Source organism: Aristolochia californica, unplaced genomic scaffold, assembly GCF_029961685.1.
Source record: "Aristolochia californica isolate CCGP_79_NKW_82.1479 unplaced genomic scaffold, dmAriCali1.0.hap1 SCAF_11, whole genome shotgun sequence".
NCBI classification, from domain to species: Eukaryota; Viridiplantae; Streptophyta; class Magnoliopsida; order Piperales; family Aristolochiaceae; genus Aristolochia; species Aristolochia californica.
In genome coordinates, this window is record NW_027181782.1 from 7384223 (window position 1) to 7501722 (window position 117500).

Here is a 117500-nt window from a genome sequence, read left to right on the forward strand (position 1 = left end):
GGGAAAACCCAGGTAGATCCGATAATGTCTTGTTGCTGTCTAGACCTTTCAGTCTTCTCCTTGGTTGTTTTCTAAAGGATGGAAAGCAGGTCAATACAATGAACTTAAAGGGAGGTTGGGAACTAAAATATAAAAGTTTGAATGAGCCAGTTTGTAGGAGCTGGTCTAGTTTCCTAACTAATTGCAATTGATGGATGTGAAAGTGTCTGTCATTGAGCAGCCAATAAAGTATTTCTATTAGCAGGAGTGAGGTAAGACTCCCAAGTCAAATGCCCATGAGGCCTTAGCTGGTTCTTTCGTTTCCTTGTACTATCCTTTGTCTCTTCTTCACAATTCTTTGCATGGTAACAAAAGCCCCATCAGCCGCTCAATATTGTAAACCCTAATAATATTTTTCAGACCTCGCGTCCTGCCAGTTGCCTTACAAGAAGACAGTTTTTTAATTCTACAGGTCGTTTGTGATTGTTAAACGGAAGCCTCCCTTTCCTTGGCCACATCGTTGCTTGCAGAAGGTAGTCTGACGACAGGTCTAGTTTGTTTTTCTGTACATGTGTGAAAGTCGGTGGGAGGGGATGTGATAATGCAAAACTAATGCATTGTAATTAACTTAGTAGAGAACTAGAGCATTATCCAGAGTATCCCATGATAATAGGAGTAACTGTTTTATACCAACTTTGTTGTAGCAGTGGACATAGCCTTGTACTTAGCCTTTACTACTTGACTGCAAATAATTTGTAGTTTGTGGCTTACCAATCAATAGATTTGACTGGTCAAGTAATCCATTGCATATTTCTATTATGATAAATGACTAGCAGAACTTGCAATTTGTATCTATATTCTTGGAAAATATTGTATCAAGCCCAACTCTTTGATATATATGAAAATGGCATGCCAACAATGATTTTAGATCCTACATAAACACATAATCCTTGCCACTCAAAAGGATGTCACACTACGAGAAAAAAACTTGTTCCCGGCAGAAGCTCTCCGAGTGAAATTTAGCTTTTCACTGGTGGAAGTTAAAAAAAAATATTTTACATAACTTCAAATTTGCACCAATAGGTTTCCAGCAAGAGAAGTTCAAATTTGTTGATAACATCCAATTTTACAACCATAGAAGTCATTACTCTATTGGCAGAAAACTATTCAATTTCAGCACTCATTTTGGTCTTTAGAGCAAGAGTTTTAAAGTGCTCCCCCCCCCCCCCGGGCCCCTCCGTCCCTCTCTCTCTCTCTCTCTCTCTCTCTCTCTCTCTCTCTCTCCGGTTCCATCTCATACGCTAAGAGAATCCCTAAAATCTCTTTTGACCTCATAGTTCAAAAGTTATCATTCTCACATATGGTGGTCTTCCTCATGTCTCATGACTTTGGAAGTGCCTTGAGAAGCTTGTCATTTTATCTATAGAGGAAGATATCCTCTCTTAGAATGTCCAATTCATTTATTATATGAAGAAACCTAGAGGTAATCTCAGCTATTGATTCACTCGATTTAATTATAGAGTCCTTGATTCTATGGTCGTTTTAAATATAGTCCTTCATTCTCATAGTCCCTTCATATGTGACCTCAAGTTGTCCCATATTTCTTTGGTGGTCTTACATGTGGAGACAGTTGGCTTCGGTGGCTTGTCTCGAGGGGGGGGGGGGGGGGGGGGGGGGGGGTTGGGGGAAGGGGGAATTGAGAATTTTAGGTTAAAACTAAGTAGTATGCGTAGCCAATTACTACGCATTAACTTCTCTAAGTGTGGTTTGGTGGGGTATTTATAACTTTCCCAACTCAAACTACACAGTTTTTGCCCATGTGCAAAAATCAGAACGGTGATTGATCGATCATTGTAAAGTGATTGATTGATCAATCGATCTAAATGGCTCATTTTTTTTGTCAGGATGTGACTTATTGATGAATGGACTGATCGATCAACAAGTTAGTCTTGGTTCAAAAATTTAAGTTGGTCGATCATTACCAGGGGATGATCGATCGATCAAAATTTCCTCTAGCAGTGCAATACAAGTATGATCGATCATGCTTTATGTCCCTGGCTGGCAAGATTCTATCTGATCGATAAATTTTGGTGGGATGATAAATCATTCCATATTAATTTTTATGTCTGGATAGTATTGATCAATCAACCCAAATGGGGTGACCGATCATGCTTTATAGCATGAAATGGCCATATTCTGGATGATCGATCAGTTGACTATGGTTGATCAATCATGCTTTACAGTCTTGGCATGCACACTTTTGGATGATCAATCAATGGCAAAGGCTGATCGATCATTCTAGTGCCAGTTTAAGAAAATTGACTTTTAAAGCATGGAAATGATTGAATCTAAGTTCTCTAACATGTTTTAGAAGCTGTGTATGATATTTTGTTGGAAGATGGACTCAAGCCCACACGACCATGGAAGGCCCACACGTCCAAAAGAGGTGAAAGATGGGCTCAAATCCATAGACTAAAGAGAAGGCCCACATGTGCAAGAGTGGTGGCATGATGGTAAATAAAGAGATCTCATAAAGAAGACATTGATGTAATTAGTTTAAGTTTTAGGGGCATAATTATAATATTATAGTTTTATTCATCTGTAAATAGAGCTTCAGGGGGAGGGTTAGGACACAAGTCCATAACCTCTTTCTTCCTCCTATTTTCTCCCCAACATGCCTTCTCTCCTTTTCTCCTTGAGCTAATCCATGAAGTCTCCTTTTTCTTTGTTCATATTGCTTATTCGGTTTCTCTGGTTGATTATATCTCTCTTTAGTTTCTGATGATGTTAGCCTCGACGCTGAGAACTGCAAGGTTCTCATTAACATTGAGCAGCAAAGCCTTGACAATGCCCAATGTGTCCACAACCACTTCACTAAGCGCCTTGAGGAGGTTGGTGTTGGTGACCAAGTTCACATGTTTGGGTATGCTACTGATGAGACCCCTGAATTGATGCCCCTCAACCATGTTCTTGCCACCAAGCTAGGTGCTCGTTTGACCAAGGTCCACAAGAACGACACCTACTCTTGGCTTCGTCCCCATGGTAAGACCCAGGTCACTGTGGGAATACCTCAATGACAATGGGGCCATGGTACCCATTATAGTCCACATTGTCCTAACTCTCTGCATATTACTGATTTTCTATTAACCAACGCGTAGGCAAAACCGGCCTGGAAAGTTTCCTTTCATTCTCTACTGCATTGATTTATTTCTGGAAGTCTTTTGATGGTTTGTCTCCTCTGGTCCAACCTGGTTTAGCTGCCGGTTCTCTCCTCATATTTGAATATTTTTGTTGCCTAATTTTCGGTGAATATCCTTGGTATTTGATCGTCTCTTTGTTGGCATTACATTCCGGTGTTGTTTCTAATTTCGGAAAAATTCTTTGCCAGATTGTTGTTGAGGATTATGTACGATGCTGATTTCTCGGATTATCTCACAACTGGCTGACTGCTCTTATTTCTGAGTTTTTGGTCACTGATTAGTTCCCGAGTGACAACCCCGTTGCTATTGCCAGAGACAACAACAACACCAAAACTCTGCCAAGTTCTACTTCTAGTTTCTTTTATTGCTTGATGGGAGAGAAGAAACGTGGCGTTATTATTGGGTGTGAGTAGATTATCTTTCCAAGTTACTGCCTGGTTCTGCTGTCGCACTAGCATCACAAGGAAGATGAAGATAAACTCTCTAATTTAATTGCCACACCAGACTCAGGCCAAATCAACTTGGGCCGATTTAATCAGTATTCTGTTTGTTATTCTGTCAGGTTTAACGGAGTCAACTCGGTCCGGGTCACCCTAACTCGGCCATCTCAACCTGATCTCTTGACTTGACATGACTCATTTATTGACTCAGATTATTATCTTTAAAAATGTACAACTTATTATTCGGTTAGCATATTATTTGGTACACAACTTTCTGATGGATTCACATCGAATTATTTCATGTGTCCTTTTTAAGGACTTTCATTATTATCTTTCGGTATTCCCTTTACCCTCTTATTATTTGTTAAAATCACTTTTGAGCAATGCATATAGACCCACTACCTACAAAGGATAGGAGTGTGCCCAACATCCAACGTGAGCCACGTCTATTATTCACTCAAAAGTTTTTTTGGGCTACCCTTAGAAAGTGAGTAGACTCTGTGCCCCATAGTTGGGCTACTTTTTCGCCTTTGAAATTGAACAGAGAGTATTTCAGACTATGACCATTTTGATTGGTGTATGGAGCTTTGTCATATAGCTAGGAGTGATTTTTTGTCCTACCATTATTATGCCAACTTGGTCTCTTTGTAAAGAACAAAGAGATCACCAGCTTGAGGGGGAGTGTTGGAAGATATGACGGACTGCCATTTTATATGGGTAGATCCTATTCACCATTTACAGCAAGTTGGACGTTTATGATATAATCTCACCCCAAGCTTGAGAGGGAATGTTGGAAGATGGGCTCAAGTCCACACGTCCAAAAGAGGTGGAAGATGGGTTCAAGCCCAATGACCAAGGAGAAGGCCCACACGTCCAAGAGTGGTGGCATGATGGTAAATAAATAGTCCTCTAAAAAATAGCATTGATGTAATTAGTTTAAGTTTTAGGGGCATAATTGTAATATTTTAGTTTTATTCATATATAAATAGAGCTTCAGGGGAAGGGTTAGGACACAAGTCCATAACCTCTTTCTTCCTCCTATTTTCTCTCCTACATGCCTTCTCTCCTTTTCTCCATGAGCTAATCCATTGAGTCCTGAAAATCAACATGTGTCCGTGTAATGAGTATCCTAAAGCTCCACTCATAACATTGTACCTTAAATGAAGGAATTAGGAAAGCTTTCTTACATTTTTGATTGAGTTTTGATATACATCAATGACACTTAAACTCTAGTTTTCACAATGTTTTCTTCTCCATGGGTGCTTCTTCAAGAGATGTCCTTCAATGTTGTTTGATGTCTTGTGTAGGCTTGATTGTTTTGAAGCTTTAGACCTTGAGATGCTTTGTCTCTTGAAGGTAGAGTATTTGAAATACTTAGTTTGTAAATTTTCAGCTCTATTAAGTTTTGTCATCATCAAAATCAATAAGGGAGTCAACCTAAGGTAAAGAATCTCCCCTTTTTTTATGATAACCAAATCTAACTTGGAAAAAATAAAGATATGTGCATTCCCTAAGGTTTGGAGCTAAGTTAAGTATGAAATTTTGACAAATGCTCCCTCTTAATCCTTGCATAGTATGTTTAAGTCATTTAAGTTTCAATTTGCAATTTTTAGAGCGCTTAGGTCCATGTTCTATTTTTCCATCCTTTTATCCCCCTTTTTGTCCTACTCAAAAAGATATTGAAAGAGAAACATGTGAATTGTTGATTTTCAGGACTCCATGGATTTAGCTCATGGAGAAAAAGAGAGAGGGACTCATTGAGAGAAAACAAGAGGAAGAAGAGGTTATGGACTTATTTCCTAACCCTTCCCCTGAAGCTCAATTTATAGATTAATCAAACTACAATATTACAATTATAACTCTGGAACTTTAACCTAATTACATCAATCATGATTATCCAAATCTACATAAACCAAGGGAAGATAAATCAATTACATTAATCTAAGAAGATTTGCCAAATCTTCCAACTCATTTGGTAAGGATTCCAGCTCGTGTGATGACTCATCATGCCACCTCACGTGATCATGGGGGTCCATATCTTATGGGCTTGGGCCCATCTTCCAACACTCTTGGATATGTGGGCCTTCCTTGGTCGTGTGGGCTTGGGTCCATCTTCCAACACTCCCCCTCAAGCTGGGGGTGAGAGAATATCATGAACTCTCAGTTTGCGGCAAATGGTGTGTATATGATATTCTCGTATAAAATGGTTGTCCTCCATACCTTCCTACACTCCCCCTCATGCTGGTGGTCTCTTCCATGAAACCCAACTGGCATAAAATAAGTGAGAGTAAAATCACTCCAAGCGGTATGACGTTGCTCCATACTCCAGTCATAACCCATGTTAGATGTAGGGTACAATCCTATTTTCTGTATAGAGTGGGTCTATACACAATGCTCAGAAGTGTAATAAAACTCCCCCATCACCATGTCTAAACCCTAGACATCGACTCTCAAGTGATAGGAGTAATAAATGCCATTTAAGGGGGGTAACCGGTAATTACCCGAAAGATAATATTCTGGTACCACATTGGCTTTTGTCATCCATTAGAATAGCCAATGCTGATAAAAATCAGCAAGTGAGAAGTCCTTCAATAATAATATCTTACCCAAATAGACACAATAGCAGTAGCTAAAATGGGTCTGGACCCATATAACATGAACCAAAATAATAAAAAACCTTGTAAAAGGACCCATGAAATAATCTGATGCGAGTATCTTCACCAAATAATATGTTGACTAAGGAATATGTTGCGAATACCTCAAAATAATAATCCAGCCGGAGAAAAAGAACCGAGTCGTGCTGAGACAAATACTAGATCGATATATCTGAGTCGCGGGAAAAATAGGTATAAACCTTGTGACCCAGACCCATATAACTTAGATAGGAAAAAATTGGGCCGAGTAACGTTGACCTAGACTCGAGTTGACTCATTGAGTTGACCCGGGCCAAGTTGACTCGGTTGACTTGACCCACTGGGTTAACGTAAGCGGAACAGAATGCGTCAATGCCTGCCCGTTGGGTTAATCTGGTGAAAATAGATAACTCTCAGGTCGGATCTCAATCAGAACAGACTCGGCCCGGTGCTGGTTTAATTTTTGCTAACTTAGGAAAAATGAAATCGGCAGTCATCTTCCTCATGGTGCCTGACTCCGTAGGACAATAGACTGCAACAATAATCTCCCTCTCGGCTTCCCTTTTATTTCCACAGTGGATGATTTTTTGGATAATTACCCGACAGAGAGAGGATTCAAAACCACAGTAACGTCTTTCGAAGAAGAAACAATGATGAACTCAAAAGATTTCTATAGCCAGGAAGATACCCGGACTGACAGCAATAGATATGATTCTATCTTTGGAAGATACGAATTCTATACTTTCAGAAAAAAATAAGAGATAGCAATGAGCAATAGCAGAGATCTAGAGACAAACAGTAAAAAAATCCAGGAAAGTCAATCACGATCTGCTAATCACCTGTGGAGTTTTTGGATCCCTCCTACCACTCCTTATCCACTTGTGCCCTTCAATGTTGATATTACTCAACCCCCTGAAGCATAGGCCACCACCTTACCTATGGAATTTTTGGATCCACCCGAGGTAAGTCTTTCCCTTCCTTTGTTTGGTCTAGAATTTGATAATTGGCCTATTGCTTTAAAATATGAACGATGTTCCTGTACTACTTCTCACCCTATCTCCAACTATATGTCTCACCATCGTTTGTCTTCCAATTGCTCTCAGTTCCTTGCATCTTTTTCTTCTACTTCAACTCCTCTGTCCTATCATGAGACCATGAAGCTTCCAGGATGGAAGGCGACTATGGATGAGGAAATGCACGCCTTCTATGAGAATCAAACTTGTTACTTAGCATCGTTCCCAAAAGGAAAAAAACTGGTCGGTTGTAAATGAGTTTTTTCGGTTAAACATAACCCGGATGGGTCTGTTGCTCCCCTTAAAGCCCGACTCGTTGCTAAAGGATACAATCAGTGTTATGGGGTGGACTATGAGAGACCTTCTCTCCTATTGCCAAGTTAAATTCAGTATGTATCCTCTTATCTCTTGCTGCAAACTCATCATGTCACGTATATCAACTTGATACAAAGAATTCCTTCTTAAATGGTGATATACACGAGGAAATTTATATGGTTCAACCACTTGGTTATGTGGTTGAGAGGGAGTCGGTATGCTGGTTACAAAAATCCTTATATGGGCTTAAACAGTTCCCTCGGGCTTGGTTTTCATCGGTGCTCGCTAGATTATTCGATATATTTTAAAGATACCATCAAGAAAAACTATTATTAGTTGTATATGTTGATGGCATTATCTTAACCGGCGATGATGCACATAGCATACAAGAAGTGAAAAACATGATATGTCAAGAATTCAAAACTAAAGATCTGGGACTGCATAATTATTTTTTGGGCATAGAAGTTCTTCAATCCGAACATGGGATAATATTGTCTCAATGAAAATATTTCTTGGATCTCCTCAAAGAAACAAAAATGAACAGGTGTTGACCAATTGACACACTTATGGATACAAATGTAAAATTATGTGCAACGACTAGAGAAGATATTGATATTGGCAAATATCAAAGACAAGTGGGCAAATTGATCTATCTCGCGGTAACTAGACCAAACATATCATATGTTGTAGGTGTGGTGAGTCAATTCATGAATAAACCACAACTTACCCACTGGTAGGTCTTGGAGAGAATATTACGATACCTGAAAGGAGCTCCGGGAAGAGGAATACTTTATAAAAAACATGGGCACTTCATCATGGAAGGTTTCTCAGATGCAGATTACACTGGATCACCTGATGATAGGAAGTCTACGTTTGGATATTTCACTCGTGTTGGAGGGAACTTGGTTACATGGAAAAGTAAGAACCAAAATGTGGTTGCAAGATCTAGCGCTGAAGCAGAATACAGAGCTATGGCCCACACAGTTAGTGAAATCTTATGGATCAGGACCCTTCTTACTGAATTAGGATTTTATAAAGGAGGTGTCATGGGTCTACATTGTGATAACCAAGCAGTCATTCATATTACTTCAAATCCAATCTTCCATGAAAGGACTAAACACATTGAGGTGGATTGCTACTTTATACTGGATAAATTTCAAGCAGGTATAATCTCCCTCAAACATGTTTCATCTCAAGAGCAAATAGTAGATATCCTTACTAAACTAGTTACATCTAAAATCCTATCCTTTATATGTGGCAAGTTGGGTATCTATGATGTTCTTTCTTCTCCAGCTTGAGGGGGAGTGTTGGAAGATGGGCTCAAGCCCACAAGTTCAAGGCTAGTAAGCCCACACGTCTAAAAGGTGGCATATGGGTAAAATAGGATGTTTTTCTTAAAGATGGCATAAAAATGTAAATACTTGATCTTTTTATGTCTCTTCTTTTATAAAGTTGTAGCCCTAAAGGCATTGTAAAGCTATAAATAAAGGCATTGGCTAAGAGGTAGAGCATTGGAACTCTCTCCTTTGTTGGTTCATATCTTCTCCATCTCTTCTTCTTCCTCTTCTTCTTCTTAGTTAATCTAAGTCCTCAACATGGGATCCTAAATTCTACAGATTGCTTCTTGATTCGAGTTATCAATTAGTTTGATGATGAGGGTCTTGAATGTTTCATCAATTGAGGTTAAAAAATGGAGCCAAAAGGAGATCAATATAGTCTATCTTCACTGAGTGGTTAGAACTGGTTATAAAGCAGGCAAACTTAAGTTAGCTATGAATTATGACTATGTCAAAGATTATGAGTTTGATGCAATCTTTGATGTAGATTTTCAACCAAACCCAGATTTCCTAAAGCAAACAGTGCCTCATTTTAAGGTAATTTGATTGAAAAACCACTCCTAGTGAAGACTATTTTAGTGGTATTTTTTCTTATTTGTAGTAATTCCTTATTTTATTGGCCAAAACAAGATAATCCAGAATTGGGCCTGGTTCAGGCTCAATGGGCATTTGTTAACAAGGATGTGAACCTATTAACTCGTGTCCAAAACATTAACTTGTGCTTCTACTTTGAGGTGGAGCAATAGGTTAACGGGGTCTTCCTTAACTTCTTTTGCTTCCATGGAACCATTGGTGTTTGGAAGATTAAAGCATTGGAGGAATCATGTGGTTGGCTTGAGAGTGTTGAAACTTAGGATTCCATGATGTATAATCAAAGTAGAAGGGGATGAAGGGGTGAGAAGAAGAAGAAGAGTTATGGAGAGAAGGTTTTAAGAGGAGAAGAGGAAGAGAGACGAATTTGAAGAAAAGAAGAGGAAGAATGGGGTAATGGATTTAGTCCAAACCCTCCCCCTTAAGCTCTATTTATAAATGATAAAAATACTAATATTAAAATTATACTCTTCACCCTAGTAAGAGTGAAGAAGAGAGAAAACATTAACTAATTATATCAATGACACTCTAATTACATAATATCTTCCAATAGTCCCCCTCAAACTGCGAGGTAATGGCAGTGATCCCAGCTTGAAATAGATAAATATAGATGTAGTAATAATCTCCTTCATCACAATGTCCCAAGAATAAGTATGAAACTGGCACAAACTCTCAAAGGGTAGAAATGGGTGATAACACATAAGTCAAAACCAACCTCAAATGATTTCGAACAAATATAGTGATAATAATCACTAAAGTGGGTGATGCCTATCATTCACAAGACGACGATAAAAAATCCAAAGGTATCAATAAAAAGTTTCAATGGACATAAAAACCCAAGGGTAACCATATATAAAAAGGACCAACCATAGCAATGCACCAAAAAAGGTTGGCCAAAGTGGGTAAAAGAGAGTCAAATAAAGGATATTAGGAGAAAGACTATCAAATAATAAAAGGGTAATGGGGAATCAATAGGAAGATAAGATGAAGAAGTTGGGGCCATCATGTGTTTTATGCTATGAAGTAACTCAAATTCTTTATTATATGAACCATTGCCGATAACAATCAGGAAATAATGATCCCAAGGCAAGCAACCAAGGAGTTCTTCTTCAATAATATTGTCTCAATCAAAGAGACACAATAACATCTACAATAATGGGCTAATGCCCATATAATACATACCAAATATGTTGTTATATAGCAGTGGATAACTGATAATAGTAACATTCCTTAAGAGTAATATGGACACATGAAGCAGTCCATCCTTGAATAAGGAAGATGTGCACCAAGTAATAAGCTGAAACCAAGTAATAAGTTGCCAATAAGTTGAACCATGTGTTATTAATCTTCTAAAAAAAGAATAATTGAACTGAGCGATGTTGGTTCTGACAATAGCTACAAGGTCTTCTAAAAAACAAAGAAGAGTGAATAAAGATGTTGCTTTCATGCTTATTGCATCGGTGATTAATTCAGACACCAAATAGAGAGCTAGCCATATTAAACCAACTAATTAGCAGCCAATGACACAATTGTCCTATTTCTGAATATGATCCACACTTAGAGATGTAATTACAGAATGAAATCGATTCAGAAAGGCGAGATAAAAAACCGAAGGCAAAGCTTGAGGCTAAACCAATTATAGCTTGAAAGGATTTCACCGAGTGATAGGTTGAGCGAGGCTGCTCACTTCATAAGGGGATAAGCACACCGAGTGCTGATCCTACATGTTGTTAATATGCTACAAGGATTTTTCATAACCAGAGAAGAAGCACACGTCTTGAATATGATCCTTGCATAGATACTTCTATAATTTGCAATATTAAATTAAGTAACTACTTTTCTTGGAAGCCATAATTCAAAATGAGTACACTTCTTCTCTTTGACAAATAAATCGTGGATTTTTTTTTTAAAATAAGATGATCTTCTAAAGATTATTTTCAGATATATTTAATTAAAAAAAAAGAAAATTTCCAAGGGTAGATCATGAGATACTTTCCTGACAATGTTGATCAATAATAGCAACTCAAAAGTGAAGCAAAAAAATTGGTTTAAATTCGGATCTTCACATGCAACAAGATACCAGCATGACCTTTGTGTTGAAATGCAAATATGAAAGAGTCTTACATGACTCTCATAATAAGAAATCTTACAGAGCCAAGGAGGTCTCACAGAAGAGTTTCATTTTAAAGGTATTTTAGTTATGATAGTCTTCTATTTATGTTGAGTTATTTAATTATGCTAGGACTTATGTTTAAGTGTTAGAGTTTAGGTATAATTGGTACAAGGGTATTTTAATTGTAATTGTACTCTACAAATTTCCTATTGTTGGAAGATAAGCTCAAGCCCACACGACCAAAAAAGGCCCACAAGATGGGCCCAAGTACATTAGAAGTAGGACCCACAATGATTACCATGAGCTGACATCTTTATCACATCAGTTGGAAGATCAAGAAGGACTCACAAAAGTATCTTTATCTTAGGGTCATGACCAAGAAGAGTTTTAGTTTGAGTTATGTTTGTCTTTTATCTACATTGAGTTATTTAATTAAGATAGGAGTTATCTTTAAGTGTTAGAGTTTGGGTGTAATTGGGACGAAGGAAGTTTTATAGTAATAAGACTCTACTACCTTCCTCTATTATAAATAGAGGTTCATATACATTGATTATAATAAGTCAATGAAGTTTTTCTCTTTTAAATAAATTCAACATGGTATCAGAGCAGGTTCTGTGAGTTGACTTGGTTAACTCACAGAGGTAATCTGATCCTTTTCTCTAAACCCTAAACCCTAAGTCTAGGTTCGTAGTTATTTTTTTTAGTCCCTATACCCATAGTTTTATTTGTTTTTTTTAAGTCTATAAGAAGTTTTTAATATTTAAAATTATATATTGACGGAAATATATTTGAGTCTACTTTCTAAATAAAAATAATTTGTTCTAATCGGAGTTATCTATAAAGAGATGTCGATATTTTAATGAGCAAAGGTCAGATTGAAAAAGCGTTCGAGCAGCAGCAACAATCTTCAGATTCTGAGGTATTTTTTGCTGTCAAGAGCTAGAATTTATATGGAGAAATATATATTAAAAGAAATATCTGTAATTCTATTCATTTACTATTCAATCAATTTTTCATCTGAGTTATCTACAAAGAGAAATCGACATTTGAAGTAGGAAAGGTTAGATTGAAAAAGAGGTTCGAGTGGCAATAGAAAGCCTCAACTTCCAAGGTATTTTATGCTATCAAGAGAGAGACGTTATATGGATAATTATATATCAAAAGAAACATACGTAAGTCTATTTTATTCCCTATTCAACCAATTCTCGTTATGATTTTTTTTATAAATAGATATTGATCTTGGAAGAGTCAATGGTCATTCTGGAAAAAATAGGAGAAACAAAACTTAGTTCGGCTATATGACTAAGACCGAAATATATTAGATTATTTATCTTCTGATAATTATATTTTATGAAGTTAAGTTATACTTGGATTAAAGGTATTTAAACCTACTTTTAGATGGAGAAAATTTTATGTCAATCTGATCTATATTCAAATAAATATTCGTATTGGAGGAATCAAAGGTCATGCTGGTATTCTGTTACATTGAAAATCCAAATTTAAGTCGATTGTTTTGTGTCACTTTTTGAGTTGATATATTAGGAAAATATCTCACTTATCCCTGGTTTGAGAGCTTATTTATACATCTCTATTATTTTGGCCCATTGTTACATCTATGATTATAGGTTCAAGCCAAGATCACTGCCATTACCTCCCAGCTTGAGGGGGAGAAGTAGATGTACAAGAAAGAGGTATTTTATTTCATATGTTGTTAATACGTTTATGTGACCAAAATATTCAAGAAAGGGGGATCACAAAAGATGAATCTTGTGCATCTAAAAAGAAATTTTTATATCGGATTATTTCATGGCTTCTTGTTATATGTGTTGGAAGATGGTCATGTTATATACAGTTGCTGCTATTATGTTTCTTTGGGGACATTATTATTGAAGAAGAGGTGGCCTTATATCATCATTTATTTTACCCCGTAAAAAAATATCATGGTTGGGAAACCATGACGGAGGATACCCTATCAAAAAATATCACAATTGGGAAACCATGATGGGCCCTGTAAAAAAAAAAAAATATCACGGTTGGGAAACCATGACGGAGGATACCTTGTCAAAAAAATATCACGGTTGGAAAACCATGATAGGCCCTGTCAAAAAATATCATGGTCGGAAACCATGACAAAGGGACTTATTATTACATCAATGTCATCCTCCCCCCCTCCCCTCACACCCCAGTAATGGCTTTTATGACTCCTACCACTTGAGAGTCGTTATCCTGTGGAGGGACACGGTGATGGACATTTCAGAGCAATGCCGATAGAAGACGAAGTGTGTCCTACATCCAGCATTAGGACTGGAGTATGAAGCAATGACTTACCGGCTAGGAGTGATTTTTACTCTCGTTATATTATGCCAGCAAGGCCTCATGGAAGGACGCAACAACGTGAGGGGGATGTTAGAAGATGAAGGCATATTGGAAGATGTGCCATTTAAGACAAAAATATTCTATACAACATTTGTAGCAAGTTGGGAGTTCATGTTGTTCTCTCACCCCCAGCTTGAGTAGGAGTATTGGAAAATAAGCTCAAGTCCAAACGACCAAAGAAGGCCCACAAGATTGGCCCAAGCATAAAAGAAGTAGGACCCACAATGATTACCATGAGCTGGCATCTTTATCACATCAGTTGGAAGATCAGGAAGGACTCACAAAAGTATCTTTATCTTAGGGTCACGACCAAGAAGAGTTTTAGTTTGAGTTATGTTTGTCTTTTATCTACATTGAGTTATTTAATTAAGATAGGAGTTATCTTTAAGTGTTAGAGTTTGGGTGTAATTGGGACAAAGGTATTTTTATTGTAATAGGACTCTACTACCTTCCTCTATTATAAATAAAGATTCATGTACACTGATTATAACAAGTCAATGAAGTTTTTCTCTTTTACATAAATTCAACACATCTATTATAAATAGGGGTTCATGTACTCTGATTGCATCAAGTCAATGAAGTTTTTCTATTTTTCATAAATTTAACATGGTATTAGAGCAGGTTCTGTGAGTTGATTATGTCACAGAGATAATCTGATCCTTTTTTGTCTATTATCTCTAGAATTTTAGGTTTGTCTCTATTTTTTTTCTCTTTTTAGTCCATATACCTGTTATTTGATTTGCATTTTCACCTCTATAATAATCTTTTAATACTGCATATTATATATTTAAAGAAATATATTCGAGTCTACTTTCCAATGCAAAAGGAATTTTGGAAATCAGAGTTTTCTGCAAAAATAAATTGATATTTTAATCAGCATAGGTTAGATTGCAAGAGAGGTTCGAGCAGTCACGAAAAGATTCAACTTCCAAACTATTTATACTATAAGAACGAGACTTTATATGAAGAATTATATATCAAAAGAAAGATATGTAAGTCTATTTCTTACCTATTTAACCAATTCTCAATCTGATTTTTTATATAGAGATATTGATCTTGGAAGAGTCAATGGTTATGCTGGCAACAGGAGAAAGAGTACTTAGTTCGGCTAGATTATAGAAACGAAAATCTATTAGATTATTTATCTCAAACGAAGTATATTTTATGAAGAGAAGTTATACTTGGATGAAAGTTATTTAAGTCTAGTTTCATAAGGAGATATTTTCATGTCAATATGATCTATATTTAAGGATATATTCACATTGGAAGAATCAAAGGTCATGCAGGTATCTGGTTGCATTGAAACATCCAAATTTAAGCTGAATTTTTTGCATCACTTTTTGAGTTGCTGTTATTGAAAAAAAATATTAGGAAAATATCTCACTTACCCCTTTTTGTCGGTTACCTTTCTCATACCATAATGTTTTGACTCTCACATACCCCTTTGGGCTAACTTCTTGTGTGTTTCTTTAATTGGTTTACCTTTTTAAATATATGGGTGTTTTAAGTCCATTGAGACTTTTTATTGGTACCCTTGGGTTTTTTTATCATCGTCTTGTGAATGACATGTATTACCCACTTTAGTAATTATTACCACTATATTTTTTTGAAATCCTTTGAGTTTAGTTTCGACTTATGTTTTATCACCAATTTCTACCTTTTGAGAGTGTGTCCAGTTTCATACTTATCCTTGGGACACTATGATGGAGGAGATTATTACTACATCTATATTATTTGTTTCAAACTGAGATCATTGTCATTACCTTCCTAGCTTGAGGGGAAGAAGTTGAAGAAAAATTACAATAAATAGGTATTTTATTTCATATGTTGTGGTAATTTATATCTGACCAAAATATTCAAGAAAGGGAAGGCACAAAAGACGAAGTTTTGCATCCATGAAGAATTGTATTTGTGAAGATTTTTTCTTTAGCAAAAGAAAATTGAAGACCAAGAATCCTTTTCATTGCAAGCTGAAGTTAACAACTCCAGCTTGAGGGGGAGTGTTGCAGAGCAAATATGGAAGAGTCCTGCATGACTCTCACAATAAGAAGTCTTACAGAGCCAAGGAGGTCTCACAGAAGAGTTTCAGTTTAAAGGAATTTTAGTTAAGTTAGTCTTTTATTTATGTTGAGTTATTTAATTATGCTAGGACTTATCTTTAAGTGTTAGAGTTTGGGTGTAATTGGAACAAGAATATTTTAATTGTAATTAGACTCTACTACTTTCCTCTGTTATAAATAGGAGTTCATGTACTCTGATTACATCAAGTCAATTAAGTTTTTTTCTCTTTTCCATAAATTCAACACTTTGATTCTTCGAATGTTGATATCTCCTTAAATATAGATCAGATTGACATGAAATTTTGTCCTTATGAAACTAGACTTAAATAAATTTTATCCAATTATAAATTCTCTTAATAAAATATACTTATTTTGAGAAAAATAATCTGATAAATTTTAGACTCTATAATCTGGCTAAATTAAGTACTCTATCTTCTTTGGCCAGCATGACCATTGACTCTCCCTAGATCTATATCTCCATATAAAAAACTCATATTGAGAATTGGTTGAATAGGTAATAAAATATACTTACATATCTTTATTTTTATATATGATTCTTTGTATAAATTCTTGTTCTTGATGGCATAAAATGGTTCCAAAGTTGAAGCTTTTTGCTGTTGCACGAAACTTTTCTACTGCTTGACGTTTACTACTTCCGATGTCAATTTAATTTTCTAGAAAAATCCGATTTGAACGATTCTTTTTTGAATTGGAAGACTAGAATATCTTTCTAACGGTATATAATATACTATATGAAACATGCAGTAATAGAGTTAAAATGTCTAATGAAAAATAATAATTGGGAAAGAAGACAAAGAAAAACGAGCTCTTGTTTCTTTTTCGTTTTCTTCTGCCCCCCTTTCTTCTCCAGTTTCTTCTCCCTTTCCATTTCAGATATTTTTCCGCTCTAATACCATGTTGAAACTTAGGATTCCATGATATATAATCACAGTAGAAGAGGATTAAGGGGTGAGAAGAAGAAGATGAATTGTGGAGAGAAGGTTTTAGGAGGAGAAGAGGAAGAGTGGGGAATTTGGAGAAAAAAAGATGAAGAGTGGCAAATTAGGATAAAATAAGAGGAAGAATAAGGTAATGGATTTAGACCAAACCCTCCCCCTTAAGCTCTATTTATAAATGATAAAAATACCAATATTATAATTATACCCTTCACCCTAGTATGTGTGAAGAAAAAACATAAAACATAAACTAATTATATCAATGATAATCTAATTACATCACATCTTCCAATAGAGAGTATTGCTGAGGATATGGATTTAGCTATCTGTGTCCGTCTTAATGGTTGGAAATTCATCTCCATTGATGATGTCAAGGTACAACATACTTTTTTTTTAATGTGATGAGCAATTTTTTCATAAAGTAATTCCATAACCTCTAACAAGGTTAGGATAAAAACTATCAAAAGTAACATGACCAACTCAATGAGATTGATTTGCAGGTTCTCTGTGATGTTCCCAAGATCTCATTCTTCTGTTTTTTCTCTTAAGATAGCTAATACTGCCTTTTTACTCCTTCACGTTATTTTGCATAATTCTTCTGCTAACCATGTTTGTCTTGGGTAATCTGCTATGTTGTTTGTGTCCTACTTAAACATTCTTATTGCTCCTAATTATTTCCCCTCTATTGTGCCCTACCTTCTATTCGAAAACAATGTGTTAGTAACCAAATTTAATGTCGTGCCTGGATAATTACAATCGGGTGGTTCATATGAGTGGATTGTGACCAAAAAGGCTGGTAGATCTTCTGGTTCAGATTTGATCACTGTTGTTGAATGAGAATTGAAGACTATTGCCCATTCCCATCTTTGCAAGGAGCTTAAAAAAAGTGAGCTATCTGAGCTAAACATATTGAAGGAACACCAAGTAGCACCACCACTTGGGGAAAGGATAAAAAAAAACTATAGATAGGAGCTTTGTTTGGCATTTTTGTTACTCATTGCATAATCTACAAAAACAAGGAGTCTTTAGCATCGTACAGAAAAATACCTGAATAATCTATGAAATAATTATAAAAATAAGATGAAGGACATCGACGATAAGATGCATTGGTTCTTTCAGCAGATGCAGATTTTGAGTCATCTTCATAAGGATCTTCAAAAAGTGAGCTATTTGAGCCAAACATATTGATGGAACACCAAATAGCACCACGACCTACAGAAAAGATTAAAAAAAAAAAACTATAGAAAGGAGCTTTGTTTGGCATTTTTGTTACTCATTTCATAATCTACAAAATGAGGAGTCTTTGGCATCATACTAAAAAACACCTGAATAATCTATGAAATAATTATAAAAATAAGATGAAGGGCATTGAGTATAAGATGCATTGGTTATTTCAACAGATGTAGATTTCGAGTCATACTCTTCTAGATCCCGTCACATATGGTGTATAGGTTTTTATTATTTTTATATAATTTTGACAAAATCATCGCCAGACCTCATACTAAAAAAAAATCAAGTCATCTTGAAGTACCTATAAAAGAAACTTGAAGATTTTAAGAACAAGAGCCAAAACAAAAAAATCTAGCTTTGCAAGAGGATAGCCAACCAAAATTTCTCTTCTAAAGTATATGCAAGCATTAAAATTTTAGTACATCCAATTCTTCTAAATGTATCAATGATGCACACAAATATTTTGAAAACTTTAATTCTCTTAGAAAGACTTAAATCATACTCAAAAATCAATTTTGCACATTAGCAGTAGGCATGACTAATCATTTCTACAAGAGCTTGATCAATTATCAAGAATGCAACTTGGTAGACATTACAATGCATGATCGATTATCCGGTATAAGCAAGATTGATCATCCGGTATAAGCATGATTGATCATCTTGCATAGGCATGATCAATCATCCCAAAGGCATGATCGATTACCCATTGAAGCATGTTGATCATACAGAACACTGTTTGACCAGTTCTATAAAATATGATCGATCAATCCGATGGGGCATGATTAATCAAAAAGTTTTTACAAAAGTTGAAAACTTATTTATTAATACCTTGATTGGTCATTGGGTTTAGGGAAATTAAAAAAAATATGGACATTGTACATAATTGATCAATCATAACTTTTCGTTGATTGATCAATATTTTTTAAATATTTTGAAAATAGGTTATACCTTATGTTTGAACCAAATGATAAATATGGAACAATACGTTCATAACTTGATGCTTGAACCCTCGATATTCATGGCGTAGACTTCAAAGACTTCCACTAGAATAGTATATGTCGAAGAAGATCAAGAATTTTGGATTTTCATAGTTGATGTCGTTTAATTTTGATGAATCAATGATCACTACAACAGAGTAGCTAATTAATTTTGTATATGAACCTTTTGTATTATACATTTTTTGAAAGTTTTGTTTTTCACTAAAACTAAAGAATCGATTTAGCATTCCCTTTAGTAAAGTATATATATATATATATATAAATATTGAGGGTCACATACTTGGAAACAGAAATCTTTGCTAACCAAATTATAGGTCCATTAAGATAGATGATATAATAAAATAAAATTTAAAAATTATATTATACCATTATCTAATATATAATGATGTTTATAATAGGAGATTTATGCATATAATATTTATTTTTATAATTGTGTTACTAAATAAAACATTTCCAGTTTTAGGTTTTTAAAGGGGCATTTTTGTGAAAATGAGAAACAAGCCTTCCATAAACAGCCAGCGCACTCGATCCAATATATAAACTTCCAAACCAGGCATCTTTATCTATAAAACAGTAAAAGACACTTCTAGACGAGAGTGGAGATCCAAAAGAAACCCCATTTCTCTTTTGGAAAAGATGCCTTTTTGTGCTAGAACTCTTGGAGCTGCTCTCTCTGCGGAAGATTTACACCTACCGCAAGTAATAAGAAAACGCGAGAAGGTGCTTCTGTGACCTGTTTGAAAAATCCGAACTTCCTATAAAACTTTTTTTTTTGCTTTCTTGTCTTTCTTCATCTTTCCGACCGTGTAATACTTAGCTACAGACTAAAGTGGGCATCTGCATCAGCGCACCCTCAGTTCCCTTTTTACTATCCATCGGTTCTCTCCGTCTTCAGCCCTCTGCAAAATTCACAAAACATGATTCGACGTTTATCGGACGAAGATTCTATGGGTAGTGAGGCTCCCTGTTCGTATCCACCAGGCAATCGCATCTCCCACCAAAGGTCGTCGACGGCGACTAACTTCGACTACTCCATGGTAATCACCATTATCGTTCTACTCACCGCGCTTTTCTTCATGGCTTTTTTCTCCGTGTATATCCGCCGCTTTGCTGACCAGAACGCCATCGACATCGCCGACCGCCACCGCCGCATCCTCCTCCGGGATCACACCCTCTACTCCTCAGCACCATCGACTTCATTCTCCATGCCCCATGGCGGCATCGGTCCCGAGGTCGTCCGCGCCCTCCCGGTTTTCGCCTTCAACGCCCAGCAGTCCTTTGACGAGTGCGCCGTCTGCCTCGCCGAGTTCGAGCCCCAGGAAAAGCTCAAGATGATTCCTGCATGTGGGCATTACTTCCATCCCCATTGCATCGATAGGTGGCTCTCCGCGCGGTGCTCCTGTCCACTCTGCCGCTCGACGAAGCTGTTTCTACCCTTGCCGAAGGCTTCGGCGGAGCTTCGTTTGGATGTGATCGATGAAATGCCGCTGAGGGAATTGGGGGATGGCGGCAGAGAGTGCGGATGAGGGATTGTGGGCGTTGGACGGATCCGCAGCTTTTATGTGATGGTTGTGATAACTTAAGAGCAGTTCGCACGTCCAAAATTGGACGTCTTACAATGCACAGAGTAAGCTTATCTAAGATATAATTTTCCGTTTTTTGTAAGAAAGACGCATAAACAGGCAACCACGTCATTGCCAGTTCTTTGGATCGATACAAATACAGCCTTACCCGAGTCTCTAACGTGGAAGAACTGAAAATTACATCTGAGATTTCGTTGAAAAATGGGATTACTAACTGAAGGATCGGATCCAGGATAATATTCAAAACTTGAGATCATTCAAATTCTAGCTGGATATCCAGATCCAAAATAAAAAGTTTCAACTTCAGAATCGTCGACCCCCATTACTTCACCTGTCCCATCTCAGTTCTCTCTTTATTTATTCATCCTCGATTCTCCCTCTCTGAATATCGGTATCTCCTTCTTTCTCCCTCAACCATCCCATTTCTTTTCTATTTTTCCAGTCGGATGATCAAACGTCACTTCTTTCTCCCCCACCCTCAATACGAGTTTATTTTGTACTGTAGCACGCCAACTGATACTCAAAACAGTAGGCCAGTGTTTCTAATTTCGACGTCCTCAACATCCTAAGTGGGCTCAATAGTTGGGAATTTGCTCTCTCTCTCTCTCTCTCAATAGTTGGGAATTTGCTCTCTCTCTCTCTCTCCCTCTCTCTCTCTCTCTCTCTTCTCTCTCCCATACTAAAAGTTATTTGGTACGAAAATCATGATCGAATGGCTAGGATGGCTGTGATAGTCATTGATCGGGCGGTTGAGATAGGTATTAATCATGATTGGATGGCTGATATAGTGTTTCGCATGTTTTCCACTAAAGGGGGGTTAGTCAACAAACTGGAAATTTGATCTTCATCTTCGAAATGGGTATCAGTGTAGACAAGTTCATGTTCGAAATCTTCGAAATAGGGTGTTAGTGTGGACAAGTTCATCTTCATCTTCGAAATTTAAAACCATTTATTTTATTAATTAAAAAATAAGTTAATTAAACCAAGTGTTTGAGTTAACAATATTTTAATTACCACTATTAAATCACTAATACAATAGAGTAAATAAAAAATAAATATGATTAATGAATAAAAAATTATTATATTAATAACATAAGATAGATTTTTTACACGGTATTAATTAATAATATATTTTCACAAAATTAAAAGTAATTAATTAATAAAATACATATTTTAATTATATTTTATTTACCAGAGACTTAAACATGAAGTTTAATATAGTAATAAAATTGATATAGTGCTGGGTTGCGTCAGGCGCTGAACCGGCTCCACATTAATTTTTTCCTAACTTAGGAAAATCAAAATTTCCAACAATGTCTTCTTCCCACGGCGCCAAAAAACCAGAGATCACGACGAACATAGAAAATCAATCCAAGCAGCTAATCAAGTTCCAATCGAATGTACGGAGTAGATCAATACGACTTGTCCTCAAACTCGAAAGTAGGGTCTGTATGCCGACGTCTCCACCTGTGCCCAAGTAGCATCCATGATAGCTATGTCCACCCTTTGGACGCTCAAAACTGGAGCTTATTTTATTTTATTTTGTTTTATTTTTAGTTGGCCCGATCTGAGTTGGACTGGGTTGACTCGGTTCAATAAGCCCGGTCAGGCGCGCGACGCAGCGTACTGTGCTGATTAAATTTTCCTAACTTAGGAAAATTTTAATCGGAAGCCTCTTCCTCCTTCTGCAGAAATTTCGCCGGCGGAGTCTCCTGCTTCTCCGGTGGCGAATCGCAGCCCATTGGGGCTTCGCCGTGTGAAGAGTTTCCGAGACAGAGGGCTCTCAGAATCCTATTAAGCTTTGTTTCTCAGCCCCTCGGAATAGAGAACCCTTGCGGAAATTTCGCCGACGGAGTCTCCTGCTTCTCCGATGGCGAATCGCAGTCCATTGGGGCTTTGCCGCTTGGAGAGTTTCCAAGACAGAGGGTGGGAGAGAGGGAGGAAAAAAAAGAAACGAGGACGCACGAGAGAGGGGGTGCGAGGAGAGAGGGGAAAAAAAATAGGAGCCCACGCGCTTCCTTCATCTCAAAGAAGATCAAATATGACCTTCTTTGAGATGAAGAATTTTAAACCATGGAGATGAAACACCGCTTCATCCCCTGCATCCAGATGAAATGTCATCTGCGCTCCACTAACGACTTTACCTGTTGAAGGGCGTCATGCGGTTGAAGATCATCTCAGACTTCAAGTTGACTAACCCCCCCTAAATGACTTTTCGTATTGGATCAACCCTCTATATATTGGGTTTTAAATTTTGTATACTAAATTTTGGATTTTTTAAATACAAAATATCTTTGATTACTTGTATAACCATGATTTTTTGGCTATAGATTCCTCTTTGTATTTGTCTTATTCTTGAAATTCTTCTTTACTTAGAATATTATTGGAAAATTTTATTTTAGATTTTTTTTTAAATTGGTTGTCCATCTCTTTCCTAAGGTTACAAACAAAAATAGGCATTAAACTGTGGTCTGGTGCTGCATGTCCAAGTTTGGTTTGGTTTACAACTCAACATGAATACTTGTTTTTCAATCAAGCACTATCAACTCACAACAAAACCCTATAAACTAAATGGAATATGATTTCAGAATAAAATTAAGGTAAGTTCTACACAAAGAAATAAAATTTAATTCTATGAAAAAGAAGTTGTGAAATCGAAGAAGCTGCAAATGAAAAGTTGGAATGAAAAGGGTATTTATAGGAGGCTTCTTTACTGCATAATGTCTAGATTAGTAAGTTTTAGTATAATTGGGACATAGATAATTTAGTTAGAATTAGAAGTTTTTCTACATGTCCAAATAGTGTTTGGCTTGGATTTGGTTTCTGCTGGATAATATGAGTATTTGACTTGAAAGTACCTTCTTATATTTCAACTTGGGAGAATTTTTCATATTTTATTAATGATCTCCTCTGCCAGCTAAACAACAAAGTCTCCTACTTATTCACATGTCTAAATCTGTTATTATCCTTCAACAATTATAGGTTTACATCTTTGGATTGGTGTATGATCTGCAATAGTTCCTCTAATGTTCTTTATTGTTGAAGTTTTTGCTTTTATGTCTGTGTTGTCATCTAGAAGTTGAAAGCTAAATTAAGGCACATCTAGAAGTTGAAAGCTAAATTAATGCATAGTATACACATCTAGAAGTTCTTCAATGAAAGTCCTTTGTTAGCCTAACTCTACTCCTACACATTGATTTCTTTCCTCTACTCTTAGGTCTTGTTTGTGCCTTTTCAAGGAAAGGCTAGAAAGACATTTCTAGTAAAAATACATGTCCAAGGACCATTAGATCCTCATGTTTCCTAAAAATATTTTTCTAGCTAGGAATTTTAATGAGAAAAATCATATAATTTTTTAGGTAAAATTTTCCAACAATGATGGACCAGAAAACCATATGGAAAAAATTTTAATAAGTATTTGACAATTGATGTTGTAATACGGTCAACACAAGATAATTTTTCATAGTAATTTTGTATTTATTTTACTAAAAATTTATTAGATAAGTATGGTAATGTCAGAGTTGGTGTCATATATACTCAAGGCTAGGTGTAAAACCTCTAATAGTACTTCTTTGGTTGGTTATGTTCTTCATCACTTTTAAACCTACACACCCATTACCCATGGGAACACTTTGTGACATGCCTTATCTAAAAAATTGAAGGGTCTAGGCGAGTTTTTGCTACTGTAAAAAGAAATATGTCTGACTAGAGTCGATGAGCATAACATTCTACTTTGCCACCAGTTTAGTCACAGCAAGGGATTGGAACATGTTAGAAATCAGAAAAGTGTCAAGTTCTTGTGTCAATGCTTGGTAGATGTAGATTTTCTCTGTCTAGAGTATGGGGTATGTTATAGGGTTAGGAGTGATATTTTTTTTCTCATGGACAAGTTGGCTTGGATTGTTGGTTGGCTAGTTCATGACTAGTTGGGTCTTTTGTTGTCTTGGATCCAAGCTCGATGGGGGGAAGTAGGTGGATATGCTCAAAGGAAATTTCTAGCAGCACGTTTGTCTAACTGGCTTAAGGACTGTTTGAATGCTACGCTAGATAAGGGACAAGAAGCTCAAGCCAAAGCATCACACTTGACCTAAAACACCCATTCAACTGGACAAGAGAGAAAAAGCTCTTGAGAAGCAACCATCCAAGGCAATGCTAAATGGCCCAAAAGAACACTCAATATAGGAAACAAGTAAAGCCCATCTGACCAAACAAAATGAAGATAATTGTCTGATCAATAAAAGATAAAACTCTTAGTTACCCCATCAATGAAAAAAGAGAAAAAAGGAGAAAACAAGCACAATGAAGTAGTTCAACCGATCGGGTAGACTTAGGCCGTTTGCCTCGTGTAAAGAAAAACCATCGAAAGCATCCATTCAAGAAATTGTTGGGAACAACCATGCCATAGGAAGCCAAAATTTTCCACTCAAACCAAGTTTTACAGAAAAAACATCCACTACAATCTTACTACACTTTCTAAGCTTTAAAAACTTTACTCAAAAAAGCCACTATACCAAAAGTTAATAGTGGTTTATAATCACTATTTCATATTGCTACTTTACTTCTAGGGAACTCTTGCCCAGGAATTAAAAGATACACTATGAAAAGCCAAATGACAACTATAACTTACAACTACATAGGGTCAATTTTAATATCTGCCCAAACACTTCGAGACTTATGGTCAACAACCCTAGGTACACGCACCTAGACCCAAAATGGATTCTTTACAATATACTATAAGTTAATCTAGTTTGAGTGACTCATGCTCACGGATTACTTGCTATACAATTTTCACAAATATCTCTTAATAGGTAGATATAAAATTTTCAAGCAATAACAGTTATATTGCCCTGAAAAAAACCTTTTGAAAGCAAAGAACTTAGTGTGTAACTTACTAAGTTAGAAAATGAGGTGAAGTCCTTAATATATGAGAGTTCTTCACAAAAAGGAAAATGATAAACTTACTTCCAATTGTGAAAAGTTGAATGTCTATGATGAGTTGAGAAATGAGTATGAAAATGAATGTAAAACGATATTAACGCTCCAATAAGAAACTGAGACATTGAAGTCCCAAAAATGGTTGGCTGAAAGAAAAGTCATAGAATTTTCTCATGCCTTACAAAAAGTTTCTCTAAAGAAGCCTACTATCCAAGGAAATTCTTGACTTGGAGAAAAGACGAAAAGAAACGTTGGATGCCTTGGTCACCATGCATATGAAAGCTTAGTAATAAAATCTGATCTAAAGGGGGTAAAACAAGTTTAATACCTAAGGGTAGACTAAACTTGACCTCAATTATGAGGGCAATGAAATACAAAGAAATTTGGTTACCCAAAATCACTAGATCTCTTATTAGCTTGAGGTACTTGACTTGTAAATATCAAGGGAATAAACAAGTCAATTTAGGAGACATTGATCAGTTCTATTTGGCTTAAGATTCATCACACATACAATATAGTGATCATAAGAGGTGTACAGACAGAAACTTTAAAACTCACAAACCCTCAATCAAAATTTATGATTTTTCTTATACTTTATATAATTTGTATGTGCAAATCAATGGCCTTTGTAATTTTGAAATTGAAGATTCATGATTATGATGTTGTAACCAATATAGATTGAGATCTTTAAGGGTCCTAGCTACTTCATAAGTGAGCAGTATCTCCAAGCTCAAACCTTGGTTCCTAAAATTATAATATCTATTAAGCTAAGAAATTTGACCAATGGGGTGATGGTCTTCCTGGAGATAATTATTACAATCTAGTTATTGGGACCTAGATCTTAAATCAACTTAAAGCAAGTTAGATTAATTATTTGTGCTTATTTTAATTTTTTATTCCATAATGGTTAAATTGTTTGTAGCATTATTTTAGATTGCTAGTGTTGGCATACAAAGGACCTGGTCTGCCAAATGGGGTGACCTTTCACAGTACGATAAAACAAAAGAAAATAACAAGTGATTTTTAGGTCCTATCTCTAATAACCCTCTGATTCGATCTCTAAAACAAATTTAGACCACCAAATTAGTTTAGTTATTTTTTTTTATATCTCTTGTATTTCCACTTGATGTTTGAATGAAGATTTTGATTGCACGCTTACATATAGCGAATTTGAGTTGTGACAAATTAACAATATAAATGATTTGCTTGTTGTCACTCCAAAGAAGAAATTTGGTAAAGTATTAGTGCTCTAACAATCCGACCTCTAAGATTTCTATTTTGGCCTTCCTCATCTTTGTACTCTCTCTCGCTCCCTCAAATGGGAAATGGGGTTACTATTAATAGAGGGGTGGGTGCAACCACTCGACCTTTCTCTCCTTCATCCTCTCTTCCCTTGAGATCGAGACATGTGGTAAAGCTAAGTCTTTTGCCACGTGTTAGATGATGTCACCCATGTTATGCCACATGGAGCTCCTATTAGCACCATGTGTCACTTATGTGCCAACTCTGCTTATATGGCACTTGTTGAAGAGAAAATATAAATGAGTCTTACATGACTCTCACAATAAGAAATCTTGTAGAGCCAAAATTATTATGGAAAGAGGTCTCACAGAAGAGTTTATGTTTAAAGGTGTTTTAGTTATGTTAGTCTTCTATTTGTGTTGATTTATTTAATTATGCTAGGACTTATCTTTAAGTGTTAGAGTTTGGGTGTAATTGGGATAAGGGTAGTTTAATTGTAATTGGATTCTACTACTTTCCTCTATTATAAATAGGGGTTCATATACTCTGATTACATCAAGTTTATGAAGTACTTCTCTTTTATATAAATTCAACATGGCATCAGAGTAGATTCTGTGAGTTGATTTGGTCAACCCAAAAAGTTACTGTGATTCTTTTATGATCTACATCTCTAGCAGTGTAGGTTTGTATCTATCTTTTTTTTTTTCTCTTTTCAGTCCCTATACCCATTGTTTGCTACTGTTTCCACCTCTATACTGAGTTTTTAATATTGCATATTATATATTGATGGAGTTTTATTATGAGAATCAACTTCTTCTCTATTTTGTTTACTACTGCCTCACTATTCTATTTCCAGGAGTTTCTGGTTCATCGTTGATGGGAGTTACTGATTATCTCGCTGGATTATTTCCTCCATGGAGAAGAGAGGTTTATCGCTCCGTTCGGAAGTGCCATTGAAGAAGAAACTTTGTTCTGGAAACTTGATCTTGATCTTACTACAATTTTTTTGGAAACTCCTCTGATTGCCAACTTTGGTTCATTGTTGTGTGGACGTGTCTGTTACAATCTATTGTTGTGTGTTTTATTTCTGGAAGTCTTCCAAAAAGTCTTCCATATTGATCATATTTGATACCCAATGATCCAACCTAGCCTTATCTGCTAACATCTGATTGGCATCTGCTCTCATCTGAGCTAGCACAGAATCTGCTCTCGTATTCTTATTGCGGATGGTTTGATTTATTTCAGAAAGTTTCCTTTGTTGTTGCTTCTCTGAGAATCTCTGGTTCGGTTGTTGTCTCTCTACTGGTTCGACCGAGTTAATCTACCGGATCTTCTATTTTTGGAAGTTGTTGATCACAACCACTTGCTGGTTTCAGAAATTCCTCTCGTCATCTTGTTGGAGTTTCGTTGTTCGTTGTTATCTCTAGTTCATAAGTGATATGCTCTGTGTTGTTCCGCTATCCTCGGTAATCTGGTAATCACTAGCGATGCTTCGGGAAGACGAATACATCTATCTACCGGTGATTTGTTTTAGGCGCTATTGATTTTCCTTTTCAAAAATATTTGCCTGAGGCGGATCCGCAACGATCTCTTCCTATGGTTTGTTTTTTGTTCTGCTTTGTTCAAAAGAAAGGAAGACGACTTGCTATCGCGGGGAGGAAGACGACTGCTGATTTAATTTTTCCTAAGTTAGAAAAAATTAAACCAGTGCCGTTGGATGACTCTGCTAAGTCCTTTTTCTGTCTCGGCTCATTGGATTATTTCCTCTACCAAGAACTCTGTTTTCGCCGAGTTATTTGACCTTATTGGTTCTCACCGATAAACTTCTGTAAACTTGCTTTGTTACTCGATATCCAACCAACTGTTTATAATCCTTCGCTCACTGCTGCCTCTGCCAAATCGTTACTGAGCTATCTCTGCCAAAAATCACAGTCCCGTTGTCGTTGTTGGAGAAGACGACACTTTTGGAGTTTTTGAATCTCTTCCGACGTGTCGACAATAGGAGTTTGATCTTGCTGGTGCACCGCCGTACTATTTGGAAACCAAACAAGAAGAAATTTAGCTCGAGGGGGAGTGTTGAAGAGCAAATATGAAGGAGTCTTACATGACTCTCAGAATAAGAAGTCTTATAAAGCCAAAATTATTATGGAAGGAGGTCTCACATAAGATTTTTTTTGTTTAAAGGTATTTTGGTTATGTTAGTCTTCTATTTATTTTGAGTTATTTAATTATGCTAGGACTTATTAAGTGTTAGAGTTTGGATGTAATTGAGACACTGGTAGTTTAATTATAATTAGACTCTACTACTTTCCTCTATTAGAAATAGGGGTTCAAGTACTTTGATTATATTGAGTTAATGAAATATTTCTCTTTTTTATAAGTTCAACAGCACTTAAGTGGCATCCATTTGGCATATGTTTCTAATTTGATTTTGGTGGTAGCCTAGTACAACTGACATCATCTTGACCATCAATCAAGCTTTGATCTCGATAATCGTTCCAAATTTTGATCGAAGCTTTGATGTTGACAATTGAATTTTTTTTACTAGACCTCTATGCTTTGGTAGTAAAAAAATTGATTTTGACCATCGTTCAACCTATGATCAATTTCCTTCAATTTGGATCGTCAATCGATGTCAATGACCTAGACCGTCGATCAAGGTTTCTATTTTGGTGATCTAATTTTTATGCCTACAGATGCCCCCTTGGAGACTTCACTCTTGGAGTAGATGGGCAAGTCTTCAAGTGCATTTCTCTTTCATTTTTATATATTTTTATATATTCTATTGTTTTTCTTTCTGTTTTGAAGTGGGTCTGACCTGCCTGTACCTAATTACTTTTATAGGGAGAAATTTTTTGATTCATTGTTTGCATGAAGACCAAAGTGAGCCTGAAGTAGATAAGAAAAGAATGAGGAATCCAAAAGTGAGAAGAATTTCTTCGTCCCATATATGATCAATGTACTTAATAAACTTAAAAATCAAAGATGATGAGGGACCCGACAATGGGTTAATCTCATTAAACCTGAAATTCGATGTTTGCAACGAAAAAAAGGACTAAGGCCCAGAAACTCTTTCCAGACTTAAATTTGAATGTCAAATTCTTCGATAAATCTTCAAATCGTAATAGGACTCTTTTGCTCAGTTTTCTTCACATCTCTTCCATAAACTAAATCACATTATTCACTTGAAACTTGTTGAAACCATTATTGGTGCTACTGTTGTTCATTCATTGCCACTTCACCCAGGTAAGCTTCTTTTTCTTCTTCTTCTTTTTTTCTGGTTTTGTTTTGTTTTCTTTCTTCCTCCTATTTCTCTTGCTTTCTCTGTTTTGCTTTTCAATTTCTTCATTTTTCTTCTTTCTCCCGTTTTTCTTTTTCCTCTCTTAGTCTTCCACTCTTCTCTTTTTTTTTTTTTTTTTTTTTTTTTGTTGTTGCTTCTCTTTCCTCCCAGATTTCTCCTTCCACTTTCTTCTTCTTTCAATTTTATTTTTTATTTTTGTGGCTTTTTTCCCTTTCTTCTTGGCTTCTCCTTCTTTGGACCAGGTGGATTTTCGGGGGGTTGGTTTTAATTAAGCTTTTATAATTTAAAACATGTGCCAATTTGAAATTTAAAGCAAATATAAATATAACATGCACACATCACAACTAACATAAAATTGATTTCTCATTGGTGTTTCCCTAGTGTTATTGGAAAATTCCACTAATTTGCTTTATCACCTAGAATTTAAACAAAAGCGATTTCGACACTCTTTTAAGCTACATGTATGTATGCTCATGCTCAAATACACGATTATAATAATCTCCCCAGAGATTTTCAGCTACATTATGTCTCTAGCAAGCTCTTCTACATAGAATTAAAGGTCCTAGATCAACCAATGAATACAAATGTAAAAATATAAAAGAAAGAAAATCTTATACTCTTGTAATTTATGGAGAGACAACCTTCTCTTTTGGAATTTTCAATTATCCAATTTTGAAGCATGAATGAAGATGATTTTGGAGATTGATTTGTAATGTCATGCAAGAAGAAATTTGAGAATAGTAGGAATTTTGTATAGTCTCTAGCTCTTATCTCTCAAAATTGATTTTGAAGTGGATTTCAAATATGAAAGGCTTTAGATACGGCAAGTTTGAAAAGAAATGATTAGTAGTTGTGCTAAGGCACGTTTGGTGGGGTGGGTATTTATAAGAAAAGTGATTATCAATTAATTGTGTGTAACGACTTTCTTTATGTCAAACTTTAGGTTGATTAATCGATCAATTGATTGATCAATGCTGATTAGCATATTAGAAAATTTAAGTTGATCAATCATTCTGCCCCAACTGGCTGTGCAAAACTATGTATGATCGATCAATGGCTTGTGTCTGATCAATCTTGCACTGTGTCCCTTGTTGGTATACTTCTGTATGATCGGCTGATGTTGTAGGTACGATAGATCATGCTTTACAATTTTTAAAAGCCTTGATAAAATTGATTGATGAATCCAAAGGGATTGATCCTTCATACTTTATAACACATTCTGGTCAAGTTTTGTCTAATCGGTGAATCGCCTTGATTGATCAATCATGCTTTATATAGGCAGCCATTTTGTATTCTAGATGATCGATCATTGGTAGGTAATGATCGATCATGTAAAAGAATTTTCAAATCTAGGCTTCAAAGCATGATAAAAAATTCTCCTAAGTGGTCCTAATATGTTTAAAACTTGGATATGCATCAACAAAACATATTTTGAATGCAATATGCCCTACAACTCCAAAAAGTTTATTTGTACCTCAATTTTAAAGATTTGGGGCTGATATCTCGCATGGTTAGAGTTATCAAAGATTTTGAGACAATTAGGACTCTAATCTTCCATTCTTCAATTCTTCACGTAAGGGTGCTTATTAAAGATGACTTGACACACCGATGGAGCTTGAGGTCTTGAGATGTAGATGTCTGTTCTTTTGCAAAGATCTTGATTTTTGTGTTTCTTAAAAGAAAAACTTTTGAAATACTAAATTTACAATTATTAGCTTGATTAAATTTTGTTATCGTCAAAACATTGATGAGATTCAACTCTAGGTCAATAATTTTCCCATTTTTTATGATTGCAAAACCTAACATAGAAAAACTAAAATAAAAGACCTAAAGGCATGGGAGCATAAAAAAATTGATTGAATTCAAGTTTTGGAATGAACTCCCAATAAATCTATGCATATATAATTTAAAATTTTTAGTTTTGTCATAGTTGTTCTTTCTCCCCCTTTTCGTCATAAGCAAGACGAATATGCAAGATATGAACAAAGTGGCTCATAGGCCATTCATTTCATAAAATATCAGTCGATTAAAAATTTTATTTGACTATAAAATGTTAATACGTTGATTATAAAATATCAACTCTAGGTCAACCTAAAACTAGTCGGTTAGGCTGGACCTAAAACTCAGTTGGAGGAGGAGGTCAACATAGCAGAGGATAGTATAGAGGATTGACCAAAGCTCTAATTGGTCCTCCTTTATACTATCCTCAGCCATGTTGACCTCCTCCTCCAACTGCTCCTTGAATCGCCAGAGTTGTTCAGATGAAGAGGAGGCGGTGTCGGTTCGCTTCCTCTTGATGAACTCATGCTGATCTCCTTGAGGTCAATCCGTGCTAGGCTCGTCTCATGAGCCTTCTACAAGTTCCTTGATCATTTCACAATGTGCTACAAAGGAGGAGGCATCTTGAATCTCTCAAAGAGAAACATCTCTCCAAGTAAGGGTATAATTTTTTCCTTTCTTTTTATGCATTTGTGAAAGGTTCATCTAAAACATGTCAATCTAGATAGAAAGGTCTAACTATAGTTAGAATCTAGCAACAATCTCTTAGGGAGATTGATATTGTGTAAAGTTGTGTATTGAGCTACATGTGGCCAAAGAGAGTTAGACTCTCTTTTGTAATTTTTCAGCTATTAGAGCACTAGGTAGAATTTTACACAATATTATAGTTCGTTTGCTACTTAATGTGAAATAACACTTTACACAAATAACCGTTCTACCACAATGAAAATACAAGGAACTTTATAGTGATTCACAACCCAAACTTAGGTGGTTAATTCACACCTAGTATGTTTGCAATGCATAGCTGAATTTACTATGTCAACAACTAAAAGACATCTACATCAATAAGGACACAAATGATAATTGCCCATAAAGGGACCAACAACAACTTACAAGTTTACCAAAGCCTAGATGTACAAAGAGATTTTCAACACCTCAACTACAACCACAAAGATTTTCCAAAGGAATTTAGTTAAAGGTTAGGTCTTATCTCCACCAGGTTTGACTTAGTACTTGCAAGGGTTACAATTTAATTCAATACAATGCCTCTTTGGCTGATTTTACAATGTAAAACAACCATAAAAACTACACCTAATCTTATATGCCTAATCTATGTGGGAAGGAGTTCAATTATCCTTTTTATGATGATTTTAAAAATCAAAGCTCATATGTAAACTTAGGAATGGTTTTTAAATCAAGGGATTCTTTTCAAGCAACTCTAAGTTGAATCGAACAAGCTCAATCAATGAAATCAATGAGTGATTTGACACTAAGATTGCACAAGTTCAACCAAACAAGACCAAGATCAATGAAATCAATGAGTGACTTGACACTAAGATTGCTCAAGTTCAACAAAACAAGACCAAGCACATTCAAAAAGTTTCAAAGAACAAGCTCATGTTTACTTAGGTTTTAAAATGGAGCCCAATTGGCCTATCAATGTGTAAATGTCTCTCAAATAATTTTTTGTAGAATGTACAAAATTATTTTAAAGTAAAAGAAGAATTATTGTAGCAAAAAATAGAGTTAAATGAAAACTAAATGTAAAGTATAAACACTGAAATGCTTAGCTCTTTCTAAAAGTGAGACAATAAACCCTTCAATTCTGAGATGCAAACTCTACAATTGATTTTGAAGCTAGGAAATCATCCTGAGCATGTTTTGGGTTCAACATTATCTGTCACTTCCCCTAGATCAATTGATATTTATCCTTCTACCTCAAAACTTGATTGATAAAAGGCAACAAAATAGATTACCCTGTGTCCAGTTAATATATGAAATTACAAATACATAGCTTAGAAAGTAAATCTGAGTTTTTATGTTGTCAGGATCATCTGAGGTGCTCCAAACGAGCTTCTTTGAGTAGAAGAGTGAACACCAGAGGGAAAAAACCTATTTACACATAACGTGTTCTGTAAAATTGCAGAAACTGTCCAGCAACATGTATTGGATAAGATCATTGAGGAAAACAGGAAACCAGAGCAAAGTTGGAAATAAGCTGCAATTGCATGGTGGTCATACCTCAAGCCATAAAACTCAGAAAAAAGAAGAGTTTCATCTTCATGAAGCCTATAAATAAAAGCTACCTACAAAGGCACAAGTTACAGTTTCCGTTGTCTTAATGTCATATACAAGCCCTGCAAGAATACAACTTCTGTTAAAAAGATAAATTGATCGTAGATTCGATATTATATACGGAAAATGACTATCATGGCACGATCCAATATCTGGTTTGGTATTATCATTCCATTATAAATCAAATATAATATCACAATCATGTCAATTTCACATATATGCTCTTTCTTGGGTAGCTGGAACCAAGACGAAGATAGTTTGCAATCCTGACAATTGCTAAATGAAAAAGAAAAATAACAACTATTTATTCTTAACAATATCAAAAGTGAGTTACCCAAACATTAAAGAAACAAAGTGCACACTACCTACATAATTTCACAGTTACAGTTTTCCTCATCTATAAAACCATTGCAGTGCTTCCGGTCTGTGCAAAACTCTTAACAGGGGAAATTTCTCTATAAATATTTTCAGGAAGTAAAATGCCAAAATACACTTGACAAAGAAAAAGAACTTGTAAATGTCGCCACATGGACTAAAATGTCAACATTATACCATAACCTCATGCTCATGTTTTCACTGCATGAATTTCTAGAAAATCCTAGCAGATTTAAAAACACTACGAACTCCAGGAATGGAACTATTAAAGATGATAACTGTTAAAATACCAGTTCAGAGGTATTTTGGTCATTTCACATACACAGATTATTCTCAGTTTAGTCTTATTAGATAGATGCCTTCATTCAGTTCCGAGTTGTATCTTATGAGGTATAGTTAATTTTGCAACTAATGGCATTTTTGTCCGTTTATATAAATATCATTTATGTGAGTAATTACAAGAGGGGAGCTCGTGCTTTCAGGCATGCACTCCAATGCAGCCATTCTCAATGTCTCTCAATTTCTTTCATCTCTTTCTCTCAAATCTTCTCTAGTTTATTTCTTTTCAAGGTATCAGAGCTATAAAAGACCAATGGGTAGAAGTTCCACAAATCTGAGCCTCTCTTAACTCTATTGAAGGTACTCCAAGAAATTTCTGAATTGGTCAGTTAAAAATCAAATGTTATTCCTTTTCTTCCTGCCATAACCTCTTTGGTAGATGGCCTATGCAATTGAGTAGCCCTTATGTTCTACTGCCCTAGAAGGGTCCCTACTTGAAGCCCTAGAGGTATATCTACCTGTGCACCCCCATCCAAGACATGTGTCATCCTGTTTGCCTGCGTCATCCTACTTGCAGCATGTGTAATTGATTTCTCTCAAGCCTATGTGCTGATTTGAAAGTTGATTGAGCATTGCTGACTGAATTGTGTTTTTGGAGGTGGAGTTTTTGCCCTAATTTCGAAATTGTGGAGCCCACTTGACCTGCACATGTTGAAATTTATCTGGATACTTGTCTGTTGAGTTTAAAGAGCATCTCTTTGAATAGAATTGTGGATTTTTATTGTGTGAATTCATGGCAGAATCTAGTGCACCTACTCCTGCCCTTCAACCTATTGAGAATTCAGACAGTAGAAATTCTCAACATTTCCAGATTACATCCATTAGATTGAATGGATCCAATTACATGAATTGGTCAAGGTCAATACTTATGTTCTTGAAGGCTAGAAAGATGGCTATGTATATTAGAGATGATCCTCTTTTTCTTATGAGTGAAGATTGGGAAGCTGAAGATAACTAAGTCATGGCTTGGTTGGTGACTAGTACCAAGTCATGTTTTAGTGACCAGATCTTGAACTGTGGGACAGCCAAGGAGATGTGGACGATGCTGGCCACTATTTAGTATCAGGAGAGCAACTTGTCTTGCATTTATAAGTTATATGTTCGATACTTCAACATGAAGAGGAGTCACAGATCACTTAATCATTACTTTACAAAGATGAGGAGTCTTCCTCAGAAGATCAGTACGTTCCATTCCTTCACTATGAGTGTAGAAAGAGAAAAATCAGATTCAGGTTGCAAAGTTTTTAGGACTGGGAACTAAATATAATACTATTAGGACCCAATTGTTGGACAATGATGATGTAACCACTTTAGAACAAGCCTTTAACAGAGTTATTTGAGTAGGAGTTGTAGTTGGTAAATCTGAAAAGGATAACAAGATGTCAGCTGCAACTGCACTCAATCTTCATTCATCATTCAGTAAGTCTGAGGGTAGAGGCTGAGGTAACAGTAGTAGTGGTCGAGGGAGAGATTTCTCTACATGTGGCCATGGTCGGAATGATAAAGGGGATCGGAAATGCATTCACTGTGGTTAATCACACCATTCTTATGACAAATGGTGGGAGAAATTTTGTAAGGCCCACTGGAAACTCCACAATCACAGATAGGGATCCTACCTCCTACTCTGGTCCACAAAATGAGATTCAGTAGCTACTACAAAGACTTAGTCAATTGACCACTACATCTACCACCTCATCTACAGTTGAACCTGATCCATCTTCCTCAATGATTGCCACAATGGTAAGCACAGATATGCCAAGCACTGCATGTGCCCCATTCTCCTTCCTAAAATCATAGATTCAAGGACCTCTTCTCATATGTCAGGTATGTTCTCCCTGTTTCAGTTTATTCATCATTCTCACCCATATCGCTAAGTTACTTTAGTTGATGGTTCCATCCCCCGAATTTAGGGCGAGGGTATTGTTGAAACTTAAGATTCCATGATGTATATCACAATAGAAGAGAATTAAGGGGTAAGAAGAAAAAGAAGAAGAGTTGTGGAGAGAGGGTTTTAGAAGGAGAAGAGGAAGAGTGACAAATTTGGAAAAAAAAGGAGGCAAAATAGGGTAATGGACTTATCCAAACCCTCCCCCTTAAGTTGTATTTATAGTTATCAAAAGTACTAATATTACATCAATACCTTTCACCCTAGTAAGAGTGAATAAGAGACATAAATCATAAACTAATTACATCAATACCATCTTTATGAGATGACTCTTTATTTACCATCATGCCACCACTGTGTGGGCTTGTGGGCATTTTCCTTGGTATGTGGGCTTGAGCCCATCTTTCACACACTTGGACGTGTGGGTTTGGGCCCATCTTCCAACACTCCCCCTCAAGCTGGGGGTAAGAGAACATCATGAATACCCAGCTTGCTGCAAATGGTGTATAGGATCTTCTCATATAAAGTGGCAATTCACCATATCTTCCAACACTCCCCCTCAAACTGGTGATCTCTTTGTTCTTTTCCAAGAAACCCAGGTGGCATAATATAAGAGAGAGTAAAATCACTCCTAGCCGTAAGACATCACTCCATACTCCAGTCAAATGGTCATAGTCAAAAATACTTTCCGCTCAATTTCACATGCAAAAAAGTAGCCCTACTGTGGGGCACAAAGTTTACCCATAGCTTAAAAAACACCTCATGCGTGAATAATAGACTTGACTCACACTGGATGTTGAGCACACTCATATCCTCTATAGGTAATGGGTCTACAAGCATTGCTCAAAAGTGTAGTAATAAACTCCTCCATCATGGTCTCCCAACACAAGACACCGACTCTCAAATGGTAGGAGTCAAACTGCCAAATATGGGGGTAATGGGGAATCACTGGAAGATAATATGTTGGGGTCACCATGTGCTTTCTTCTTCATTAAAATAACCAATGTTGACAACGATCAACAACTAAAAAGTTCATCCTCAATAATAATATCTCAGTCAAAGAGACATAATAGCAGTAGCGGTAATGAGGCAATGCCCAAATAACACATACCAAATAGGCAGTTATATAGCACCGGATAACCAATAGGTAGTAAAAATCTTTTTTTTTTTTTTTTAATGAGTAAAAGTCTTTAAGAGCAATAAGGACACATAAGATAATCTATAGCAAGTCCATCCTTGAATAAGGAAGCTATGCACCAAGTAATAAGTTGAGGATAATCCAAGGTAATAATCAAGTCGGAGTCAAACCGGTGGCAGATAGTAGCTTTGACAGTGAGTAAGTAAATCAAGTCGAGTCATAGATTGCCAATAATAAGTTGAACCAAGTGTTGTTAGATAATCAATAAATCAAACAATCTCCAATGTGCTCATCCTTCATACTTCTCCTTATATTCTCCCCCTCAAGCTGGGAGATAATGTCAATGATCCCAACTTGAAGTCAACAAATATTTTGTAAGCTCAAGTGTTAATCCACCTCTTGTATGATCAAGGAAAAGAAGACTAGTATCAACAACTTCACTAGCTCAAATATTGTAAACCATGTAACTCAAGCTAAGCCAAATATTTCAATATTTTCTTGCCTGAATTTTTTAAGCAATGATACAAATCAAATTCTTTGTAATCTTTCAAAATACCAACAAAATCTCACAAAATACATGGCTAGAAAAATCTTCTAAGTAAGGTAGTTTCCTCCTTCAATTGGTGCCAACTTAGCAATCAAAGAAGACATATTTCCTTGCCTTTTTTTCTCTCTTGAAATCTTTAGGCAAGGCAATCTTTGACAAATAAATCAAGGAAAGTTTCTGAAAATAAGATGATCTTCTAAAGATTCTTTCCAGATATTGTTAGTTAACAAGCAAAAACTCTCCAATTGTAGATCATGAGATATTTTCCTGATATTATTGATTAATAACAGCAACTCAAAAAGTGAAGCAAAAGATTCGGCTTAAATCCGGATTTTCGCATGCAATAGTATACCAACATGACCTTTGATTCTTCAATGTAAATATCTCTTTAAATATAGATCAGATTGATGAAATTTTCCCCTTCTGAAACTAGACTTAAATATCTTTCAACCAAGTATAACTTCTCTTCATAAAATATACTTCTTTTGAGATAAATAATCTGATAGATTTCGAACTCTATAATCTGGCCGAACAGAGTACTCTTTCTTCTTTGGTCAGCATGACCATTTGACTCTTCCGTGATTGATTTCTCCATCTATAAAACTCAGAATGAGAATTAGTTGAATAGGTAAGAAAATATATTTACAGATCTTTCTTTTGATATATAATTTTTCATATAAAGTCTCGTTCTTGATGGCATAAAACGGCTCAAAAGTTGAAGTTTTCAATTGTTGCATGAAACTTTTCTGCTATTTTACCTTTGCTGCTTTAGATGTCGATTTCTTTTTTTCTAGAAAAATCTGATTTTAACGACTCTTTTTGAGTTGGAAACTAGACTCAAATAGCTTTCCAACGCTATATAATTTTCTATGTGAAAAATACGGCAAGAGAGAAACATCCAATGAAATATAGACATTGAGAAATAAGACTTAAAGGAAAAAAGAGAAACTCCTCTTTTTTCTTTTTCTTTTTCATCTTCTTCTTCTTCCTCCCTTTCTTCTCCATCTTCTTCTCCTTTTACTTCTCATATAATTTTCCGCTCTGATAACATGTTGAAACTTAGGATTCTATGATGTATAATCACTATAAAAGAGGATTAATGAGTGAGAAGAAGAAAAAGAGTTGTGGAGAGAAAGTTTTAGGAGGAGAAGAAGAAGAGTGACGAATTTGGAGAAAAGAGGAGGAAGAATAGGATAATGGACTTATCCAAACCCTCCCCCTTAAGTTGTATTTATAGGTATCAAAAATACTAATATTACAAGAATACCCTTCACCCTAATATGAGTTAATAAGAGATATAAATCATAAACTAATTACATTAGTGTCACTTTTTATTTACCATCATGCCACCATTGTGTGGACCTATGGGTCTTCTCCTTAGTTTGTGGGCTTGAGCCCATCTTCCACACACTTGGATGTGTGGGCCTTCGTTGGTCATGTGGGTTTGGGCCCATCTTCCAACAAGTACTATACATACAAGCTCTTAGATGTCCTTGATCTCGGTTCTCTTTGTTCTAAACTTTCCTATTAACCTCCTATTTGTGAGCAATATAACTAATTCTTTAAATTGTTCAATAACTTTTCTCCCACGTCTTGTGTTTTTTAGGACTTGCAGAAGAAGAGGACGATTGGTTCTGGGCATGAGAAGGAAGAGTTCCATCTGTTTGATGATGTTTCTATTCCCAAAGGTACGGCGCTTACCACTGAAGACTCCCCATGCTTATGGCACCTATGTTTGGGGCATCCATCCCCAATCAAGTTATGTCAATATTTCCAATCTTTTCCATCTGATATCTCCTTTGAGTGTGAGTCCTGTCAACTAGGGAAACATCGTCGAGCTTGTTTCCTTGTTATTACTAGTTGTATTTCTCGTATGTTTGAATTAGTACAACCTAATGTATGGGTTCCATGTCGGATTCCTAGCCCATTTGATGTCAAGTATTTTATTTCTTTTGTAGATGATTTCGGTCATGTTACTTGGGGGTATCTCCTATGGGAGAAAACCATATTATTTAATGTATTCTTGATTTTTTAAGGAAATAAATAATCATTTTGATGCTTGTATTCATATTTTCCATACTAATAATGGACTAGAGTATTTCAATAAAAAAATTGCATCTTTCTGTGCTTCACAAGGTATTACTCATTAGCTATATTGCATCTATTCTCGCCAACAAAATGGGGTTTTTGAACACAAAACAGATATCTTCTTGCAGTTACTCGGACTTTACTATTACACATGAATTTTCCAAAATCTTTTTGGCGAAATGAAGTATTAACTTCATGTTAATTAATCGTATGTCTTCATTTGTTGTGTGGTCATATTTCGATGCAAGTTTTAAAATCTTACTGCAATTGTTTGATGTTCTTCCTCAGATCTTTGGATGTACATGTTTTGTGCATTTTTTTTGTTATTCTTCAGATAAACTGTCCCTTCGATTTGTTAAGCGTATTTTTCTGGGGTATTCACATAATAAAAAAGGGTATCAATGTTATTATTTTATTCGACGTAAAACATATGTGTCTTCTGATATAATATTCTTTGAGCATTCTCCATATTTTCCATCTTCTGTTGAGTCTCCTTCGTCTTCTAGTGCTTCTATGGATAGTCTTGTTCCTATAACAATTTTGGATACACCAGTCACAAGTCCTTCACCTCTTCAAATCTACAATCAATGCCCTCACCATGTGTTGACATAACCTATAAGCTCTCTCCATCAGACCAGCCACCTTCCTCCTTGCTTGCAGAACCAGCTCCTTCTGATTTGGATTTACCTATAAGCCTCCAAAAAGGTAAACGGTCATGTACCTCTCATCCCACTTCACAATATGTGTCCTTTGATTTTTATCCCCATCCCATTAGTCATTTGTCATGTCTTTGTATACGCCCATTGATCCTCATTCAATGCAGAATGTTTTGTGTTTGCCTGAGTGAAAATAAGCTATGAATGATGAGATGAGTGCCTTGATATCTAAGAAAAAGTGGAGTCTCTATGATCCACCTGCAGGGGCAGCTATTGTGGGGTGTCGTTGAGTGTATACCATCAAGTATAAAATTGATGAAATTATTGAATGGTAAAAGCAAAATTGGTGGGAAAGGAGTATTCACAAACTATTGTTGATGTATTTGAGACTCTCCTATGGCAATCAATAAAGGTGGCAACTTTTTCAACTGGATGTGAAAAATGTCTTCTCATATGGTGATTTAAAAGAAGAGGTATATATGGAGCATCTTGGGTATGTTTCTCAAGGAGAGACGGGGAAGGTATGCTGGTTAAAGAAGGCTATCTATGGAATTAAAAAAAGTCCAAGGCATAGTTTGAAAAGTTTAACAATGTTGTGAGGCAATTTTGCTTCTATAGAAGTCATTGTGATCATTCTACATTCATGCTTAACAGGAAGATTGCAATGGTTGTATTGGTTATATATGTTGATGGTATTATATAGTCCAGGGATGATTTGGAAGCAATTGAACAAGTAAACAAAGATTTGACCGCTCTCTTCTAAACAAAAGATTTGGGAACCTGAAGTACTTCCCTGGCATTGAAGTTGCTCGCATTAAGCAAGGTATTGTTTTCTCTCAGAGAAAGTATATATTGGATATGCAGCAAGAATATGGTCTATTAGGTGCAAAATTAGCAGACACGTCGATGGAGATCAGCACTAATCTTCATGACACTCAAAGGCCGATATATCTTGTGGGAATTGTTAGTTAGTTCATCAAAAGCCCAAAGAAAGTACACCTAGAAGCTGCCTAGAGAATTTTGAAATACTTGAAGGGTGCTCTGGAAAAGGTTTGTTGATTACTCGTAATAACCAAATGAATGTGGTGGGTTATTTTGATGCAAGTTATGTTGGATTTAAGATGGATAGAAGATCTATTTCTGCCTATTGCTTTGTAGGGGGTAACTTAGTAAGTTTTGAAAACAAGAAATAGACAGTTGTGGCTAAATCCAATGCAGAAGTTGATATAGGGCAATGGCCCATACAAATAGTGAGCTTATGTGGGTTAAATTTGTTCTTCTTGTGTTTGGGTTTTGTAATCCAGAACCTATGGTTATGAAGTGTGACAATCAGGCTACTATTTTCATTGCAAGTAATCCAGTATTCCACAAGATAACTAAACATATAGAATTTAATTGTCATTTTACCAAAGATGCAGTTATGCAAGGAGGCAGTTGGCCCATATGTGAAGTCGTCAAACCAAGTAAGAAATGTGTTTAGAAAGTCACTGGGAAGATGTGAACACTTGATATTTTGTGTCAAACTGAAATTGTTTGATATTTACTCCCCAGCTTGAAGAGGAGAGTTAAAATACCAATTCAGGGAGTTTTTTTTTAATTTAACATACACAGATTATTCTCAGCTTAATCTTATTAGATAGATGCCTTCATTCAGTACTTATGTTTCAAGTTTCATTTAATCTAAGTTGAATTGTATGATGTTATAGTAGATTTTGTAACTAGGGGATAAATATGACTTAAATGAGTAAGTAAAAGAAGGGAGCTCATGCTTTTCAGGCACACACTCCAACGCAGCTTTGGCTGCTTCTCCCTTTCTCAGTTTCTCTCAATTTCTTCCCTCTCTTTCTCTCAAACCTTCTCTAGTTTTTCTTTTCTATAACAATAAGCAAAATAGAGATCAAAAGACATTGAAGGATATTAAGTTCTTCATAAAATCACCATAGAATAATATCCATGCACATGGGGTGGGTCTTGAAATCCACATCAGTGATTGCATTTAGGAGTTCTAAGTGCTTACATTGGTTGTATGAATAGTAGCTCCAGTCGTCATGCGAATGTCTTGCTCAGCGACAAGCTCGAAATTCAAATGTTGTAAAAAAATTGCAAGTGATACAACTGCTTCCAGCATGGCAAACTGATCACCCACACATTTACGGGGTCCTCCACTGAAAGGGATGAATCTACATAAAAATTTCACAACTTAAAATCTGATACAAAAAATATAAAACATATATATTTTGTGGTGTACACACAAATACATGTTGACAGAGAGAGAGAGCTTTGCTGATGAAACCATACCTGAAATCAGTATTTGTCTCATTTGGCACTGGTCTGTCCAGGTCAAACCTCTCTGGAATGAACTCTTCCGCTCTCTCCCATACCTTCACAGCACAATCTAACAGTAAGATAAAAAAGCAGAAACTGAAGAAAACATATGGCATACTTCAGAAAAAAATAAATGGATAGGGAAACATTTAACTATATAGTCTCTGTAAAATCTGTCATTGAGTCATTGAACTGCCTCTGTGTTTATAAACTTGAGAAGTAACAAGAACAAGTCAATGACTGCTTCCTGTGAGTTAAAAATTTTTGGGATGTGTTTCTCTCCAAGATCTTGTTGTAGGAAATCTGTTTACTTCAATATTGTCTTTGTATTTCCTGAAATTTCACAATTTAAAAGAAATGGTCAATAGCAATTTGAACCTGATTATCTTGCAAGAGAGGTAGCAACTGCAAGAGAAGGAACCAACAGGGATGAAAGGCAATCGGCAGGCAGGGCTCTAGAGTGGCTTGCCAGACATCATGACTCCTAGAGAGCAACCAGTATGCTGAGTGGAGAAATGTCCTTATCTTCAGAGTGTCTACATCGGGAATCAAGAAGAATCTCAGACAGGGATGCGGCAGGGAAAGGTTGGCAGTCCATAAGAGATGACTGGTGAAACTCAATTAGGTCTATCGAAGAGCAGTGAGAATGGATCTGATATAATTGACACTCTCAGTTACCACGAAATGAGGTGATTGAGAGATCGTATCAAAGATTTATCAGTATTTTGTTTGATGATTTAGATGGATTTAAGTTTGTCTATAATAAAAGTCGCCTCTCAAGACCAGTACCAATGCTCAAACTGGACAGGAAATTAAAATTTTCTTCTGGAGGAAAATTGAGGGACAACTCATATATGCCAAATTCATAGGTTAAGAGTGGTCGGGCAATCGGAGCAGTTATAATTCCAGGAAGTGTTAGAGGCCTTGCCAGAGATTCTTCTACTCGAGGACGTGGACATGGTGATAGGAAGTGTATCCATTGTGGTCAAATTAATCATTTTTCAAACAAGTGCTAGGAGAAGTTAGAATTCTAGTGTGACATAAAAAGAGTCTATAGCCTATACCGATGCTCAAGAAGAGATTTAACAGCTTCTACAATGACAAAGACAATTGACTGCTACACTCGCACCCTCTACTTTCAATTTCTCTTCCACTGCAAGTGTCACCATGGCAAGCACAGGTGTGCAAACACTAAAGTGTCTCATTCTTCCTCCTAGATCATTCATGCAGGAGCGTTCACACACATTTGAGGTATGTCCAGCTTATTTAATTCTATTACCCCATCTCAGTCTTACCATACTGTTACATTGGCTAGTGGCTCCACCTCCCCTATTCAGGGGAGGTACTATTCATACTACATATCACATGTCGAATTCTGTTTGATTTGTTTGCCATTTTCCTATGAATCTGCTATCTATAAGCAATATTACCAAGTCTTTAAGTTGTTTACAACATTTTTTTCCAGCTTCATACGTCTTTGAAGATTTGTAGACAAAAAGTATGATTGGTTTGAGGCATGAGAATGGTGAGCTCTACATTTTGGATGATGTTTCTCTTCCAAAGGCAGTAGCTTGTGCAACAAATGATTTCCTGTATTTGTGACACCTACACTTGGGACATCCATCACTAGCTAAGCTACATATATCTTTTCTTCTTTGCTAGTTGATCTTTTTTGAGTGTGAATCATGTCAACAAGGAAACCATCGTCAAGCTAGCTTTCAACAAGTCCAAGTCACATTTCAAAAAAAAGAAGTTCAAGTCATAGTTCTCAAGTCTTTTTAAGTTAGTCCATTCTAATGTATGGGGTTTGTGTCCAGTACCTAGTTATTTTAGTTTTAAATACTGTCTCATTTATTGATGATTTTGTTTAGCTAGAATTTTGAGCATAGCGACACAAATATCATCAAAAGAAGGTTTGGTTGTTAAACTTAGAATTTGTGTTTTGGCTACATAAAGGTATGTCTGTAAATTAGCCAAACAAATTGCTTTACTAGCTCCTCTCTATTTCTTAAATTGCGCTGTTTGTGGAATATGGTTGAGTTAATTTTCACTCTTTCAAGAATCCTCAAAACTGAGCAAAGTATTCATTAAGGTTGCCTTCATGTATTGTATTGTACATTGCCTAAAATACTTCAAAGAGTCTTTGGTGACTTTCAGAACCAAATAAAGTTTAGCACAAGTGTCCCATATCACTTCAGTAGTTTCCAAGTGAACAACATTGTTGGCTACAGATTCTTCCATGCTATTAATCATCCAATTGATGACTAAGGGGGGGTTAGTCAATTTGAAGGACGAGATGATCTTGCTGGAAAGCCAATATACTCTAGGAGGATGGTTCTGTTTCATGGAGAAAAAGAAAAAAACACTTTTTTGTGTTAAGTCACTCTGGAAAGCCAATATACTCTAGAGTGATGCGACGTTGGGAGCTGCGAGGGGAATCGTCCGTCCTCCAACCAAAGACGACGCCGACGCCGACGGCAAAGACGATGCCGAAGAAGTCGAAGGTAAGGTTGTCGACGGCGGAAAACATTCCCAATCGAGTGAAAGAGGATGGAGATCCCAACCAAGTGGAGGAAGATGGTGACGGAGAATGGCACATGGCAAGAGGCCGGAATTCCGGGAAAAAAGAAAAACGAAAGGAAGAAGAAATAGCGTGGGTCGTCGGAAATTCAGAAATCTCGCTGGAACTCAAACCAGGGAGAACCGAAAAGGTGATACGAATTACAGCGAAAAATGGAAATAAGCAATCTTTCATCTCAATACCGTTGGCCGCAGCCTTGGATTTCGCAGTTTGTCTCGTAGATGAAGAAATGTTGCAAGTTCCTCGGCTTCGAGAGATTAGAATCGGAGAGCTCTCTTTCTCCGTTTCGGTTTTTTGACAAAGAGGAACGAGGACGTTGAAAGTCGTCCAAAGCAGAGGTATGTTGATAATGGCCCGAGTGTACCTCCCCGAAAAATTTTGCACATCCTTCTGTTGGAAAGTTTTGAGAGAAAAACTACTAAGCTTCATCCCATCGAAATCGCCCTTGAGACCCCCATCCATTCATCCCGTCCCTCCCGAAAAAGACAACCTTCAGTTCCCCCCTCTCTCATCTCAGAAATCCATCCCACCTTCGAATATCTTGATTCCGTCAGGCCAGAAATCCCTCCCCCCAAAAACCAAAATATTGTCATACATTTGCCCTCTGACTTCTTCTCGACCGGATGTAAAGCTTTAAAATCAGCCCTCAAGGTGAAGACCAAGTCCGTCAAATGGACAAATGAGACCCTCGCGTACTGGTTTCGGGATAAAATCTACATCGACTACCTCCAGAAAATCTCCTGGTTGAGCCCTCGACAGTGGCTGGTCTTTCTTAACTCGTGGGAGGAGGTGAAGATAGCCCTCGACGAAAGCTTTTGGGAGGCCGAAACTGAGATAACGGTGTCGGAATGGGAGGAAACCCCCAGGAATCTTCCCCTCAGACAATGGATATCCGTCAAGGGACTTCCAATAGAATTGTGGTTGAAGGAGGTCCTACGACGAGTATTCTGTGCTTTTGGAACCATCATAAGATGGGACAACGACACGATGGAGAAAAAGAAATTGGACATCGCCAAGGCGTTCGTTACCCCAAACACGGGTTGGCCTGAATCTCTCTTCACGGAGTTAATTTTTGGCGGCGATTTCGTATGGCTTGAGGTGTCTTTCAGAGCCATGGAGATCCTGCGACTGCCGGAGCTTCGCCGGACTCAAAGGAGACGAGCTACTCTGGAGGCCAACTCACCCCCAAACTGAGTCAACACGGTCTTTAACTCATCGGATTCAGGTGAGTCAACCTCTTTACCGAGTTCTGGATTGAACTCGGGCTCAAATTCAAAATCGTGGGGAAGTATTTCGAAACGAGATGACAGCTCGCTTTTCGAAATACAAAAGGTGTTTCAAATCCAGGGAATCTTAGACCCGAGTCCCGATGACTCCAGCAAGGGCCCGTCAACGATACATCTTGAAAAATACTCCCGGTGTACTCCAAGCGAGGGACTGCGTCTTCCCAAAAACTCCTGCGCAAGCCTCCAGACACCGATGAAGGCGACTAAAATAAACGAAGCACCCCTCCTCGAGGTGTCATCTGCCATCTCTAAATCAAAATCAAGGACTGACGGTGAAAATCGGGAGGACGAAGTCCACACATCTTCCGGTTCGTAGTGCAAAGAAGGGAGTCTCCAAAAAGACGATCTGAAGCCCCATCCAGGTACGATTTTCGAAAATCTGACTCAGTCAATTTCAAAGGAGTTTTCTTCGAACAGTGCAGATAGACCGTCTACAGGAGCAACACCGAAGGGTGTTCACTTTTTTCAAGGCAGTTTTCAAATTGTATAGCAGAAAATCCAAATACTGCTTCAGGAACCCCCCTCTCAACTTTCTCAAACCCCCACACCTCTACCCCTTGTACGCCTACCCCCATCTACTCGAGCCCAGAAATACTGCAAGCCACACTACCCTCCTCCTCTGCTTCCCTATCCCACGGCTCCAACTCCCAAGGAAACCACCCCTCAATTAGTGCAACCCTACCTCTCCCCCAGAAAAGTCCTCTCGATCCCCCATCCTTTTCCTCAACCCGCCACTAGAATCTTCATTCTCGAGATCAGCACCGCTCACAACAAAATTCTAATTATGATCTCGAGCATACACTCCAAAACATACAATCTAGCCAACCTAGCAAATTCACTACTCCCAAAACCATAAATGAAAACTGTCAAGTGACATCTCTCTTTTCGGATATCCCGGACACCACTGGATTGGGAATAACAGAGCCTGCTCACTTACCCCCTCAGCAAGAAACAGACACTAATGCCTCCAGAATTCCAACGCCGGCCAATCTCCACAATCAGGACAGCCCAGTTACTCCCCAAACCCCTCTCTCTCCTGGTAGACCTAGCCGTGTGGTCAAGGCACTCCAAGTGGAAAGGCACAAATATGATGCGGAATCTTGGCAGCAAATGATGGATTTGGCCCATCTTATGGGAGCAATTTTTAGAGGCCCGTTACCTGGAGACAGAAATGCATCCGGAGTCATCAAGTATGGTAATAAATGATCGTGCTTTCCTGGAATGTTCGAGGAATTGGGGCTTTCCGGAAGAGGGGATTGATCTCTAATTTTATTTCGCAATTCAAGCCTTCCATTGCGATCCTCCAAGAAACAAAGTGTCAAGAGATGTCCGATGCTATCGTCAAAGAGCTTTGGTCCAATTCTTCTATTAAGTGGGTGGTTGTCAATGCTGAGGGTAACTCGGGAGGTATCCTAGTCGCTTGGGACTCGACGCTCTTGACATCCTTGAAAGTATTTGAAGGCCGTTTCTCTTTGGATCTGTAGTTTAGAGACCTCTCCTTGGGCAAAATCTGGTGTGTAGGGGGTATATATGGTCTGACCAGATACCGTGAGCGTGGCTTATTTTGGGAAGAACTCAGTAATCTCTGCCAGTCCTGGAGACTTCCATGGCTCTTCGCTGGTGATTTCAATGCCATTCGATACTGCGGTGAGAAGAAACCGCCGGCTAATCGCATTTCTGCTTCTATGCGTGGTTTCAAATCTTCCGGGATTTTTGGCTCCATATCGAGGAACCCGATATCATCTGCAAGAATTTGGAGATAATATTCCTAGAAATGAAAAAGAATTATTCAACCGAAGACATTCATCTTTACGAAATATTATTGAGCGAACTTTTGGTGCTTTAAAAGCTTGATTTCAAATGTTAAAAGGCACTCCTCCATTTTCTTTTAAGATCCAGGTGAAAATTGTACATGCTTGTTGCATATTGCACAATTATATACGTGCAGAAGATTATGATGATATATTTGAAGATGAAGATGATGATTCGGGTGGCGAGCTCGGTGGAGGAGGTGATGCGGTCCAATTAGGTGCAATGGATGATACAGATAGCGATGATTGCGATGATCTTGAGGATGTGGGTAGCCAAGTAACAAGCATTCGAAAGCAGAGTGCATTAGAATCCACAAGAGCCGCACAATTTCGAGATGCCATATCGACTTCCATGTGGAACGATAAATGATGGTTTACTCTTATTACTTTTGAACATGCGTCATTTATATGTACTAAACTTGTAAATTGTTGATTTTAATATTAAAGGCACGAACTCGTTATTTGAATAATTTTTTTTAGGTTATTTTCAAAGTTGTATATGTATTTATTTATTATTTTTTTATTTTTATTACTATATTAAACTTCATATTTAAGTCTCTAGTAAATAAAATATAATTAAAGTATGCATTTGATTAATTAATTACTTTTAATTTTGTCAAAATATATTATTAATTAATACCATGCAAATCTATCTTATGTTATTAATATAATACTTTTTATTCATTAATCATAATTTTTTTTATTTACTCTATTGTATTAGTGATTTAATAGTGGTAATTAAAATATTATTAACTCAAGCACTTGGTTTAATTAACTTATTTTTATAATTAACAAAATCAATGGTTTTAAATTTCGAAGATGAAGATGAAGTTGTCCACACTAACACCCTATTTCGAAAATTTTGAAGATGAAATTGTCCACACTAACACCCATTTCGAAGATGAAGATGAAGATCAAATTTCCAGTTTGTTGACTAACCCCCCCCCCCCCCCCCCACCTAAAGTATCTTCCTTGAGCCACTTCTTGTAGATGGCATCTTCCTCATCAGTAAGGGGAGGAGATTTGGTAAGGTGATCAACGGTCACAGAAAATAAAAAACCTCTTGATGGACTAGGACCAAGATGCATGATTAGAGACTCCTTTTAATGGCACTGTAGTAATTTCAGAAAATAAGTTTCCCAACCTCATAGGAGGGAGAAGAGTTCTCAGCCATAATGAGTCAATTAGGAACCAAAACAAAAAGATTGATTTATATGTTCTCAATGACAATGAGAAATGAAAAGTTACTATAAAGATGACTACTTATGAGAAACTTTCATCAACTAAGCCCAGAATTAATGTGCAAACTTAAGAGGTTTGTCTGAAGGAAACTGAAAAAAAAGGAGAAACATGTAGAGAGAGAAATTGAGAAATTGAAGAAAGGGAAAAAGTGAGAGGAGAGTCTCTGAATTACTCTCCTTGGGATCGTGCACAACCCCATCTTTTATTCACTTAAGTAAGAGACAATTACAAATATACCCTTATTTACTTACATTTCACTTAAACCCTTATATTTCTCAATATACATATGCAAATTACACCAAATTTGAAGTATAAGTAGATCTAAACATGCTGAACAATATAATGTCTACTCCAAAAATTACAACTAATGTAAAATAACGAAACTACCCTTCAGCAGATTTTCTAACAGAAAAAAATACCAATCTGGATTTATTCTCAAAGGATTAAAGAGGAACTAGTTTGATGAGCCTAAAATAAGGAACAACTGCAATCTCTCCATGCACATAAATTTCAAAAATAAGGCTTCAAACCCTCAATTAGGTGGGTTTCACTAATTGGAAAAATTTAGAGAACATCAAGTAGACCAAAAATTTAAGGTATGAAATCAAGGAGGAATGCTTGGTTTTTTAACGGCAATCCAACGAATCTAACTATGCAATGAACAGCATAGTTTTAAAGAAGAACGAAATTGCTCTTGCAAGGTTGTTTCATGGGATGTAATATGCATGGGAGAAGACTGAATTATGCATGGGAGAGTTAAAAAAACCATTAAAGATCTTGTTGTTTTTCCAGGTATAAAAATCAAAAGTTATCTTAAGAGAGAAGATGGCAACTCATGAATTGTGGCAGCAGAATATCTTGAGTTCTCCTCTTGTTGTAGCAGCTATGTGATGACTTCCCATTCATCAAAAGTATTAACTCCTACTCTAGTACCATGTTAAATTCTAGGGCCTCAACTCATAAATTCTTCAGTTAGGTAAGAAGGAGAGTAAGAAGAAGGAACAACGAAATTGCTCTTGCAATGGTTGTTTCATGGGATGTAATATGCATGAGAGAAGACTGAATTATGCATGGAAGAGTTAAAAAAAACATTAAAGATCTTGTTGTTTTTCCAGGTATAAAAATCAAAAGTTATCTTAAGAGAGAAGATGGCAACTCATGAATTGTGGCAGCAGAATATCTTGAGTTCTCCTCTTGTTGTAGCAGCTATGTGATGACTTCCCATACATCAAAAGTATTAACACCTACTCTAGTACCATGTTAAATTCTAGGGCCTCAACTCATAAATTCTTCGGTTAGGTAAGAAGGAGAGTAAGAGAGAAGAAGAAGAAGGAAGAAAGCAAGAAGGAGAAGAAGCTTGTCTAGGAGTATGGAGGCTAGACATGAGGAGAAAGCTAGGAGAGAAAGAGAGCTCCACCTTAGGGCATACAAGAGCTCCTCTCCTTCATCTTATTTATAATAAAAACCTTGACATAATTACAACTCTGTCCTTCAGCAATAATTAATAAGAAAAACTAGATAACTAAAGCTGAATACATGACTACTTGTATCACTTATTTATGTAGATCATATTATATTATCTGGAAGTAATAAAAAAGGAATCCAACAGGTGAAAAAACATCTCACTAAACATTTTCAGACTTAAAGAGTTAGGGTCACTAAAGTATTTTATGGGCATTGAGGTTGCGAGGAGTGAAGTAGAAATTGTATTAACTCAATAGAAATATGTGATAGATATGCTCCAAGAGTAGGGATTACCAGGGCAAAGCGTTACAAAAAGCCCTACAAAATTTGGTCATAACCTCCATGAAGATGATAGTAGATTGTGTATCAGAAGGCTGGTAGGTAAGCTTATTTATGGTACTATCACATGTCCAAATATATCATAGTCAGCCAATTCATGGAATGTCCCCATAAAATTCATTAGAAAGCAACCCAGAGGATATTACGATACTTGAAGGGAGCACCTGAGGCATACTCAAACGCGAATTATGCTGGGTCAAAATTGGATAGAAAATCTACTGCTAGATATTGTGTTTTTGTTGGCAAAAACTTGGTAGCTGGGAGAGTAGAAAACAAAATGCGGTAGCTCACTCAAGTACAGAAGCTCAATACCGAGGAATGGCGCATACAATAAGTGAACTTATGTGAGTCAGATCAGTTTTACTAGAAATGAATTTTATTACTATAGAAACCATGAATATGCACTATGTTATGCATACAATAACATTATTATTTTAATTATTTTTTCTTTAATTTACTTTATTTATTTCAGTTTTAGGCCATAGGAGTATTTTTGGAATATTTTATGTATAGGGGTATTTTTGTAATATTTTATCTTAAACCCTAACAAGGTGAACCCTATTTAAGGGGTAAGAGTAATGAGAAAAGAGAAGCATTGATTTAAGGTTAATTTTAGGTTAAACAGGCTTGGAGCTCTCCTTGACGAGTTCTAGGGTTTTCAAGCTTCTCTTTGGCTTGATCTTCGTCTTCCTCTCCATATCTTCCTACAATTCCACATAGTATCCCTACAATAACCTGTGGCAGATCCAGGACCGTAACAACGAATCCTTGTGGCAGATCTGGGACCGTAACAACTGGTATCAGAGTAGGAACACAATGGGCTATTCATCTTCCCCAGAAGAATGGATTGTTTTGGACAAGGTACACAATTCAATAGAAAAACTATTGGAAAAATTATGCAAAGAACCGGGAGAAATATGCGCAGGGTATGCATCTTCCACAGGGTATCAATCTTCCATTGGAAGTTCTACAAGGGAGCCATGCGTTGCCGCGGAGAAGGTCATACAACCACACACGGCTGCGGAGAAGGTCATACGACCACGCGCGGCCGCGGAGAAGGTCATACGACCTAAATTCTCCAAACACAAAAAATCCACAGAACGAGAGGCAAGAGAACACTCAAACAAATAGAAGAAATATGAAATTCGAGAGTTCTTTGTCTCGGAAAAGCTCCCCAAACTTCCGAAATCTGACGGCGGGGACACCGATTTTTTGAAATCGGAAGGGTATTCAGTAGGGGTGGCATCGAGCTGAGCCGAGCCCGAACCTGCTTATGTTCGAGCCGAGCTTGATTTAAATATTTCGAGCCGAGCCTCGTCTCAAGCCTAAAATTGTTATCGAGCTCGAGGCCAACGAGTTTGAGTCGAGCTTCGAGCTGAGCTCGAGCCTCAACATACATTTAAAACTTTTCAAAAAATATATATCGAATAAAATGTATATAAAATTATGCATACATTTTACATAAAATTGGGCATGACCTCTACATAAAATTGGGTATAACCTATATATATTATACATGTATAAGATTGGGCATAACCTCTACTTAAAATTGAGCATAATCTATGTATATAATACTTGTATAAAATTCGGCATGACCTCTACTTAATATTGGGCATAATCAATATACATAATACCTGCATAAACACTCCATAAAAACTCCATAAAATTGTCTATATATTCCATAAACACTCCATGAAATTGTTTATACACTCCATAAAATAGTCTAAACACTCCATGAAATTGTTTATACACTCCATAAAATAGTCTAAACACTCCATGAAATTGTTTATACACTCCATAAAATAGTCTAACCACTCCATACACTGCATAACATTATAAATAAACTCCATACAATAATCAAACACAACAAAATTAAATAAAATATCACTATAAATTTACAATCACCCAAATAAAAACTATAAATCCTTTAAATAAAATCATATTACTATTAGATACTTACTAGAAAATTACAAGAAATATTTTAAATTTTTCTTAGGAAAGTTAAATGGACCTCTTATTGCCTTTTCTAAGGAAATAAATAAAAATTAATAATTAATCTAATATATTATTATACTTATCGATAAATTTTTAATCACATAAAATGTCAAACACAAAATTGTTATGAAAATTGTCTCATGCTCAAAGTATTATATCATCAACTGTCAAATACTTATTCAAAAATTTTCTATATGGTTTTCTAACCATCTTGGCAAGAAAATCTTACGTAGAAAATTATATGGATTTTTAAAAATAATTTATAATTAGAAAAATATTTTGAAAAAACATGAGGGACTAATGGTCCCTATATTTCTACTAAAAATGTCTTTTCAATATTTATTGAAAAAACCACTAATAGTCTCTAGAAACGTATTTCTACTAAAATATCTTTTCAATTTCTTTAAGAGCCATGAGGAAGGGACAGAGTTTTTTTTTTTTCCTTGTTTATGATCTCGCACGTAGGGCTGGCTTTGAATAAATTATATATAAAACTATGCATACATTTTTAAAAAGTATAATGATAGGGGATTAAAATTTTAAAAAAGGATTAAAAATGCACTTATATTAATTTTATTTACTCCAATTGTTGTCTAGCTTGTTTTGTAATTTTTGAATCTGGCCACAATTTAATATGGCCTCCTTAGTGCCCTAGATGAAAATTTATATTCTAGGAAAAACTAAAAATATTTTTCTTATGATACATATTCCCAAAAAAACCTTTAAATAAAATCTTATTACTATTAGTGACTTATTAGAAAATTACAAGAAATATTTTAAAATTTTCTTAGAAAAGTTAAATGGAACTTTTATTGCCTCTTCTAGGGAAATAAATAAAAATTAATAATCAATCTAATATATTATTATACTTATCGATAAATTTTTAATTAAATAAAATATCAAACACAAAATTGCAATGAAAATTGCTTCATGCTAAAAGTATTACAGCATCAACTGTTAAATACTTATTCAAAAATTTTCTATACAATTTTCTACCCCATCTTGGTACGAAAATCTTACTTAGAAAATTATATGATTTTTAATAAAAAAATTCAATTAGAAAAATGTTCAAAAAAAACATGAGACACTAATAGTTTATAGAAACTTATTTCTATAAAATTTATTTTTAATTTTTTTGAGAGCTATGAGGAAGAGTTTAAGGAATTTTTTTTTTTTTTTTTTTTTTTACTTTATGATCTCGAACATGTGAAATCATCTTCGCGCGGGGGAGGGGGGAGATTATTTCTGCCCTAATTTCTCCCCTGAACTTAGGTTCTGGTTTTCCGCCACGGAAGGAAGGAGGTTACGGCGCCGGGGAGGGCAGGAGGTTACGGCGCCGGGGATGACAGCTGCGACGGAGGCGGTGGCGACGGCGATGGAAGCGGCAGTGACAGAAGCGGCAGCGACAGAAACAGAGGCGACGGCAAGGAGATGAAGAAATCGAACGGACGGCCACAAAGGCGGCCGGCGAGCAGCTGCGACGGCAGTAGAGACGGCCGGCGAATAGCTGCGACGGCGGTAGAGGCGGCGACAACAGCCGACAGGAGGGGCTCGGCGGTGATGAGGGGAGGAAAAAAATTTCCTCCCCTCGCTCTCAATCCCGCTCCCGATCCGGATACTGATCCGACTCACCTCAAGCCGGCTCGCTAGCCGACAAACCGAACCTGGCTTTGATCGAGTTCGGCTCGTTAAGGTAAACGAGCCAATTTCGGTGCTCGAGCTCGATAGATAACGAATCGAACCGAGCCGAGCTGACTCGGTTCAAAGCCACCCCTAGTATTCAGCACACCCTTCGTCGGAAAATCCAGAATGGGGTTCGGCATCAAATCCTTTGCCAATGGACGTCGTACGTCTTTCCGAACCGAAGAAGCAGGGAAATCCAAAGCCGAACAACGGGGAAGTGATACAACTCCGAACAGGGGAAATTCCAAAATCGTCGGCACTAGACGATTTGGGAGCGACCTCAATTCCGAAATTGGGTACAAGGGAAATCTCCGAGCAGGAACATCACGCGCAAAAAACCCGAGCAGGGCAATGGGTCCCAGAAATTCCAAACTCTAACCACTTCTGCTCATGGCAAGCAAATCTTCCGGCGACTGTTCCGACCAGGACATAAGCGGCGAAGGCCCAAAGGGCTGCTGTTCGCCACCGAAAACTGAGGAGGAGGCGCCGTCGGAAACAAGTCCGGTGGGATTTAACTTCTGGCCACCACCTCTCCGTCACAATCTCTCTCTCGGCAGTCCAGTGGGGCACCATCTTCAACGCAATTTTTAGGTCAAAACGAGTTTTTCAGGGCGTTGATGTGGCTCAAAGGGGCTGAGCAGCAGCAACGCTGCTTGAAAATTCGAGACGAAGGATCTCTGTTTTGTGATGCAGAGAAACAATGCTCAATTGAGAGAATTTCGGATTGGGGGTATGCAGTTCGAGATGAAATTTTTCGGAGGATGTCGGGATCCATAAAAAAAAAAATTTGGGGACCTCTGAATTTTTTTTTTCTGGTGGCTATGTTTTGCTGTTGATGAGCACAGTCACTATGTGTGGGTTCGTTGCTCAATTGACACGGTGAGGCTGTTTAATTTTTCTATTAACGAGACCCCCAGCAGTGTGAATGTCTCGTATATGTTTGTGCTTAATGGGATGCTCTTGCATGATAAGCATGTTAAATTTGAGAGGGCAGCATTTGCTTCTCTAGCTGTTGAGGGGCTTAATTTTTTGGGTCCTATGTCTGTAGTCATGCGTGAAGGAGATGGGAATTCAAAATATTTTGGTTTTGTTTGTCAAAGTGGTTCCATCCACTCTTGTATGCGGTAGCTTTCCGCACCTAACAGATCGGTCTTTTGGGTGTATTGGCTAGCCGTTGTCATGGTATCCGAGCTGGGCACGCCATGTCCCGTGTTCGAATCCCGTGAGAAGCGGTCAAGAATGGGCGGGGTGGGTGTTAGAGTGGTTCCGTCCACTCTTGTATGCGGTAGCTTTCCGCACCTTACAGATCGGTCTTTTGGGTGTATTGGCTAGCCGTTGTCATGGTATTAGAGCTGGGCACTCCACATCCCGCGTTCGAATCCCATGAGAGGCGATCAAGAATGGGCGGGGTGGGTGTCAGAGTGGTTCCGTCCACTCTTGTAGGCAGTAGCTTTCCGCACGTAACAGATCGGTCTGTTGGGTGTATTGGCTAACCGCTATCATGGTATCAGAGCTGGGCACGCCACGTCCCGCGTTCGAATCCCGTGAGAGGCGGTCAAGAATGGGCGGGGAAGGTGTCAGAGTGGTTTCGTCCACTCTTGTATGCGGTAGCTTTCCGCACCTAACAGATCGATCCGTTGAGTTGTATTGGCTAGCCGTTGTCATTGTTGACTTTGAGAATGCAGAAGTATGTATTAGCTTTGTTTCTATTGCTAAGAATACATGCGTGGTGAATGAATACAGCAGCAGTATGGCTGTTTCGGGTAATTTTTACAGCCGTAACAGTTCATTTAAAAAAGTTGTGTTAATTTTTTTGGATGAATTGTATGATGCTCGACCATTGTTTGTCATAATTTTTCAACCTGGTGTGCCTTTTGGTGATGAACATTTGAAGAAACTATTTGGTGGGTGTGGAAACATAACATGCGCTGTACTAATGAGAGAAGGGGATGGAAAATCCAAATGTTTTGGATTTGTTACCTTTGAGAGTAGTGTTGTATATAATGATAAGAATGCATGCGTGTTAAATGATTATTGTATTCGAGTTGAACCTAATGTTGGGTATGCGGAGAAAGAGGAATCAGTGCTGCATGTTTCTGCTATTAGAAGTGCCTCAGTTGAGAATGCAGAAATGAGGTGCAGCTCAACCAACTAGGAATTTCAGTGGACTTAAAGCAGCAACAAGTGTGAACAGTGAATCCGAGATGTCCTTCTTGGGAAAGGAGAGCAGTGCTGCACTTCAACATTCCATTGTTGTAAAATTGGCAAAACAAAATTATACATTTGACTATCATCTGCAGCCTCGAGCCTCAGGTTTCAAAGTGGCCATTCTAGGTGCTGCCGGTGGAATTGGACAGCCCCTTGCCCTTCTGTTCAAAATGTCACCTTTGGTTTCAGCTCTCCATCTTTATGCTATTGCACATGTTAAAGGTGTTGCTGCTGATCTCAGCCACTGCAATACGCCGTCTGACATCCTTGATTTTACTGGTCCTGCTGAATTAGCAAACTCATTGAAAGGAGTGGATGCTGTGTTCATCCCTTATGTGAGGAATGCCCAGAAGCATTCAGCAAGGGATATGGAATTAGAGGGACAGTTTGCTGACATGATATTCAGATTCTGCTCAGATTTTGGGAATGAAGCAACTGCTTCTAATGCAGCCAAGTACCAGAAAGTTTCTGAACAGCTTCAGCCTCAAATGGAACAAGATTTTAATATTGGATCCCCAGTCAGCGCCAATATTATCCCACATGCTGTCTCATGGTTTATGGGAGCGGCTGTTCAGGGTGACGAGTTTGATGATATAGAAGGGGATGAGGATGTAGATGATGCAGATGTTGATGCTGATCTTGTTGGAAAAGTTGAGAGACACATTCCTGAGGTTGACCCAAGAAATCCTGCTGTGATTGCTGACATTGTTGGTGATAATGTTGGAGATATTGCTGGAATGGGCTCTGATCTTTTTGGCTCGTATGCTGAAGCTTCCTGTGCTGCCCTCGTTGTGGCATCAATCTTTTTTTTTTGGTATTAACCCTGAATTGACTGCAATACTATATCCCCTCCTCATTAGTTCTTTGGGTATTGTCGTCTGTTTAATCACTACCCTCTTTGCTACTGATTTCTTTGAAATCAAAGCAGTGAAAGACATTGAACCTTCTTTGAAGAAGCAGCTCAACATTTCCACTGCTCTCATGTCTGTTGGTATTGCTATTGTTAGCTGGATTGGCCTGCCATGGTCCTTTACAATCTATAATTTTGGAGCCCAGAAGGTTGTGAAGAACTGGGAGTTGTTCTTCTGTGTTGCTGTTAGTCTGTGGGCTGGACTAGTCATTGGGCTTGTAACTGAATACTACACCAGTAATGGTTACAGCCCTGTGCAAGATGTTGCTGATTCCTGCAGGACAGGAGCTGCGACAAATGTGATCTTTGGGCTGGCTTTGGGATATAAGTCTGTTATTATTTCCATTTTTGCAATTACAGTCAGCATTTTTGTCAGTTTTAGTCTTGCTGCTATGTATGGTTTTGCAGTGGCTGCTCTTGGGATGCTGAGCACCATCACCACTGGGTTGGCAATTGATGCATATGGACCCATGAGTAACAATGCCGGAGGTATTGCTGAGATGGCGGGCATGAGCCACAGGATACATGAGAGAACCGACGCCCTTGTTGCTGCTGGAAACACTACTGCTGCTATTGGAAAGGGCTTTGCGATTGGTTCAGCCGCCTTGGTGTCTTTAGCTCTTTTTTATGCTTTTGTGAGCCGTGCAATTTCAACAGTGGATGTTTTGACACCTAAAGTCTTCATTGGGTTGACTGTGGGTGCAATGCTTCCATTCTGGTTTTCAGCCATGACCATGAACAGTGTGGTAAGTGCTGCTGAATCTTCTCAATCCCAGGGGGCTGGTCATGATGTTGTGGCTGCCATGCGGGCAGAGTGTAGGCAGTGCCATCCAGGACTGAGGGCAGGCAGAGATGCTGCTTAGGGCGATGTAGCGAGATTCGGCACGCATTCCTACATTTGACCATAAAAAAAAAAAGGTTCTAGAGTGAACGCTTCAGTTTTAGGCTTTCGGAGGGCAGACATAGCTATCGCTGATGTTAATTGGGAACAGGTGGAGACGTAGGCATACAGGCCCTACTTCCGAGCTTGGGGACACGCTCATTCTTCCGGGGGGGTGTAATGTTATGCACACAATAACATTATTATTTTAATTGTTTTTCTTTAATTTACTTTATTTATTTCAGTTTTAGGCCACAGGGGTATTTTTGAAATATTTTATTTATAGGGGTATTTTTGTAATATTTTATCTTAAACCCTAATAGGGTGAACCCTATTTAAGGGGTAAGAATAATGAGAAAAGAGAAGCATTGATTTTAGGTTAATTTTAGGTTAAACAGGCTTGGAGCTCTCCTTGACGAGTTCTAGGGTTTTCAAGCTTCCCTTTGGCTTGATCTTCGTCTTCCTCTCCATGTCTTCCTACAATTCCACATGGTATCCCTACAATAACCTGTGGCAGATCCAGGACCGTAACAACAAATCCTTGTGGCAAATCTGGGACCGTAACACACTATGATAATCAGGCTGCAATCTTCAAACTAGCAACCCTATATTCCATGAGCATACAAAATATGTAGAGGTTGATTGTCATTTCATCCGTGATGTCGTGATGAATGGAATAGTGATCACACCATATGTTAGGTCCATTGATCAGACTGGTGATATTTTCACTTAAGCTTTGGGTAAGAAAGAGTTTGGAATTTCTAATAACAAGCTGGAGCTTCTTGATATATATATATATATATGTTCCAGCTTGGGGGAGAGTGTTAAAATTTATGCAAGGTTATTTTGGTCATTTCTCATTTCTGGTATATACACCTAGAGTTGGCTATAGGTTATATGTCATATTAGGAGCCTATGGTTCAAGTTTGGTTAAATTCTGAGTTGTATTCATGAAGTTATGTGAGTTGGGGTTATAAGGGGCATTATTGTAATCTTACAAATGTAATCACTTGAGTCAATAAAAGAGATAGAGAGGCACAATTTGTAGCCTCCAACTAGTGCTGGCATTCACACACCCTATCTTCTCTCTTCTCTCTATTTTCTCTTTCTTTCTCTCTTTCTTCTCCAATTCTTGCTTTTTTCACTTTCTTAATTTTTTATTTTTCAAAAACAATAACTTATTTTTTTGTATTCCATTTTTTTTATGAATTGCGCTTTCAAAATAACTGCTTTTTAGTAGAGAAGTCATATGGCTATATAGAAAATGATGATGAATGACAAATCTTAGTGTGAATAAGGAGATCTCTTAATTGGCTCCCAAATAGACCTCAAATTTCTCTAGGATATGCAGTCAACCACAAGTACTAGAGCCCAAAACTACACTACTGGTCCAGGATCACTTAATTCAAGTAATTTCCAAAATTTTCATCCCTATCAATCATGAAACAATCATCACTTAGTTCACATTGACAAGAGCATATTGGATGGAGCGGAATAATTCATTCAGGTAGAAAGAAGAATATGAGAAGATTTTACCTGTGACGAATGGTGGATATTGTAGACTGAGATCATTATATCTTGACCAGCATTAACTTTGTAACTTCCTGGAAGCACATCAGCAGCTAGAGCTCGTCTTATCAGAACCTACAAATTAAAATTCAACAGGCTTATGAAGGAAAAAGAATACAAAGTACTTGAATACCATAAAATTCAAAGATACACAATTTGAAACTCACAGGCGGATGGGGGTATAAACGCATTGACTCGTTTATGCAACGTGTTAAGTACTTTAGCTCTTTTGTATCTTCATAAGTAGGAGCTCGTCCTTGTAGAACTTTGTCAACTTCTTCTTGTGCTCTCGACAAGCAGCCCAGATTCTACAAAGAAGGAAAACAAACAGAAATTTTTGAGAACCACAAATAATCACACAAAGACCGAAGTCATTCAATTTTAGTCATAGTTTTTTTTTTTTTAGGGGGGGGGGGGGGGTGGGGGGAATAAAGTGAGAAAATTCACTGAGAAGAGAATAAACAAGAATACAACACAAGTTCATCAAGCAGCCCAAAAATAAAAAATAGACAACTCATGTACCTGAAGAGAACAAATCACCCACAACAATATATGTAAATCAACCCCCAATGGAACTAGAGAATCTCCAATATACAAAATTCTTAACACGTGATTCGCTACAAAAGTCATCCCCTTACAAAAATAGCAGATCTTATCATAGACAGGAAGGAAATTGGGTGACGTTGTAAGCCAACTAATGACCAATGTAGAATCTCCTGTAGTGACAATGGAGGTATCTTCAAATTGTTACAGAATGCCTCGCAACTCTTCATTATAAGCATAAGAAAAAAGGAAACCCAATCTGCATCTACAAAACCATGGATATTAGTTTGTCCATGGCATTTATATAATAACCCTTGACCTAGATTTTTCTTTACTTACCTGAGTACTCTCTCCACTGCTATCCAATAAGACTGTCGAGGTTGATGCATAAATTGACTGATGACACTCATGGAATAAGATATGTTGGGTCTTGTGATTGTGAGAGAAATTAATTTTCCAACCAAATGTTGGAACCATCCAACATCAACTATATCCCCAAATTCAGCATGCAATTTACTATTTGCTTCCATTGGTGTATGAATGGGCTTACATCCAAGTATTCCATTTTTCTTTTAATAAATTGAGAACATACTTCCTCTAAGACAAGATAATGCCTTGACTAGATTGCAGAACTTCTATACACAGGAAATATTTGAGGAGCCCTAGGTCTTTGGTTTGAAATTCTTTATTTTAATTACTTTTTTGTTTGATGAATACCCTCAGTATTACTCCCAGTAATAACAATATCATCAACATAAACAGTCATAAGAATCATGTCTTTTACAGATTTTTTTGTAAATACGAAATGATCAATTAGGAGACACATCGTGTGAACCCAAGGAGAATAACCAAAATAGTAAATTTATTGAACAAAGCACGAGGGGATTGTTTCAACCCATAAATAGCCTTAATTAGGAGACACACCTTCTCCCCTTCAACCACATAACCTGGGGGGTTGGCACATATAGACCTCTTCTGATGGGTCACCATTGAAAAATGCATTTTTAACATCCAACTAATATATGACCCATTTAGCTAAAGAAACAAGAACTTAGACGGAATTCATCTTTGAAGAAAATTTTGAAATTTTATTCCTATTTAATTGATCAAATACAAGGAATATATACAGCAAGATATTGCTATTCTAAGAAATCAGGAATACAAATCTAAATTACAGCTAATAAAAATCTGATTCTAATCTTTAGAAATCAGGATACAAATATGATTCTAATCTCTAGACATCAAGAAAATATTATCTAATAATTTGCAGCTAATCTCCTATAATAAGAAATACAAATTTGCCCTTCCAATTACTGCTATTCACATAAATCTTGGGATTTCAATCAATTCCGAATTTTCAACTCTCCCTCTCAAGCTGGGGAGTAGATATTGTCCATCCCTAGCTTGCTCACAATCCTCTGAAATGCTGAACTCGTCAATCATTTAGTTAAGATGTCTGCTAATTAGCCCTCTATAGCAATGTAGGGAGTGCAAATTAATCCGCTTTCAAGTTTCACTTTTATGAAATGTTTGTCAACTTTCACATGTTTAATTCTGTCATGCTGAACTAGATTATGAACTAAGTTGATTGTAGACTTATTGTCACAATAAAGCTTCATAGGGGTCTCCCATTTAATCCTCAAGTCTTCTAGGATAACCTTGAATCATAACAACTCACAAATACCTTGTGTCATAGATCAAAACTCTGCCTCTGCACTTGATCATGCTACAACCGATTGTTTCTTAATCCTCCAGGTTACCAAATTTCCACCAAGAAAGGTACAATACCCAGATATTGTTGATCTTTTGTCAATAACAGAGCCAGCATAATCAACATCTATGTATGCTTCTAGTTCCATACTTGTGCCATACCCAGATGTTGATCTTTTGTCAGTAACAAAGCCAACATAATCAGCATCTATGTATGCTTCTAGTTCCATACTTGTGCCCTTTCTGAAGAGAATCCCTTTTCTCGAGTCGCCTTTCAAATATAGTAAGATCAGGTATACTACATGGAGATGGACATCCTTAGCATTTTGCATGAACTAACTCACCACACTCACTGCATATACAATGTCAGGCTGCGTGTGTCATAAATAGATTAGCCTCCCAATAAGTCGTTGGTACATGTCTTTGTCAGCCAGTTCTCCTTCCATAGACTCCTAGTCTATGATTTGGTTCAATAGGCATGTCTGATGGTCTACAACCGAGGTTACTTGTTTCTTCTAACAAATCAAGAATATATTTTCATTGTGAAACAAAGATTTCTTCCTTGGACCGAGTTACTTCTATTCCTAAGAAGTACTTTAATTTTTCAAGATCCTTTATTTTGAATTCTTTTGCTAAATACTTCTAAAGAGCTTCCTTTTCATCTGGATAATTCCTAGTTACTATAATATCATCCACATAAACTATTAATTCCATTATTCCCCCTCATGTTGAATACTTGATAAACAATGTATGATCATCTTGGCTCTGTTTGTACTTCATATTCAACATTGCTTTAGTAAATCTTCCAAACCATGTCCGAGGAGATGTTTGAGACCATACAAGACCTTTTTCAGTTTGTACACTTTGTTTTAACCCAGATTTATGCTAAAGACAGGTGGAATTCCTCAAAATCTCCATGTAAAAAAGTATTCTTCACATCGAACTGTTGTAAAACTGAATCATAGTTTGTTGCTAGAGATAACAACATCCTTACTATGGTCATCTTTGCCACTAGTGCAAACGTCTCTTGATAATCTACCCCATAGGTCTGTGTATATCCCTTGGTTACTAGTCTTGCTTTATACCTCTCAATGGATCCATCCAACTTATACTTCGCTATGAAGACCCATTTACACCCCACTGGTCTCTTTCCAGTTGGTAATTCTACTAGTTCCCATGTTTTATTCTTCTCCAAGGCCTCCATTTCTACTATCATTGCATGCTTCCATTCCTCTTTGCCAAGTGCCTCATATAAGGTTTGTAGGATGACTATGGTGTTTAGATGAGTTAGAAAGCTTTTGTGTGAGGATCATAATTTTTCAAAGGACACAAAATTGGATAAAGGATGTAGAGTGCACTTTCTAACATCCTTTCTTGTGGCTATGGGCAGATGCACATCAAGAACAATAGGTGATACGCCAATAGGACTTACCTCATTCCCAAGTGACAATTCGGTTTCTTGAACTTGCACAGGATTGATCACAGGCTTTATCCTTCTTGAGTAGACCAGTAGTGGCTTTGTGAGTGTAGGGTTTATTGGCCTTGATGGTTCTTCAGAAAGATTAGGAGATCATTCAATAGGCTCAGCTTCATAAATGGGTTCAGAAGTGAGTTCAGTTTCAGGAGCAGGTTCAGTATGCACAGGAGATGTTTTGATTGACATGGATGGTTCTCTCAAAAACAAACCTTTATCTTCCATAGATGATGTCTCCCCTTGAAGATAAGGGCTAGAAAAATAATTTTCTTGTTCAGCAAATGTGACATCGAGAAAAATATAAGTTTTACGAGTCGTAGGATTGTAGCACTTGTAACCTTTCTGAGTAGGTGAATATTCTATGAAGACACACTTGATATCTATAGGATTTAGCTTGCTCCGACCATGAGATTAAATATGAAATGTGAAGTTGGGTCCAAGGCCCATCCCAAAATGACTAGCCAACTTAGGAAGCCTCTTTCCCAAATAATAAACTCAAGATCTTTGTACTCACTAATCCATGTGAGACTATTCCTTAACACTCACCCCCCCCTCCTCATGTGTAGGCCCTCTTTTGTGGCTCTACAAGTGGATAATTTAGGTGTAGGTCCACATATGAGCACTTGCTCTAATACCATGTGAAGTTGGGTCCAAGGCCCATCCCAAAATGACTAGCCAACTTAGGAAGCCTCTTTTTCTAACTATTAAATTCAAGATCTTTTTACTCACTAATCCATGTGAGACTATTCCTTAACATGAACAAATGAGACACATCCGAAAACTTTAGGAGCTAGCTTAGTTGACACATTGAAATCTGAAAAATATCAAGAAAACACCTCCATTGGACTGTTAAAATCAAGGACTAGAGACAGGATACGATTTATTAGGTAAGCAGCAGTGACGACAACTCCCCCCCCCCCCCCCCCCCCCCCCCCCCACCCCAAAAAAAAAAAAAGGTTTTTGGAACATTCTTTTAAAACAAAAGAACACGAACAGAGGCTAAAAGATGACCATTTTTTCTTTCGGCAACCCCATTTTGTTGGGGTGTATCAACACATGAAGATTCATGAATAACTCCCTCTTTTTGAAAGTATGGAGACACAATTTGATTAAAGAAGTCTCTAGCATTATCTGTCCTCAACCTCTTAATTCCAACTTTGAATAGAGTTTTGACCATTGTATGAAAAATAGGAAAAATGTCGCTCACATCGGATTTTTGTTTCAACAAATAAATCCATGAACTCGAGTGCAATCATCAATGAACAAGACAAACCAATGAGCCCCTGAAACGTTGGGAACTAGAGATGGACCCCAAATGTCATAGTGAATCAAAGAAAAATGAATTCTAGTTCTTTTATTACTCAAAGGAAAGGAAACACGTCGATGTTTAGCAAATTCACAAACAACACAATGAAAATCGTTTACATTCAGTGAATACCTTTTTGGTTCGGCTTAGTGTCAGCTCTGCCTTTTTCCTCTTCCTTGATTATCTTTGCCCATACCTCTAATGTTTCCAATTATGCCCTTAGATGGTTCTAAGGAGCCCTAAGAGTTCAGTGTTGATGTTGCTGGTCACATTTGTATTTTCTGGTGCTACAAATAGCCTTCTCTGCATGCAGTACTCAGTTATAGGCTGTGGATAATGATTGAACATCATCAAAGGCCAATAATTTAGCTCTAATAGTGTCAAATTCAGGGCCTAGTCCATCTAAAAATTTAGCAATGTGTAATTGTCCATTCTGTTTTCTTATTCCCCTTTCATTCGTAGTAATGGGATGGAAATTCCTAATCTCATGTAGTATACCAACCAACACATAATAGTATGCAGTGACAAACCTCTGACATCTCTTGAGACTATATATCTTCGCATATAGCCCAAAAACACGTAACAAGTTACTTACTTGTGCATTAACAAATTCTAAGGAATTCCACATTTCCTTAATTGGGCTACAGTTCATAACCTGATTTCTTACAGCAGGATCCAAACTATTAAGTATCAAGGTCATAATCTTGACTATCTTCAGCTTCCCAATCTTCATTCAATGGGACAAGGGTACATCCCTAATGAATTTTGTCTTTTTCTTACCCTTAAATATAGAGTGACTAATCGTGACCAACTGAAGTTACCATTTGCGACTTGATTAACGGACTTGGCGGTATTAAGCTTCATGCTCAGGTGGTCGACGGATGATTTGGCTTCTTGATGACACCAGACATTTGTTTCCCTGTTTCCTCGGCCTACCATCTACTTATGGGCTGGACCAAGCCCCCCACCCCTCACCCGGCTGCCATTTCCCCCCCCCCCCCAGTTGATTGTTTGGATGCCTCCCCCTGCCAGTCACTTTAAGCTCAACTTCGATGGCAATACTCTTGGGAATCCTGGGATCGCGGCTTTCGGTGGGGTGATCTTTGATCCTAGAGGCACAGCTATTACCTCCTACTTTGGTCCTCTCAACTACAGCGGAACTCTCAAGCTTTCTCTAGTCTCTACATTTTTTAGAATCACTTCAGTGGTCCACTGAAAGGGGACTCAAAAGTGGTCATTGGATGGTGCTCCACCGCCCCCTTCCCTCAATGGCATCATTGGCATCATTTTCTTGATATTATGGATTTTGTCTCCTTTATTCCCTGCTCTTGGTCTCATGTACTAAGATCGGCCAATACAGCTGCTGACTCTTGTGCTAAATTGGGCCCCTCCTTTCAATATCTTGTTGTGAGGGGAGGCCTCTCTTGTGTATTTTCTTGCTCTCTTTTGAAATAAAATCATCACCATTTCAACAAAAAAAAAAATAGTACCATTTCCTTATGAAATTACAGACGCCTTTGAAGGAGTAAGAACCTCACCTGAATCAGCCATTATAATTCCTAAACAGCTCCAAAACAGCAAATGAAGTCAATTAGCACAGGTGCTTATTACGGTCCCCACCTTGTAGGAAAAAATTAGGGTCAACAAGCTAGAAGAACAAATCTACCCTAACATGCAATTCTTTGCAGTTGTAGGTAAATTCCCTGAAAAAATCTACAAATTTCACAATTTCCAGGGCTGACATCACCTGATCCAGAAATAGGCTGCTTTGCAAGAAAAAGTAGAAAATTCAAGTAAAGAACTCTGATTTAGGGCATAATTCCAGGTTTAAGCACTTAAGTGCACACAGCTCATGCAAAATTCCAGAAAATTAAGGTTGACACAGGTAAAGGACCCGGTGCTGGGTTCACACAGTCCAAAAAAGTGACTTTTATCACTCAGTGATCGGTCATAGGGCAGGAAGTAGTTCAGAACTACTCAATAGACAGTAAGAGCTATCAACCCAAGGGTTATGGCAAGATAGGAAGACAAAAGTTTAGATTTTTATCAACCAATCAAGGCAAATTCTAAAAAATCCTTTTTCCTGAAGTCACAGGCTTTGACTGAAAGATCTGGAGAGGACCGGAAGGCTTCAACCAAGATCTACTGCTCTAATACCATGTAAAAGAGTGAACGAGAGAGAGGGAGAAAAAAGACAAAGATATCAAAGTTCTGCAATGACTCTGTGTGGAGGTCGAGCTCGACCCCAGTGCTTTTATAGAGTTCTGAAAAACAATTAGAAAAATGCACCTAGTCAAATAAAAACACTTACACCCTTGTATCTCCTTACATATGAACAAGAGATAAAACTAAACAAATAAAATAGGATAGTGTAGCTGTTGGAGTTTGTAAGAAGTATAAAATGATGAAATTGCCCTTTCAGTAGATTTTTCTGACAATTTTAGCTAGCGTGTTTTTCATGAGAGGCCAAGCATATCAAAGTGGATTGTCACTCATTAAGGAAAAAGTGATAAGTGGTGAAATTGTTACCACATGTCATATCTGTTGATCAAGTTGAAGAATGTTTTACTAAAACTCTCCAAAAGAAAAAATTTGTTACTCTGTTAACAAGGTTGGGGTTCTCAATATGTATGTGTTGTGGACTCAATAGCACACCTAGTCACACAACGAAGGAAGCAACAACAACTCACTCAATAGGATTTATTTCTTATATTACTTTGAGTAGGATTTATTTCTTGTATTACTTTGAGTAGGATTTATTTCTTATATTGTTTTAAGTAGGAGTTATTTCTAATTACTTTTATATGTAGGGGCATTATGGGAATTATTGTAAACCTAACCCTAAAACTCCATGACGTGATCTATTTAAAGGGAAAGAATGAATGAATGAAGTAAGCTTTGAGATTTTAGAATAACCTAGTGTAAACAGGCTGAGATCACCTCTTGATCTCGAGTTTAGGGTTTACTCCAAAAATCCAACATATCCTTCACCCTCCATTGCCATCCATCTTCATCCATCTTCCATCACCAGCATCCCTAGTAAGAAGGGAAGCTTCCTGCCCCTTTTCCGAGCCCAAAGAGAAGGTCTTTCCTCCTTCTCGGCAGCAGCAGCAAGAGAGGCCTCAACTCCTCCCTTATGGAGCAGAAAAGTGAGGATCTTCATCCTCAGACCCAGAGCAGTCCTGGTGCAACGTGGGAGCTGATCACAGCAGCAAAGAAGAGGTAATAATCTATTCCAAACTCGTGTTTCAAGTTAATTCAGAAAGAAGGTTGCAATCTTAACTAGAGCAACAACAAAGAGGGCCAAACCCTCTTTGCCGTGATCAAGAAAAGAGAGCAGCTTACTCTAGCAAGCTCAGCATTGCTGTGGGGTATCCTACCTTTCACAGCAACTCGTTAGGACCATCAAAAGAGGAGCTTTCCTCCTAGCTGAGCACTGGTCAAGAGAAAGACTCACATACAGACCCTTGACATGAAGCGAGCTTTAATTCTGAGTGCTGGAGTCTCAAGTTCCACGCCGTGTTACTAGATCCATGACCCGGGACCGTAACAACGTGGTATCAGAGCAGGGTAACATGGGGGATACTCTCAACAATGAAGAAATCCAAATCAAGATACAAAAGATAGAAGATAACCTTGAAACAACACAACCAGTGCTAGGGAAGGTTTGTGGTTTGAAGAAGAGATGAGCCAAGTCATTAGCATGCTAACTGAGCTGAAGGCAGAGAGATGTCAGAGTCCAGAGGCGAGAGAGGTGGCTCAACCATGTCACAGAAGAGGGGAGCAGTGGCCTGGGCGCACTACTGTCCAAGGACCCCAGCATGGAGGCACAGTTCCAAGGTACACCAAGTTAAAGTTTCCCTCTTTCAATGGTTCAATTGATCCCTTAATTTGGTTGCATAAATGTGAAAAAAAAATTAAACCAAGGGACTACTGAATGGGATAAAGTGCAACTAGCCTCTTTCCATATGACAAATGAAGCCATGTTATGGGTTACTCAAGTAGAAAAAGAGAGACCAGGGATGAATTGGGGAGAATTTAAAAATCTATGCACAGTTAGATTTGGCCCTCCCACCAACAACAACCCCCTGGCGGAGTTAGTCCTATTGCGACAAATTGGTTCTGTGGAACAGTATCAAAAATTGTTCCAAGAAAAGTTGGCTCGTGCTGGTGAGAGGGTATTGGTTGACCAACAAGTCTCCCTATTCCCAATAGGTCTCAATGAGTATTTACAGCTAGAGGTGGAACTCCTTATGCCTACGGATTTAGCTCATGCAATGAATATGGCCCAAGCAATGGAACAACGACAACAGCTGCAGCAATGTAAGTCGGGTTGGTCGAGTGAGAGGAACACTTCCTCCATGTGGCAAGGGTGCCGCTATACTTCATCTCAGGGAGCATCTCCAGTAGCACCATCCTCCAGACACACTCCGACTACGACTCGGGTAGCCAATCCCCGCCCTGGTAATCCACTACCGAGCTTTATCAAAAAATTAACGAGTGCGGAGATGGCAGAACGGCGGTCCAAAAATCTATGTTATAACTGCGATGAGCAATATCGGGTGGGGCACCAATGTAAACGATTGTTTTGGCTCGAGGTGGCGGATTCAGAGGATCCAGAGGAGCCAGAGGATATTATCGAGGAGGAACCACCGGAGATATCCTTGCATGCTATTACTGGGCAGAAATCGCCTAACACAATGCAAGTCATGTCATCGACCGAGAATTGGTGGGACTAGTCGACTCGGGGAGTACACACAATTTTTTGAGTTTGACAGCCGCACAGCACCTCCAGCTCCAGATACACCCTCATCCGACAGCCACCGTCTCAGTGACTAATGGCGAGAAGGTCCCTAGCTATGGGATTAGTAAGGCGGTAACTTTTTCCATTGGCTCTACTTCGTTTAATGCTGAATTTTTTGTTATTCCCCTGGCTGGATTTGATATGGTATTAGGCATTAAATGGTTACAAACGTTGGGGCCCATCTGTAGGACTTTTCGGCATTCTGTAGGACTTTTCGGCTTTAACCATGAGCTTTGATTTGGCCGGGAGTCGGGTGCTCTTACAAGGCTGTCAGGTGGACAGGGCCCACCGCATGCACACTTTGCAAACTCAGGAACAACCTGACAGTACTAGTGATGGTCTGGTTGAGGAGTTCTCTGACCTCTTCTAGGAGCCTTCGGGATTGCCTCCCCTGAGGCACTGTGACCACAAGATCTGTCTAAAACCAGGATTTGAGGTAGTGGTCGTGCGACCGTACCGTTACCCACACCTTCAGAAGGACAAGATAGATCGTCAGTGCCAGGAGATGTTGAAACAGGGTTTTATTCGTCCCAGTCGCTCACCGTTCTCTTCACCCTTCTTACTTGTGAAGAAACATGATGGGACATGGAGATTCTGCGTGGATTATCGGGAGTTGAACGTTCAGACAGTAAAAGACAAGTTTTCGATTCCGGTAGCGGATGAGCTCTTGGATGAATTACTTGGATCATGGTTATTCACTAAACTCGACCTCCGTTCGGGATACCATCAGGTCCGGATGCACCCCTCTGATATCGAGAAGATGGCGTTCCGCACACATCATGGCCACTTTGAGTTCGTCATCATGCCGTTCGGGTTATCCAATGCACCCTCCACTTTTCAAGCTTTGATGAACGAGGTATTTAGCCCCTATCTTCGAAAATTTGTTCTTGTGTTTTTCAAAGATATTCTTATATATAGCAAGTCGGTTGAAGAGCACTTGGCACACTTGAGGATTCTTTTCGACTTGTTACGAGCACATCAGCTCTATTTAAAACATTCCAAGTGTTCTTTTGCAGCTTCACATGTGACTTATCTGGGACAAATTATCTCACATGAAGGGGTTACGGTGGATCCCGAGAAGATTCGAGTTATTCATGAGTGGTCGAAGCCACAGTCTTGTTCTGCATTACGGGGTTTTTTGGGTCTTGTGGGCTACTACCGCAAATTTATTCAGAACTATGGGCCGGTAGCAGCACCATTGACCAGCCTGCTCAAGAAAAATTCCTTTATTTGGAATGAGGAGGCCACCCAGTCGTTTGCGGCACTAAAATCTGCACTCGCATCCACACCAGTATTACTGCTTCCCAACTTTGACGAATTATTTGTGGTCAAGTGCGATGCTTCGGGCGTGGGCATTGGGGCCGTTTTACAGCAGCTGGGTCATCCTATTGCGTATTTTAGCAGACAGTTGGCAGTCCGCCATCACAAGCTGGCAGCCTATGAGCGCGAATTGATTAGGTTGGCCAAAGCGGTCCAACATTGGAGGCCTTATCAATGGGGCCGGGCTTTTCTCATACGCACGGATCACTATAGCCTTAAATTCTTACTGGAATAGCGTTTGACGACGTCGCCGTAGCAGCACTGGATCAGTAAGTTGTTGGGGTTTGACTTCTCGGTGGAATATCATGCGGGGAGATTGAATAAGGCGGCAGACGCCTTGTCGCGGTGTTTTGAGGATCAGCAGTCGGTCTATTCGATCAGCCAGCTGAGATTTCTCATCCTGGAATTGGTGAGAGATGCACATGCCACTGACCCTGCACTGCAGGAACTACATCAGAAGATTTCGAAAGGGACAATGAATTCGAAGTGGTCCATCCAGGATTCACTTATTTATTACAAGCAGCGGCTTTTCCTTCCACCTGAGTCCAAGTTGATTCCAGCTATTCTCTCGGCCTACCATGACAGTACACATGAGGGGATACAGAAGACCTTGCACAAAATTCGAACTGATTTTTACTGGCAATCCATGAAGCCCTCTATTGCGACTTATGTGGGCGACTGTCAGGTCTGCCAGCGCAACAAAGCCGAGCACTTGAGTCCAGCCGATCTTCTCCAGCCTTTGGCCCTTCCTACGCAGGTTTGGGCCGACATTTCGATGGATTTTGTGGAAGGTCTACCCCTGTCCTCCGGCAAATCTGAACTTTTCGTGGTGGTTGATAGATTCTCCAAGTACGGACATTTTATACCGCTGGCTCATCCTTATACAGCAACACGGGTTGCTCAAACTTTCCTGGAGCAAATAGTCCGCTTGCACGGCATTCCAGAATCCATTGTGAGTGACCGAGATGCAGTTTTCACGAGCACCTTTTGACGGGAACTTGTTCACTTGAGTGGGACTAAATTGAAGTTCTCCTCCTATCATCCGTAGACAGACGGGCAAACAGAGGTGGTGAACCACACCATCAAGATGTATCTACGGTGCTTGGTGGGTGATCGTCCGCGGCAATGGGTTCAATGGCTTCCATGGGCCGAATACTGTTACAACACTTCATTCCACTCTGCCTTGCGATCCACTCCTTTCCTGGTTCTATATGGTCGGGATCCACCTTGCCTTCTCTCGTACAACCCAGGGTCCACCCGCGTGGACGCGATTGATCAGGCACTCATGGACCGGGATCTGCTGCTACAGAATATCACAGAACGGCTACGACACGCCTAAGTTCAGATGAAGGATGTCTATGACAAAGGCCACCATGAGGTCTCTTTTGAGGTTGGGGATTATGCGTGACTACGGCTCTAGCCCTACCGTCAGCAGTCTCTTGCGGGACCTCCACGACATAAGCGCTCTCCCAGATTTCTTGGGCCGTTCCCCATTCTTCGACGTGTGGGACCAGTCGCTTATCAGCTCAAATTACCGGGACCTCCATTCCTACCACCGGTTGATATTGGCGAGGTTATTCTTACCCCTGCTGCGGTGTTACGCGCTCTGCTGACCAATGACCATTGGGAGATTTTCGTTCAGTGGACGGACACTGACCCCGACGCTGCAATATGGGAACGTGTGGACATCTTCAAACAAGTCTACCCAGCTTTTGAGCTTGAGGACAAGCTCTTTCTCCAGGGGGAGACAGATGTTGTGGACTCAATAGCACACCGAGTCACACAACGAAGGAGGCAACAACAACTCACTCAATAGGATTTATTTCTTATATTACTTTGAGTAGGATTTATTTCTTATATTTTTTTAAGTAGGAGTTATTTCTAATTACTTTTATATGTAAGGGCATTATGGGAATTATTGTAACCCTAACCCTAAAACTCCATGACGTGATCTATTTAAAGGGAAAGAATAAATGAATGAAGTAAGCTTTGAGATTTTAGAATAACCTAGTGTAAACAGGCTGAGATCACCTCTTGATCTCGAGTTTAGGGTTTACTCCAAAAATCCAACATATCCTTCACCCTCCATTACCATCCATTTTCATCCATCTTCCATCACCAGCATCCCAAGTAAGAAGGGGAGCTTCCTGCCCCTTTTCCGAGCCCAAAGAGAAGGTCTTTCCTCCTTCTCAGCAGCAGCAGCAAGAGAAGCCTCAACTCCTCCCTTATCGATCAGAAAAGTGAGGATCTTCATCCTCAGACCCAGAGCAGTCCTGGTGCAACGTGGGAGCTGATCACAGCAGCAAAGAAGAGGTAATAATTTATTCCAAACTCGTGTTTCAAGTTAATTCAGAAAGAAGGTTGCAATCTTAGCTAGAGCAGCAACAAAGAGGGCCAAACCCTCTTTGCCGTGATCAAGAAAAAAGAGCAGCTTACTCTAGCAAACTCAGCTTTGTTGTGGGGTATCCTACCTTTCACAGCAACTCGTTAGGACCATCAAAAGAGGAGCTTTCCTCCTGGCCGAGCACTGGTCAAGAAAAAGACTCACATACAGACCCTTGACGTGAAGTGAGCTTTAATTCTGAGTGCTGGAGTCTCAAGTTCCACGCCGTGTTACTCGATCCATGACCCGGGACCGTAACAATATGCCCCCAGGGGTTGTAGATAGATATGGCATAATTGTAAATTTGCCTTTTACTTCTCATCTTAATTAGTTTCTAATACTTGCATGTATTGTTGTCACTTAATTAAAGTGTCTTATTTCATTATGTAATAGTGGGGTATTTGAATTTTTAACTTGATTTTAGTTGCACTAAAACATAATGGGCTTATTATGTCTAATTGAACTAGTTAATACAATTTATATGTGGCTGCTCCACTCTCTAGGTTGCTGCACCTTCCCAAATTCTATACAAGGAATAATGTCAAATAGGATATCAAAATAGGATATTTGTGAAAACCATCCATACCTTACTTAAGAGATATAGAGTCCATGTCAAGACTGAACCAGTTGTTTCATGACCAGCAACCAACATTGACAAAAGGTCATCACGTAGCTGTGTGCTAGAAACCTGAAATATGGGAGAGAGAAATGCCATATAACGAGCTCATAACAAAAAATAAAAGATAAGGAAGAACAATACAAAAAATAGAAGATCACTTCAGAAACATTGACGTATTTTTTATTTTTTATTTTTTGAAAGTGGACAGAAACTCATTTGGGAGAGAAAGATATGTCAAATGTAACATTGAAGGAATTTAAATATATTTCTTAATCCTAGAGCCCCATGAGATAAAACAGTAAAGAGAGTGAGAGAAAGAGAGAGAAAAGCAAAGTATTAAAGAGGAAGAGACATATGAGAGAGAGAGATCAATCATCCATTTGACTCTCATCACAAACTCCTAGTTTTAGTGGGATTTGAACAGTTTCTTGAACACATCAATATTGCATCAAATTGTATCCAAATAACTTCCCACCTTCACTAGAACTTCTTCTAATACTCGAAGACTCCCCCTCCAGCTAGGGCATAGAGATCATAGAAACCTAGTGTGAGAAAATCAGCTCAAGGGTATTTTGGTCATTTTAAATGATAGAATATTTTATATTATGCACCTATCTTGTTCGGCATGTTTGATTTAATCTATGTAAATTTTTAAATTCATAGGAAGAGTAGAATAGGAGTTATAAGGGAATAAGAATTTTCTATGTAAGAGGGGCATTTTTGTCATTTCTATAAATTATGATTTAATCCTAAATAAATAGCATTGGAGGTCATGCAAAAACCCCAACACAGCTCATTCAGAGCTTTGGCATCTTTTCTCTCTTCTTTCTCTCTCTCTTCCTCTTCTCTCTATCCCTAGATTTTTCACACTTTTTCCATGGTATCAGAGCAGTGAACGTTGTTGGGAGTACATCTTAGCCAGAAAACCTCCTCTTTATCTGGATGTCTTCACAAAATCGAGGTTTTTTCATCTCTTTGGTGACTGATTGGTAAAAAAAATTCTTCCTTTTCTTCTGCCATTACCTTAGGGTTACTAGTTCTACCATCCTTTAAAGGATTATTCATGTTTTCATTGCCCTAAAAAGGGTTTCTTTTGAGAGATCTTGGGTTATGCATCACCTATCCTAGACCAGTGCCTGCATCATCATTTTACATACTGATGTCAGCCCTAATTGTGGTCTATTCTTGGAATATCTTTTATCTATTTGATATATGATGTTGATTTGAGCATATATTATTTACACACCTCTCATTCCTGCCATGACCATAATTTTTACAAAGTGGGGCCCACATCTGTGGAATTTGCAAATGTGTTTGGATATTGAAATTGAATTTTTTTGGGATTCTATACTTACTCTATGGCTGATTTGGGTGATGTTTATGTGCCATTTAGAGATATGGGTGGATCTAATGGCAAAGATGTTGTGCTTATAACATCTACGAAGCTAACGGGACCACATTATCTCAATAGGGCCAAGTCAGTGAGAATGTTCTTGAAGGGCGGAAGGAAGACAAAGACTTACATTAGAGATGATCCTCCAATCCTAACAACTGATGATTGGGAAGCTAAAGACAACCAAGTTATGACTTGGATTGTCAACAGTATTTTTTTTGAAATGTTGATGATTTTATTACGAAGAAAAGCAAAATAATACATCAGTTCTAAATGATCTTGATCTCTTGGAATGTCCGGGAGTAGGGTCTTCAAGGAAGCGAGCAATAATTTGTCGCCTCCTAACACAATTCAAGCCTTCTATTGTGGTGCTCCAAGAAACAAAATGTCAAAGTCCGAGCAACAACCTCGCGCGTGACCTTTGGAGCTGCCCCTCGTTGCAATGGTCGGTCGTAAATTTGATCGGCCATTCTGGTGGAATCATGGTACTATGGGATAGCTCCCTATTCGATGCAATCAACATCAACCACAGAACTTACTCGGTGGGGATTCACTTCCATGATCGCTGCTCTGCTTCTCAGTGGTGCCTTGCTAGAGTTTACGGTCCCAACCGTTACCACGAGAGGAGGAATTTCTGGGAGGATCTCTCTAATCTCCAACTCCAATGGTCTCTACCGTGGATTTTTGCGGGAGATTTCAATGCGATTCGTTTATGCGACAAAAAACAACCTTCAGCTACTCACACCTCATCTTCTATGAAAGGTTTTGCTGACTTCATCAGTAGCGGAGAATTGGAATAGATCACTCTCTCGGGAAAGACCTTCACTTGGTCTAATGGGCAGCAGCAACCCATCCTCTCGAAGTTAGATCGTTTTCTTGCCGACTCAAATTGGCTCCATCTTTATGATGACGTTTCCAGAAGAGTCCTCAATCGGGCAGGATCCGATCATTGGCCCATCCTATTATCCACCTCGTGTAAAAGACGGGGTCCCCCTGCCCCCCATTCAGATTCGAAAACTCTTGGCTAACGGATCCTGATTTTGATGTGCAGTTGAAAAATTGGTGGTCAAACTTACTGGCTTGGGGTTGTCCAAAGTGGTCTCTTCCGATAAAGCTCAAACTCCTTAAAAAGATTCTTAAGGAATGGTCCTTCTGGCATCCTCAAACTGCTAGGGAAAAGAAATCATCTCTCCTCGACCGCATCATTGAGCTGGATTCTTCGAAAGAGCAAAGGTATCTAACTCAATCTGAATTTTCCACTCGCCTTTCGCTTCAAATGGAGTTGCAAACACTCCTAATTCAGGAAAGAATCAGCTAGAAGCAAAGAGTGGCTAACTGATGGAGATGCCAATACAAAAATTTTCCACTCCCTCGCATCAACGAGGAAGAGATTCAACCGAATTATCTCCTTATGTATCAATAATGAGGTAACGTCGGATAGGATCCATATTACTAATGAGCTGCTCAGTTTTTTCACAGATTTATACACTGATGATTATGTTAACCGGCCCAAAGTCCAGCAGCTTCATTTTGGGCATCTCCCCCACTCTGCCTCATCTATTCTCGAAGCTCCTTTCTCCCAGAAGGAAATTGAAAAGCCAGTCCTGGGCATGGCTTATGACTGGGCCCCGGGCCCAGATGGATTCAATGGTGAATTCTACCACCGTGCTTGGCCGATTATCAAGGAAGAGATTTATAAGATGGTTGAAGGCTTTTACAAGACTAGCATCTCCTTCCGTAGCATGGGGGCCTCATTTATCTCATTGATCCCCAAGAAGAGAAATGTGAAGACACCTGGTGACTTTCGTCCTATCAGTCTAATCTCTAGTAGTTACAAGATCATTGATAGACTACTTGCAAACAGGCTCAAAATAGTTCTCCCTCTTGTTATCAGCCATGGTCAGAGTGCTTTCTTGAAGGGTAGAAACATTTTGGACTCAACTATGGCGGCGCATGAGTTGTTTGACCATTTTTCCCATTCGAAAGATCCAACCTTTGCACTTAAGTTGGATTTAGAAAAGGCTTTTGATCGGGTAAACTGGGTACTTTTGGACGACATCATGATCCAGATGGGCTTCAAAGATCGTTAGAGATATTAGATTAGGAGTTGCCAGTCCTCCGCTACGTACTCTCTGATCTTGAATGGTACAACTTGCAAATGTTTCACTGACTCAAGGGGATTGAAACAGGGAGATCTTCTCTCACCTCTCCTCTTCAACATTGTGGTGGAATTCCTCTCTGCTATGTTACTTTCGGCCAAAGAATGTGGATGGATCCATCCAACCAGCAGCTCCTTGGCTTTCAATATTCTTGTCCTTCAATATGCGGATGACACTTTGATCTTCGGAGTTGGGACAATGGCCAAAATCAGAAAAGTAAAAGCAGTTTTGGGACTCTTAGAAATTTGCTCTAGTCAAAAAGTAAATTGGAGTAAAACTTCCTTGATTGGGTTCAACATAAACCCAAACTCCCTCTCAGAAATGGCAAAAGTGCTTGGTTCCTCAATCTCATCCACCCCTTGTACTTACCTTAGTCTTTCTCTGTTTACGGGCCGTATCTGCAAAGATCTCTGGACTCCAGTCATTGAGAAGATGGAATTGCGGCTTGCTTAGTGGAAGGGTTGGCTGCTTAGCAAGGCTGGAAGGTTGACTCTTTTAAAATCATGTATTGTTGGCATTCCAAACCATTATTTATCCTTCATGCCTTGCCCAGCCTCGGTTTGTCAACAACTGGATAAGATGAAGAAGCGCTTTCTCTGGAGAGGAAACAGCCCTGATTTCAAGTACCATTTGGTCAGTTGGGAGGAAGTCTGCCACCAAAGAGCTTTGGAGGTCTCGGAATCCGTCTCTCCAAAGACATGAACCGAGCTTTGCTCCTTAAATGGATTTGGAGACTCAACTCATCTACTCCAAACCCCTGGAAAAATATGGTGCTCTCAAAGCTCAGCATTTCCTCGAATTGGTGGATCGAAGGGGGAACCAAAAAGGCATTTATCTCCTATATGGAGGTCTCTCTATCTCCTCACTCCAATTTTCTCATCAGCTATCCGATACTATGTGGGGGATGGCCATCATATCAGATTTAGGGAAGACTGGTGGTTGGGTGATATGCCACTTCAGAACGCCTTCCCTAGCCTCTTCAGAATTTCAAGATTAAAGAATATTACCATTTCTGAAGTCGCTAATAATGGGGGATGGAACATTCAACCTCGTCATGGTCTATCTGAGCTTGAGGACCTTGAAGCCAACCGCCTTTTGGACGCTTTGCAGCCAGCCAGAATTTAAGCCAACAAATCAGATAAATTAATCTGGTGGCCAGATAAAAGTGGCTCCTTCTCAATCTCCTCTGCTTACCTGGTTATTCGAGGCGGGATTACTCGTGGTCCCAAGCATACAGTAGAGTTCACATGGCATCTCAGTGCCCCCCAAAAAATAAAAATTTTCATGTGGAGTGCTTGCCGCAACAAGATTCTCTCAGCTACCAATCTCAGAATTCGTGGCCAGCTCAGAGTTGACCCCATTTGCCCTTTCTGCCATGCAACTGAAGAAATTGTTAACCACTTGCTTCTCCTATGCCCTTTCTCTTGGGAGATTTAGATGTCAATTATTAGCAGAATTGAGCTACATCTCTGCTTCCCAGAAGACTTGGCCGCCGCCTGCCGAATGCTTGCAGGGACCCTTGTCCCTGGTCTCAAGAAATTGATGATCTTTGTCCTCTCCGCATTCATCCCCTGGGGCCTTTGGCTAAAGTGCAATCACAGGAGATTCAATGCCAAATTCAGCACTCAAGATAGAATCATTAAAACCATCTCAGGCGATATTGCTACTTGGCTTCACTCTCAAAAAGCCTTCGCCCCTTTCTCGGGATCTTCCATCAGAAATAATTGGAGGTGCCTTGCCCAGCCCCACACTTCTTCAAAGCCTCCCATTATCTGTGAGTGGACTCCACCACCTGCTGGTGTCCTTAAGTTAAACTATGACGGATTTTCTTTTGGTAACCGTGGCTTAGCGGGTGTCAGCGGCGTGATTCGTGATTCTCTTGGGAACCAGATCGTCTTCTGTTCCAGCCCTCTTGGTATTGCGGACTCCACAATGGCCGAGCTACGAAGCCTTCTTAATGGGCTCTGTGTCTTTCGATATCACTGCTTCGGGCCTATCCTGATTGAGCGAGACTCCAAGGTGGTGATTGGTTGGTGTGAGAATGCCTCTGCTCCTCTATGGCGACATTGGGATACATTTTTTGAAATTTTGGATTTTGTCAATCTTTTTTACTGTTTTTGGTCTCTCATTCCAAGATCAACAAATTTTGTGGTTGATGCTTTAACCAAGCAAGGAGCCTCCTTGCAATCTCTTGTTGTTAGGAGTTAGCTCCTCCTCTTTGCTCTCTTACTAAAATCACATTTCATCAAAAAAAAAGGGAGGCCTCCCCTAGCAACAAGAGATTGCAAGGAGGGACCCAATTTAGCACACAAATCAGCAACCAAATTGGCTGATCTAAGAACATGAGACCAAGTACAAGAGGTAGTGGAAACAATATCCATAATATCAAGAAAAAGCTGCCAGTGACGCCATGGGGAGAAGGAGGCCGTGGAGCACCAGCCAATGACGACTTTGGAGTTTTGGTTGATGAGTTTGTTTCTTCAGTCCAAAGTGTTGGCACTGTTAACCCTGCATCATTTTTGCGAACTGCTAATAGACTTGAATTCATGAATCATAAGTTTAACAGCTTTTATCAAAATCAAGCGATCACTCATCAAACCTCATGTGGTTCACTCCACAACAAAATGGAGTTGCAAAGCATAAAAACGTCATCTACTTGAAGTAGCTCGCACTATAATATTACATATGAAGGTTCCTATGTTTTTTGGGGGTGATGCAGTACTTACTGCATGCTACTTGATCAATAGGATGCCTTCATCTATCTTTGTAGGTAAAATTCTCATTCAGATTTTGTTGCCTTCAGCTCCATTGTTCTCATTTTCTCCTCGTGTCTTTGGATATGTTTGGTTTACTCATGTTATGGGATCATCCAAAGATAAGTTATCTCCTCATGCAATTAAGTATGTCTTTCTTGGATATTCTCATACACAACAAGGATACAAATGTTTTTTTTTGTCTACTAGAAAAACATTTGTATCCACAGATGTCCCAGTTTTTTAGGAAACTTGAAACCCTCTTCTGTTGGCATATGCTGGGACTGACTGCTCGACTGAGAACAGCCACCCAACAGGCCTCGTTTTCAGTATTTGGAAGCAGTCCTGGTTCAGCAAATTGCCCAACATTCTTTACTAAAATACCATGAGCACAAGCACTTAGCAGCATGCTGAACAGACCCAGGCAAATTACCTGTAGCTGTACTTTATCAATAGCATCTATTGGAGACAGTAGCTCATAATGATGCTTCCTCACACGAAGTTCAGGATTTTGAATATTTGGACTGACTTCATACGCCTCGTCAGGGACAGGATACTGAGCTGCCAAACAAGCTGTAACCCAATGAAAAGTGAGGATCCGCTTTCCATTCAAGATCCCCATAAGGAGCTTCCAACACAACTGAAAGACATGGTGGACAACAGAATGTTGAGCACCACCGAAAAGCAGAACTGGTAGATCATGCTGAATAATGTTTTGCAGCACTGTTTTCTGCACTGCCACAGCAGCACTGTTTCTGCACTGGTACAGCAGACATCATTGTGTTGAAGAACCCATGAGCCTCTTCAGGTGGCCTGTTATGTGCATACCCAGCTGTACTGAGAACAGCCACCCTGCAGTCACAGTTTTCAGTTGTTGGAGCTTGTCCAAGTTCATCACATTGGCCAGCATGCTGTACTAACATACCATGAGCGTAAGCAATGAACAGACACAGGTAAGTGATCTCATCTAGTCCAACGGTATGAGTTTTCATTTTACCAAATATTTCTAGTGAATCTCTGCATAACCCATGTGCTGCAAAACCAACAGCTTCCTTTATGGATCCATTATTATCCAAACCCAGAACTAAGGCTGTCAAAGACCGAAAACGTTTCTGGAGCATCTGCTCAATTACAGCCAAAGAGTTATATAACAATTCACATTTTGCATATAAATTCAGAAAGGTAGTGCATAGATTATAAGTCAATTCCAACCTGTTCCTTGTTATATGCAATCAAACCCATTTGTCAGTCTCAAGAGGTCCAAGAATGGCATCTGCAGCAAGAACCCAGATTACATTTATTGCTGTCCCTGTGTGGCAAGAATCAGCAACATCCTGCACAGGACTATATGTATTGCCCACAGCAACAGATAATTTTGCTTCATAACTCCTGCATTTGAGCTTTGCACCCCTTGCCACTGCTGCTTCTAAACTCAGGACTGTCACAGTCTCATCATTCTGCATACATAATGTATAAACAATATCCTCTAGGAAGCCCCGGTCGCCTCTAGAATTGGTAGCAACAACGTTACTATAATTCTTCGGAGAGGACTCACGAAGAGCAATTAGTGCTCTCTGGTGAATTTCTGTAGCAGCAGCAGGGAAGTTGGCATTCCTTGCCCTGTATGGCATTGCTATTGCTGTCAAAAGGACAGCAAAGATTGCTTCAACTGCCCCAGCTGCCCCAAGGCGATGACCAGGAGCACCCTTTGTTGAAGACAATGATAAAGCCCCTGAACTTGATAAGTTCTGCTCATCTGCATCCTTTCTATCAGTTTGTATTTTCTGCTGTGGTGCCCCATTCTGCACTGCCACAGCAGCAGAAAATTGAAAAGTTGTCATCAGCTTAGTCATCATGTATCCTTCTGAAATATTTTTTATAGTAATATCCCTTTCAACAATCTCTTTGGAATAATTAAGTTTTATGTCACCTAGCACTGGGCACAAGCTGAGGGGACTGAAATAACAGCAACCCCATCAAGCTTAACACCTTCTACTGGGTACAAGCATCCTTGCCCGTTCTGAGCATACCATTTTATCAGAAAAACAGAAAACCGAGAGTTCCCAGCGACAATACTCCTATCAGCCATTCTGTCAAACACCTTCTCTGCGGATTTTATGAAATGTGCTGGACTTTCAATCTCGTCCCTTCCAAACCCACCCTGATTTCTGTCAGGCATTTCCTCAAACAGCTGCACTATTTTCCCTACCTTAGGCAAGTAACCCCTCTGTTTCTCCGGCCAACAGAACACCCTCAACGCAATTCGAGAGTGTGTACTTAAAAAATTGAGAGACTTGAGAGTGAGCCAGACAAAAATCGGAGAAAGTCATCGGAGAAACTTACCCTGACAATCGTTGAATTCGGTTATCCGCTGGGCTGCCGAGAGCGAGAGTGAGATTAAGAGTCCCAACTGGACCTTTTTCCGATGGACCCTCACTTTGTTCCGATGGCGAACAGCAGCCAAATGGGGTTTCTCCACTCTGAGAAGCTTGAAGAGGTTAGGTCGAAAGTTTTCTAAGACAGAGGTAGCTCAGGATTTTTCCCTCTCCTGTTCGGGGAGAAGTTTTGCTTGGCGTGAGAAGGGGGTTGTTGATGCAAAACCCAACTTAGCCATTACCGATGAGGGTTGTGCTGAATACCCCTCCAATTTCAGATTTTCTAGGTCCCCAATGTCTGATTTCCATACTCGGGATTTTTTGAATTTTTCTGGCCCGTGGCCTTTCTTCCCATCCGAGACAGCGTCTACTCGAGCGAGTTTAGGTCGTATGACCTTCTTTTCTGTGGCAGTGAGATGCCTCTCACTTGCAGAAATTTTAATGGAAGATTCACGCATTCCTTCACGCCATGCTGCTTCCAATGCTAAACCCTTGCGCGTATTTCATCCAATAGATCACACATGGCAAGCCATTTTTCTCGTGACGAAGAATCGCTCATTGTGTTCCCACTCTGATACCAGTTGTTATGATCCCGGATCTAACACAACGATTTGTAGGGAAGAAGAAGAGAAAGAAGAAAATCAAGCCGAAGGGAAGTTTGAAAACCCTAGGTTCTTTGAGGAGAACGCACACCCCTGAGCTCGTTGAGGAGAACTCAAAACCCTTGTTTACTCTAAATCAATACTTCCTTTTCTCATTACTCTTACCCTTTAAATAGGATTCACCCTTACAAGGTTCAAGATAAAATATTACAAAAATGCCCCTGTGGCCTATTAATTCTTTAATTGGAATAAAATAAAGTAAAGTAAAGTAAAGTAAAGAAAAACAATTAATTAAACTCTAAATAACTTAGCAATATTATTGCGTGCATATCATACTACTTCCATTGATGTACCATCTTCTTCCCCGGTTTCTGAGTCAATTATTCCTCTGTCGGTGGATGATTGTTTTGTACCTACATAGAATACCACTATTGAAAAATCCTTGCAAATATATCGACATCGACAGGTGCATCCCTCTCAGCCAATGGCCTCCTCTCCCATGCAAGACCATGACTCATCTTCGTCTCAGGATCTTGAGGTAAGTGATCTACACCTACCCATTGCTTTAAGAAAAGGTGTTTGGAAAGATACTCGTCATTTGTTGTCTCATTTTGTGTCGTATGATCATTTGTCTGACAATTATAGAAAGTTTGCATTGTCTATTTCTGCTTGCACTATTCGGTCTTCTGTGCAGGATGTTATCTATCCTCTCCATAGTGGAAGCAAGCCATGGATGTTGAGATGGCTGCCCTGTTAGAGCGAGGAACCTGGCAATTATGTGAGTTACCTTAAGGTGCTGCAGTGATTGGCTGTAGATGGGTGTATACAGTCAAGTACAGGGATAATGGCTAGGTTGAGAGGTATAAAGCTTGTCTGGTAGCCAAAGGATATACACAAAGTTATGGTGTGGATGTGTGTAAAACTTTTTTCTCCAGTTGCTTGATTATCTTCAATACGCATTTTGGTGTCTATTGTTGTTACTCAGGTTGGCCCTTATGCTAGTTAGACATAAAGAATATCTTTTTGTACGGAGATCTAGAAGAAGAGGTCTACATGGAGCAACCTCTAGGGTATAGTGCTCAGGGGGAGATGCACAAGGTATGTAGACTCAAGAAAGCAATCTATGGGCTGAAATTAAACCCACGTGCTTGGTTTGAAAGATTTAGCCAAGTAGTCATATCTATGAGCTTTTCTAGGAGCCATTGCGATCATTCATTGTTTGTCATGAAAAGGCCTTCCAGGATCATAGTTTTAATTGTATATGTGGATGATATTATATTGTCTAGCAGTGATACCCCCAGAATTAAAGAAGTTAAAAACTATTTGCAACTCACTTCCAAACTAAAGACTTGGGAGCATTGAAATACTTTTGAGCATTGAAGTTGCAAGAAGCAAAGAAGGACTGGTGCTATCTCAAAGAAAGTATATAACCGATATGCAACATGAGTATGGATTATTGGGAGTTAAACCAATAGATACTCCAATGGAAGTTGGACTCAATCTACACGATGATCAAAGTGTAGAATTGAATGATAAAACATTGTATAAGAGACTGGTTGGGAAACTCATATATGTCACAGTTTTTTTTTTTTTTTTCTGAAAAGGTGTGTATAGACTATAAAAAAGAAGAGAGAAGAATAAATCAAACCTAGGAGAGAGGGCCTTCCTCCACAACAAGATGTTGGAGTGAAATGCCCGCCTTAGCCAGAATGTCTGCCAAATGATTGGCAGAACGAGGAATGTGCTTCCAAGTACAATTCAAAAGGGAAATTAAATTATAAATTTCTGAGTACATGTACCAGTGACGCCACGAAGGTCTAATGGAGTTTGCACACCAGTTAATGACGACCTTTGAGTCACCTCGATGCAAAGTGGGCCCGTGAGCCGGCCAGAAAAAATTTGAATTCCGTTCAGCAATCCCGAAAGTTTTGTTGTTGTGGAGTCAGAGATACCAAGAGGGCCCACGAAAGAGAAGAGGAGATCACCGTTAGCATCATGGATAACTCCTCCATATCCAGCAGGGGCAGGGCAACCAATAGCGCTCCCATCAAAGTTAAGCTTGAAGTGGCCCAATGGTGGGGGGGCCCAGATCACCATGATCGAAAGGCGAGAGGGCTGAGACAGGCCAACAACCAGCTGGCAATTTCCTCTAAAGTTTGAGCTACTGAAGTTTTTGAATTCTTTTCGGTTTAGAAGCCAGATAGATACTTGGCCCGTAATGTAATCAGTCAGAATTTCAGTGGGGGAAGATTTGAATTTGAATCTCCTCCTATTTCTTTCTTTCTATAGTCCCCATAGGATATGCCCAATGCAACATGAGAGAATCATCTTTCCTAACTTTGGGAGTCTAGTGTCAATGAGTGAGAGGATGGTGGATGACAAATTTGATGTAGCGCAGTACTAGAGCCCGATTTTGTTTAAAAGAGAGGTCCAGATAGAGTGGGCATAATGGCAGGATAGGAGAATGTGATTGGTTGTTTCTGGAGCATTTTTACAAAAAGGGCACAGGGGGTCCGCGACTAGGGTACCCCACAGGATTAAAGAGTCAGAGGTGAGGATTTTATTCCTGCAGGCAGTCCAGATGAAAAATTTTGCACGCAGCAGGACAAGGAGGATCCAAGCTTTGGCCGCAGGGTGATTTGATTGGGCTAAGCATGTGTTACAAAGGAAGTTGTATGTTGAAGCAGTGGAGAAGGACCCTTTTGTACAAGGTGTCCAAATCAAAGTATCTTGTTTGTTACTAGGTTTGACTGAGGGTAGGCTTGATAGGAGATTGGAAGCCAGAATGGCTTTAGAATCCGAAAGATGTCTTTTGAAGTTTAAATTCCATCCCCCAACGTATATATGTCACAGTTACACGCCCAGATATATCCTTTGCAGTAAATGTAATAAGCCGGTTTATGGAACAACCATGGTAGATTCATCTAAAAGCAACTCAGATGATATTGAGATATCTCAAGGGAGCACTAGGGAAAGGTCTTTTCTTTAAAAATAATGGCCACTTGAAAATCGAGGTCTTCTCTTATGCAAACTATGCTTTTTTTTAGGGAAGAGTGTGAATTTAATTCAAAAAAGGAGAAATACAATCTAGCATGATAGGCCATCCGCCACAACGCTAGACACATACTGTTAGCAAGCTCATATGGGTGAGATCGATATCTAGGGAGTTAGGTTTCCATCAGAATGAAGCCATGATTATGTTTTGTGATAACCAAGCCATTATATTTATTGCCAACAATCCAACTTTTAATGAGAGCAGGAAACACATAGAGGTGGATTGCCATTTTGTTAGAGATGTTGTAATGAAGAAAGATGTGATCACTCCCTATGTTCATTCGGCTTATCAACTTGGAGATGTTTTCACCAAGGCATTAGGGAAACGTGAATTCATGAACCTTTGTGACAAGCTGGGCCTCATATCCATATATGCTCCAACTTGAGGGGGAGTGTGAGAAAATTAGTTCAAGGCATTTTGGTCATTTTACGTAATCAAAAATTTTATATTATGGCCCTATCTTGTTCAGCATGTTTGATTTAGTCTATGTAAGAAAATTTATATTCATAGGAAGAGTAGAATGGGAGCTATAAGGGAATAACTATTTTTTTATGTAACAGTGACATTTTTGTTATTTCTATAAATTATGACTTAAACCTAAATAAATAGCATTAGAGTCACAACCCCCAAGGCAGCTCATTCAGAGCTTTGACATATTTTTTCTCTTTTTTCTCTCTCTCTTCCTCTTCTCTCTCTCTCTAGATTTTACACACTTTTTACTCCTAGCTTGTTACAAAGGACAGATACAAAGAACTCATAAAAGAGACCAAAAACCATAAAAGTATAAAGAGATCAAAAATGGTAAATGAACTTCAAAGGAGAAAGAGTCCCCCACTATAGCCCTTGTAGAGACACACCTTGATGCACCAACTTTGCCATTAAGTTTGCATCATGAGCAATATGAACCCCAAGGAATTTGAGGAGTCCTGCAAATTACTTCAATTTCATGAAATGGCCACTAAAGAATCCTCTTCAATGACAAGCAAAGTATAACTCTGATAAAAAATAAAGAAGACAAAGAAGGGCATGAAGTTCAACCTCAAAAGAATTGGAATGCCCAAAGGAGCAAATTCATATGATTTTGAATGACTCCTTTTGTGAGTCCTGGGTTACCTCTGGAATTCTCATGTAAGTTTAGCTTTAGCCAATCCTCAAGAGGTGGAATCCACTAAATTACCTGAGGACAAGTTTGGGAAACCAGTACGGGCCAACCAGACTGTTTAAAAAAATCAAGACTCTTTTGGTCCAAATGATAGTTAGCCTACATCAGGTTTTAGAGAAGAGACGATGAAACTGGACCAAAGCTCTAGCTCATCCTCTAGTGCACAACCATCTTCTTCCTCCACGACAAATGCTACTTCGGTACAAATCGATAAGCCTGCATTTGATGCCACGCCTAGCAATAAAAGGGTAATTGATTCAGAAGCATTTGCTTACAGGACAAGTACATAACCCTTAAATTCACTCAGTCTTAAAATTGAGCAGAGCGAAAAGAGAGGAGAGGAGCAAAAAGAGGCGATTTGGGGCGAAATTTCGCTTAACGTGCGCCGTTAACCATCGTAACGTGCGCCATTAGTGATCGTATCATGCGCCGTCTATTTCAAAACTGCTAACATGCTCCAAAACCCTCAAATGAGAGAGAAAGCTCTCCTGACGGTCACCGTCCCTACGGCCGGCGACCGAACCACCCCCGACGACCACTGCTACTCAGGCAAGGCTACAGTGAGCCTTTCCGACGCCGATAGAAGGCTCGGCGATGCTACGACGAGAAGAAAGGGAGGAAATGTCTCTCTACGGCGGGGAAGAAAAACTCACAGACGGTCGGATCCGTCTAGCCACCACTCCGGCGAGCTTTCTGAGGCTCCGACAGGAGAATACGAAGTTCGTTGGACGACGGTCTCTCGCCGGAAGAAGCGAAATAATCTTTTCCGCTTCAGCTACGAAAAATGCAAAGCTACCGTCGAGAGAGCCGTCCAAAAATCAGGTCCAGTGATCCATATCTCCTCAACCGACAGATCAAAACTTTCATTAATCTGCATCCCAGTAGAAGCGATCCACAACTTCAGGCTTCAGTTCCAGAGAGCTACCACGGAAACAGAGAAATCTCGTGAACTTTGGTCACGGTAGTCGATTTTCCTCTTCTCGGTGACTACCTTCCATGGTCGTCGGGAATGTCGGATCACCTACAGAAGAGGAACCTCCATTTTAGCCAGATTATTCATACCCGAGGCCACAAACTCGGGTTTTGGCTGGAATGAGCAAGCCACTGCAGTCCAGAGCCTCTCCCCGGCACTAGCGACAACAGAAGCAACAATCCGTCCCGATGATGCCAGACTAAGATTTCCACCTCCTCCCAACAACCCAGAGCCACCAAAACACCCCTGACATCCCCTCCTACTCCTAACAGCACCCCCTCCTCCCCAAAAATTCCTGATTTGCCCCAAAACCGTACCTCAGTCCCCGCCGCTCCCACAGAAACACCCGAAATCATCCAAATCCCACCAAACCTTCTCCATGACGGGCGCAAAATTTTAACTCGCTTCATTCTCGTCCAAACATCCCCCGAAGTCATCTAATCCAACACTCTTCACTAGCTGATTGACGCATTTCACCTCCCTTACACTCCTATATCATTCCCCAAACTTGGCTTGTTCATTTCGGAACCCAACAGGAGTCTTCTACGGCTCTTGTCATCATACCCCTCACCAGCTCTGGCATCATCGGGCTCTCAGAGTGGCTCCCCTCGGCACCCTCTAGCTAGTATGGCCAATGGGTCACAGTTACAGGGCTTCCTACTAAGCTATGGTAGAACGCGGTCTTTTCGAGAGTCATGTTTGAGTTTGGCTCCATCATTGCTTTGGACCCACTCACGGAGCATTGGCACCGTCTGGATGAGGCCCGAATTCTCATCAATCCTTTTCACCCATGTGAAGGGCAATATTTCAGATGCGTCATGGTGGATAAAGCACGATACTGGATCCGTATCAACATCGCTATGATAGATGATTTCAGTGATATGGTCCCAAAAAGCAAATCAAACCTCGGGAAATCACACAGCCAGTCAATGCGCTGGGAAGTGCACCTCTTGACTCTACCCCCTCCCAACAGTTGTGATCCCCCCTAGGCAGCTTTATAGCTGACATGGGAACTATACTCGCTAACCCCCCGGCATTCCCCCCACTTATCCAACACATTACTCACCCACCCACTCAACCCAGTCCCACACAAAAAATACCCTTGGCTCATATCCAGATGTCATTCACCCCTCTGTCTTAACTCCAGAAATAACCTTACCCTCACCTCCCCCGCACCACCACCACCATAGAAAACCTCACAGACCCTCCTACAAATCATCCCCATAACCCCCACACTCCACAAACTTCCCCCCAGATATTGGAATCCCCCCCCCCCCCCCCCCCCCCCCCTTTCAAATTCAACAATAATTGGATGACAGACCCTTCTTTTGATCTATCTCTCCAATGCTTTTGGGAGAATATGACCGTTGCTGGCCCGAGAGGGTGGACCTTCCCAATCAAGCTCAAGATGTTGAAACCGTTGTTGAGGTTCTGGGCCTTTTAAAAGAAGGCCTCTTCCTCGGCTGTGAGAACCAATGCCCTTGCTCAGATAGCCGCTCTCAACTCTGAGGACGAAGTCAGAGGTCTCTCTTCTCGAGAAGTCTCTCAAAGGTATGCCCTTCAAGGGCAATTGCAATTCTTCGCCCCATAGGGAGTGAGTGCACTGGAAGCAACGTGCAAGATTCGAATGGCTCTCCGATGGGGATGCTAATACTAAATTCTTCCATACAGTCGCCTCTGCACAAAGTAGGGCCAACCGCATTGCCATGCTCAGTGTCAACGGTGAGGCCACCTCGGACCGAGCCATTATTTCCGACTCACTGGTGAATTTTTTTGCAGATTTATACTCTGATCAACAGCCATTCCGGCCCTTCTTCCAAAGGGTTAACCTCTAGGTTATTCCATTAGTTGTAGCTAGTCTCATCGAGTTCCCCTTCTTTAGTTGGGAAATTGAAATTACAGCCCTTGGTCTTCCTTTGGATCGTGCTCCCGGCCCGGATAGATTCAACAGGGAATTTTATTGTCGTTGTTGGCCCTTCATCAGAGAAGACATTTCCAGCATGACCCGCTCCTTTTATCAGCATGGCATCAGATATAGAAGTATCAGAGCCTTTTTCATCGCCCTCATCCCTAAAAAAGATGGGGCAGAGCTCCCATCCGACTTCCAGCCAATCAGTCTCACTACCAGTGCATATAAGGTGATTGCGCGCCTCCTTGCTAGTCGTTTCAGGGCAATCCTTCTTGTTGTCATTCACCATGGCCAGAGTGTTTTTATTAAGGGAAGAAACATTCTTGATTCAGCCATTGCATGTCATGAACTTAGTCATCATTTCAAGGTCCAAAAGCTCCCCAGATTCAGTCTCAAGCTTGACTTCGAAAAGGTATTTGACAAAGTTAACTGGAAGTTTCTGAACACCCTTTCTGAACATTCTTATTAAGGGATTCGGAGAAAAATGGTGCATCTGGATCATAAGTTGCATCTCCTCTGCAAGCTACTCCGTCATTCTCAACGGAACAATTTGTGGGTATTTGAAGGGAACCAGGGGAATCAGATAGGGAGACCCCCTCTCCCCCCTGCTCTTCAACGTGGTGGCAGAATATCTATCCTCCTTGATCTACTCGGCCAAGAACATGGGATGGCTCCTCCCACGACTGATTGCACAACCTTTGATATTCCGATTCTCCAATTTGCGGATGATACTATTTGCTTCGGGGTTGGTACAATGGATCAAATCAGAAAATTGTGGGCCGTGTTGGGATTATTTGAATTGGCTTCCGGTCAGAACATAAACTGGGGAAAAACCACTCTTCTTGGCTATCACATTGATCCAACTAGGCTTCGGGATATGGCGGACTAGCTGGGATGCTCTGTGGAATATATGCCAGCTACATATCTTGGGCTCCCACTTTTTGATTCTCAGCCTTCAGTGTCACTATGGTCCCCCCTCATTGAGAAATTTGAAAGGAGGCTAGCCACTTGGAGGGGCAAACTCTTATCAACAGCGGGGCGTCCCACTCTCCTCAAGTCTTGTCTGGCGGGGCTGCCAAATTATCTGTTATCATTAATGTACTGTCCGGCCTCCGTTTGCTCCAAAATTGATGTCATCCGTCGATGATTTCTATGGAGAGGTTCAAAAGATACCTTCAGATACCATCTGGTCAGTTGGAAGGATATTTGCATGCCTCATAATAGGGGAGGATTGGGCATCCGGCCTACAAGGGAAATGAACAAAGCTCTTATGCTCAAATAGATTTGGAATTTCAATAACAAGCATAACAGTTTATGGAGGAATATGGTGAAATTCTACCTTCAGTTTTCGGGTACATGGTGGAGAGAGGGTGTTGCTGCTCGCCTCTTATCCCCGATATGGAAATCAGTTTTTAAGCTCCTTCCAGTATTCAAATGCTACCTCATTTCACACGGGCAATGGAAGGACCCTTCTCTTCTGGTCAAACGAATGGTGTGGCCCCCGATCTCTCTCAGAGGACTTCCCAGGGCTGCATAGGGTGGCAAGCGACCTCTCTTGCTCTGTGGCTGATTCATGGAGTGATCACTCGTGGAGTCTCCTGTTCCGTCGGGGATTAAATGATGAGGAATCGTTGGCTTTTTCTCTCTCCTTACCAAACTCAGCAGTACTATTATCCGGAAGCACTCAGTTGATAAACTGATTTGGTAGCCCAGTAATAATGGCCGATTTACTGTCACTTCGGCTTACTCTCATAACAGAAAGCAAGAATACAGTACTCATGAGCACAAGGCGAATCTGGCTTGGAAACTCTCAGTGCCAAGCAAAATCAAATATTTCGTGTGGATAGCCATCAGAGAACAAATTCTTACTTCAGACAACCTTCATAAAAGAGGCTTCACTGCCCCCCATCTTTCTTGTCCCCTTTACGGTGAGTGCGAAGAGACAGTCCAGCATGTCCTCTTACACTGTGGATTTTCGTGGCAAGTTTGGATGAAGATCTTTCAGAAAATCAGGCTCCAACTGGGGCTACATTAAGACCTCTTTGGCACCTTTGAGATGGTTCGAGGGATTCTCCTTCCACAACTGGGCAAGTTAATTCTTTCGGCCTGTCTTGCGCGTGTTCCATGGTGTATTTGGCTCGAGCGGAATAACCAAAGATTTAACTCCAAAGCTAGCACCCCAGACAACACAGTTTCTCATGCCGTTGGCCTCATCTCGAGCTGGCTTCATACAAAGAAGGATTTTGCCACTCTATCTGGGTTTCCCTTCAGGAAAATTGGAATTTGATCGCTCATATGTCTGGCCCCAGTAGAGCTCCGAGTATGGCTATCTGGGATCCTCCCCCTTGCGACTGCATAAAACTGAATTTTGATGGTAGTGTTATTGGATGTCCTGGACCAATAGGAGCAGGTGGTGTGTTCAGAGGTCATAATGGAGACCATATTCTTTCTTATGTTGGACCGGTGGGCATTGCCGATTCTAATACTGCTGAAGTTAGTGCTCTGCTGTTAGGCCTCTAAATCTTCAGGGATCATCTCCATGGCAAGTTAATCATTGAAGGCGACTCGAAGACGGTTATTAGTTGGTGTTCCAAGGACAGCCTCCCCCTTGGTGCCACTGGCCAATCACTGATAGTATTGCTGACATTGTATCTTCTACACATTGTAATTGGAATCTCATTTGTAGATCAGCCAACTCTTTGGCTGATAAATTGGAAAAATTCGAAACTTCCCAACAATCTCTCATTGTATGGGAAGGATTCTCTCCTTTGTAATATGCTCTTTTGAGTTTTTGTCTTAATAAAAATCAGCATCATTTCAAAAAGAAAATTCACTCAGTCTTTGTCCACCACTTTGGTTATTTAGTTGGGAAGAGGTATACGTGGCTAGTCATTTTGAGATAGACCTTGACCAAACTTTAACACTAATGTCAAGAAAGATCATGTGGCTATTAGTTACATGGTACCAAATCAGGACGTGTACCTTGTCGGACCAAGTTTGCACCCTATTTATTTTATCCTCTTAGGCCTGTTGTTCGTTTTTATAAGCCCATATGTGTAGGGGAATGTTAGTGTGAGTAGTTCCATGTAGCTAGAGTGAAGAAAAATCCTATAGTTAATTAGCTAGGAAAAGACCTTCTAACTTGGCTACTTATTTTTTAAATGAACTAAGCACAACTTTACCAATCTTGATATTTTTCATTTGACTTCCTCTCTCCATCATATAGGTCCTTTGTTGCTTCCATATTTTTAATCTATTCCTATGTCAATATAGGAAGGCACAATGTGTCCTAAGTGGAAACAAGTTATAGAAGAGAAGATAAGCGTATTAATGTCTAGGTACACTTGGGAGTCGTGAGATCCTCTTGATGCCGCAATTGTGATGGGATGTCAATGGGTTTACCCTATTAACTATAACCTAGATGGTCCTACAACATGGTATAAAGCAAGGGTAGTAACTGAAGAGTACACTCAAATGTATGTAGTTGACTATTTTGAGATATTCTCTCCTCTAGCGAGATTTAAGTCCGGTCATTCAAATGGTTTTGTAGAAAAGTATAAAGCAAGACTATTAACAGAAGGATACACTCAAATGTATGGAGTTAACTATTTTGAAATGTTCTCCCCGATAGCAAGATCAAGTTCGTTCAAAACTTCGATATCTGGTGTATTGGATAAAAGATGGCCATTGTTACCAAAAAAATGTCAAAATTTGTTCTTTGTATGGAGATATTGAAGAGATGTACATGAAGTAACCTCTAAAGTATATTACTTGGGAGGAGGCTGCAAAATTGTGTTGGTTGAAGAAGGTTACTTATGGCTTCAAACAAAACCTTTGGTCTGTGCACAATCATGCAAATCATTGTCTTTGTTCTTTGTCAAACTTCTGGTGTGGTAATTTCGTAAAGCAAGCTGGAGAGAGGACCATGAGAGCAACCTAGCAACCTACCTTTTCTTGAAACTAGGCAAGGATAACATGTGAACAATTGCAAGAAAAGCATACTGACCTCTCTCTCTCTCTCTTCCTCTCCCTCTCATGAATCCCATACAAATCATGTCACTGACCTCTTCTCGACTTGCTAGCAAGAAACGGAGGATGCTTGGATCGGCCTCATTGACATATTCATCCCCTTCAAGCTGTTCACCCTCTGCTTCTACCATCTTCTTGCATTCTGCAACTAGTTCTTCAACAGTTTTCCTGATTATGCTGACCGCTCTTTCTGCTTTTATTTGCCTTGGAATTATTTTGCACAGAGCTTTAATCTGGGAGACAAATGGATATAGAAGTTAAATTGGAAGTAAATTAATACTAAATCAGGTCACCTATCATTGCAAAACTGAAGGATAATTCTACAAAACTTAATGAGTTACTACAGATACTAAAGTATCCTACACATTGCATGCCTACCTCCTACTTATAATTTTTCATGCAAAAGTATCTTACTACTTTTGTTAAGTTGGATCCAAGGTCCATCCCAAAATGACTAGCCAACTTAGGAAACCTCTTTCCCTATTAATAAACTCAAGATCTTTGTATTCATTAATCCATGTGGAACTATTCCTTAACACTCCCCCTCACATGTAGGCCCTCTTATGTGGCTCTACAAGTAGATAATTTAAGTGTAGACCCTCTTTTATTGCTCTACAAGTGGATAATTTAGGTATAAGCCCTCTTTTGTGACTCTATAAGTGGATAGTTTGGTATCACTTGTAGTTTGGTATTTGGCCCTCTTTTGTGGCTCTACAAGTGGATAGTTTTAGGTGTAGGCCCTCTTTTGTGGCTCTACAAGTGGATAATTTGGGTATAAGCCCACATTTTGGGCTGGGCCTTGGATCCAACTTAACAACTTTAAAAGAAGCCTGAACTTGAAACTGGAATTATGCTACTAAACTTATATCTTGAACCAGAAGCAACAGCTGCAGTTGTCTTATCCAATTATGACTTGACATTGACTTGACCCCAAGGTGAAACTTAAAAAATCAGGAACAAGGAAAATAATGGTCAACAAGAAATCCTCTGGATTTGAAAAGGAACTCATTAATGACATCAAGTAGATTTGCATGGCTTATTTGCAATAGGTCCTTGTTTCCAAAAAAAAAGTCATAGATTTACTGATCTCTTCCCACCCACAAAAGCATCCTTCTCTTTCATGTTTCTTCTAGAACGGCATGCGGCTTATGTTGAGGCATAAGAAAAACAAACTAGCAACAAAATGTACCTTCCAGTATGGCAGTATATCAGTGGAACGAGCCTCTGCCTCCTTCAGTGCAGTGTATACTGCTTCAATCACAGGACTGTTCTTAGTAAATGAATCAAAATTGTAGTTAAACACTGACAAACCAATCACATCTAGAGTTAACTGAGAAAACTTCTCCTCCATGTTTACTGCAGTGCCATTGGTTGCAGCCGGGTTAAGATTCTCCACCAATCTGTAGGCACATTTGCAGAATACCTTATCAACTATAATTGACAAATATTTCTTGTGAAGAGATGGAACAACAGCCCTGCGCCTCACCTAACAGAAGAAGTAATTTTCCTTGACTCAGAAATGGCATATAAGCATCCGGATGACAAGCAAAATTAATGTATTCGAGTGATCAACATAACCAAAGGTTATAAGCTACTGCTAAAGACTCATAAGCTCAATACTTTCTGGTCAACTAGGGAGCTCTGAAATTTTGATCTGACACAGCAAGTATTGCAAGGTTGAAATTTCAGCAATTTGCTCTTGGTTGGAGAAAACTACATGGCATAAAGTAACATAAACTGAATTAATCCAATAATTTGTTTACAAACAGCAATATAATCTCAGGGTTTTGCTAATAGTTGGGTTATGTTATAAGGAACCAATGTTGACCATCTGGACTTCATTCTCTGAATGCACCAGTCGGCAACACAGACCACGCTTTCAATATCTTCAACTCTTCACTACAGAAATATTTCCTTAAGCTTCGACATGGTTTCCAAATTGATGTTTTCCACTAAGAAACTATCAAAGCATAAGGAGAGAGCAAGTTCACCATGACCAGACAGATCGATGGTAAAGACGGCAATTTTTCCACCCGCAAGCTTACTCCTGTCTATTTCTCAGAAATGGGAATGCAGCATCATAATGAAAAATTAAGTTACAGTTGACTAATATACAAGCCGTCATAGTAATAGTCTGAAGTTTGAGAAACCATCAAGGACGAAGAGAAAGGCGCGCACCGTCCAAAGTTGTCCTTCTGCGATGGCAAAACCAGACCCAAACAGGAACTCAGAGACCTCAGAAACAAGTCCTTTTGCATAAATTCCATAATTCCTCAGGATGTGTTTAGCAATAGCCGGGTCACTGACAACAACGAAATTGCGTGGTCCAGCAGCAAGGCGGTAAATGGGTCCGTTCTCCTTCATCCACTTGAACAAGGGGAGAAAGAGAGCACCACCCAAGAGATCAGAAACGTCGTCCAGCTGCGCATTGGCAATGGGTATGCCAGAATCATCGAGATTGAAGCTAAGGGAGCGAGATAGAGAGGTGAGCCAGTCTGGACTAACCCAAGAACCATTGGTGGACCTTGGCTTCGTCTCTGAAGAAGAAATAGAAGAATCTTCGCCTTTCAATGAACATTTTATGAATGCAGTCTTGTGGTCGGGATACCTTGACTTCGTAATCAGGAATTTTGGGGCTTTGAATGCAGAAAGAATGCTTAACGAGGAAGAAGACATTGGTTCTAGCAGAAGGAAGGAGAGGCCTTCCTTTTTTCAAAGTTTGTCAACAGTCGATGGGTATTGCAGAGTAGCAGGTGGCAGTTAGACTGTGGTTGGTAAAGAGAGGCGAACCAAGATAAAGTTTTGAGTGCGCAAAAATCAACCCAAGTCGTAGTATTCATTATCAAATTTGCACACCCAGATAAAAACTACAAATCCAGCAATACCAACCATTCCCGAAACAAAATCTACACTGATAAAAGTTAACAAAAGATCCCAATGACCGTACCCACGCAATATGTATCGAAAGTGCAGGCTTTAAGAGATTAAGTTTTTAATGAATAGCATACAATCGTAGTAATAGAGTAGGCCACAATTCCAAGCATCATTCTGTCCAGTAGTAGTTCACATAGCCAAATTATTGATGTAAAAGGGTAACTGAAAATTTTACAGATTGGCTCCCCTCATAGGTCAATTAGAACAATATCTCACTATTAGAGAGATGAGAATTTCCCTTAAATACCTATTTAAAATAAAATATTTTTAAAAATACCAACGTCATCAAAATATGTCTAAAACTACCACACTTTGACCGATCAAATGCCTATGTGTGCAGTCAAAAGTGACACGTAAGCTTTGACTACTTATGTGTCGCCACATTATCAGTGCAGTAAATATAGATCAACACGTCATCTGCCACATCATTATTTTACCACGTCATATGCCACATCATTAAACGAAAAAATTAATTAAATTTTTAAAAATAATAAAAAAATCAGATACATTTTTTATTACCTAATATCTATGATATTGGACATTTATCTTCGGGAAAAGTAATAAATTTTATGTCTCGAAGCCTAAAAATTATTTTAGAGTTTAAAAATATAATTTATTTGTATAATTTTTATCACATTATTTACAAAATAATAAATTATTAAAAATATATATTAGTTAATTAAAAATCTTACAACAGCTTTTATTATCAATTAAAAATATTTATTAACTGAAAAAATATGAAAATTTTACTTGAGTTTAAAAAATAAATGTACTGGTACACTTTTATTATCTTATATTTAAAATAATAAGTTATAAAAAATCTTACTCTTACCATTTTAACACCTTTTTATTATCGATTTAAAAATTATTTTAATAAAAAAATTTGAAAATTTTAGTTTTGAGTTTAAACATCAAATTTATCAATACGTTTTTTTCAAATTTATTATTACCTTATATTTAAAATAATTAAAAATAAAATAAATATATAATTAATTAAAAAATCTTACTCTTACTAATTTAACATATTTTATTATTGTTTTAAAATATTTTTTAATTTTTTAATTGAGAGGGGGGCATTGAGGGCGAGGTCTGAGGTTGAGCGGTGGGAAGCGGCGGCAGCAGGCAGTGCGAGAGGGGAGAGGAGAGGGGGGGAGAGGAGAGGAGAGGAGAGGGGGCCGAGGCTGAGCGACAGCAGCGAGAGGAGAGAGGGCGAGGCCAAAGGAGGTCGAGGCCGAGCAGCAGTGAAAGGGCGAGAGGAGAGGAGAGGAGGTCGAGGCCAAGCGACGATAGCGAGAGGAGAGAGGGCAAGGCCAGAGGAGGCCGAGGCCAAGTGGTGGCGAGAGGGTGAGAGGAGAGGGGGCGAGAGGAGAGGAGAGGAGGCCAAGGCCAAGCGGCGGTGAGAGGGCGAGAGGAGAGGGGGCCGAGGCCGAGCGGCGGTGAGAGGGCGAGAGGAGAAGAGAGGAGGTCGAGCGGTGACGAGAGGGTGAGAGGAGAGGAGAGGAGGCCGAGCGGTGAGAGGAGAAAGATGAGAGGGGACACATAAGGCATTTAAAATAACTTATTTTGAAAAACAATGTGGTGGAATATGGTGAGAATTATTTAATTTTTTATTTAATGACGTGGCAGTTTATGTAGCAGATGACGTGATAAAATAATGACGTGGCAGACGACATGTCGATCTATGTTTACTGCACTAATAACGTGGCAAAACATAAGCAGTCAAAACTTACGTGTCACTTTTGACTGCACACAGGTATTTGACCGATCAAAGTTGGGTAGTTTTAGAAATATTTTGATGACGTCGGTATTTTTGAAAATATTTTATTTTAAATGGGTATTTAAGGGAAATTCCCTAAAGAGATTCAACCATTAGAGACTACACCATACAAAATAGCCACCATATGGAGACTTTACCATCATCATAAAAGTATACCTAGCAAGTATTGTAATACAAGTTCAAAAGTTGTTGATATATTCATAACCAACAAATGGTTACCATGCTTTCATAAATAAGACTAATCAAGGGCAAGAGGAAATCTTCAATTTCCACTTTTTTCTTGTTTTCTGTATATAGTTACTTGAACGACATTTATTTTTGTTATTCCAGAAATTTTATGGACAAGTTGCTCTAAAGTCAAGACTTTGCTAGAGAAGAACAAGGTTTATTTGCTCCTAACCATGTGTCGGATATGCTTTTCTGACGAAAATGAAGGAAGTGTAGAGCAAGGAGAATGCTTTGTTGCAAATTTTGTAGCAAAAAGTATCATAGGAACTGCTTGAAGTCTTGGGCCGAAATAGAGATTTTAGCCTCCTTTTGTTGTTATGTTGTCAATTTGCAGATATCAGTGTTCTTCCTTGTTAAAAAATTTGAACCTACGACTAAGCCAGGTCGGTATCAGACTTGCCCCTTTTGTTCTAGACAAATTTCTCCTCAAGTCACCTTAAATCCACCAATTAGACTCACAATTCCCTGCCTAACCTGGGTTTAATAGAAAAAATCAAGTAAATCACTCAGTTTGTTTTGAAATCCTTAAAAGTTGGGAAGGAAATCAGGAATCAGTAAACCAACATCCCTACTTTGACAAACCAAGGGGAAAAAAGAAAATAAAAAACGATAGATCGAACAGGAGAGATAACAACAACTTGTTATGCACGCAATAACATTATTAAGTTATTTAGAGTTTAAATAATTATTTTTCTTTAGTTTACTTTATTTTATTTCAGTTAACGAATTAATATGCCACAAGGGTATTTTTGTAATATTTTATCTTGAAATGTGTAAGGGTGAACCCTATTTAAGGGGTAAGAGTAATGACAAAAAACAAGTATTGATTTAGCGTAAACAAGGGTTTTGAGTTCTCCACAACGAGCTCAGGGGTATGCATTCTCCTCAAATAACTTAGGGTTTTCAAGCTTCCTTTTGGCTTGATTTTTGTCTTTCTCTTCTTCCTCCCTACGAATCACCATGTTAGATCCGGGACCATAACAACTGGTATCAGAGCAGGAACACAATGATGGATTTTTCAACCCGAGGAAATACTTACCATACTCCAGGATTTTCGCACAACAACAGGTAAGATGTATCAAGATGTGTGCACCCTAGTATGTAAGATGATGCGTCAATCTTCCATTAAAATGTCAGAGGAATGGTTTGCAATTGAGAGGCATCTCGCTGCCACAGAAAAGAAGGTCATACAACCTAAAATCTCCGAGCACAAAAAAATCACCAAACACAAGGCAGCAGACATTGTCTCGGATTGGAAGCAAGGCCAAGGGCCAAAAAAATTCAAAGTCTTCGAGCAAGGAAATCCAGAGCCAAACTCCAGCAACAAGGACTCTGGAAATCTGAAATCGGAGTCTAAAACCTCAAATCCGAAATCGTCCAAAACCTCCTCGAAACTAGACAATTTGGTTGCGACCTCAAATCAAAAGTTGTAATCTGTTGTAGAGGAACCCAGAGGTTTGTTCGTCGTTCAACCTCAGACGTATTCTAAATTTTAGCCATGACGTCCTACTGTTCGCCATCAGAAAAGGGTGAGGTTCCGTCAGAAAAAAATCTAGTGGGATTTGGCTTCAGAACGACACTTCTCTCTCTCAATCTCAACCTCTACAGCCCAGCGGAAAACAAACTTCGAAAAAATTTGGGGTAAACTTTTGTGATGAATTTCCCTAAATTTCGTCTTCTCTTTTTTCAAATCCCTTGATTTTTACAAAATACTCTATGGGTGAGGTTTTATTTTTCTATTGCTGAAAACAACATCAGTGAGTCTGTTACTTATCAATTTGCCAACATCGGGCTTAAATTTTTGAGTCCCATGTATGCTGCTCGGGGCCTATTCGTGGAAAATTTTCAATCAGGTGAGAGTTCTAAATATGAGAAGGTGGCCAATGTGGGAAAACAGGAGATGAAATTTTTTTGGGTATTCCGGGAATAGTCGAGATAATTCTATGGGGGATGAATGATTTTTCTGTTGTTGGGTTGAGCAGTATGACGAATTGTCCACTGGCTGCTACTATTACAAGGCAGAAAGGGGCTCCAGTAGATAGACAGGTTGGAGCTCATCCAGAGGAGATAAGGAAAATGGAAGATGACGGGCAGCTGCTTGATGAAATGGCTGAAAAAAAAAAGGTGGAGTACTGGAATCATATGTTAAGGCGTTTGATGTTTTGGGGAAGAGTAGATTTAGCACGTCAGGTTTTTGAAAACATGCTTTTTAGAGAATTAGTGTCGTGGAATTCCATGATTATGGGTTATGGAAGGGGTGTGAATTGGACTGAAACATTTGATGTTGTTTTGGGTACGACCATGGTTGATGCCTATGGCAAGAGTTCGAATATTGAAGCCTCCAATTTGATATTTAGCTCCAAGAAGAAAACAAATACAACTACCTAGAATGCACTAATTTCTAGACATCATCTAAATGACTTAGCATGTAAGTGCCAGATTCTATGCCCACAATGAGTGTGGATGTTGGAGCTTTTGACTTAGATGGAAAGATTCGGGAGAGGAGGCAGGAGGAAGCTACTGGTTTTACAGCACTTGGGTTCTTCCATAAATTTTTTTGTGCTGCTATTGTGGCACTACAGAAACCAGTGTTGCCAACAGTGGCACTGCTGAAAACAATGTTGACGGTTCTGCGAGTAGTAGCAACAGTAACTTATGGAACACGATTATCTATTGTTGTGGGCACAACAGATACTCCTCTACAGGATGTAGCTAATTCTGGCCGAAAAAGGACATCAATAAAAATAATTCATGTTCTTACTACATGTGCCATTCGTGGAGCTCTTGAGCCCAAGATGATGCTGAAATTTAAAATTGTTGTTGCAATTGCAGTGAAGAAAAGGGCACCACATCAAAAAATAAAAATTGAAAGAATAATGCAGATGAGTACCATCTGGAATATTCTGACTTTGAACAAATGAGACAAGACTTGAATGTGCTTGTGCAAGGTGGGAACATTGATGATGCTTGTGGTGTATTTAATGAATTACCTGCCATTGATCTAGTCTCAAATGAAATCTTATGTGGCAGAGGGTGTGGCAGAGGGTTGTCTTTGGTAAAGAATGTCTTAATACAATTGATTTTGAGAAATTGTTGGCAGATAGGGAGACTCTCGATGATGAAGGTTCTCTTGGCCATAATTTGAATGTAATGCTGTGGGGAATGATTTTTATGGCTGTTAACGGGAAAAAAATTAAATTCTGGGCGGCGTCTGGATAGAGTATAAGTGTTGTAGTTTTGCGTGGGAATATCAACCATCTGAAGGATGGTGCTGAGGAGCGTTTGCACTTATCAAGATGGACAACTTGTGTTTACACTCATGGATTCTTCCACGACATGATGTCTATTGTGCCAGTGTAGAAAATAGTGCTGCCAGACAGCCAAGAAAACAGAGTTGTTGTGATAGTGCAGAAACCAGTGCTAAAAACAGTGGCAGTGCAGCATGAAACAGACGACGCTACTATTTTCTAGCCCATGTTGGCATGCTGATTTTCAAGATGCAAGCATTCTATGCTGGTTTTTCAGACACGGTGCCATTTAGAACTGTGAAACAGCAAGGATCTTCTAGCCTTCAGGCTGTTACCGTTGTTGCTGCAGCTATACAAGCTGGTTTCGATGACATAGGAGTTGGAGCTGGATTAGATTTGATGACCGCACATCCTATGGTGTGGGAAGGCTCCATACACTCTAAGATAAATAATTTCCCACAAGCTCTAGATTTTCTCCCTCTGGGTATTACTTCTGAATATGATCCTCATCGAATTGGTGTCACCAGGCAAAAGCAAGATCCCACTGTCGTTCTCTCTTATAAGCAAGTTGCTACAACAACATCAGTGGCTACAACGATCATTAACACTAAAAATCATGTTGGAAGATAGGCCCACATATCTAAGAGTATTATAAGATGGGCCACACGACCAAGGAAGACCCACAAGGTGGGCCCAATCACATAAGAAGTAGGACCCACCATGATTACCACAAACTGGCATCCTTATCACATAAGTTGGAAGATTAAGAAGGACTCACAAAAGGCATCTTTATCATATGGTCACGTCCTAGAAGAGTTTTAGTTTGAGTTATGTTTGTCTTTTATCTATATTGAGTTATTTAATTATGCTAGGACTTATCTTTAAATGTTAGAGTTTGGGTGTAATTGGGACAAAAGTATTTTTATTGTAATTGGACTCTATTACCTTCCTCTATTATAAATAGAGGTTTATGTACTCTAATCATAACATGTCAATGAAGTATTTTATTTTTCATAAATTCAACAAATCAGGAGGAGAAAAATGTTGTGCTTTATGTGGATGATGGTTGCCGACATAATGCAATTGTGTCCGACCGGGCAAAGCTGTAGATTGCTTTCAAGAAGGATGGCACGACCATATCTGGTAACTCGAGCCAAGTAGGTGATGGTGCCGATGCAATCCTCTTTATGAGAAGATCAATTGTAGAGTATAAATCATTACCAATTCTTGTTGTATTCAGGAATTTTACTGTTGTTGGTGTGGACCCTTTTGTAATGGGCATAGGTCCACCTGTTGCAATTTCTGTTGCGGTGAAGCCCTATATCAGGAAGTTGTTCCTGCATTTGATGTCATGGGGCTTAACCGTATTGGGGTGTGCTATAGGAAGAAATGCCGACAGTGTCGGGAAAAAAATTGCTTCTCGGGTGGAATACTCCAGTTTTGTCATCCATAGGGCTGACCTAGATACCGCGGATGCTACTTGGGAACAGATGGAGATGTCGGCAAGGGCAAGCAGACCCTACCTTCGAGTTTGAGGACAAGCTCTTTCTCCCAGGGGGTGTAATGTTATGCACGCAATAACATTATTAAATTATTTAGAGTCTAAATAATTTTTTTCTTTAATTTATTTTATTTTATTTCAGTTAAAGAATTAATATCCATAGGGGCATTTTTGTAATATTTTATCTTGAACCTTGTAAGAGTGAACCCTATTTAAGGGGTACGAGTAATGAGAAAAAGCAAGTATTGATTTAGCATAAACAAGGATTTTGAGCTCTCCTCAACGAGATCAAGGGTGTGCCTTATCCTCAAAGAACCTAGGGTTTTCAAGCTTCCCTTTGGCTTGATTTTCATCTTTCTCTTCTTCCTCCCTACGAATCATCATGTTAGATCAGGGACCGTAACATAATTAAACATCAAGATTGAATAAATTACGAACAAAAATCAAGCAAAAGTGTGATGACAGATAAAAACCTCATGGATCGAGTGAGGCTGCTATCGCAATAGACACTTAAACAAACGTCGTTAGTCTTCTAGGCGATGACGAACTTCTTCCAAGTAGTGATTTTGGAAGAGACTTTTTGTCGATTTCGAATTGAAAGGAAAAGTTGAAACGAAGCTCCTTCTCGACTACCATCGCTACCGAGTCCCAAAGGTGAGGGTTTTTATTTAGTACCCGAGTTGGGCTCGGTTACTTAAACGACCATGATCCACTAGCATTTCAAATCGTGCCGAATTGAGCTCGAACTATTCACGAACCGGCTCAGTTCGAAGCCACCCCTAATTTCATTTAAATTTTTGTGTTTGATTATTGAATAAAGTTTATGCATAATATTATGCCGTGTTAATGAACAATTTTATGCAAGATTTATGTACGGAGGTCATGCCAATTTTTATGTAGAAGTCATGTCTAATTTTTTGTAGAGATAATCCCCAATTTTATGTAGAGGTCATACCTAATTTTAGTAAAATTTATGCATAATTATATATACAGTTTATTTTATATGTATTTTATGCAAAATTTTAAATGTAAATTAGAAAGCTTGAACTCGGCTCGAGCTCGAACTCAAACTCGGTTAAAATTATTGGGCTCAATCTCGATTCCAATTTTAGGCTCCAGGTTGGGCTCAGCTCAAGCTCAAGTTCGAAATATTTAAATCAAGCCCAGTTCAAATATTTGCAGGTTCGAGTTCGGCTCGACTTGATGCCACCTCTAATCGTAGTAATCGATTTAATTTTTTCTTTGAAGAAATGTTATAAAACCATGGGTGACATTCATATCAGCTCAAGTCATCTATTAGATCTCACCAAGTTATGATCTTGATGCTCACAAAGACATGTCATACTCATTGCTCTATCTTAATGCTTTTCATGCAATTAATATCCATTTAAAAATTCAACCCAAATCAAACAAATATGATTAAGCGAATCAAGCCATGACCACACACTTTGAATTCATAAATTAATTTCTACTTAAATTTAATTTAATTTCAAATTTGATGCCAACATGGGTAATTTTATCTAAAACAACTTAGGACTAAATCTGCTCAAGGGGACAAAGGGAGGTGATTTAAATTCTTTCCAATTTCCTCTTTATGCTGCAAAACTTCTTCGATTAAGACAATTTAATCGACCAACCTAGTATCAACTTGATTGGTCAATGCAATTTGATCTTTCAACATGTTGAATTTAGGACCCCATTAATAATATCTCAAGCAAGGGGAGAGAGAAAGAAAAAAGAGAGAAAGAAAAAAGAGGGAAAGAAAGAAGAGCTCTCGGGTAGAGAGAAGGGAAGAAGGAAAAAAATAAAGAGACTTCAAGAGGGAGAGCTATACACGAGAATGAGAGAAGAGGAGAACTTGATTGAATGTTTCAACCAAGACCCCCTATTTATACTATTTCCAAAACATAATTAGGGAAACTCCTTAATCAATTAGGATTCCTACTTTCCCTTATAATACATCAATCTAAGGAAGATAAATCAATCATATAAATCAAAGAAGATCTTCAAATCTTTCCAACTCATGTTGGGAAAGATACCAACTCGTGGTATATTTGTGGGTCTCACTTGATCCTCAAATCTTCCAATGTATTTTGACTCATTCCAGCTCATGTGATGACTCCTCTTGGTTGACGTCCTCATGGTGGGTCCCACCAGCTCGTGCAACCATGGTGGATCCCACTTTGTAACACTCCTCCTCAAGCTGGGGGTGAGAAAACATCATAGATGTCTAGCTTGCTACAGATGGTGGATAAAATTTTATGAGTTACTGGTTTGGTGAGAATGTCTGTAACCTGGTTCTGCGAAGATAGATGCTTGAGAGATAAGATGCCTATAGTAAAATTTTCTCGTATGAAGTGGCAGTCTACTTCAATATGTTTTGTTCTCTCATGGAAGACTGGATTCGATGTGATGTGTATTACGGCCTGATTATCGCAATATGTTGAATTTTTTTGCATAAAAGTTATAATTTTGTGGAAACAAGATTTTCCTGATGAAGAAAAATGTTCTCTAGCCTATTATGAGTGATTTTTTATCCATTGTATTTCAAATACCTAATTACTTAGCTTCCATGCTAAGCTTCTCCATTAACCAAGTTGTATGAAGAACTCTACTCGGTTTTGTATTTTTTGTGAGCCACGAGTTGGCTGATTGTTCTTGGAAAATCAAGAATAGAATATTGTGTTTTACATAAGAAAGAAACAAGCACAAAGTAAGAAAAGAAGTGGTCATTTCAAAGTCTAGTTGACGCACGCCAATCCATTTGAAGAAAGATTGTTGTTTTTGAATATCTCAAAATATTTTCTTGATTAGGCCTGATTTATTTGATTTTCGATCAATCATATCTTGCCTAATTCATGAGGAACTAAATCTAGACTGGTTTATCCCAAGTTGGAGTCAAATATATTTTTGGAATGATCTTGGAAAAATCTAATTTGGAATTGCTACCTTACCTTACTTGATGTCATGCTTATTGATTTGTTTTTGTTATTCTCTACAAGGAAGACTAGAGAATTAATTATAAAAAAATTTGGACAGTAAGTTGACTGGCCAGAGAGGGTTCCCTTCTTGCCTATAGACTTGATAAGCTCCGGTTCTCCTCCCATCTACCCGAGCTAGCCTTGGCTGCACTTGAATCTCCAAGCCGCTTACTTAGGCTAATTTAAAGTTGAGTACATTATTACCCTTGGATTTCCTCTTATGGTTGAAGAATATTTGGGTAACAAGAATGATATTCTCAAGATTACTACCATACCCTTGGGAGGGATATCAAATTTCTTGAGCTGGTCCACATCGATTCGGCGGTTCCTTATAACAAGGGACCTACTTGGTCACCTCACCAAACTTGGGCCACCCATTGATGAAGAAGATGTTGCTTATGCGAAGTGGTTAAAAAATGACACTTTGGTAATTAGTTGGCTCATCAACAACTTGGAAGAACATGTCTCCAACAATTTTATTCATCTTGACACTGCCAAACAAATTTGGGAGACATGTGCTAAGTTGTACTCTAGCTCCGACAACTTACACAGGCCATATGATATTCTCCAAAGAATGTTCAACACTAAACAAGGTGGCTCATTTTAGAGGCCTTCTTCAAGAATGGAAGCTAGCTCAACCTACCTGCACCAATGTCTCTCTGCCCAAGACAAGCAAAAGGAAGACTTAGCCACTGCCATTTGCCTAGCAAACATTAAGCCATATCTTGAAGTTGCTAAAAGTTAACTCTTTAGTGCCTCTGTTATTCCCACCTTGGATGATTTTTGTGCCGCATTACTCCGCATTCCAAACTCTTCTTCTCATTCTCCTACTGAAGTATCCTCCGCTATGTACTCCGGGCATAGGGAAACATCAACCGACTGCGGCCGAGGCCGTGGAAGAAATTATAGAGGAGGATGAGGAAGATGTGGAAGGAAAGGTTTTGTCAGAACAGACGACAGGGAATGCACCCATTGTGGGAAATATGGCCACACTAGATCAGTGTTTTAAAATCCATGGCATACCAGATTGGGTTAAGGCTAATCAAGCCTCAGTAAGTGATACAAAGGAGGAATAGTCTACCCAACCAATAGAAAAGAAAACCCTTACCGATGATGAGTATGACTTATTCCAGAAAATAAAAACACTGATGGTCTTTCCTCCAAGTTCCTCCTCAACTATTGTTGCCACCACCTCTTTAGGTATGCTCTCTGCCACTTCCTCCTCTTCATCTTGGATAATTGACACAGGGGCCTTCGAGCAACTCATAGGTGACAAAAAAATATACACTACTCAGTTTCTCCTTGTCTCTCAAATAAATTTGTTACCATAGCTGTAGGCTCCCAAACTAAAGTTTTCAGGAAATGATCCACATCTGTTACACCATCGCTTCCACTCATAGATATTATTTTTGTTCCTACTTTTCCCTTGAATCTTTTATCTATTAGTATTCTAACACAACATTTTAATTGCTCAATTACCTTGTCACTCTCTTCTTGTATGTTTCAGGATCTCACAACAAAGCAGGTGATTGTTGGAGGCCACGAACAAGGGGGGCTCTATTACGTGGACGTGCTTCAAATAAATATCGGCTCAACCAAGGAAACCGAGACAAGTCTATGGCACAATTGGTTGGGACATCCATTCACACAATCTCTTCATCTTCTTTTTCCTACCTTTAAGGATATGTCGAATTTAAATTGTGACATGCGTCAACTAAGCAAACACCAGAGGACCACATGCTCGCCTCGTCTAGAAATTAAAAGTATTGATCCTTTTTCACTGATCCACATAGATGTATGGGGACCCTTGAGTGTCTCAAACATTTCCTGAGTAAATCACTTTATTACATTTATTGATGATTTTACTCGTACCACATGGTTATTTCTTTTTAAAGACCGATTTGAAATACCATCCATTTTTAAATCCTTCATGTTATGGTTGTCACTCAATTTGGTCATAAAATCAAAGTACTTAGGTCTAATAGTGCCAAAGAATATACTTCTAGAGATCTTGATTATTTTTTTTCAAGAAAATGACATTATCCATCAAACATCTTGTGCCTACACCCAAAATGGTGTTGGAGAATAGAAGATCTTTCACCTTTTTGAGGTAGCTCCATATAAGTCTCATACTTTTATTGGCCACATGCCATCCTTACTGCATGCTTTCTTATAAATATGCTACCCTCTTTCATTCTTTGTTATAAATCCCCATATTCTTTATTGTTTCCACATGGTGATTCTTTTTTGCTTCCCTTGAAAGTCTTCGGTTGGACATGCTTTGTTCATATTACCTCCCCTCAACATAGTAAACTTGATCCAAAATCTGTCAAGTGTATCTTCTTAGGACAGTCTTGAAGGCAGAAGGGTTATATTTTCTACAATCATACTCTCCAAAGGTTACGAGTGTCTAGGGATGTAACTTTTTTTGAAGACTCTTCATACTACTCTAACAATGTCCCTCCAGGTCTCTCTTTTGTACCTGCCAGTCCTTGATCGATTGTGCCCCATGCTACGGAAACTATTCAACCCCCTAAAGTGTTGGCTGACACCACACCTGCGGAGTTTGCGGATCTCATCGAGGTAAGTCCATCTTCTCTTGTTCATTTTGGACCACACTATGATACTCGACCCAAAACTTGTACTAGGCCCTCTACTTCTCTCCCCATATCCAATTTTGTATCTCACCATCATTTATCCTCTTCATGTTGTCAATTTCTTGCATCTATTTCCTCCATCTCAATCCCACAGTCCTATTAGGAGGCTTTGAAACATCCAGGGTGGAAGGCCACGATGGACAAAGAAATGCATGCACTCTAAGAGAATCTGACATGAGCTCTAGTTCCTCTTCTATCAAATAAAAAACTTGTCAGTTGTAAGTGGCTCTTTACTGTTAAACACAATTTGGATGGGTCAGGTGCTTGCCTTAAGGCCAGCCTCGTTGCAAAAGGCTATACGCGGTGTTATGGGATTGATTATGAGGAAACTATTGGAAGATAGGGCCCAAGCCCACACGACCAAGGAAGACCCACATATCTTAGAGTATTATAAGTTGGGCCACACAACCAAGGAAGGCCCACAAGATGGACCCAAACACATAAGAAGTAGGATCCACCATGAGTACCACGAGCTGGCATCCTTATCACATAAGTTGGAAGATCAAAAAGGACACCCAATGATAACCACAAGCTAGTTGGAAGATATAGAAGGACTTACAAAGATAACCACGAGCTGGTATCTTTATCTTATGGTCACGTCCTCATAGAAGAGTTCTAATTTGAGTTATGTTGTTTTCTATTATCTTGAGTTATTTAATTATGCTACGACTTATCCTAATGTGTTAGAGTTTGGGTGTAATTGGGACAAATGTAGTTTTATTGTAATTGGACTCTACTACCTTCCTCTATTATAAATAGAGGTTAAAAACTCTGATTATAATAATTTATTGAAGTCAATGAAGTATTTCTCTTTTCCATAAATTCAACAGAAACATTCTCTCCAGTGGCCAAAATGAACTCGGTACGTATTTTATTATCTCTTTTGCTAATTCTTCCTAGCTGGTCTATCAGCTTGATGTGAAAAATGTTTTTCTCAATGGGGATATAATGGAAGAAATTTATTTGCAACAACCACCTGGATTTGTGGTTGAGGGGGAGTTGATATGTCAATTGAAGAAATCCCTTTATGGTTTGAAACAATCTCCTTGTGCATAATTTAATAAATTTAGCCAAACACTCATATGGGCAGGATTTCACTGATGTTTCATAGATCACTCCATATTTCTTAAAGACACACCTAAAGGCAAAGTGATTTTGGCCGTATATGTTAATGATATTGTCTTAATCGGTATTGATCCCGAGGGCATTCAGGAAACCAAGGAAAAAATATGTGAAGAATTCAAGACAAAAGATCTTGGACTACTTAAATACTTTTTGGGTATTGAAATACTATAGTCCAAACATGGGGTTATACTATCTCAAAGGAAGTATGTCCTTGATCTACTGGAGGAGACAAGAATGATGGGACTAGAGACGATGTGGATCTCGAAAAATATGAAAGATTTATGGGAAAACTCATTTATCTCTGTGTAACAAGGTTGGATATATCATATGCAGTAAGTGTGGTGAGTCAATACATGGATAAACCACAACTTACTCACTGGCAAGCACTAGAAAGAATATTGCAATATTTAAAAGGAACTCCAGGAAGAGGGCTTCTCTATAAGAACCATGGTCACTTCAACATAGAAGGGTTCTCAGATGCAGACTGGGCTATATCCCTAGATGACAAAAAATCTACTTCGGGATATTGTACAATGGTTGGAGGGAACTTGGTTACATGGAGAAGCAAAAAACAGAATGTAATTGCAAGTTCTAGTGTAGAAGCAGAATACAGGGCCTTAACACACACAATTAGTGAGCTTCTATAGATCACATCCCTTCTCACTGAATCGGGATTCTATAAAGAAGCCCCTATGGATCTATATTGCGATAATTAGGCGGTAATACATATCACCTCAAATTTGTTCTTCCATGAGAGAACAAGGCACATTGAGGTAGACTGTCATTTCATACAAGAGAAATTCCAAGCCAACATATTATCTCTCAAACATATCTCCTCACAAGGGCAAGTTGTAGACATTCTCACCAAACCAGTCACTCATAAGATCTTGTCCACCATCTATAGCAAGCTGGGCATTTATGATATTTTCTCACCCCTAGCTTGAGGGGGAGTGTTACAAGGTGGGACCCACCATGATCACGTGAGGTGGCATGATGAGTCATCACACCAGTTGGAATCCTTATCACATGAGTTGGAAGATTTGGCAATCCTCCTTGATTAATGTAATCGATTTATTTTCCTTTGATTTATGTAGATTTGGATAATCATGATTGATGTAATTAGGGATCCTATCTTATCTCTTAATATGTAATTGAAGTAGTATAAATAGGGGTTTTGGTTGAAGGGTTCAATCAAGCTCTCCACTTCTATACTCGTGAAGAATCTCTCTCTAGCCTAAACTATTTTTTTTTATCTTTTCTTTTATCTCCTCTCTACCTGAGTTCTCTCTACCTTTGCTCTTTTTCTTCTCCCACTCTCATCTTGTTCGAGGTTCAATCATGGGGTCCTAAATTCAAAAACCTCCCTTGGTGCTTATAATTACTATGTGACATTTATTGATGATGTGAGCAGAAAGGTATGGGTTTATTTCTTGAAAAAGAAATCTGATGTCTTTGATACCTTCAAGAGATGGAGACCAATGGTTGAAAATGAGACAGATTAGAAGATGAACTATATGTAGTCAAATAATGGGACATAATACATAGATGATGTTTTCAAGCAGTATTGTGCAGATAATGGAATTAAGATGAAGAAGACCATTCCTAGAAAACCTCAACAGAATGGTGTGGCTGAGAGGATGAACAAGATTTTGAAAGAGCATGCTAGAAGCATGAGATTAGATGCGGGATTTCAAAAGATGTTTAGGTCTGAGGCTATTAGCACTGCTGCCTATTTGATCAACAGAGGTCTGTCAACACTATTGGATTCCAAAATACCAGTAGAGGTCTGGAGCGGCAAAGAGGTAAACCTTTCTTTCTTGAAAGTTTTTTGTTGTGTTTCTTATATTCATATTGATTCTCCTGTTAGAAGTAAACTTGATGCTAAATCTAAGATATATTTCTTTATTGGCTATGCTGGTACCGAGTTTTGATATCGCTTTTGGGATGACCAAAGTCGCAAGGTTATCAGGAACAAGGACGTGATCTTCAATGAAGGTGCAATGCATAAAGACAGGTTGAGAACAGAGTCTGAGAGCACAAGTGATGAAGCCAAGAAGTCTGAAGTGATTCAATTGAGAGATCTTCCAAGTTATTGAGATGGAGAATATTGCTCAAGAAGACCAGAAAAACATACCCCCAGAAATAAATCAAGACATTCCTATGACTAAACTCAAGAGATCTGCCACAACTAGCAAACCACTATAGAGATACTCCCCTGCACTGAATTATATTATGTTGACTGATAAAGGTGAACCAGAGAGTTATGATGAAGTTGTGCAAGCTGATGAATCAACCAAGTGGGAGTTGGCCATGCGGATGAGATGGATTCACAATTATCCAATCAGACATGGCATTTGACCGAGTTACCAAAAGAGAAGAAGACCGTGCATAAAAAATGGGTGTATCAAATAAAAGACAAACATGACGGCAACAAGTGGTACAAGGGAAGACTGGTGGTAAAGGGCTTTCAACAAAAAGAAGGCATTGACTACATTGAGATTTTATCTCCAGTAGTGAAATTGACTACTATTAGAACAATGCTTGGACTAGTGGCAAATGAAGACTTGCACTTAGATTAGTTGGATGTAAAGACAACCTTTCTTCATGGTGATTTGGAGGAAGAAATGTACCTGATGCAGCCATAGGGTTACAAAGCACATGGAAAGGAGAAAATAATGTGCAAACTTAAAAAGAGCTTGTATAGTCTTAAACAGGCTCCAAGACAATGGTATAAGAAGTTTGACAACTTTATGAGTAGTATTGGTTTTTTTAGGTTCCAGGTGGATCATATCTGTTATGTGAAGAAGCTTGATGACTCCTACATCATTCTAATGCGATATGTTGATGACATGTTGATAGCATGTGCTTGCAAATAGGAAATAGATAAGTTTAAAATGGAGTTGTCCAAGAAGTTTGAAATGAAGGATTTTGGGGCTGCAAAATAAATCATTGGGATGAGGATAACTAAGGACATTGATGTCTTGAAAATGTCAAAAGAAGAATATGTGAAGAAGGTGTTGAGCAGATTCAACATGAGTAATGCAAAACCAGTGAGTACTCCTTTGGCTAGTCACTTTAGGTTATCTAAGGAGTAGTTACCTTCTATAGAGCAGGAACAAGCCAACATGGACAATGTGCCTTATACTTCTACTATTGGCCGCCTCATGTATGCAATGGTGTGCACTAAACCATATATAGCTAATGCAGTGGGAGTTTAGGATTAATCCGAAGAAACAACATTGGGAAGCAGTGAAGTGGATTCTTAGGTATTTGAGAGGCACTGCAGACTCAACCTTAAGTTTCATAAAGTGAGACTTAGGATTACATGGTTATGTAGATGCTAATATGGCTGAAGACATTGATGGTAGGAAGAGAACCACTAGATATATATACACATTGAGTGGTATAGCAGTTAGTTGGGTCTCTAAGTTGCAGAAGATAATTGCTCTTTCCACTACTGAGGCAAAATATGTTGTTGTGACCAAAGCTAGCAAAGAGATAGTATAGTTGCAGGCTTTCTGGGAAGAATTAGGTCTCAAACATGGGAAGACTGTGTTGTATTGTGGCAGTCAGAGTGCTATTCATTTAGAACAGAATCTTGTTTATCATGCAAAAAAAAAAGCACATATAGGTGCATTATCACTTCATTAGATCGACTCTTGAGGATGAAGTCTTAGCACTTGAGAAGATTCAAGGAAGTCAGAATCCGGCTAATATGTTGACAAAGATTGTTACGATTGAGAAACTGAAGTTGTGTGCAACTTCAGTTGGACTTCTGATGAGAATGCAAAATGTCATATTTTTATCCCGTAATGCTTAGGCTTTTATAATTATTTGGTGCCTAAATATACTCATTATTCTTATATTTTTATTTAGGATGCGAATGGAAGCGTTAAGTGCAAAACGAAGTTAATTGGGCAATTATGGAGAGTTTTGACATTGCTGTGTAATCTGGGCATAAATCTCTCATCCGAGCTCTGATGGAGATAATTCAAGATGCTATGGAATTACAAGAAAACGTTATACAACTTTAATTTTAATCATTTGGAGCAATACAGCTTTAATCCTGGTCGAAACCTGGCTTGAAGTTGCGGCATGTGTGCGGTGACCCAAACAGGATGCACGAAAAGAAAAACCCTAAACCGGGAGAAAGAAGGGGAATAAAAGGAGAAAAAGAGTTCAGCGCCCCAGACCTCAATTTATCTTCTCCAGCTTTTATTCTTTCTTTTCTCTATTTTTTTTCTTCATATTTCTTCATGACCCTGCGTGGCTAAACTTTCTGACTTGGTCAAAGGAAACTGAAGCTTCGGTATCAATACAACTGTGAGATCTGATTTATTTTCATCGTTCAATTTATGTTTTGAGTATCTGATGTTCTTCTGAAATTTTCATTCATGATTGTCTCGTTTAATCCCTAGGAGGCCTACTAGTTTATTACTCATTGCAATCTACTGCTAGGTTAGATGTCAAATCCATAATTGTTTGATCTCTTTAACCTGTGAAGCAATCGAGATTTGATGATTTGCTGCGTTAGGAATTATTAGATCTTGAGAAGAACACTGGACTAAATTAAATGCAGCCGCTTGTGCTTGTGTTGTTTAGCTTCATCGATCTCTCTAATTCTTAAGGCTGCTGCTAGATTAAACCTTTAGCGCTTATCTTGGGTTGTTTAGTAGTTAGGGTTAATTGGATCGCTTGTTTTCTAATTAACTACGAAAGGAGAGATAGGAAGATAGTTTCAACGATGAATATTCAAGTGCAAATTGATATATGCTTGCATCGA

General features: G+C 38.8%; 2 protein-coding genes and 3 pseudogenes across 7 annotated transcripts; 4 read left to right on the top strand and 1 right to left on the bottom strand.

Annotated features, from left to right (window-relative positions):
* Positions 1-3056, top strand: part of LOC137943553 (large ribosomal subunit protein uL24z-like) — a 5089-nt pseudogene extending 2033 nt beyond the window's left edge.
* A 5339-nt stretch (positions 3057-8395) lies between these two features.
* Positions 8396-18018, top strand: LOC137943555 (probable xyloglucan glycosyltransferase 2; annotated as a pseudogene).
* Positions 18019-20158: 2140 nt separating this feature from the next.
* LOC137943556 (RING-H2 finger protein ATL57-like) lies at positions 20159-20767 on the top strand. Its single transcript, XM_068789041.1, has one exon. It carries the CDS (start codon positions 20159-20161, stop codon positions 20765-20767), a length of 609 nt encoding a protein of 202 aa, XP_068645142.1.
* Positions 20768-33859: 13092 nt separating this feature from the next.
* On the bottom strand, positions 33860-99030 carry LOC137943967 (carotene epsilon-monooxygenase, chloroplastic). 6 transcript variants are annotated; one of them, XR_011110772.1, is made up of 10 exons: positions 98445-99030; positions 97456-97752; positions 96302-96499; positions 75824-75925; positions 61865-62005; positions 61665-61772; positions 43703-43785; positions 43422-43584; positions 34323-34438; positions 33860-34193 (listed from the first exon to the last, which is right to left on the bottom strand). XR_011110772.1 is itself a non-coding variant. In XM_068789421.1 (9 exons), the coding sequence occupies exons 1-9, from the start codon at positions 98940-98942 to the stop codon at positions 34403-34405; spliced, it is 1626 nt and encodes a 541-aa protein (XP_068645522.1). In that variant the 5' UTR covers positions 98943-99030; the 3' UTR covers positions 33860-34402. The 6 variants fall into 6 exon arrangements, 3 of the variants coding, with proteins under 3 accessions (XP_068645522.1, XP_068645523.1, XP_068645524.1); XR_011110771.1 differs by having other exon boundaries at positions 33860-34230; XM_068789421.1 differs by having other exon boundaries at positions 33860-34438.
* Positions 58335-60111, top strand: LOC137944433 (pyrophosphate-energized vacuolar membrane proton pump 1-like; annotated as a pseudogene).
* Positions 99031-117500: the final 18470 nt, after the last annotated feature.

What these genes read in the sequence shown, in the direction of transcription:
- LOC137943556 (XM_068789041.1), top strand. Translation starts at nt 20,159, where the DNA reads ATGATTCGACGTTTATCGGACGAAGATTCTATGGGTAGTGAGGCTCCC.
- LOC137943967 (XM_068789421.1), bottom strand. Translation starts at nt 98,942, where the DNA reads ATGTCTTCTTCCTCGTTAAGCATTCTTTCTGCATTCAAAGCCCCAAAA. An exon ending in CAGAAGGACAACTTTGGACG is followed by an intron (nt 97,753 to 98,444) that starts GTGCGCGCCTTT and finishes TTCTTCTGTTAG; the next exon opens with GTGAGGCGCAGGGCTGTTGT. An exon ending in GTTTATACCCCCATCCGCCT is followed by an intron (nt 61,773 to 61,864) that starts GTGAGTTTCAAA and finishes TTTAATTTGTAG; the next exon opens with GTTCTGATAAGACGAGCTCT.